The sequence below is a fragment of the Micromys minutus genome, assembly GCF_963924665.1.
Source record: "Micromys minutus genome assembly, chromosome: 2".
NCBI classification, from domain to species: domain Eukaryota; kingdom Metazoa; phylum Chordata; class Mammalia; order Rodentia; family Muridae; genus Micromys; species Micromys minutus.
The window spans coordinates 76,512,639-76,615,851 of record NC_137971.1 but is presented as its reverse complement, the minus strand read 5'-3'; the positions used below and the strand labels follow the sequence as shown (position 1 = coordinate 76,615,851).

Sequence of the window (103,213 nt, the reverse complement as noted above, 5' to 3'; positions counted from 1 at the left end):
GTTTCTCCACGTAGCCCTGGCTGTCCTGGAACTCGCTCTGTAGACCAGGATGGTCTTGAACTCGCAGCGATCTTGGGATTAAAGGTGTGTGTGCCACCATCATCCAGCACTCCTTAGGTGCAGGCATCCTAGGGTGAGGACCTTGTGAACTTTCTTTGTCTACGGTTGGGCACACTGAGATGTCTCCCTTCCATGTCTTCAAGTGCCACTCTTGTTCAAGTCTGGCCTATCTGTTTAATTATGTGTCTCTGTGTACATTGCTTTGCATTTATCCTTGGTTATGTTTTCTCAGATTCTTGTATTTCTATCTTCTCTGGAATCTGACACTTTGTGACCAGGATATTTCATTTAGTTTAAAATATTCTTTAAGGTCCAGGAACATGACAGCGAGTATCGGAGGGTTCTTCCTGTCCAACCATCTTGTTAGCCCAATGGTGCTGGACGATCCCTCTCATCACCTAGGGCTATACCTGTCAGAGAATGGGGGAGATGGCAGGCTATTGTTTAATGGGCCAGAGACTTGGTTCATGAAAATGAAAATGTTAAGAATGATGGTGTTGGCTGTAGGACAATGTGAGTGATATCCCTCGAAAACCATTCATGGTGGTGAATCTTATGCTATATGTGTTTTCATCACAATCCCAAAAGTGATGAGTAGCCCTTAGTATCCTCTTTATGGTAGCAGTTGACCCCAAGGGGGAAGCCCTGTAAGGTAAGCACTACCATTGCCTAATGTTCAGATGGTAAGTATCCATGGGTTAATTATTTTGCTCAGAATTATATGCATGCGGTGTGTTGAAGAGTTGAGATCTGAACTCATATCCTAGGTTCATAGTTCTTATGCCATACCATACATGACTATGAGAAACGAGGCAAGTTGTGAACGGACCTGACTACAGAACACTGTATGAGCTGACATCAAACAGGTGTCTAACCCTGTAGTTCGTGAGACATGTAGAAGCTTCCCAAAGACTAATATTCTCCATTATTATTATATATCTTCATTGTGAAAACGGACCTGCAGTTTTCTCACATTTATACCTATACTCTCCAATGTTTTAATAAATTGATATAAAGGTATAAAGGAGCACTCAAGTACCCATTTCAGAATTTTTTTTTGTTATCTTTCCATTTATAAAGTAGAGGTGTGGAGTAATGAAGCAATACTCTTTTTTTATTGATGGTATTTAATATTTCGGCAGGTGACCTTAATTGTGTTACATCTTTACTTCTCAAGCATCGAGCTTCCACCCTTTCTGGTAAAATGGATTCACTGCTGATGAGGCAATTCTTAGTCCTCCTGTGGAAAAATTTCGTTTTAAAGGTAAGTGGAGATGTCTGTGGGAGCTAGATGGGAAGTCCGTACAGCCAAAGGGAGAGCTAACAGCTCATTAACTACATTTGACTATAGTTGATTTTCTCGCTTTTGTTCCAAGGCTGGGCTAGCACTGCTTAGTCCGAAGAACAGCCTGAGACTCACGAGAATGGGTATAAGAGAGTGGAACAGAGAGAGTGTAAGGAAGACAGTCGGTGGGGGGCATTTTCATTGTAGAACAAAGCAGAATAATATAGGTCTGTGTCGTGTTAATTAACCCATAGCTACACACAGGAGCACACACATGCACGTGCTCATTCATGTATTCACTAACATGGTCCCTCGTGTTTTGTTGCAGAGCAGGCAGGTGGTTGGCTTAGTGGTGGAGATCACCTTGATATTTCTGTTGTTTGCATGGACTTTGACGGTCCGCAGAATTTCAAAGAAGACATTCACCAATGCTGTGGTTTTCAACCCTATTCTCTTGACATTACCTGGGTTCCTTAATCAAAACTTCGAATATGAATTGGCTTATGTACCTTCTGAGAGTAATGCAGCAAGAAATATTACCGAGATGGTGAAAAAGGATTTAAATTTCAACTTTAAAGGTTAGAAATGAAAATACTTGAAGTATTTCTGTTTTAGTATGATTCAGTAACCTTCATAATTTGTGCGTTAGTTTCCCAAGTAGAACACCATAGATTTTGTTCAAATGTTTCCATGGCATAATCACTATTGAAATCTAATATTTAAAATGAGATGACCAAATTAATTTCAAGTTATATAAAACTATCCTTTATTTATGATTATGTTATGAACAAACTTTGTGTGTGTGTGCATGCATATGTGTGCACTCGTGTACATGTGTACCTGGGTATGTACATGTATGTGTGTGTATTTGTGACATATGTGGGGGTCAGAGGACATTTAGCTGATGATGATTCTCTCCTTTCAAGAATTCTGTCATCAGACAAGTGACAGTGCCTGATTTCATGTCAAGTATTAGGATAAAGCAGGAACCTTTTCTTGTTGCACAGATTTTATTCACATCACCTAAGTACAGCAATAATCTTGCAGCCACCTGTGGATAAAAAAAAGTGTCATCTAATTAGGAGCTTGTGAGTCCAAAACCTAGGAGAGACACCATGAGGGGACAATGCCCAGGTGGCAGACTTACCTACTGTGTCTCTGCCTTCAGAACTAGAAGTTTCCCATACCTGCATGGACTTTGTTAGCGTCTTCTGTGGTAATGGTCTTGCCATCAGAGCTGTCCACTGGGGACTGGGGATAAAGATGCTCACTGGGTCTCCAGTAATGAACCGCGTGGTCTCAGTTCTGGCTACAAACCTGAAATGTCTTATATATAAACCCAGGAAAATATTTGTCTGAGTCCCTGAGTCAAACTTGATCCCTAGTTAACCAGTCCCCAAAATTGCTGAAAGATTCAGATAGTTTGTGTCAGCAGTAGACAGAGACCAGCCCTGTTGGTACAAAGCAAAACCAGAAGGAAAGGTGCCTTGTGGGTCTTCTGACCTCTTTGTTGTGGAACCCAAAGCAACCCTGAAATTTGGCTTTAGGGCCTCAAACCATACACCAGGGAAGTACGGAGCCTCCCCAGAGCACTGGCAGAGTGAAGCTTGAATCTGCGTGAATGCCAAGCAACAGGTACACATCCTGTACAGGCTACGAGCTTCAGGTACATCTCCTGTACAGGGTACAAGCTTCTTTATGAAAATTGATGAACCACATCTGAAATTCACACAAAAATGTGAGAGTCATTGTGAGTCAGAATAATATTGAGAAATATTGAAGTTTTGAACACACACACACACACACACACACACACACACACTTTTGGTGCAAAAGTTTATATATATTAATGATACAGAATTAAGACTCTAGAAATAAACAGGCCCTGGCTTTTTGGTATTATTTCAAAACTGAGCTATCTGGAAACAGAATGTTTCATATGCAATAGAAAGTTATTGAATCTTATATTTGAATCATATGTAGAAATACTTCAAATTGGGCTAAAAATCTAAATATTAGAGCCAAAACTATTAACACTTTTAGAAGAAAACAAAGAATTAACCTCATGACCATGGATTTGACAAAGGTTTCTTAAGTATGACAAAAAAATCATGAAAATGCAATGAATATACTGTTTTTTTTTAACAAAATTGGAAATATTTTTCCAAAGGAAACTATCAAGAGGATGAATGACTACTTAAAGAATGAGAAATATTTGCAAACTATTTTTTGTGATAGTAGATTGCAATGGGATTATAGAGTGTCCTGAACAACGGAACCACATGCCGACAACTGTTTTAAAAGACAAGAGGTCCGAGCAGAAAGTTGGCTGAAGTGGGGTCTGAATAACCACTGAGCACACGGGGAGGTGGTCAGCGTTGTTGATCACCAGGGAATTGTATCGATCACACACTAAGATGCCATTCGTAACTGGCATAAAAAAAAGATAGTGAGGTTTGATTAGTGTGTGGAGCAACTGGATCTTGCCTCACTGTAGGAAATGTAAGTAATGGATCCGGCTTGAAAAATCACCAGTTTCTCAATAAACACAGAAACCATGTGCATACACAATGGACAACCCACTGAACTCTACCAAAAGGCCCACATTGTAGAGGGCATCACTTAAAGTTTAGGCAAAGAACATATATTGTTGTTTACACAGAAAACTAGATTATAATAACTGTTTCAATTTGATGGATAAAATTTTACAACACTCAAAGCTAATTTGATGAGTGTGTGCTGGGGTCCTTTGGCCATGCTTCATTTTCCTCTGGTTACAGTCTGGTTCTGTTGTTTCTGGAGGCCATAGTCAGGACGGTCTTGTGCTATGCCAGCACCTCACAGCTGAGCCACAGCCCCAATTGACTCTGTGAACTGGGTGTCCACGGTGCCGGTGAGGTCACAGGCCATTTGGGCACTTGTTTCTACAGCAAGCCTGTTCACGTGTCTCATCTGTTGGGCTAACTTCTTTTCTTTCTCACTTATGGCTGTAACGGTTGTGTTTGTTGGTGATACACTGTGTGTATCTACTCTGGATCTCAGTCTGTGACTCATCTTTCCACTAGACAGTATCTTGAAGAACCGCGATTTTTTTAAATGTTTTTTAAAATGTTATTAAGCCCACTTTCTTGACTTTTTTCATATCTGTTGTTCTTTCTGTCAGTGAAACCTCAAGTTAATGTTTTCCTTTGTAGTTTTCATGGTGTGTGAGTGTGTGTGTGTGTGTGTGTGTGTGTGTGTGTGTGTGTTTGAGAGAGAGAGAGACAGAGACAGAGACAGAGACACAGAGAGAGAGAGAGGTGGACCTCGAAACTGAACCTGTAACTTTGAATTGCATGCTGGGCAAATGTGCTGCCACTGAATCATAGCCACAGCCATTTTTCTTTTCTTTTTCTTTCTTTTTTTTTAAAAAGATTTATTTATTTGTTTTATGTATATGAGTACACTGTCACTCTCTTCAGACACACCAGAAGAGGGCATCGGATCCCATTACAGATGGTTGTGAGCCACCATGTGGTTGCTGAGAATTGAACTCAGGACCTCTGGAAGAGCGGTCAGTGCTCCTAACCACTGAGCCATGTCTCTAGCTCCTTTTTATTTTTAATCTACTGAAAAAAACACTAACTCTTTCAAAAATCATGAATACCATCTTTCCATTATCTTATGGAAGAAGGGCTGATTTTTGACTTTATGTACTTATGTATGATGTATCAGAAATTTATTTTTATTTTATGCATTTATTTCTCATTTGTTTTCTATACTCCAGGTATACATTAGATAGTCTGAGTGTCACCGGTTAAGTGGCACTCTTTGGAATGTCTACTGTTGTGACAGAATTGGGGTTTATGGTGCCAAGAAGAATGAGCATTAGGCCTTTCATGTTGATGTGGACAACTTGGGCTTTTGTCTCTACAGTTCAGGGCTTTCCTTCGGAAGAATCTTTTGAGAGATACATTAAGTATGGGAAGAAGGATGCCCATGTGCTGGCTGCTATTGTGTTTGATCACAAGTTCAAAACCAGCAATGAACGCTTGCCGCTTCAGGTGAGAAAGTTTTATCTAAAGACCGGATTGCTTGTTTTTAGCTTTGATGGTTTTTAAAAGTTTGTTTGTATGAGTGTGTGTGTGTGTGTGTGTGTCCCTGTGACTGCATGCTTATGTGTACGTGTGTAAGATTAGTGTTGGAGCTCGTGTGGAGGTCAGAGGACAACTTTGGCACAGATCTTTGCCTTTCATTCCGTTTAGACCGGGTCTCCCATTCACTTGTATGCAGCACACCAGGCCTACAAGAGGATCTGCTTCCCTCTCACTCTGGCGTCACCGGGATTACATGTATGGGTACCATACCTGGCTTTATGTAGATTCTGGGTATTTAACACAGGGCATCATTATTGTGTAGCGAGCACTTTACTAACTGAGCCATTCACCCCATGTGCCCTTAGAATTTCTCCACTGATTGCTATTATCAAGGGATGCATTGTTTAACTTTAGGTCTAAGGTCCTTCCTCCTATTGATTTCTGGCCTCTATGCTACAGCCATCAGAAAGAGTGCTTTATATGATTCCAGTCCTCAGATTTACTAAGACTTGTCTGCCGAACGAACCACTGGAGCTTGATTGTGAGGCATATATGTTGTTGCTATAAGAGGAAGTGCTGTGTGTCTGTTTGGTTTGTTCAGTGTGTTGCTGAAGTCTTGTGTTTTTTTTTTTCTTTTTTGTTTGCTTTTTTTTTTTTTTTTTTTTTTTTTACTACTTTTGCCTCTGATCAGCCCACTCTTGAAAGTGGGGTAGTTCTCAGTCACAATCATAATGTGACTTATGATCTCTCTTTATATCCTTTAGCGTACCCACGTGCATACGAATCCTCTGATGCTGGCTATATAAATGTTTATCAATTGTATTTTCCTTACATCGGTTCATTTCTAATTGTCAAATGTCTGTCTCTTTCTCTACCACAAGGGACTACAGGTGGGCATCATTATGCCCGGTGTGTGCTCTCTTTACAACTTTTGACGTACTTATAGCAAGTCTAAGCGCTCTTTTCTGGTATACATTTGTCCAGAGTGTCTTTTTCTCACTCATTCACTTCTTGCTTCTGTGTGTTCTCAGAGGTGACTCTTGGAGGCAGCATAATGTGAGGTTTTTGTTTTTATGTTTTAATTTGTTCACACACCCCGCTTCATTTCTCTTGTCTTTCTGTAGTAGATTTGCACGAGTGTGTGTGTGCTGCGTAGCTGTTTAGATATACATGCTCATGGGGGTGCCAGGACATGCACGTGTGCATGCATATGGGAGCGAGAGGCTGACATTGTGCATCTTCCTCAGTTGATTCTCCACCTCAGTTTCTGAGGTAGGCTCTTCCATTGAGCCCATAGCTTGCTAATCCAGCTAGAAAGTCTGGCTCGCAAGTCCCAGCAATCCTCTTGTCTCAGCATCCTCAACGCTGCGATCAGAGGCTTGTGCCACTTCACCTAGCTTTTTTATTTGGTTGTGAGGATGTGAACTCAGTCTCTCATGCTTGTGGAGCAAGTGCTTTAATGACTGAGCCATCTTCCTGGCCCCTCTAATAGATTAAAAAATTAGTTTTTATTTATTTAATCTCTTTTATGTGTATGAATGTTTGGCCTACATGTATGTGCACAGCTTTTATGTGTATGAATGTTTGGCCTACACGTATGTGCACAGCTTTTATGTGTATGAATGTTTGGCCTACATGTATGTGCACAGCATATGTAACTCCTTTTCAAAAAGATCAGAAGAGGGCATCAGACCTCTTGAAACTAGAGTTGTGGATGGTTGTGAGCTGCTATGTGGGTACAGGGAACTGAACCCAGGTCCTCTGCAAGAGCAATGTGTGCTCTTAATTACCAAGCCATTTTCTCAAACTCTCTTGTAGATTTAAAAAAAAAAAAAGTTTATTCAATAGGAAGAACAAACGAGAAAAAATTTAAAGTACAGTTACAACGGTGGTTGCTGACCCCTTATTGCTCCTTTGCAACTCAAAAGCAAAATGTCATAAAGATGAAAGGGAGAGAATCCTTCTAAGTCTCGGTTGGGATAATGGCTTGTGTGGCATATAAGTTGCTCTGTATCACAACGATGCTGTCTTTCCTATCATTGTCCGCCCCAAATTACTCTTCTATCCCCAAACTGAATTGTTAATAACTTTTTGATCACTGCTAATCTTCCTTTGTCAAGGATCACTAGTTTAACATGACTTTCTTTGGCTTGTTCTAGGTAAAATATAGTCTGCGCTTTGGTCATATCTATGATCCTGATAATTCGTTAAAGCCATCCACGAACCAGAAAGAAACAGAGTGGAATACATCACTTCTCTTCCCATCTGTGCCTTCCCTAGGACCCCGGAACTTGTTGGAAAATGACGGGGGAAACCCTGGTTAGCAGAGTCTTAAGTGCATTTACATTGTTTATTTTTACTGTGTGTGGACAGTCATTTGGAATAGGCTTTTTTTTTTTTTAAGTATGGTTTAAATTTTTTATTAACAAACATAAAATGTGATATATTATAAATCCTTTACTGCTTTTTCTTCATTTCTTGAATTAATTTTCCTTTATCCGCTGTTATATTAGTTGATAACCTTTGCTTCACTTTCTCTCTCTGTTATCAACTAAGCAAGTTCTTCTGGAAGGTGTCAGTTTGAGCCGGGGAAATGGCTCAACAGGTAAAGTTCTTGTTTTGATGCCCAAGTATGAGGCCCCGAGTCCAGATTCTATCACCCACGGAAAGGCTGGCACGGCCACATCTGTGACTTCGGTGCTGGAGATGTGGTCAGGTTTGTCACCGAGGCTTGATACAGCTATCAAAGCCAGAGTCAGGAACTCTAGATTGACTGAGAGACCCTGTCTCAAATTAGTGAGGCAGAGAAAGGCAGGAGCAGATCCCTGGGGAAGTCAGCCTTTGACTTGTGCAAAACTCATGCGTGGGTGAATGCACACACACAGACACATCCTGCAAATAACATGCCAGCTTGGCATTCGATGCAGCTATTAAAATAATAGCAAGCTGAAAGACATTGATATGTGTATATAGCATTAAGATTATAGGAAATATGTGTAGATATTTACAAAGATCTGAGTGGTTGTCGTTTTAGAGTTGAAGGTTGTGTGGTGTCTTATTTTATCAAAGACAGGAAAAATGTTTTTCTAACTGTAAGTTTAAAATGAGTCTAGTCTCTTTTAAAATTAATACACTGCATCTTAAAGACATTCTTTGGGAATAACATAATAGAAAATGCCATGATATTGGTGGAATAAAAGTAGTTTAACCAAACTAGATATGGTCTTATAAAAACAGTTAGGCCATTTATCACATCATCATCACCATCATCATCATCACTGGCTTTTTGAATAGTGTCTGGCTATGTAGCCCAGGCTCGCCTTAATCTCATTATGTAGTCTACGCTGTCCTCAAACTTGGGATGATCTTTCTTCCTGATACTTCCAAGTTTTAGGATTACAAGTTAAGTGACACCATCCACAGATTGAAAAGGTATGTTTGGAAAAATTTCTTTCTTTCTGTCTGTCTTTGTTCCTTCCTTTGTTCCTTCCTTTGTTCCTTCCTTCCTTCCTTCCTTCCTTCCTATCTGTCTCTCTATCCTCTCTTTCTTTAACTTCTTCTTTTCTTTTCTTTTCTCCACCAATGTTCTATTTACCAATTATTAAAACGTTGGCATTAGCCTGTTCCATGTGACTACCTGAGTCTGGGTGCTGTTTACCTGGATTATCTAAACCGCATGACCACAGCCTTCCTTCCTGTTTTCTGTTTCTCCCAGCTGCACAACAACATGGTGGAGAAGCAGAAAGGGTCTGTCTATATGCTGAAGAGGCATGCATGTGATCAGGGGCAAAGGAGCAGTGAGGAGCCGGGCTTCCTCATTTTATAGTGAAGCTCACAGGAATTAACTCATACCCACCAGACACGTCCATTCTGTAAAATCATATTATCTGTTCTGAAGTCAGTCATTTCCCAGTAGGCTTCCACTTCTTAGGGATTCCAACACCTCCATATTGATACAATGGGGCCCCAGTTTTCAACAGATGAAGCCCAGGAAGCAGTAGACCATACCCAGATAGCAGCTGCCACACAGAGTCTGAGAAAGACAGTGGGTGAAAGGACTGGAGCAGATGTTGCTACGTGAGGTTTTGTTTTCTTTTCGGCTGGCCTGGAACTTGCTGTGTAGACCAAGCTGAACTTGAACTCACAGAGATGCCTCTGCTTACTGAGTGTTGGGATTAAAAGTATGCACCACCATGTTCAGTCTTGCTCTATGAATTTTAAAGGTGAAGTTCAAACACAATGTCTACCTTTAATGATTTTTTTAAAAGTGCATACTACAGTGCTATTAACCATGGACACACGATTGTCTGTATGTCTCTACATGTAGTCTGTGATTAACTCTTTTTCGTTACAATATCTCTATTGTAAGCATACATAAAGACTCCAGCTTTAGTCTTCTTTCTGTACATTGTTTTGGTTACTTCTCATTCCTGTTGATGTTCCATATAGATTTTCACTGGGTCTGTAGGTCTCTCTGTGAATGGCCATTAAACAGTATTCACTATCCCTACCCAAAAGGAGACACCTTTTCACTCACATGTGTTGCTATTTTTAGTTTGGTGTGTGTATGTTTTTCATCTCCTTGTATGTGGTTGTATTGACTTTATTCTTTTTGATGTTGTTGTGCACGGGATTCACTTCTTGCTTAGAGCTTCCTTCACATGTCATATCTCAGTGTATAGAAATACTTTAGTCAGTTCTGTGGTGGTATAGCAAAATAACACAATGCTTATAATTAAGAAAGAATAGAAATTTGATTCTCCTAATTTTGGAACCTAGGAAGCTCAAGCTTCCAGCACCAACAGACTAGACGTTTGGTAGTGGTTCACTGTGTGCTTCCCAAGCAGTAGCTTTTTGCTCCATCCTTTGTGTGTGGGGGTAGACTAGTTGTTTCATCACATTTTAGTGGGAGAAGGGGCAAAAAAGGACTAAATCACTCCCATTTATCCCCTTTAAGAGCGGCCCATTCATACGGATGACGTACTTATGGCTCAATCACTTCTGACAGGCCTTACCTCTTTAAAATATACCAAGTATAAGGCTTCAACATAGCAATTTAGGAAGGTCACAGATATAGAACAAGAGGTTTACTTACAGTTTTAAAATTATCATTCATTTTGGCTGATAAAGACAACTCATAAGGTTATAGGTATTATTTTCACGGGATATTTTAACTCTGGGAAGACAACAATTAGAGCTCATGGTGTTCATTATATGTGTCTCAGATCATAATAGGTATTTGTGAGATTGTTAGACGTCTTGAATTATCTGAATTGCTACAGTCATCTCCCTGGCTGTATGTTACTATCCTGGACTTGACAGTCTCTGGTTTTGCTTTGTTTTGTTGTTTGTTTGGCTGTTTTTTTTCCATGTAGGATACATCAGAGAAGGATTTCTTATCATGCAACATTCCGTAGACAAGGCCATCATGATGTATCACAGTGGCAAAGCAGCTGAAGCCATGTTTGCTAACACCAGAATTTATGCGAGGAGATTCCCATACCCGGCCTTCATTCACGACGATTTCTTGTGGACTTTCATTGCTATGTTTCCTTGGACGGTTTTATTTACATTTACTCAAATGGCACTTGTCATAGTTGGGACCATTATGCTGGAAAAAGAAAAGAGATTAAAGGTAACTTCATTTTATTTGTAATATTCTGCAGCAGAATAGATAGATGTATATATTGTGTTTCTGTACAGCTGTCTCAGCTAAACAGACATCCTGTGGGCGCTGCATGCAAACATGGCTGCCTGGAGTCATGCAAACATGGCTGCCTGGAGTGGGCACAGGGCCAATGATCCATTTTCTGAGGATTTGATTTTTCTTTTAAGAAATAAATTCTTGATTTGACTAAATCACTAAGAGAACATTATGGAAAGGGGCCAGATATTAATGCCAGAAACAGTCTATGGGATAAAATGAGCATCAAGGAGAGAAACAGACAAGGTCTTGAATTATGTAACCTAAAATATATCTTGATTGCCACATCCTGGGATCTTCCGGGGGATGATTTTCAGTATGGAGCAAATCAAAACTTCATCATCAACATTAGTTGCTGCAGTCATAAAGCTGCGAGCACTTGTCCATCAATTTGTTTAATGTGTACTTACTAATTACCTCCTTGTTCCAAGGACTCTCTGATGGGCTTCATGTTTAAAGTCTGGCTTTATCAGCGGCTAAGTCTGTGATCATTCTCTGTTTACCTAACTGTGAACTCAAGCAGTAGTAGCTACTTTGTGGCTATTGGGGCAGCTAATGAGATATTATTTTTAAACTCTCTAGAACAATCTATAATTATCCTACAACTGGTAGTTTAAAAAGAGAGAGAAGACAACTCTCTACTCACACATTGCTCAAAATTTAGTTAAGGCATAAATTAATGTGCAATATGTTAATTACCCAAGTGGGTGCTTACCGGCCAGACATTGGACAGAGATGGTTAGTATCTAGACTATGCAAAGAACTTGAAATTCAACATGAAGAAAACAGCCTGATTTAAAATAAAAAAGAAAAGACACTTAAAAAATGTTCCATGACCTGAGCTATTAGAGAAATTCAATTAAAACTACTTTGGGAATTTATCTTACTCAAGTCTGAATGGCTAAGATAAAATCACAACAAAACAAAACAAAACAAACAAAAAGCCAACGAAAGCAAACACTGCCATGGTTGTGCAGAAAGGAGAACACATATTCTTTACCGCTGACAGTGCAGACTGGCACAACCACTATGGAAACCAGTGTGGATGTTCCTCAAATAGTCACGTCTGCCACAAGTCCTCACTGTACCATAACTCTTAGGCATAAATCCAAAGGGCTCTATATCCAGCTAGAGATAGATACATGTGCATGTGTGTTCATATCTGCTTTATTCATTATAGCTAGGGGGAAAAAAGGGAAAATGTTATTCTAGAAGTACAGAGATGGCTTTGGTTGTTCTGAGCAGCTGTGAACAGTATGGTTCAGTAGATGCTACCAGAGGAAGGGGTTTGACACAGGCTAGTCCTGTGCCCAGCACTGTTACCTCCATGAAGAGCAACTGTGGAGAGGGGTATGGAAAATTGACTGACATGAAGGGAAAGCAAAAGACAGAAAGTACACCAGAGGCTGCATGCCTCACCATTGCACATTCTTTTCCGTTTTTGTTTAATCATTAAAAAAAAAATGCAAGGACCATTCTTAGGTTTCATGATATACAGAGATGACCTGTGTGGTGGGTTGGTCCATGGGTCATTATCTGCTGACACAGCTAGGCCATTTAGGCAAGACTAAAGACAAGAAGGTAATTTTAAGGTAATTCTAACAGGCCAGGGAAAAGGCAAGAAAGCCTGAGTTAAGTTGTCTTAGTGTATGGGGACAGAGATTGATCTGTGGACCTATATATAGGAAGTAGACATGAGTGGAAATGGATAGGTACATGACTGACTTTGATTTTTTTGAACTTTTCACAACACTTCTCTCAAGGATTTCCCCACACATCATGATGTTGCTAAGGCCTTTGGAGATGCTGTCAAATGATGTCCAGGTTGAGTAAGTCTATTGTCTCCCAAAGGGACAGTGACACTGGAGTTTAGAAAAGACAGATCTCAACAGGGAACACAATCATTCTTTTCCTCCCTGGCTAAAGACGTGAAATTACAATGCTCCAATCACCCATGGTCAAAGCCTCAGTCTCATTCATGTGGTGCAATGCGTAATGTATATATATCCCCACCATTTCCTGCTGTTGCAGTGTTTGGGGAAGTCAACAGTATTCTACCATGAAAGTGATTAGAGATGCTCCAGGTTAGTGCCCAAGGAAAACTGAGCAAGAGTCCTGGCTATATCTCTATTTCCTTTGTCCCTTACACATGGGACTTAATGTAACCCTGTTTCTTCCCAACCCCTCATGGCTTCCCTTCCTTCCTCATTTGTGGTAATGCCATCTTCCAGTTGTTCAAGATTTTGTTAATATTTCACCATCTAGCTATACCAGCACACTCTCCTTGGTTTTGCCAACGACTGTCTCTCCCTAATGTTTCCATATTAGTCCCTCGTCCCTCCATGAAAATGGATAACTTGAACCATTCTTTGTTTTTTTTTCCTCCCTATAAGACCTTTTCTTCCCTAATTAGTGAATAACCATTTCCAAATCTTTTTGACTACCAGCTGAAACATCCAGTTTATTCTTCATGACACGGAAAATGAAACTGGACACTTTAAGCTAGCATTCATTTTGTTTTGTTTAATTAAAATCATTTTTATTGCTAGATGTGGTGATTAGAATCTTTAATCTCAGCACCTGAGATGCAAAGGCAGGTGGATCACTGTGAGTTCGAGGTTATCCTGGTCTACCCAATATGTTCTAGGTCAGTCAGGACTACATAGAGAGATCCTGCCTTAAAACAAAAAAAAAAAAAAAAAAAAAAAAAAAAAAAAAAAAAAATTAAATTAATTATTTGAGAAGCTCATACATTACACGTTGGTTATGTCTAACCTCTTCCCCATCTCTTTCCAGATCCACATCCTCTTTTATACTCAAACCAACTTTGTGCGTTCTTTAAAACAATGCAAAAACCCCAAACCCAGTTTGAGCTCTCACCCCTTTCAAATCATTATTCTGCCTCCATTCCTAAAGGCTATTGATATCCTACTGTGTAAAAGCCCATGTTAGTGTTGGCTTGCTTTTGAACTTAAGCAGAATTGTGCAATAGCGATTCTTTTTGCTTCTGATGGGCGTTCACATTTCATGGCGCTGTAATTGGTACAACTTGTTTCAACAGATGGAATGTGGTAACAGCAATGGACTCTTGTGACTTACTGTTATATTTTAGTGGGTAATAATTAGGTTGTGCTGGATAATGATTAGGTTATACTAAATAATAATTACATCATCCTGGATAATGGGGCTTTGAAACTTCCTCCTTCACTTTGTTTGCTGCTGCTGCAAACACGCCTATCTGACACGGGGTTCTCTGTTCACTATTGCCAGACTTGTAATGAAGCATGATGTCTTCATCTCTTGGTTTCTAATTTACACATCATCTCACCATGGGTTCCAGTTCTCCTTTGCTATATAAGGTCACTGCACCTTCAAATGATTCACACCTGTCACCACCTCTTCTCCCTGCCTTGGATTCAGGCATGACACTCTTGGATTCAGGCAAGGTTGTTCTCCTGTTTGAGTCTATTATGGGGGAAAAAATCACTTCTTAGCTCCTAAGGTTGTGGGAAAAATTTATCTCCTTAAAAAAAAAATTATCTCCTTAAAGTCAGGACAAAATTTTTAAATCTCTTTTCTTTCTTTCTTTCTTTCTTTCTTTCTTTCTTTCTTTCTTTCTTTCTTTCTTTCTTTCTTTCTTTCTCTCTCTTTTTGCTGCTAGCCAGAGCAACTGATAATCTCAAAGTGCATCAGCTGCCTTTGTATGGGGCACAATGTAATTATAGGCACACAGTTCATCACCTTCAACACACCCCACAGACTGAAACAAGTTGTGCAACCTGCTTACACACCAAAGAGAAGTAACATGAAAAGAACCTGTACACCAGAAGGCACACGTGACAAAGCCACCTTGGGGACTGTTTATAATACATGGACATTTTTAATTGAAGTCCAGATATTGTGATTTTTTTTTTACTTTAGTGGATATTTGATAATCTTACATTTCTGTGTTTATATCTTATTTTTTTAAGACAGAGTCTCAGTGTAGCTCAGGTTAGCCTAGAATATTCTATATAGCTCATAATAGCCTCAAACCCATGATCCTCCTGATTCTGCTTCATAAATTCTGGTATTATGGGCATATTCCATGACACCCAGCTATTACTATGTAGTTTTTTTGTTGGGGGGTGACAGTAGGGTTTATTCGAAAGCTTTTATTCTCAGTTTGGGGCAATTTTGCTCCAATGGTCACTTGACAATGTTTGGAGAGAATTTTTACAACCAAGATGCTACTTCCACTGGATTGGTAGAGGCCAGGGATGCTGCTGAATGTCCTATAACATCCACCACAGTGTCCTTCGACATAAAACTGAACTGTCAGCCACATCAAAGTTTAGAAGCCTTGATAGGCATAAAGACATAGGTCAATGTCCTACACAGAAAAATTTTCAGTAGTATTTAGGTTGAGAATTCAGGTCCAGGCCCACTAAACTGGACACACCTTGTAGGTAGCCTTCTTTTGATGGTGATTATGGCTTAATCTGGTTGTTGGCAACTGAAATTTTTCTTTGCCTGTGTTGCTGTGTTCTGGTCCTGGGATGTGTCCTCGCGAGCTCTAAGATGGAGATGGTGGGAGCACCATCTAAAGGCGCCTGGAGCACTTATCCTGCTAACCTCTGCCCTTTCTGAAACCCTAAAAACTCCAGCTGCTTTGCCCTCTCTGGGCTTGCTCTGTGTTTTCACCTCATGGCAGCTGCTGGGCTCTTCAATTCCCACTGCAACCAGACAGGCAATTATCATCACTTAGCTAAGCACTCAGTAGACCCTCCCAGTTCACCTTGACATTTTTCCTTCTTGTCTTTTATACCCAAAAACAAAGCGTGCTTTTCATGTCTTGGTTAATTAGCCCGCTGCCTACTTTTCTCTGCAGGTGTGGACCAAATCCAGAGCCTTGATCATGTGTAGTGGTTTGTACAGTTATTCCCAGACCCTGACACGGGTCAGTAGGGAAGGTTGTAAATGTAAATTAAAATTGCCCTAAAGCCACCTCTCTGTGCAGCATTCTGCACCTGATGCTACCCAATGGTCGATATCATTCCCTTGACAGAATCCAAATTACCTAGTCACAGACTTCTGAGCAATCCAGGGCTGTTTTACTTTGGTCAATTGAGGTTAGAAGACACGCCTACTGTGGGTAGAGCTACTCCATAGGCTGGGGTCTTGGGCTGCATAAAAAGGAGAAATTGGCTGAGCAGTCATCACACAGAGATATTCTGTATAGCATTTTCCCGTAATGCTGTCTGTATACACTGCTAGCAGAACTTAGTGACTCTCTACTGTTGCAGGCTGTGACCCCCCCCACCCCGAACTACTGCTTTCTTCAAGTAAACTGTGTAATTGAATTTTCTTAAGTTTTTTCCGTTATCACTAGCCATTAGGCAAGAGGCATTGAAGACACAAAGTTGCAGTTTGAATAGACAGGAACAGGGTGTCCTCCAGTATGATCTGTAATACTGTTACCTCTCAGTCTGGTGTTCTAACTTGAAACTTATTTTATTTTGTATGTATTTTATATAGCTTGCATATATGTATGCATATGTACCATGCATTCCTGTTTCCTACAAAGGCCAGAAGAGGGTGTTGGATCCCTGGAATTGAAGTTACAGACGGTTGTGAGCATCCTGTAGGTGCTGGGAACTGAATCCGGGTCCTCTGCAAGAGTGACGATCTAATTGATTCCTTTTTTTGTTTCCAACTCGACACAAGCTACAGTCATTTGGGGAGAGAGACTCTCAACTGAAAAAAAAAATGTCTCCATAAGATTTAGCCTGTAAGCAGGTCTGTAGGGCATTTTCTTGATTGATGATTGATGGGGGAGGGCCCAGCCCATCATGGGTGGTGCCAACGCTGGGCAGGCGGTCCTGAAGTGCATAAGAAATCAGACTGAGCAGGCCATGGGGAGCAAGCCGGTAAGCAGTGTTCCTCCACAGCCTTTGCATCAGCTCCTCCACTTCCTTCTCTGGCTTATGAGCTGAAACGACCCTTTTGCTTTCCCAAGTTGCTCTCAGTCATGCCGTTTTACACAGCACTAGAGACCCTAACAAAGGCAAGTAGTCAACAATCTTCATAAGGGAGCTGTTTCTCCGGCCCCCTGGATTTCTAGTTTGTAAACCCAGAAGAGGTTAGTGTAGGTAAATTCTAGGATGAAGGCAGCTGGAGACAGCGTTGACATGCATGGATGTGGCTATGTGCCATTGAGCTTTATTTCCAAAAATTTAAGGAGGCAAATCAGCTCATGCATCACAGATGGCCTGTCCCTGCTCAGATCTGTGGTAGAGCTGAAATGTATTTATTTACCTTTTGGGCATAATGACAAGAGGAATAGTCTTAGCTTTACTTACCTGTTTGTTTGGTAAAACAGGGTCTCTGTGTAGCCCTGGCTATCCTGAAACCCACTCTGCAGACCAGGCTAGCCACGAACTCAGAGATCTATCTGCCTCTGCCCCCCGAGTGCTAGGATCAAGATGTGCCACCACAGCCCGGATTCATCTTAACTTTCTTACACTTTTAGTTTTTAAAAATGTTTCTTATAGCAGAACCAGAACTTGCTGAGTCTTGGGAGATAAGAATTCTGGACCCAGAATTCCATGTTGAAGTCACAGCACTGACTGGGTACAGAGTTGAATTCAGTTAGGTCCTTAGGCTATTGTGAAGCAAGATGTCTTTGTCGGTTATCTGGGATGACGATGGTTAAGCAATAGTAGGACATATGAAGACATTCAAAGTGTGTTTTTCATGACTCACAATTTGTGTTGATTTCTCCTTCAGGAATACCAGCTCATGGTGGGGCTCAGTAATGCTATGCTTTGGATCTCCTATTTTGTCACCTTTTTATTGATGTATTTCGTCATCATCTGTTTGCTGTGTGGGATTTTATCCCTCAAGGCAAGTATCCATTTGCACTCAGCACATCACAGGGACAAAGACATTGTGGTGTGGGCAGAGTGTGTTCACACAAGAGGGAATGCGTTCCCCCCGCCCCCTGCTGACTCCACTGTGGGAGGTCAAAAGGTGTAGTGTATCAAGAAGGGGGAAGGAGACGCAGATGAATGGCCCTTCGTGGACACCGACCTAGGTGTCTCCAAGTGGCTTGACTCATTTCATGAGGGAGGTGTTCTGTATCTTCCTTCACTTCTGTGCCTTCCCCCTCCCACATCACTTCACTTGTGATCAAAGCAGCTCCCTAATTATTTTATCAGATTACTCATGAGAGAGTCTTCCAGCACAGTGATCCACTCTTCCTCGCCTTCTATTTCCTGAGTTTTGCCACCTCCTCGATCTTACTCAGCTTCATGATTAGCACATTCTTTGATAAAGGTGAGTTGACAACGCCGGGAGAAACTCTCATTTTGGAAGCCATCTCAGAGTTTCAGATACCACTGGATAAATTTCAGAAAAATGTCTTCTCGTAATACTCAGTTAAGGGAGAGTCTTGATCCGTGCACTAGTCACAGTGTGAGATGCCGGTGATATAGCGGGCAAAAGAGTGCCCTCCCTTTTTAGAGTTTTATTCTTTTCTTTGCAATAAAAGGAAAGCTCTTTTCCCCAGCTGCTGAGGCTTATGTCAACTGACCCTCTTTTTCTTCTCCCTTTCCAGCTTCTCTGGCCACTTCTATTGCAGGGTTCCTCCATTTCCTCACCTTCTTTCCATATTTGGTCATATTTTCTATGTATGATCAGACAAGCCTCAGCAAGAAGCTGGCTCTCTGTCTCATTACCAACACAGCACTAGCATTCGGGACTGACTTGATATGCAAGCTGGAAATGAAGGGTGAGTCTTCCCTTTGTGACAGCACCTGAATTAATTTTTGTCCCAGAAGGAAAGAACAGAACATACAGAGTTGGGGGAGAGAGGGCTAAAGGGTAGTTTGAGTGTTCCTACCTATCATAAAAAAAAAGTGTGTGTGCCTTATAGATGTACATACTATGTACACACATACACACACACACACACACACACATATACATGTACACGTTAAGGGAAATGATATAGCACCATTACAAGTAACATATTAAGTATTTATATTTGTATACATATATTATGTGCATGCCTTACCTTCTGTCTCTTCTGGGGAATAATGGGCAACAGATGCCTTTCACACCGAAAGATGTCAGTGTTTCATTATTGACTAATTGTAGCTCTTTCAAAGTTGAGTTTATCTGGCTGAAAAAAATTTGAGTAGGTTTATGTATGGAAGAATTTGCTTAAGTGTTTAGTTTTATTTAGAAAGACGGTGAGTGGCATTGTGTTCTCATTCTTTGTTTATTAGCATTGTTCTTCGTTTGTGGTTGGTTTGAGTTTCAATCTATCACTAGGGAAACTTCTTTGGATCTTTTTGTGATCTCTTTGTTTCATTTTGGTAAATTAGCCTATTACTGGACCTGTTGTAGTAAACATTCTTTAGGAGTTTCTACCCTACCTTAGATCATTTAGTTCCCAAGTAAAAGACATAAAACCTTTACATTTATAATGAGCTTTAAAACACTAGAGCTGGGCAGATGTCAACCCTCTGTGCTATTTTGTCTACTCCCTGCCAATAACCCGAGGGATCACTTGCTATGTTTTGCTAGGCTGCTCCTACTCCAACTGCTGGCCCTCCTGGCCATGCACTCATGATCCATGGCATCTGTTCCCTGCTCCTCCTCTCTCTCCTCATGGTCTCTGCCTTTGGATACATACCTCTGCGTGGGATCGCTGTTAGCTTTTGCACAGTTCCATCATACTTTCCTTCCCACCTCCCAGAAGTTTCCTATGAGAAATCTACTCTGGCGCTAGTCAGTTTATTTCTGTGTGTCACTTGGTGCTTCTGTCCTGAAGGTTTTAGTATCCTTTCTTTGTTCTGGATTTTTAAAAAGATTTAAAATGTTGCAAAGAGGTTACTTTGGGGTAATTTACTTTTGCTGTACTAAGTGCTTTCTATTCCCCACGTGTGCAATATTTGGATGCTTTGGAATATTATTTCATTGACTAGGTCTCCTGTATCCTTAACCTGTGATTCCTTGCCCTTAGGAATGCTGACTAGACAAAGATTTGATCATCTGATGATGTCTTAGAGATCTTGTGTTTTGTCTTCATTATTACTTTTTTCAAGAAGGAGGTGTTCTTTCTTCTAACTAATCTCTATTGTTGAGGCTTTTACACTTGATTTACTGAGCTAATGATTTTAAAGATTTCTCTTTGACTCATTTTCAAAATCTGAGTTTTTACCTAGTTTCTCATTTGTATCCTGAATTAATCTTCCTTAATTCATTTGGCTTTTTTTATCTGGATTCATTAGACTCTTTGAAATTTATTCTGTTGAATTCTTTATCTGGCATATCACACACTTTGATCTCTTTGGAACCTGTTCGTAGATATTGACTTTACGGGGTGTACTGTCTTCTGTTTTAATTTTACTTGTGTTCTTCAGTGCAGCTGATTTTACTTGTTTGGACACAGTAGTAACTTCCAATTTCCTATATGCTAGCCTGAAGAACAGAAGTTGAGCCTTCTTCTTCTACTGGTGAATATGAGTTTATATGTATTGTTCACCTCACACCCGGATATTTGCTTTAATGATTCTAAGATTTTATGATTGTTTATGTCACTATAACTTTTAGTTGGGCTTGGATGAACGTTTTCTTCCATTATTTTTTACTTCCTTTTCTTCTTGGAGAATCTAAACACAAGAGTGTCATCAAATAACAAATAGACAGCACATGTCTCCAGAACACAAGTGCAATTTATTCTTAAAGCAGCTGGATATTGTGGGGGTCTCTACAAACACTATGGCCAACAGAGTGTCGAAATGCTGGAGGCAAGAAGGATGTCTAGTGTGACAAGATTTGAGTGGTCAGAGTTGGTTCAAACTTTGAAAGTCTGGCCCTGGATAGTTTGTTTTAGGCATATTTAAGCACAGCAAATTTGGGGAAAAATTTGTGGTGATTATCAACTCAGTTCTGTGTTCACAATGAAGCCTAAGATATGACTACATCAAAGCTCTTATAAAATACAAGAGACATCTTTCCTGTTCCAAGATAGGTTCTATATATTAAATGAGAAAGCAGGCTCAAGGGAAATGGTGCTCATTTTAAGGCTCTGGGGAGGACAGTGCTGCAGATGGCTGAAGATGAACAGGCTAAGATAAGGGTCTGTGGGAACCGGATCTTGCTTGTGTGCAGTTATAGGCACAAGGACCTACATGCCTCCTACCTGTTTACTTCAGCCACTGTTGGACATCTGAAGTAACCGTCTTCCATTTTGTTTCAGGGCATGGCGCTCAGTGGTACAACTTTGCTACCAAAGTAAATGCTGATGATGACCTAACCTTGGCCCACATAATAGGAATGTTTTTCTTAAGTGCTTTTCTGTTTGGCCTTGTGGCCTGGTATGTAGACGCTGTCTTTCCGGGGAAGTATGGTGTGCCCAAGCCCTGGAACTTTTTCCTGAAGGTGAGCACCTACATGCCTGATCTTTAGAACCCTGACCCCAGTCCTTCCGTACCTAGTTTGCAAAGAGCAAATAAGGCTCCAGACACCTACCAGACTTTCCAATGGGAACTGTGACATCAGACCTCCTGTTTGTGACAAACACCTGAGAAGAACAACTCAAAGCTTCGTGTATGCTTCAGCCCACATTCCTATACCCACATCACATTGAGCTGAGGCAGGGCAGGTCATGTTTGCAGGAAGATGTGGCAGAACAAAGCTGCTCATCTCATAGAAACCAGGAAGCAGAGCCGGGATGTGTGTGTTAGTGGGATCCTGCCCTCTTCACCCTCAGTCTACCAATGCCTGGGTTACCTCCCCAGTGATTCCTTTCTATAAAAAACCTCAAAAACATCCCAGAAATGTGGCTTATTGAATGCCTTGGCAAATCTCAAGGCAATTAAGTGGCCAGTGAAGATTAACTACAATGCCTCATCCTTTTTGCAGGGACACTCCTGTTTGCCATATGTATGTATGGAATGAAATGATTTTCTGCAAAGAGATCTCATTTGAATGGATGCATGCTAATATTGTCTGTAGACCCTAGTGGGAAGAGGAAAAACTATGCCTATGTCTACTTTTAGTTTTAAGTATGACCATGCATATTTATGAAAAGTGGTATAAAATTTAATATACATATATAATGAATATTTTATTAAATCAGGTTAATTATCATTTGCACCTCAAGTTGAGAAACTTTAAATTTCTCCCTTTTAGTCCCTTAGAAGATACAGTTGTAGATCACTGTAAATTATAGTCATCCTGCCATGCTGTAGAACCATGTATTTCCTCTGTCTGAGTTTATTTTATTTATTCCTTTACTCTTCCCACAGCTCAGCCTGTGACTATAAATTATTCTGTATTTCCAAGAAATCTTCTTTTTTTTTTTTTTTTTTTTTGCTTCTACACATGTGTGGGAACATGAGGTATATGTCTTTCTGTATCTTTTTTTTTTCTTAGCACTGTATCTTCCAGGCATTCATACCCATGTAAATAAACGACAGTCTTCTTTTATGGTCAGCCATAGTCCATGTCATGAGTATACCTTACTTTCTCTATCTGTTTACCCATCAAATCCATGTCTTGGCTGCTGAGAAGGGTGTTGCTACAAAAAGGAGAGCACAGTTGGGTGTGAGCCCAGCTGTGTTTCTATTTTTTGTTCTTCCCAGGAACTTCTGCTGTGCTGTTTTCCATAAAGGATGTGCTAATTTAAATTCTCAGCAGGAGTTTGTGAGAGTTCTTCTTTTGCTTCACACTCAGCAGCACTTTTTATGTTTGTTTTATGGTATGTGTGTGTGTGTGTGTGTGTGTGTGTGTGTGTGTGTCTGAGAGAGAGAGAGAGAGAGAGAGAGAGAGAGAGAGAGAGAGAGAGAGAGAGAATATATCCTTGTGATTTTGGTTTGATTTGTAACTCTTGTAGTGATACTGAATAATTTTTACTTACTGTTATTATTTTTTTTAGTATGTGAAGTTTTGTGTTTTATTTAAAATATTACAGGCCTGGGTTATACTCAAATATACAACCATTTTTCTTTTAATCACTGTATCTTTGTTAGAGGAGATTCTACTGTGGTCTTGTTGAATGAGAATAGCCTCAAGGTTAACTTTAGTCAAAAATTAATTTAGGCCCTCTTTGTCTTTTGAGAAATACCTATTCATATAATTTGCCATTTTGAAATTGCATTACACATGTTTTTCCCACTATTGAAGAGTTTAAGTTGTCTATCTATGCTGAACACACTCCTTTTGGACAACTAGTTTACAAATATTTTCTCCCATTTCACAGGTAAGCTTTGCTGTCTTGATCATTATTCCTGTTTGCAGAGGATTTTCAGCCTAATAATGTGACTCAATTGGCCTGAATTAGCTTTTGTAGTTGTTCTTTTAGGATCTTATTATAATCAAAAGTGCCAGCTCTCTAGATGTCTTAAAACACTGCCTCATTTTCCTTCTAGTAGGTTTAGGTGTTTGGGCATCATGTGTTCTGAAAGGTTGGCCTTTGAATTCCTTCTGTGCACAGGTGTCCAATTTTTTGGACCATTTATTGAAGAGACTTTTAAAAATTCAATATGTCTAAAAAAGTCAATATGTTTCTAATATTTGGTATCTTGGTAAAAAATCAGCTTCTAATACATATGTGGCCTTATATTTGGATTCTATATTGTGTTCCATTCATCTATATGTTATTCCAGCATTATCTGAGTTAGATACCAGAGCTTCACAATATAGAAAAAGACCAGATATGTTGATTTTTGTAGTCAGATTGCATTTGTGTATGCATGCACATGCACAAACATTATTAGAACACATAACCTGTGTGCATGTGTCCTGTTCTACCTTACTCCTTTGAGGCAGGATCTCTCATTGAACATGAATGTAAGCCAATGACCTACAACCCTTACATTTTAGCATCCTATTTAATGTCTTAAGAGTTTTGTGATTTTCATTGTAGAATTTATTCATTTGATTACATTTGCCCCTAGGTAATTTTGTGGCTATTCTGTTGTCATTGGGATTATGTTCTTGATTTCCATTTCAACTAGTGTGTTTTTAGTATTTGTTTTTTAAATCCATTCATTTCAGTAGGTTGACTGGTGAAGTTCTCTAAATTTGTCAGTCATTACCTGCAAACTGAAATCATCTGACTTTCTCTTTTACTGTGTGGGTGCCTTTTATTTATTGTTCTTACTTAACTGCCTGCCCTGGCTAAGACTTTCACCATCGCATTAAGTAAGGATGGTAGACATATGAACACTCTTGTCCCAGATATTAAAAGAAATGCTTTCAGCCTTCCCCCATTTGAGATGATGTCTGCTGTGGGCTTGTAAGATGGAATTTAATGTGCTGAGTAAATTATTGCTATGCTTTATTTTCTGAAGATTTTTAATAATATACTCTGAATTTTGCCAAATGCATTTTTTATCTCCATTGGGATGATGCTATATTTTTGAAGGATAAAGACTTAATGACTTTGTCAAATATATAATTAAGTGGAACTGGTGTTTCTTTATAAATACTTAAATGGTAAAGAAGACAGAGACTACACAGTACAGTGGACTAAGTACAAAAATATTAAGACACTACAGACTTGCCTTTCAGTGCTTGTGTAACATCAGTGAAAATGAACATTTGGCTAAAATATAAGCCAAGTGGTTTAAAATATTTATGAAAATGATTTTGTCTTTACAGATTCACTGAAAAGTGCCAAGATAGCCACAATGTGTAACCCAACTCTGCTAGAAAGATCTGACTCGGAGTGAGGCAACACTTCTCTGAGGCAGCTTCTCTGACTTTCATCTTGCAAAGCTGAGCTTGAAGCAGAATGTGTGTTCTGTGGTCATAATTTCAGAAATTCATATTACAGACAATTTGCTTCATGTTATACTCATCACAAGTGATGACCCTTTGAGTCATCCATTGTAACTGCGAGCCAGAGTGAAACAAGCCAGAGAGCTTTGACATCTTAGAGCACTCAACTTTCTATTATTATTATTATTATTATTATTATTATTATTATTATTATTACTATTATTATTATTATTACTATTACTACTACTACTATGAATATTATCATTATTAGTACCACTACTATTATCACTATTTTTTTTTGTTGTTGTTATTTAGAGAGCCTACTGGTTTGGAGAGCCAGCCTTGAGCAGGGAAGAGAGCCAAGTCACTGATTTAATACCTCCAAGCGATGTCATGGAGCCTGAACCTGTTGGCTTAGTGGCTGGCATCCAGATTCATCATTTGTACAAGGTCTTTACATATTCACCAGGTTTCTGGTTCTCAGTAAGATGGAGAAACAGTCTAGTATGGAGATTAGATGTTTGTCATGGCCACAACTCCATACCTATGCTAATTAAAAGATAAAGGAAGTAAGATGAAATTGAAGTGTATACAAGAAAATCAAAAGTCCATTTATTGGCTTGGGCATGGCAGCCAAGCCTGTTATCCCATCCCTTGGGAGGCAAGGCAGAGAAATCATGAGTTTAAGGCTCACTTGGGCTGCATATTTAAAACAACAACAACACTTCTCTGTTATTTCACTCCATCCTTCAGAATATAATCTACTTTTATGTAGATAATAATGCTGCCCCGTGTGATAAGAGGTAGAGTCATTTATTAGGTATTGATTTGCTGTTGTAAAACAAATAGCATCCTGATGTGTTTTACAGATTAGACGTTAGGCTGCTTTGAACTCTTTGAGATGTTGTTAGGTATTTATTCTTTTCTGGACCTTCCAGGGTGTATTTTCCATTTTATCAGGAAACTTATACAAGCTTACACTCCCTAGTCTCCCAAGGTGCTATTCTAAATTAATTTGAGGGTTTGATTTTATAATCTGTGGCAATTGAATTCTTTTCATAATGTCTGCTATGTGGCTGGGTTAAGGGTCAGTGGAGGACTGCTTCTGGGACTCCTCTTTTTTTTTTTTTTAACCAGTTAGTCCTACATTTGGCTTTGACCATATTGCACTGGTGTCTAACAGACTTTTCATTGGATTGCTTGGATATTTAGTGACATCAACTGATGTCTTAATATGGCAGTGTTATATCAAGGAAAGTGTGTTCTGCCCTTGTTCTGTTGTCTTTCCTGCAGAATCACCCCGGCACACACCCCCACCCCGATGTTACAGTGGTTCATTTCTTCCCAGTCCTCTCTCTAAAGTTGCACAGGGTGTCACGAGGTCTCAGTGGATCCAATGTTCTCTCTGTAGACATGTGAAGAAGAACAAAATAACGACCATTAACCAACAGCAAACATGTACGATAGACAAGCTTCATTAGGAACATGATATGGATGTTAGAGCTAGTAGGCACAGATTTAAAAATAGTGATTAGTATATTTAAAATAATTTTAAAAAGCACAAAAATGGGAAAACACAAAGAATATGAGCATAGACCTAGACCAGTCAGTAAGGACATAAGCAACTGACATCCATAGTTAATTTGTAGGGCCTGATAGCCACACTGCACTCAACAAATGCAGAAAGGAAAGATGTGTGGTGTGCTTTTGAGATGCCATCAGCCTCTGACACATCTGAGCATAAACTGAAACCAGTGTTCTTCTCACCACAGTGGGGAATACTCCAGCAGAGTAAGAGGTGACTAATTAGAAAACACAAGATGTCTGGCAAGTAAAAGAATACAATTTCTATTGACCCTGTTTCCCTCCCAGAACTTCAAAGTAAGATCCTCTTGCTGAAAATACCACCTATTTTAGACATAGGACTGGGAGAAATTAATTTGTAACATACTTGGAAGTCTCCTCCCTCAGGACTAGCTCTCATAGCATCATAAGCTGCTAGGGAAGTTGTCTAGAGAGAAAAGCAATAAATACCCCACCCAGATTAAAGCCCACGAGCCATGGCACCAGCCCCAGTCTCGCTATAGCCACAATGCGGCCCTTACACCTTTAAATGAAGCCCAGGGAGAATTGTGGAAAAGGAGGTGGGAAGGCTAAGAGCCAGAGAAACAGAAGGCCTGCTGTGAGATAGAGTCTCCTAGACAGGGACGGTTGTCTTGAAGGAAGAGAGGGAGGGAGAATGGCCATTTTACCTAAGTATGTCTACAATAACTACAAAGAGGTCAGGTTGAAGTTTTTCAGACAGGGCTTTGAGGAACAGGCAGGAGCTGATGTCCAGTGGTTAGCATCAGTTCACTCACTTCTGAGTGTTTGGTGAAAACCGTGAATGAATGCCTGGTATTGGTGAATGCCTGGAGTTGCCTCAGTTAGCTGTGTCACAGAGCAGCCAAGGCTGTCTGTATTTGCAGGTTAGGACAGAGAAAGGAAAGTACCCATGGGACATGTAGACAGCTGTAAAACCACGAATGAACTGAAAGCCACCAAATTATACTCTTTAAATGGGCTTACTGTACAGCATGTGTACAACTTCCCATTATGGCTATTAAAATGAATTTACAGATTGGACTAATACCACATTAGGATTTTTATTTAACCTTAAAATACCAGTTATAAGAAGAAAATGGTAGTTCACAAACTCAGAAGAAGAGTTTAGATCTAGGCAACCAAAAGCACTTAAATTCAGAGTCCAATATTCAGAGATGGTCACTGAAGTGAGAGATGCAATTATTATCTTGCTCAAAACACTTACCTTTCAGGCATGGGTGGAGAAAAGTGTATCTGACTAGTCTTTGTATTGCCTTGGCAACATTGTGCCCCTTGTTAGATGTATACCTTACAAGTCACATGTGCTCCCAATGCTGCCCAGATGGCAAACTGCCTTTCTTCCTTGTGAAACGTGCTGACAACATTCACACACACATTGTTCTAGGCTCTTTTTGTGTTCCACTGGTGCATCCTCTGGCTAATGTTTAGTAAAAGCTTTAAGTCATTCCTTTGCACCTATGCATTCGCGTTTTCCTGTTCTCCTGTTGCAATTTTTCTGCTATAGAAAGTACCAGGTATGTCTTCTTTACAACCACAATCAGAACATGTTCTCCAATGCATGCTACACATGTGCTCAATAATTTCTTGTTAAATAAGCAAATGTGCTGATTAGCAGTGATTAATGACTAGTGCATTTTCAGTATATGAGGTAGATAATGATATGAAGTCTTTCAGTCTCAATTTTTGGAACATGTTGGTAGATGGATAGTTATGTGGCTCATGCAGATAAGAGCACAGGAGAGAGAGAGAGTTCCTTTTGGTATAATGAGTGGAGTCTGCAATGAGATTTTTCAGCAGTTCATTCTGAGACTTGGGGAAAAAAGACTGATGGGATAACTGGGTCTGACTATGTCTGACTGATTGTGTTTGACTGACTGTGTGTGACTGTGTCTGGTTGATTGTATGCAACTGCGTCTGACTGTTTGGCTGACTGTATCTGGCTGACTGTGTTTGGCTGACTGTGTCTGGCTGACTATGTCTGACTAACTATGTCTGGCTGTGTCTGGTTGACTGTGTCTGACTCTCTGGCTGACTATGTCTGACTCTCTGGCTGACTGTGTCTGACTGTGTTTGACTGACTGTGACTGACAGTGTCTCACTATGTTTGGCTGACTGTGTCTGACTGTGTTTGGATGACTGTGTCTGTCTGACTGTCTGACTGACTGACTGACTGACTGATTGGTTGACTGATGTGTCTGTCTGACTGTGTCTGATGGACTGTGTCTGACTGGCTGACTGACTGATATGGCTGGCTGACTGTGTCTGATTGTGTCTCACTGACTGTGTCTGACTGAGACTAACTGACTGTGTCTAACTGACTGTGTCTGAGTGTGACTGACTGACTGACTGACTGATATGGCTAGTTGACTGTGTCTGACTGAGACTGACTGTGTCTGACTGACTGTGTCTGACTGTGACTGACTCACTGTGTCTGACTGTGACTGACTCACTGTGTCTGACTGACTGTATCTGGCTGACTGGGGCAGACTGGTGTTTAGTCATTTTCATGATTGGATCAGAGCAAAAACATGAGCTTGCTCAGAGGGAAATCTGTAGCTCTGCCCTGAAACAATCCTTATGACTGCCTATAGGCAGTATTTGTTTGTTTCTCCAGCCTTGAGATCAATGACATTTTTTCCTCCTTATTGACAGGTGACAGTAATCAAATTAGTACTTGTTTATCTTTTGACAGGAATTCACCATAAAAAACAGTACCCTGATGGCAGTAAAAGACTTGTCTTTGAACTTGTATGAGGGGCAGATTACTGTTCTTCTTGGACATAATGGGGCAGGAAAAACCACTACCTTGTCCATTCTCACAGGTGTGTATCCAGGGTCAAACTGGGGCCAATTCTGTGGACCGAGTGTGGAACATTTGCTGACACTTCTGCGATCATTTTTTATTGGCTTCTTCCAACATTGTTTTCTCTCCTTTTAGTCTGTCTGAACCACAGGAAACCATTGTAATTTGCTCAGTGTGTACTACTCTCGGTGCGAATGTGTACTATGAAGAATATTTCAAACACAGAGCTAAACTGAAAAAAAAAAACACTTTTAGTAAATGTCCCTACATACACAGCCTACATTCAACCATTCCAACACTTTACTATGCATCCCATATACCCACAAACCCATTAAAAATATCCCAAAGTTGATTTTATACATTAAGTATTCTTTTCAATATGTAATTTAGATTTTTTGATAAGAATATTTCATAATGATTAAATTTTAGTTATACATCTGTATATATCTGTGTGATGCAACCACCTTTTAAGATGGGAAATTATACCCAGAAAGTTTTCTAATTTCTCAAATAATCCACTGTTAAAAGCCCATTTTTATTTGCTTGTTTTGTGTGTTTGGGGAGGGGACATGTGCTCCATAGCAGACAGGTGGGGACCAGAGGACAACTGAGCAGCTCTCTTTCCTCTCTGTGTCTGGTGACTGAACTGGGGCTGTCTGGTGTGGTGACAAGTGCCTTTGCCCACTAACACATCTCACTGGCCTAAAAATTCCATCTTTAATTCATTCCTACTTACGTTTCATATGAACCAATAACTTCGTTTATTCTATCAATATAGTCTGTTAATGTGCAAAGCATTGGGATGAAACCCAAGAGTGAGCAAATAGGTACAAAGCCCGACCTCCAGGAATTTTACACTTGCTGATGGGTAGGCAGAGCTTCATAATGGGGCTTGAGAAACAAACAGGGCTCAAAGGAAGAGTTCTAACATGGCAACCACCAGTAGTTCCTGCTTAGGGAGGTGGGTTAGTGGGAACGAAATCTGAGTCTGAGAAACATTTAACAGAAAAAAAAATATGAATGGGAAAAGTGATGTGCAATATAAGGACACATGGGGCTTGGAAGCAAGAGGCTAGAGACTTGCCACATGGGCCGAGAGAAGAAAGAATGAGAAATGGCAGAAAGAATGTGACAGTGTCAGGTGGCATCCCAGGGTCAGGGCTGAAATCCTCAGGGCGTGCAGGATGGGTAGGGCTCACTTCCAAGACAATGAGCGTTGCAGATTAAATGCTGTTGAATTTCCTCTAAACTTTAGTTTAAAAGCCTCTTCTTAAAGGCATTCTTCCTCAACAAGCCCCACGTGACTGTAAAGGAGTCATAGCTGTGCTTGACACTAGTGTAGCATCTCCTACCACTCCCAGAATTTCCCTGTATCTGCCTTCCTGGAACGCACTCCATGTGTCACATGTGTATGGCAGTTGTCCCCAAAGACATGTCCTTGTCCCAGAACCTGTGACTGTTGCTTTCTATGTCAGGGATTTTTTCAAATGCCCTTAAACACATCAGTGACTAGAGCCCCGTAAGGGCAAGGCAGAGCAGAAGAGGATGCCAGGGTAGCTTCCCACAGCTCCTCATTGACAATTATCAACTCTAACTTGTGTTTGGAAATTAATATGGCCCAAGCGACTAGAACAGTTCCCCACAGAATGGTCAACATATGTGTGCAGAACATATTAATGGCATGTCACCATTGTTCAATCATTGCTTTCAGCATGAGACTTAAGTTGTTTGAAGCAAGGGTCATGCTTTGCTAATGTTTCTGTAATATGGATAGTTTTGCCTGCATATAGTACCCACAGAGGCCAGAAGAGGGTATCTGAATCCTATGAACTGGAGTTACAGACAGTTGGGAACTACCATGTAGGTGCTGGGAATTGAACCTGGGACCTCTGGAAGAGCAGCCAACGACCTTAACCACTCACCATCTCTCTAGCTTGTATAATTATATGATAGGATATAATACAGAGCCCACAAAGTAAGATGCTTAGATTATTTTCTATTTGCTCTATATTAGGATCTCCTGAATCTTTTAAAATCTATTTCCTATAAAAACTTAAGTAGACTTTATATTTCCAGGGATGTAACTCTCTAGGTTCCTGGTGGCTTTCTGCATCCCATAGCTACAACTGGCCTAACACCCCAAGTGTCCCAGGAAAGGCAGCATGACTGAATACTTCTCTCAAATAAATGGCTTAGTGATGCAACTCAAAGAGTTTAAAAAAGAAAGAAAGAAAGAAAATACCATATCTAAACTCACCAAATGTCAAGAAATAGTAAAAATCTGAGCCCAAATCAACGTAACAAAACAAACAATACAGGGAGCCATTTCTCTGAGAAGATAAACACAGTTGGCAGCTGTTGGCTCATCAAACAAAAAAGAAAGAACTCAAATTAACAGAATCAGAAATTAACAGGGAAAAGTTACCACTGACGTCATAGAAATACAGAATATCATAAAGGAATGCTTTAAAAACCTGGACTCTATTAAGCTGGAAAACCTAAGGAAAAAAAATTAAAAAGTTTCTAGGTTGAGTCAAGCCACCAAGATGTCAGCAATCTAAATAAATCCCAAACAACAAATGAGATTGAATTGTAATAAAAAGCCACCTAGCTTAAAAAAAAAAAAAGTCCAGGGTGGATTTACAGCAGTTTTGTTTCAGACTTTCAAAGATCCACAGCCAATTGTTCTTAAATTCTCTCAAAAATTAGAAACTTAACCTGTAAATCAAATATTATGGTACTACCTAAATCAGGTAAAGACGCATCAGTGACAGAAAAGAGAGCCATAGGACAATATCCCTGATTAGCATAGATCATTCCAGAGTCATGGGGATGAAGACAATATGGTGCTGTCACAAAAAGCAGACCTGAAATCAAGTGAACAAAGCTGAAGATGCAAACATGCATACAGGTGGCTAGAACCATCTGATACTTGAAAAAGTTGCCAAAAAGATACAATGGTCAGAAGAAAACACGTTTACGAGTGATGCTCAGAAATCAGATGTCCTGCCTGAGAAGCTCCAGCTCTGGATGCCAAGGAATAAAACTAGACTCATATCTATCACTGTGCACAAAAATCTAACCCCAAATGGACCAACAACTTTCATATGAAACCTGAAACTTATTGAAGAAATCAGGGGAAGTATCCTATATAATACAGGTCCGGGGAAGGACTTTCTATAAGGGCTCCATTTGCCCTGGAATTAATGGCAGCAGCTGACAAGTGGGACATCACAAAGCTAAAATGCTTCTGTACCTCAAAGGGAGAAAGGCAAGCAAAGAGGAAACTAAAGCAGGAGAGAATCTCTCCTAGCCAGACATCTGAGAGAAGACTAATATCCAGATTACATGAAGCATTCACTATTGGTAGGATTGCGAGTTGGTCCACCCATGAGAAAAATCAGTGTGGAGAAGTCTCAAAAGTTAAACATGAAGGTACCAAACGGCCCAGTTATTTCACTCCTTGCCATTTGCCTCAAGGCGTCAGTGCCTTACTCCACTGGTACTTCCTCAGGCTTGGTCATTGTCGCTCTAGTCACGATGGAAAGAACCTAAATGCCCTTCAAGGTAGAGAAAGTGTGGCATACAAACAGGATGAAATACCACTTGCTGAATGAACAGAAACGGAATCGGAAATCATGAGTTTTGCGGGTAAATGGATGGAAGCAGGAAAAGATTTTATCGAGTGAGGCTACAGAGATTCAGAAAGACAAACATCGAATGCCTTCTCTCATCTGTGGTTCCTAGATCCAAATCTTCACGTGTGGGTAAATAATCCTGTAAGTGTTGCAGTTCCGAAGGGAAAGACTTCCCCTAAGAAGTTCTACTCTAGCTGCCCGGGAAAGGTTCCCCAATGCAAGTATAGCAGCTCAGCTCAGAGAGGTTTCCTGGGAAACAGCTCTTCCAGGAAAGGTATCCTGGTAAGTGTGGAGCCAAGCAATATCACAGTCTCTCACCTCATAACAAACCTCGCAAGAGATTTATCGGTAGAGAAAATCCCGGAGGGTGAGAAGCCACAGAGAACTAGGCAGAAGGCAGGGTTTATACAGGGTTTCCTGGAGTGGGGATGAGGATCTTTCCAGACTGGAGGTATTATGTGGCCTGATTTTTGGGGTAAGCTTAAAGATTGGTGGGTTTTTTTTTTTTTTTTTTTTCTTGAAGGGTGGGGTCTGGCCACTCTCCTAACTTGGGGCTGGGAATGACTTTTAAAGCCAGTTAGTAAACAACCCCTGGAACAATTGGGAGAGGGTCTGGCCACTTTCTGGTCTTGACAGTCACAGCTGTTTTAGCTTTTATAGCCTGGCCACAGGAGCTTCTCAGCTGTGCCAGGTAATTTGCATGCACTGAAGGTTTACAAAGGGAGTCCACCACAGGGAGAGACTTCCTGGGGGCCAGCTACTGGGGTTGGCCCCGGATAGCCAACAACCCTGGAGTAACAGTCGGTACCAAGAAAACAAAGGGGACTCTGAAAGGCTATAGACAGAAGAATGTCAGAGTATAAGTGATTTGTTGAGAGAAATGGATATAATAGACAGAGAACTTTCATTATAGAGGTGAGAAGGAGATCAATACAGAAGGAGAGAGAGGGGGAGGGTAAAATTAACAGTAAGGGTGTCTGAAAATAAACTCCACAAGTAATCCTATTATTTCTTTATAATTATCTTTATCATATATTCTTTATAATAATATGATATATTTATAATATAACTTACCTAAAATTACATATAATACCCACAAGTCTGTGTGTATACATATATATTTTAAATGAACATTTCTTACCTGGACTGACAGTGCTCCCCACGAGAGCCATAGGCTGTGCGATGGGAACCCCAATGCCAGACATGAGAAACCCCCTTGCAAAGTCTGGCCTTGGAAAACCTAAGACTCCCCAGACATTATAAGCCGTTTCCATAGGTCTTTGTTCTAGAGTTTAACTCTATTCTTGATGACTCCGTGCACTTGAGACATGGGATTCTGATGATCAGACTGGATCTTTCCTGAAAGCCTCCTACCTGAGGACTACCTTTCATGATACCAGAAGGTTTCTAACAATCTTCCATTGGGGGACACAATCAACTGTCCTACCCAGCTTTGACACGTATGGACCACAACAATGACTAACATGGCAACCTTAAGGCTGCAGTAGTGGCACACATACCTTGGAAATAACCAACAGCTCTCTAATGGGACTGAAGACTTGCTCAACAAGAAGACAAACATGTCTGGTCAACAACCTGTGGTGAGAGAAGTCATGGATCTTGGAGGAGAGCCTAGAACTACTGTTTTACCTAAACCATCATAATCCCTAACTATAGTCTAAATATTTATCTTTCTAACCACAGATACATGTAGAACTCTTCCCTCATCAAAGAAACCTCATGTTGCAATAGAGACCATTCCAGAAAATTAAAACTGACCAAAATGCAGAAAGCAAGTTTGTGATGTCTAGTCCAGTGGCTATATCTACAACACAACTCCTGCACTTAAGGCTCAGGAAGCATTGAGGAAGAGGGTGTGGAAGGATTATAAGAGCCAGAGGCACCCAAAGTCTGATCTGAGATCATATAGGAATATAAGAGAAGCTATACCCATGAAATCTTAACAACATGGCTACCTAAAGAAGACCCAAACAAGGAGGATACCGGTAGATATTGTGTATGCCAGGGGAAATCTCACAGGGCCCAATCATAGACAAAGAGACAGACAACTGAGGAATGGAGATAGAGATAGATAGAGAGAGAGAGAGAGAGAGAGAGAGAGAGAGAGAAAGAGAGAGAGAGAGAGAGAGAGAGAGAGAGAGAGAGAGAAGGTCTTCCACAGAGAACAACTTCCTCATTGGCTATATAAGACCTGAAATCATATATGTACAAGTATCATTAAATGGATTGAGAAGGTTGTGTGTGTGTGTGTGTGTGTGTGTGTGTTTGTGTGTGTGTGTGTGTGTGTAAATTTAAAGAAGTTTGAAAGCAAAAGGGGAGGTACATGGGAGAGTTTAGAGGAAAGAAAGGGGGAAAATGCTATAATGATATTTAAATTTCAAAACCAAAATACTTTCAGTAAAGATATAAAATTAGATGAAAATGAAAAGTCACTTCTTTTGCCATCGCCATGAGATCATGACCATTAGCACTAGGTATCTCTGTGGATGACACTTTTGCTTTTGCCTGATCCATAGACTCTGCAGGCAAGGCACCTAGTGAACAACACATTGCCATGTGTCCTTGCTGAAGCTCTGTCATGTCTTTGCTTAATTGTAGGTTTGTATCTTCCTACCAGAGGAAAGGTCTATATTAGTGGATATGACATCTCATCTGACATGGTTCAAGTTAGGAAAAGCTTGGGCTTGTGTCCCCAGGAAGACCTGTTGTTCCCGCTGCTGACAGTGTCAGAACACCTTTATTTCTACTGCGTGGTAAGCACTCCCTTTCTGCACCCTTCACATCCTCCAGGCCATGTGAACAAGGACCTGCAGCCTTACTTTCATCAAAAGTTCATATTGGAAGCAACGAGAAAGGATAGCATATGTACACAGCTCTGTTAAAGCCCTAATGTAGGAATTTTCTAAGCATAGGTTTGAGAGCACTGCATAAACTCCGGCTCCTCTTTTTAGATAAAAGGAATACCTTTGATGCTCCGATCAGGAGAGATTCACAGAATGCTCACCTCATTTGACCTGCTGCAGAAACGTAACACCATGTCAAAGGATCTGAGCGGAGGGATGAAGCGGAAGCTCTCCATCATCATAGCTCTAATAGGGGACACTAAGGTAACCGACAGTAAACCAGGCTCTTGTGGGGCTGGTGAGACTGTTCTGTGGCAAAGTACCCATGGAGCACATGGAGAACTGGCTTCATGAATATCCCCAGAGCTCAGATAAAAGTGCCAGGCCTGGTTGTGGATGCCTATAATGTTAAAGCAAAGATGACCTGGAGGCAGACTGAAGCCCAGAGCTTGCTGTTCAATCGGTCCTGCTCATCACTGAGTTTTGGGTTCAGTGTGAGACCCTGTCTCAAAAGATAAGGCATATAGAGTGGCTGGGGAAGACACTGGACATCAATTCCTGACATCCACACATGTGCACACACACACACAGTAATAAATAAGATAAAATAAAATGTGTCTTTACTCTTCCAGATTCAAACACAAAGACTGGCACAAACTCAACTCTTCCAAATGGAAAGGAGAGAGTCTTCTCATTGTTAATGCAGCCGACATGATGTAGCCATAAGTTTGACAGTTAAGGATTTAGCAGGTGTTCGTTCTACAGTGGTCTAGAGTCTGTATTTTTGCTTAAACATGTCTCACGTGTATAGTAGGTTATTCCACATGTAGCAAATGTGAGGTAAATAGACTCTTGGTTACTTTTGTCTCTAGGTTGTGATACTTGATGAGCCAACATCTGGCATGGATCCAGTCTCAAGGAGGGCCACCTGGGACCTGCTTCAGCATTATAAAAAGAACCGTACCATCTTACTGACCACACACCATATGGATGAGGCTGATGTGCTGGGTGACCGGATTGCCATCCTGGTAATGGGGAGCCTGAAGTGCTGTGGCTCTTCGCTTTTCCTGAAGAAACTATACGGTATCTATCTATCTATCTATCTATCTATCTATCTATCTATCTATCTATCTATCTATCTGATTCTTTTCTTTTTCTTAGCTAGGCGTTGTGGCACTTGCCTATAACAATCGTGCTCGGTAGTCTTGAGATAGTAGAAATGATGAGTTGGAAGCTCTACATAGTGAGACTTTGTCTCAGAAAATACTATTCTAACATCATTTTAATTCTTTTTTGTTTTCGCTACACAGAAAAATATGTGTTCTATTGTATTAGATCTGAAGTGTTTTGGTTATAATTTAGACAAAACCTATCCAGTTTTTTTCTCCTATTCTGACCCAATAAGTGTATTCTGACTTGGAAAATGTTCCTTATTGATGAACAATAACATCATACTTATTTCTTCCACATGGCTGATGTTAACTGATGACCTGTCTTAGGAACACCGTCTTAATATGTAGTTTGGTGGATGCTTGCAGGGAAGAAAATCAATGACCACACTGGTATCTCACTTTGTTTTCTCATTTGAACAACACTATCAAATTCCACTGTGTGAGTTAACTTTCCTCTAGCTGATTTTACCAAACTATTCCTCAAATGCTGCAGCTGGCCAATCAGGACGTATTGGGCAAGACAGAAGCAAATAAAAGTAGGATCAAACAGTTGTGACTTCAGCAAGTATGTGGTCTGTTTGCTTAGTAAGACTAAACTGTTTCCAGGCCTAGAGATATAGGCCAGCCATTCTAGCAATTCCAGAGGCGGAGGCAGGAGGATTGTGAGTAGAAGGACTGCCTGGGCTACAAAATGAATTCAAACCAAGCCTGGGCGACTTAGGAAATGTTGTCTCCAAAAGTACGACGAAGGAGCTAAATGCTAGAACTCAGAGGGCAAGCCATTAGACAGATGGAATTTAAACATGTTGGCAAACTAGAGGCATACTTGAGTGGAGCAATCAGGAAAAAGTTATTAAAACTCAGTCATTGTGTTGAGATAGACCTAGAGAAGCTTCTATCAGCATACAGCATGTGTCAGCATTTCATAGGCATTGGCATGTGTTCGTGAAGCATAAAGCTTGTATGTTAGTATCTGGATCTCCCTGGTCAGGCCAGCACATGAGCCTCACTGTTCTCAGTCAGCTGCTTAGGTGTCCAAATGGCATTGCATTTTGTTTTATGATGTAAATTTATACAGTGATGATTCAGAGATGTCTAGTCTCTGTGTCAAAAATAATGGCTTTTTAAAAGATTCCAATATGAGGGAAGAAGAAAACTTAATGAGCATCTGTCAAATTTGGAGAAAATTTAAACAAAACTTTTCTTTGTTGAGCATCGTGTAGGCAGACTAAGCAGGGCATGGCTCTCAACACTCAGCAATTACTAAGTCACTTGGCATGTTGGATCTCTGTTTCCTTACCTACAAACGTCGTCAAAGTGACGTCTGACCTGGTAAGAGTGGGTGAGAGGGCTCCAGCACCTCACAGTGTCACTTCTGCTTGAGGACCCGAGTTTTGTCTTTTGTCCCCACAGCCAGGGACAGCTATAGACAAAGACATTTCCACTGGACTCCAATGACTTTTTTATTTTCAATTGTGGATAATTTTATGTACTTGAAAAATCCAGGAAAAAAAGCCCTAACACCTGCCTCATTCATTCAGACATGTCCCACTATGGCTTCCTCGGTCAGCCTTGCTGATCCTGGCTCAAGTTTAATGACTTCATTGGAACATCATTTTGGATTGTCCATCCACGAACAACTAATGTTTCTCCCTTTTGCACTTACATTGCTTAGCACCAGATACATTTCTTCTAACTAATCAAGTTCAGCTAATTTTTTTCACAGAGATACAGGCCACTAGGGTTATTACATGTTTGGCCTAGCTCAAACCATCCTTAGGATCTAAATCATGCCTGGCCTATAACAGGTTCTCGGTTAGTATGCATTAAATCATCAAATAATGTGTATCTCCGTTCTCTCAGCTACTGCTTGCCATTTTATCAGGAGAGTGCTTACAGAGAACATCTTCCGCAGTTCCCCAAATTTGATCTGTACCTTACATTGCTGTTCGCTCTGAACTCTTGAGAGCAGTAGGTGGCAGCTATTGTAATACATTCCTTAAAAGTTAGGGATTGAAGCTCAGTGGGAGATAACTTGCCTCATGTGCTCATGGTCATGGGATCAATCCCATATAGCGCTCGCACACGTTCGCGAGCGCGAGCGAGCGCGCGCGCACACACACACACTCGAGCATGCACACACAGATACACTTCCTTAGACTTGTAAGCAAGTGACTTATAGCACATCATACACACTACACCTTATTCTCTGTGTGTAGCCAGAATATCAGAGCCCTCTGCTACCCGCCGTGTTTGTCAGTGATCACTGCCAGGATTTAAGTCTTGAAAACCTTGATTTATTTAATGAACAACTATCTGAGATCATGGCAGATTAAATAGCCTCAAACTCTGTCTTACATCTAATCTCTAGCTGTCAGGTTACACAGAAGGGGTGGCTCGGGGCATGACGACAGTCAGTTCTGAGCTGACTTGCCATCCTGGTCAAGTGGACTCAGTCTATCACTGCCTCTCCAATTACCAGCCCCTCTTCTCTGCCCTCTCTGGATATGTGGGCTCAGGCCATGTGAGTTAAGTTAGTTCCTTTTGGTTTCAACCTTGTACTCCACCAGCAGTATCAGAGCCTGGGAACAGGGGGTTACTCAGAATAAGCTAAGCATTACTGGTCCTGTCTGCTAAGTGCTTAGTGACATGCGAAACTGTTTGACAATACAGCGTGCATGTGTGTCTTTTTATTACGGGACGTGGAAGCACCTTATCACATGCAGCTAACAGACCTGAACAGTGGAGATTAAACAGGTTTTAGCTGGCTTTGGCTGGCTTTAGCTAGGAATATTGAGTGGCTTCATTTGACCTTCTCTATGAATCTTTTCAGGTGTGGGGTATCACCTAGTCATAGTGAAGACTCCTGACAGTGAGGATGAAAAAATCTCCCAGCTGATTAAAGACTACATACCGACTGCAGAGATGGAGACCAATGTTGCAGCTGAGCTGTCATTTATCCTGCCCAAGGAGCACACACAGAGGCAAGGATCCAGACATGCTACATAATGGCGTTGGGTCACCAGAAACCACTATACCCTTGCCATGTTTCTTCAGGCTTGGCGAACAGATCCTTGCCCCTTGTCTTTTGAGACACTATAGTCAGAGCATTTGCTTTCTAAGATTTCGGTAATTGTACTGAAGAATGCCACAAAATGTAGCATCCCTAAGAGCTTCATGTCAAAGTATATTGAAAACTGGCATTGATTGTTGATAAGACAGAGCACTATATTGATACACATTTTTTTTTCTTGGTGAGTATAGACAAGTGGATTTATTTTGTTGCATAAAGGGGTTTTTAAATGTTCTCTTGATTTGAATATATATTAGTATGTATGTATATACACATATAGTGCATTGTGATGCCTTAATAGATAGGTGATTGCTATGAAGTGATCAAAGCCAGTAATTACTAAATACATTACCTCACATACTAATTTTGGAGAAAAAAACTAGAATTATATAATACATCAGATTTATAGACCCATTCTGTGCTAGGGATCAGTGAAGTCTAGTGCTCCTACTAACTGGGAATTTACACTCCATCACTGACATGTGCTCAGGATGGCTCAAGCTCAAGACTCTTCTGGTTTGGGGATGAACGGTTTCCACCCAGTCTCTAACTAATGTGTTTAATTTTGTTTATTTTTCTCCTTTGAGTGTCTTATACTTACTAATTTTAAAGTATTGATCCTGTTTGCTTGCGTTTCTTTCACAGGAACTACGTAGTAAGTAAATTACATCTAAACTAGCAGGGAAAACAGAAAACCAATATATGCAGAAAGTTAACAATGATTTTTATTAGAAAACCAGGAAGCAGTTTTCTGTAGCAACTTGCTAGTGTGTCTTTCTGCTGGTGTCCCACATTTGTGCTCTGTCAGGACGTTGGGGTCTGTGGGAACCACCAATATCACAAGAATGTCCATGACGCATGAATTACACGGCTCAGAGAAAACAGTCAAGAACAGATATGTTCATGTATGTTTGTGCAGAAACTATCTCCATTATCTTTCAGGTTTGCAGAACTTTTCACAGACCTAGAAGGAAGACAAGAAGAGCTGGGCATCTCTGGCTTTGGTGTCTCCATGACTACCATGGACGAGGTTTTCTTCAGGTAATAATGCACAAATGAGGTCCGAGAAACCCTCCCAACTCCCCACAGCTACACTTCACTTTGAAAGCAATTCTCATTCTATCCCAGACTACACAAAAGGCAACCTTGGAACATTGGAAATGAAAGCCTGGGCCCTGAACCTATGTCAGGTGACCTCACGTGTGCTCTGGTTTCCAGCATTCTGTTTTCGGACTGGTCTTTGTTCTCACAGATCTTCTTGTTCATTATGTCACATGGAGGCAGCTTCTAAAGCACCAGATTGCCCCAAACGTCCATAACATCGTCTTACACTGTGGTTTCTACTTTTCTGTATAGCATTTCTCCGTCATATTCACGCACGTGTGTGTATGTACACACACACACCTCATGTAGAATCATGAACCAAGGAGAACAAATTAACCATATATTCATTTGCTTTGTAAAGTAATCTGTATATTTATGTAGTGTAGGAAATTAAAAAAAAACATATTATACTTCTATAGAATTAGAAATATTATATAAATAAAATCGTAATTACCACTATAACTCTGTAAAATATAGGACATTTAATAACCATTTTATCTTAAAAACAAGAGATATGTTTGTCTTGGAACTTTATTCATGTTTAGATTATTTTGGCCTTGGGGCTGGGGCTGTAGGTTGATGGCTATGTGCTTTTCTCACACACACAAAGCCTTGCATTCAATCTAGAGCACCAGACATTTCGGGATGTCGGGGATCAAACCTCCTGGCCTCAGGCACACTGGGCAATGTCTTGACCATTGGGATTCAGTTTCCCCACACCCACACGCAAAGCATGTTTCCTATCACTAGTGATAGCGTTGTACATAAAATCCATTAAAATTTCTCTATGCATGAAAAAATTTGAAGGACAGGAGTTAAGGAACTAATGTTGTCATTAAAAGTTATTTTTAACATATATATCTCACATATATAAGACAATCCCTCTCCCTTTTCTCTCTTTGTGTAGGGTCAGTAATCTGGAGGATCTGAAGTTGAACCCTGAGATTGCTCAACCAGCTTCTGCAGCGAACCGAAGACCAAGTGAAGACAACCAGAACATGAATGTGCCCAGAAATTTTGACCCATCAGATTACTCAAGAAGACACTCTGGTTTTTCATTCAATGTCGGGGTGAGCACCTCTCCTAAGAATATAATGCTAGTATATTTGGAGAGAGTGAAAGGAGACGCTTCAGTTTATCAGCTTAATTTGGAAGAGTTTCGAGGTCCTTAGAGCAAGCCCCTTCACCCAGGGAAACGTTTGTAAAGAATTTCACTTAATTTTCTAACTCAGTTGTGAAATGGTGAAAGAAAAAAAAAAAACAGGTCTATTTTAATTGCTTGATTACAATTACTTTCTTATTATGTGGTATGTGTAAATACATACATACGTGCATTCATATATGGAGATCAGAGAACCGCCTTGAAAAGTAAATTCTCCCCTTCCACCCATCATGTGGGTTCTGGAGATCCAGTTCAGGTCCTCTGGTTTTGCCGTGTGCATGTTTATCCATTACGTCATTGTTACCAGCCCAGATTTTACTTTCACACTTGGTCTCCCTCATAGAGTTTATTTTAGTTTTCAGAACTGTCAGTTCTTTCTGAGCTGAAGAAGAGTTCTGGTACAAATGATTACAGTCACTAATCACATGCACAGAGGACATTTCAATCTGGGTGTGGCTGAGTCACAGAATCCCTTGTCAGCCTGGGGCTGCTACCTCATAGTCTAAGATTTGTGTTGTTCTTTTTATCTTCTGTACAAACTTTTGCTTATGTGTACAGCAGACTCTTTGACCATATATATCTTTGGGTATGTATGTCCAAGTCTCTTGGAAGCACGTCTTACACTTTCCCATGGGACTTGGGAGCCTGTGAAGCAGAGCACTGGACAGGAGTGTCTAGAATGTGGGTTAAAATTGTGATTTACCACTGTCATTTACTGGAAGGCTGTCTTTGGTCAGGCTGAGCTAACGCAGAGGAGGCTATTTCAGAGGGCTGAGCATATTCCAGTGTGCCCCATGTGAGACAAACTGTGGGAACCAATCTCCTACAAGCAGAAGCTGTCTTCTTCCTGTCATGAGCATGATGGGAGGGAATGGGTTTTTCCCTCCAAATTTATCTACTTTAGAGTTAAAGATAGCACCAGCGTGGTTCCTTTTATTAAGGCATACTGGTTGATTGGGGATGTTTTCCTACTTCGAAGCATGGAAGTGTTGGAAGAACAAAATAAATGTATTTTAAAATTGCAATATGCCTACTATTCACTCCTTTGACTCTCAGACACCTCTGTGTTTACAGCGAAGGGGTTCTTTGTTTAACTGGAAAACAAACCCACAGTCAACTACAACCCCCCCCAAACTCTGAAAAAAATAGATAAAATTGTATATTCATGTACACTTCCAAATAGGTTACATGAAAATATCAGATGCATTGCAATTTTAAACTAAATTCTTCTGTTCCCCTGACATTCCCCTAAGCCTGTAGAGCACTGAGAAAGCGCCTTAGAAATTAATCTCAACTGTAATGTTGATAGATGGTATTTAATATCAGAGAATGGGTGTGGTGTTCTGCAAAGAGTCATACTGAACATGTCAATGACGATTCCCTATCAGGGACTTCCATAACACTGACGTTAGGTACCAGCTTTAATGCCCTCAGAGAACACACTGAACCTGGTATGCCAGCTGAGCTCTTCCTTCTGTACCTGGTATGCCAGCTGAGCTCTTCCTTCCTTCAGCGCATGGCTGAAGACATTTGTGCCGGCAGCTTCCTTCAAGGCATGCGACCACTGTGATGCTGTCTTCTCTCCTCTTGCAGTGGCCTCTTTACATCCAGCAGTTCCGAGCCATGTTCATCAAAAGGGTAATGTTCTCTTGGCGCAACTGGAAGCTGCTGCTGTTGCAGTTGCTGGCACTTCTGGGTCTCATGTATCTTCTGATGAAAGGAACAAGCTTCTCAGTACCTGAAGAGCCTGCCAGGGTGATGGACTTGGAGCAGTACGGCGAGACCACCGTCCCTTTCTCCATTTCTGGAGATCCTCACTTGATTCAGATTCTCACCAAGAATCTTGAGATCACGTTGAAGGCTAAAACCCAAAAACTTCATGAAGTGCAAGGTAAGTCTCTTACAAAAAGAGAAATAGTGCCTACAGATGAAGACCTGCTTACACCAATTTGAAAGGAAGGTCTCAGCTGGAATGTTGAGCTCTTTGTTCCTCTTCTGTCCTCTCCTTTCCTCTCCTTCCCTGCCTTTTCTTCCACCCTTCAAAGCCATTACAATTATTAATGGCAGTGGGGGTACTCTAAAGGGGGGAGGGTCATCTTCCTTGTGAGGAACAAAGATGAGATGTTTAGGGAAGTTAAGACGTTTAGAAGCAGGCGCATCTCAGGAAACAGGAAAAGGGACATCTAGCCACATACTCTTCTAATATTAGAGAATATTTTACTGCATAGATGCAATTCACAAAAGCGAGAGAGCAGCTGTTTCATCAAAAGATCCGAGTTTCTGAATATGTAAACTAAACATAGAATGAGGAAAAAAATAAATGACTCCACAGTAATAGTGGGAGACTTAAAAACTTTATTTTCAACAGCGAACCTATCAATGGCATTTCAACACTATGTGGTGTATTTAACCAACACTGTAGATCACACGGGCCTACCGTACCTACTGAAACTGTCCAGTTAAGTATAGTATAATTTGTATTTTTGTTAAGTATGCAAAGATCATTAGTCAAGATATGTATTATATATAATATGGTTCAAAATAAGTCTTAATACAATTAAAAATTTCAACTACTAAAATATCCTTTAAGATCTTAATAGAATAAAACCGGAAATCAGTACCAGCAAAAAAGTCACAAGCTTCATGCATATAGTATGAATAACATACTCTTAAGGGACTATTGGGCCAACAAATTTAGAAGGGAAATAAAAGATACAAATAAAAATAAAAATAATAACACATAAAAATTATCAGATACATTGAAAAAAATACTATGAGAAAAATATTTAATTGAGAGAAAAAAACTTATCGATAAAACCTAACCTCACATTTAAAAACATTTTTTTCCTAACCTTACATTTTAAGTAACCAGACAAATACAATGAGCCTCTGTTATCAAGGGGAAGAAAGAGAAATAGAGATTGAGCAAAAGAGAAACAGAACAGGAAAAGAACCACAAACCCAGAACCTGCTTCTTAGAAAAGACCCAATTTGGGACATTTCTAGATATGTTGAAAGGAAAAGAAGAAGGCTCAATAGCTCAATGAAACGTTAGAGAAAGGGCATTGGGTCTCATTTCATAGAAATAAAGATTACAAAGAGGTTCTATAGTAACCCGTATAGCAAAGTAAGGCATCCTGACTAAAGTAAGCATAATTGCAGTAATTCACATGCTACTAAGATCCATCCATAAAAAATATAAAGGCTTAGTAGATTTGTGACTGATAAGAAGATTAAGCCTGCAACAAAAGTCTGCCCATTAAAAGGCAATCCAAAACCAGATATCTTTATCAGCCTCTACAAGGGGGAAAATATCCCAAAACATTTGAAAATGAAGGAATAATATATGAGGTCAGAATTTCTTCAATACCAAAGCCAGGCAAAGATGTTATAAGGAAAGAAAATTATGGACTAATATCCCCGATGGGTAGTGGCACAAAAATTCCTAATAAAATACTAGCAAACAACTCAGAGGCACATCTAATAGAATTACACTCCACAGTCAAACAGGACTTCATTCTTGGAGTTAAACCCCTTCCATAATGAGAAAGACTGGAAGCCTCTCCTAACATTAGGAATATGATAGAGATGACAGGTCTTCCTAATTCTAATCATATAAAGCTGTAAGTACTACACAGACATTTAAGCAAGAAATGGAAATAGAAAGACACCCAGTTGGAGGATAGAGAAGTAAAATTATCTCTGTCCAGACATGATCTTATATGTAGAAACCCAGGAACAGTAAACACCACATGCACACACTTTGTTAGAGCTAATAAAGGAATAGGCTAATACCAAGTTGTTTGTTTGCTTGGTGTTCGGTTTTTGGTATTATTTTTTGTGTAATTTAGGTATTATTTATTTGCCTGCTGGATAGTTGGCAGAGATGTTCTCCCGTTCTGTAGATGGTGTCTCTGCTCAGTCAACACCCCCTTTGCAGCTCAGAAGTTTACTAGTTCTCCAAGATCCTGCCCATCAAGCCCTGACTCTGTATTCTGAGCAGCTGCAGTCCTAGTCAGGAAATTGTCACCCATGCCCATACCTTGAAGTGTTTTTCTCCTCTTCTTTCCTGTACCAGTTTCAGCATTTTAAGTCTTATGTTAACTTTAGAGTTAATTTTTATGCAGGGTGAAAATAAGGATTTATTTTCCTTCTCACACACGTAGCTATGCCGTTTCTCTAACACCATTTGTTAAGGAGGCTTTCTTCTAATTACTGTTTGGAGGACTTTTGTGAAAGTCGGATGGCCGAAGCTGCATGGGTTTATATGTAGAACTGGTGTCGATCTGCAAGTTTGTGTTTTTATATATAGAACTTGTATGACACTGATCTGCGTGTTTGTGTCAGTACCATGCTTTTATTTTTGTTACTATAGTTCTGTGTCGCACCTTGAAATCAGCTGTGACTGATATCTCCAGATTATTATTTTTTTCTTTTTGTTTAATATTGCTTTGACTTTCTGAGGTTTCCAAATGATTTGCTGTATGTTTCTCTGAAGAGTGACATAAAAAAAAATTGGGTGAGAACTTCTGGGAATCTCTTGATTGCTTTGGTAAAAGGGCATTTTTCACAACATTGGTTGTTTTAACCCATGAACAGGGGATAGTTAATATTGATTTTCACTGGAGAAGGACCTGAAATCACTTCCGAGACAAGCACCCAGGCAAACCTGGGAGAGATTATTTAGCCTCTATGCATGCACCTGAGGGGTCGTGTTAAGTTAATAGAGGTACAGAGTCATTCTAAAAGCTTTTGACAGCATTTCCTGAGTGTGGGCCTTTGCTCAAGTGCATTAAAAGGAGGTGGGTAACCTAGCAGCAGCACTCCCCAACCTCCTGCTTGATTGTAACGTCACCAGCTGTGTCCACTTTGCTCTCCCCTCTGTAGTGGACTGCCCTCGAACCCAGAGCCAGAATAAACCCATTCCCCTAGGTTACTTTTCTCAGGCTCTTTATCATAGCCGCAAGGGATAAGGAAGGCAGGTGTATTTTATCCAGTGGTGTCCCTTGTATAGGTCTTCCATTTCTTTGGTTAATTTAATGAGATGCTATTCTGCAGGCAGTTGTGAGGGGATTGTTCCCCAGTTCTCTTTTTGGGTGTGTTTGCAACTGGCATTTAAGAAGGTTACAGTGTTGCTTCGTTTTGTTCAGGGCCAACTTTGTATTTTCCCACTTTGTTAAGTACTGATCATTTCTCATAGTTTTCTGTCCTGTGTAATTTTAAAAATGCACCTAGGCTCTGGGATTAGCAACCACTCGTGAGCTTTCCAGTCAGCCTCCATGGTTAGCTAACACTTTTTTTAAATCCCAGCTTTGCTCCAAGAGCAGCCTCTGCCTGTATTCCCGAGAGTGCTGCTCCTTCCTCCTTGCCTGGTGCCAGCAATGGCAGTCTTACCCAGCTCCCGTTAGCCCCGAGGAAAGAAAATATTAGAGACTTTCATAGTTTAAAACTGATCAGATGTGGGGCAGGTGAGCAGTGAAGAGTACCCTGGTTTTCGGTTGAAATAAGTGAAGCCCTGGGAATGTAAAGTGAGACAGTAGGTACTTCCTAGTTTTCTGGAAAAAAACTAAACAAAACAAAACAAAAACCCCAAAAACAAGGCCCTTCATGCAACCCACATCACAGTACCTCAGTAAAGTGCTGTGGGCCATATTTCAAGATCCTCCTCATCAGGTGAGGTAGGCTTAGCCACACCCCAAGTCCCCCCTCCTCAGGTAAGATGTGACCACAGGTCATGTAAGATTCAGGAAGAAGCAGGACCACCTCCAAATATGTAGACAAGGTCTTCCCAAACCCTCAGGCCAAACCAATAGGAAGTACTGGTTTTCAGACTCCGAACCATTTCAAAAACTGTATTTATATGGGGGGTTTGCTCAAGTGTAAAGATGTACAAGAATCATCCCATCATCTGAGAGCTTTTAAGAGCCGTTAACACTTCCATTTAGGAAGAGATTTCCTCTCCCGAAGCTTCTTGCACCCCACACCGGAGCCTCTCCCTTGCTTGGTTCAGTCTGGCCCTGTGCCTTGAGGCAGCGGTAGAAAACGGGGGGGGGGGGACAACCCGGACCCAACAGCAGAAGCAGCAGAAGCTACTCCCATCTCTGAGCAGAGATCTGTGTGGGCTTCAAGCCCGGTCCAAAGTCACACACCTCAAAGGCCGGACGAAGAGTATCCTGTCCCATCCTCCTTAGCCTTCATAGGCCCCTGCAGAAGCTGCAAACTATCAGTGTCCCAAGAGACCTACCTATATGTCTACAACTTCCTATCTGATCCACAGCTAGGGAAAAGGAGGAGAGGGGGAGAGGACAGAGGGGGGAGGGAGAGATTGAGAAATGGAGAGAAAGAGAGTACCCTACTGGTTTTAGCTAGGAACATTTGTGTGTATCCAAGACACCAATCCTCTGTCAAATATACACTTGAAACAGTTTTTCTTCAACTCCGTGGGTGATCATCTTGTTTTAGTTTCCTTGAGCCCTTTGGTTTCATGCAATCCTACTTTTTGATCAATAGTCTTATCTCCTGTGCTCCCAGAGTCCACTGTAGAACGCCTCCACCTGTGTCAGTATGTTCAAAGCACCTGTTGCTTTATTCTCTAGCATTTTTGGAGAATTGGAATTTATGAGGTCCTTAGTTCATTTAGAATTAAATTTTGTGCAAGGTGAAAGATAAGCATATCATTTCCTTTTCCTGTAGTTGACACCCAGAATTCCCATAACATTTGCTGAACATGCTGCTTTTTCTTTAGTATATAATTTTAGCTTCTTTGTCAAAACTCATGTAAGCATAGTGTGGGAACTGTTATCTGGGTCTTCTATTCCATTCTATTGATGTATGTATCTAATTTTTTTTAAGTACTATGCTGTTTTTACTACTATGTTTCTGTAGTATAATTTAAAATCAGGTGTGGTGATACTTATCACAATGTTCTTTTTGTTCAATATTGCTTTAGTTACCCCTGGTCTTTTGTGTTTCTGTAGAAAGATTTTTATTTCATATCTGTGAAGATTGAACCTGGAATTTTTATTCGGATTACATTGAGACTGTAGATTGCTTTTGGTAGATTGTCCATTTTCACAATATTAATTCTTCTGATTCATGAATATGGGAGATTTTCGGATCTTCCCATGTTCTAATGTTTTGTTTATTTCTTCATTGTCTTAGAGTTGGAATTGTAGAGATCTTTCATTTTCTTGGTTAGGTTTATTCCTATGTTTTTGTTTGTTTGTTCAGTTGTGGTTTTTTTTTTTTTTTTTTTTTTTTTTACATGACTACTGTGAATGAGACTCTGTAATATCTTTTCAGGGTTTTTGTTGTTGTTGTTTGTTTGTTTGTTTGTTTTTTGTCATTGACATATAGAAAGAATAATAATATTTATTTTCTATTTTACCACTTTGACGCATTTATTAGCTCATAAATATTTGGTAGACTCCTTACAACTTCAAATATATAGAATCATTTCATCCTCAAATAGGGATACTTTGACTTTTTTCCAATTTTTATTTGTTTTATTTGTTTTTCTTATCTTCTAGCTAAAACTTAAAGCTCTGTACTGACTAGAAATGGAGAAAGTAGCCAGCCTTTTTACTCCTGACCTTAATGAGAATTCTTAGAGGTTTTCTCTGCCTAGCACTCTATTGGCTACATGTTGTTACATATATTGACTACATGTTACATGTATTGGCTACATGTTGTTCTATATATTGGCTACATGTTGTTACATATACCCCTCTTACATTTAGTGTCCTTCTTTCACCCACTTCCATGATTTATGAAATTGTGTTGGATTTTGTAAGATTTCTTTTCCACATCTATTTATACAATCATAATTTCTGTAGTTGTGTCTGTGTTGAATTTGATTATGTATGTATAGACCAAGCTAAGTTGATTATGATGAATGATCTTTCCTATGCAGTCTTGAATCCAGCTTGGCAGTATTTTGTTGAGAATCTTCACAACTATGTTTATCAGAAAGCTTGATCTATAGATATAATTTTATTTCTTTTTGTTGTGTCTTTATTTGGCTTTCCTGTCAAGGTAACAGTGGATTCAAAAAAAAAGTTTGCAAGCATTATTTTCTTTTTTATTTGATGAAATAGTTTGAGTAGTTTTGGTAGTAGCTCTCTGGAGGTGCGATAGTGTTCTGTAGTAAATTGACATGGCTTTGATCTTTTTTTTCACATAAAGGAGTTTTAATTACTTTGTCAGTCTCATTATTGGTTATAAATATGTTTAAAGTGTATATTTCATCTTGATTTAACTTTGGCAGGTTTTATGTACCTGACACCCACCCCCCGCCAAATTTTGAGTAGAACATGAGCTTTTAAGCTAAGTCCATTTGATTTTCTGAATTTATTTGTATCTGTTGAAATGTCTTATTTTCATTTCTAAGTTTAGTATTTTTGTCTTTCACTTCTGTCCAGATAATTCTGGCTAATGATCCCCCCTCCTTTTTCTTCTCCCCTTTGTTTTCTATAAATAAAGAATCTAAAACTTGTTATTAGTTTTGGGAGCCATAACTAAGAGCCTCAAGCAAAGTTTTACAAATCTGATATAAATATAAAGTTTATTTGTAGGAAATTTTCTGTTGCGTTAAATAAAAACAAAAACAAACAAACACCCCCCCCAAAAAAAACCCGCACCATGCCACACTAACTCCCTCTACTCTCTGGCCCTGCTAGTCTCACTGCCCCCGTGGCCTCCAAAAATCTAAATTATCACCCCAGGTCATTGGGAGGCCTGGCCTGGTCTCATCTTGGCAGACATTGTTCTGAAATCTCTCCACCAGACTTGCTAAATTCCCGTGGCAGGTCGCAGCGCCACACATCCCCGTGGCTGGCCCCACCACCGCCACCTTAACTTTTTCTGGAATTCAGTTGAGTCACAGTATGAAGGAATACACCACACAGACTTAGTTTAGAATCAACAACTAACTAGATCACTGAGGACAGTTAGCGTCCTAATTGTAAGTTAAATCCTCAGGTAGCTGATCCCAACAGATCTGCCACCTGAGCGGGGGTGGGAGGGTGGAGTGGGGAGGGGGGCTTCCCTATGAATTTTTTAGACCCCATGCCCATAAGCCATCCACCATCCTCAAGCAAGTCCTTTCCCTGCTTCTTCTACCCCTCCAACCCAGAAGTTCCGCCTACTCCTCATCCAGTGATTGGTCCCCTGAAATCTTTATTCATTAGGGGAAGGTTCTCAGGAAGTCACCTGAGTACTTCCCTCCACATCCCTGGCAGATCCTCTTGAGGAAGCAGAATTAGCATCAAAATACGAACAGCTCCAGGGCTATCCACAACACTCCACTTAGTTATTTTGGGTCTGTTAGGGTAGATTTGTAATTCTTAATTTGTGTCTTCTTGGATCCATGCTATTTCTTTACTTTCTTAAACGTTTATAGCTTTTCGTTTAACCATTTGTTATAAGTCTTGCCATTCTGATCCGTTCTCCTTTATCTTTCTACAAAGATAGGACAGGAAGAGTAGTAGAGATTGTTGAACTTAACTTCATTTCTTTCCTCCTCTTAAATCTTAATAATTCCAAGTAACTGTCTTTTCATGTAGACTTATTTTATTATTGTATTTACTCTTCATATTCTATGAGTGATGGTTTGATTTTCCTTGAGTTAATTTGTAAAAGCTAGAAGTAGGAGTTCTTACAAACATTTTTTTTTTGTGTGTGTAGAAATAGAAGGTTTTGAAAGTGAGAAAGAAATTTGAGAGTGTTAATATCACTAGCCTGTTTTTTTTTCCTTTAGAGAAATTGAGCTAGAAATCATAAAAATCTGTATGGCTAAATGATAGGGTTCTTGGGGTAAATAGCCAAGACACACTGAGACTTCTCTGAAGCATCCGAGAGTGAAAATAAATCAGATGAGTAAAACAATTGTGTTATTTCTCTTTAAAGCATGTATCCAGTGTTCTTTATTACAACTGAAAACATGAACACTCTTGTGTCCCCCCTTCCAGATGATGTGCAGAAGTACTTGCTGGCAAATAAAGACTGTATTTACTCATGCATCGTCGCCTTTTCCCTCCACGCTACCGGAAAACAAAAGATATTCACCTTTTGGTTTAACAATGAGGCATACCATGCATCACCACTGTCTTTGTCGATATTAGACAACATTATTTTTAAGTATCTCTCTGGCCCTGATGCCACCATTACTGTCTCCAACAAGCCTCAGCCTCAACGTGTCACCCCAGGAAAATCTGACGAAACGTATGTTTCTGTTAAATGGGACACTTTACATAGATTCCCCTCTTCCTGTCTCGCTGCGTTTGTCACAAACTGCTGTTAGCAGTTAGTGTTGTCTCTACACCATTGTGAGTTCTTCATTCCTTCTTTTATAGAAGCGCATCAGGAATCCAGATAGTCTTTAACTTGCTTTTTGGGATGAGTATTTTCACCAGTGGCTTTTGCCTTATGACAGTGACGGAAAGAGTGAGTAAAGCAAAGCACATCCAGTTTGTGAGTGGTGTCTACACCTTGAATTTTTGGCTCGCTGCTCTGCTGTGGGATCTCATCATCTACTTCGTTGCCTGTGTCCTGCTGCTGGTGAGTTACATGTATTATCTTAAGGGCTTGCCTGTCATACATCATGGACATTTGCTACTTGTCTAACATTTACTAAAGTTTACTTTTTTTTCCAGAAAATATAAAAATATTTTTACTAATCAAGTCAGAAAAACCTATTGTGGAATATTTCTCAAATTAAAAAAAATCTTTTCCTTATATTCATTTTAACTAAAATGTTTTCTGCTAAGACAGATAACTTCTGACATACTTGGCCAGCAATATGTACTGCCCTCAAAGCTTTGTTCTGTATGGAAGGATGTGTCACGACAGACTAGTTGTATACTACAAACACCATAGCTAATTTCCTCTTTCCACTCCTTTTCCATGCCCCCTTTTGTTAGAATTCTGGGTTATACGAAAAAAAAAATTACTTGTACTCAGCTTTCAAAGTCTTTCTCTAAGAAATTTTAAATTATGTCATGGGTAATCAATTTTTTGCATGTATGTGTGTCTGTGCACCTCTGTGTGCATGTACTTGTGTAAGTGTAATCCCTTTGCTTTGAAGATCACAGGTAATAAAAGAGATATCATATAGATTTTGAATACATAGTCTTCAATAAGCAAGAGCAGGAGAGAGAAGAAATTGGTCTGTTTACATTTGTAACTTCCTTTTGCTTTTCCTAATGTGGTGCTTTCTTCACAGCCACACTCATGTTTCCTTTAAAGGGTACGTGAGCTTCCATAGTCAAAGTTAAAAATTCATTTCTCTGTATAGGGACCGAACTGTAATGTGCCATGGGTATTTGGTATCCTGTCTATTTAGTGTTATGTACGCTTCTTGTATCCCTGTGGGTATCTCTTTCCATGATTTGAGGACTTTTTCTTATAAACTTGGTGAATATCTTTATCTTCTAGACATGTTAATCTTCTTCCCACCACCATTACTTTGTCCCTTCTACTTGACTTTTGCAACTGAGGTTTTCAATTCCATTTTCACTTCAGCTTTTCATAATCTTATCTATTTACTGGATTCAGTTTTCTCTTATTTTCTTTTATTTTTTTCAATTTTATTGAATATTTTGTGTTTACATTTCAAATGTTATACCCTTTCATTTCCTCCCACTCCCCTCCCCCCCCAACTTGCTTCCATGAAGGTGCTCCCTCTCCCAATCTCCCTCTCCATCTCAGTGACTTGGCTGGTTGATGCTGTTGTTCTTCCCATGAGGTTGTAAACATTTCAGCTCCTTCAGTTCTTTCTCTAGCTCTTTCATTAAGGTCCCCATGTTCTGTCTGATAGTTAGCTGCAAGCATCCTCCTCTGTATCTATATGACTCTGGCAGAACCTCTGAGGAGGCATCCATATCTGGTTCCTGTCAGTAAACACTTCTTGGAATCAGCAATAGACCTTGGGTTTAGTGTCTGCATATGGGCTGGTTTTCCAGGTGAGGCAGTCTCTGTAGATATTTTCTTCAATCCCTGCTCTCTATTTGACCTTGTATTTCCTCCCCTGAGTGTTTTTTCCTCCCTTCTAAGAAGGACTGAGGCATCCACATTCTGGTCTTCCTTCTTTTTGAGCTTCATAAGTTTTGTGAATGGTTTCTTGGGTATTCCGAGATTTTGGGAGCTAGTATCCACTTATAAGTGAGCATATACCATGGGTGCTCTTTTGTAACTGGGTTACATCACTCAGGATGATAGCTTCTAGTTCCATCCCTTTGCCTAGGAATTTCAGGAACTCATTGTTTTTAATAGCTGAGTAGCATTCCATTGTGTATATGTACCACAATTTCTGTATTCATTCCTCTGTTGAAGGACATCTGTGTTTTTTCCAGCTTCTGGCTATTATAAATAAGGCTTCTATAAACATGGTTGAGCATGTGTCCAAGCTAGATATTAGAGCTACTTTTGGGTATATGCTCAGGAATGAATAGCTGGGTCTTCAGGTAGTACTATGGCCAATTTTCTGAGGAACATCCAGACTGATTTCCACAGTGGTTGTTTTAGAATTTAATAAAAATGAAGACACAACATACCCAAACTTATGGAATACAATGAAAGCAGTACTAAGAGGAAAATTCATAGTGCTGAGTGCCTTCAAAAAGAAACAGGAGAGAGTATGCACTAATTTGACAGCACAGCTGAAAGCTCTAGAATAAAAAGAAGCAGATATACCCAAGAGGAGTAGACGGCAGGAAATAATTAAACTCAGAGCTGAAATCAACCAAATAGAAAGAAAAGGAACTATACAAAGAATCAAGAAAACCAAGAGCTGGTTCTTTGAGAAAATTAACAAGATCAATAAACCCTTAGCCAGACTAACCAGAGGGCACAAAGAGAGTATCCAGATTGACAAAAATCAGAAATTAAAGGATAGACATAACAACAGAAACTGAGGAAATTTAGGAAATCATCAGATCCTACTACAAAAGCTTATACTTAACAAAACTAGAAAATCTAGAGGAAATATAGAATTTTCTAGATAGATACCAGGTACCAAAGTTAAATCAGGATCAGACAAACCATCTAAACAGCTCCACAAACCCTAAAGAAATAGAAGCAGTCATCAAAAAGCTTCCACCCCCCCCAAAAAAAAGCCCAGGACCTGATGGGTTTAGTGCAGAATTCTACCAGACCTTCATAGAAGACCTAATACCAATACTCTCCAAACTATTCCACAAAATAGAAACCAAGGGAATACTACCAAACTCATTCTTCAAATTACACTCATTCCTAAATCACACAAAGACCCTAAAAAGAAAGAGAAGTTTAGACCAATTTCCCTCATGAACACTAATGCAAAAATACCCAATAAGATTCTTGCAAACCTAATCCAAGAACACATCAAGACAATCATTGACCATGATCAAGTAGGCTTTATCCCAGAGATGCAAGGATGGTTCAATATACAGAAATCCATCAATGTTGTCCACTATATAAACAAACTCAAAGAAAAAAATCACATGATTATCTCTGTAGAAGCTGAGAAAGCATTTAACAACACTCAACACCCCTTCATGTTAAAGTCTTGGAAAGGTCATGTCAAAGTATATGTCAAGACTCATACTTAAACATAGTAAAAGCAGTATACAGCAAACCAGTAGCCAACATAAAAGGAAATGGTGAGAAACTTGAAGCAATCCCACTAAAATCAGGGACTAGACAAGGCTGTACAATCGTTTCCTACCTATTCAATATAGCACTGGAAGTACTAGCCAGAGCATTAAGACAACAAAAAGAGGTCAAAGGGATACAAATTGGAAAGGAAGAAGTCAAAATATCACTATTTGCAGATGATATGGTAGTATACTTAGGTGACCCCAAAAATTCCACCAGGAAACATTTGTAGCTGATAAACATCTTCAGCAAAGTGGCTGGATATAAAATTAACTCAAACAAATCAGTAGCCTTCCTGTACTCAAACGACAAACATGCTGAGAAAGTAATTAGAGAATCAACACCCTTCACAGTAGTCACAAAGAATATAAAATAACTTGGTGTGACCCTAACCAAGCAAATGAATGATCTGTACAACAAGAACTTCAATTCTCTGAAGAAGGAAACTGAAGAAGATCTCAAAAGATAGAAAGATCTTCCATGCTCATGGATTGGAAGGATCAACATTGTAAAAATAGCCATCTTACCTAAGGCGATCTACAAATTCAATGCAATCCCCATCAAAATTCCAACTCAATTTTTCATAGAGTTAGAAAAAACAATTTGTAAATTTATTGAAATAATAAAAAACCCAGGATAGCATAAACACTCCTCAACAATAAAAAAACTTCTGTGGGAATCACTATCTCTGACCTCAAGCTGTATTACAGATCAATTGCTATAAAAATTGTGATACTGGTACAGAGACAGGCAGGTACATCAATGGAATAGAATCAAAGATCTAGAAATGAACCCACACACCTATGGTCACTTGATCTTTGACAAAAGAGATAAAAGCATTCAATGGAAAAAAGGACAGCCTCTTCAACAAATGGTGCTGGCTCAACTGTCAGTCAGTATGCAGAAGAATGAAAATGGATCACTTTTTGTCTCCTTGTACAAAGCTCAAGTCCAAATGGATCCTCCACATAAAACCAGGTACACTGAAACTAACAAAACAGAAAGTGGGGAAGAGCTTAGAACACATAGGCACAGGGGAAATTTTCCTGAACAGAACACCAGTGGCTTGTGCTCTAAGTTCAAGAATTGATAAATGGGACCTCATGAAATTGCAAAGTTTCTGTAAGTCCAATCACACTTTCGAAGGATGAAACAGTAGCCAACAGATTGGGAAAAGATCTTCACTAATCCCACATTTGATAGAGGGCTAGTATCCAATACAAAGAACTCACAAAGTTAGACTCTAGAAAATCAAAGAATCCTATTTAAAAATGGCATACAGAGCTACACAGAAACTTCTCGACTTAGGAATATCAAATAGCTGAGAGGCACCCGAAGAAATGCTCAACATCTCCAGTAATCAGGGAAATGCAAATCAAGCAACCCTGATTCCACCTCACACCAGTCAGAACGGCCAAGATCAAAAACTCAGGTGACAGCAGATGCTAGTGAGGATGCAGAGAAAGAGGAACACTCCTCCACTCTTGTAGTTCTCATCATTTTATGTAGTCATATATTGTGGGTTTTTGTGTGTTTGTTTGTTTGTTTTTAGGTATTGATCATGTGTTTATTTCTCTTCTCTTTAAGATTATTGAAATGTTTAGTCATGTCTTTTTTAAATTCCTTAAATCTTTGAAGTTTATGATTGTCTTTTAGTTCTGTGCCCTGGAGTTCATCTAGGTAATTCTTATTGAATATGACATTTATTGGATTGGTAGACTTGTTGGGGGGGGGAGATTCTTTCATATTATCTATTTTTTTTTGCAATGAGACCTGAGCACATAAACTTCTTTGTTTTGTTTTGTTTTGTTTTCCTGATGTGAGAGTCTAAGCTTTCACAAACTATCTCTACACAAAGACTGAATAGTCAAGGGGACACCTGAGGCTTGGACATAGCACAGGTGGTGGGTGAGGATTCAGAGCATTACTGGATGGCTGGGCTAGGCCTAGACATGGAATATGGCACAGTAGTCTGGGGTCCTGGTGATTCATCATATGAGGCTGGTACAGGGAATTTGTGAGCGTGACCAAGCCTGGCAGTTGAGAATAACAGAACTGGTCTGACTGAGCAGGGCAAGATGTATAACCTGGGCTGGGTATGAATGCTGGATAAAATGTGGGTAGGTGAGGGTTCAGGGAACTTGATAGACTGATTATGGGATGTGCAACCTGAGCAAGGCCTGGAGGTGAGATGTGTATGGACAGGCTGTGGTTTAGCTGGGATGATCAGAATAGACTGTGGGCTGGGAACTGCACAGGAACTGGAAACTGACTGATGAGACTGTGGTTGTCATATTTAGAATGTCATTCATAAATACTATAATCTTGGTATTAATTTATTTTACAGGCTGACAACTTTGGCCCTACAACTAGAGTTAATAAGTATCTATATAGTTGGGTTGATATTATCATACTGTTCTATGTTCCTCTCATTTTATTTTGTTCCCCATTCAGTATGTGTTAAACTTATTTTCCCATCTACCCTAAAGATGAATATGCATATGTGATTAGCTACTATCATGTGAGCTATTCCCATTCCATGTCTCTTAGTCCCAAGGCCCCAGAACCTTAGTATGCCAGTCAAGTCCCTTCTGTGTGTTGTTCTGCTCTGATCAAGCATTTTAATTCCTCACACTCACTTTTCGTAAGAGATTACCACTGGACATTCAGTCAGTTTCCACTTGGACCTGACACGTGGATCTGTAGGCAATTCCTCCATTTTACAAACCCTGTTTTATACTGTGTCTCCACACTAGCTCGGGTTCACATGCGTGTTCTTTGGGTATAAGATTTCTGGTTGTTTTTTGAAATGTAAATTATTTTTGAAACCCTTTATCTGACAGAAGATGCTCTCCATCTTTATTGCTATATGTGTAAATTTACACATCATAGCTGTGCCTGCTCAAGGACAGAGCTTGTCATTCTGGAAAGTGAATATAGTGCGCAATGGTCAGCTAGGTGTGGTCAGCACACCCATCACCCCTTTATCAGTTGTTTGTGTTGGATCCATTCTAACTCCTCTCCTCTAGCTATTTCTGAAATGTCTAACAAACTAACATTCATTATGGCAGTGGCTTGCACTCCTCACTCTTCTATTTAACCACATTTATTATATTAATAGTTATGTCAAATGCAAGTGTTCTAAGTTTGTTATGAAAAAAAATTATATCTGGATGGCTTTGAGTGGGTATATGTTTTTATTTTTACCTCTTCCTCTTCCTCCCACATGTTGGTGATTTGATCTGTTGGGATTTCTTCTGATCCTCTATTGAGTCACACAATAAGATAGAATGATTACAAAATCTTCATGACTTTTTTTCCCTCAGAGTCTTAAGCCATTTCTCTGATAGCTGATAACACATAGGGTAGTCTCCCTCATCCAATCAGAAACTGTGCTTACAGAAACTGTGTTATGGCCTCTGTGATCCTCAGTCTTGGCAAGGGCTGATCTTTTCCTTCTCCAGCAAGTACATTGAAAAACTGCTCCTCAGATTATCTGTTTTCCCACCAATTCTTCATCAAGTCTACGCCACAAAAACATTTTTAAGGATAAAAATCTCAGAATTTTTTTTACCCTTTTAGTTGACTAGAAAGTAGTAGGAAAGTTATTTAAATAACTTACCATATTCATAGAAATTAAAGTGTTTAACAATCTAGCAAAACCCCAAATGCTAATGTAGAAAATATAGTTTTACAAACTCTGAGATTTGAGGATTTACTCAATCAGTCCACCAACCAAACAAATAAAGCCTTCATTCCTTATAGCCTTGGAGTTTTCTAGTTTTACATCTTTCTCCCAGGTTTTGACCATTTGATCTGTTGGCATTCCTTCCAATTCTCTATGTAACCGTAACTTTTTTAAAAGGGAAAACTCCAAGATGAATTGTTTTATTCATAAAATCCATCAAATTCTTGTGGAGGAGGGACAGTTCCATCAATTATAAACCAACATCTCCAAGTAAGTGTAACACTATTTTAATACTAAGATTATATCCAGTGAACAAAGATAGAAACTGCCCTACTATATGAGATAAAAGACATACAGAATCCCTTAAAATATTCATATCTACCTAATGCCAATTAAGTCCACCTGGATCCAGATCACCTTTCTCAAGCTCCATCTTGATTTCTCCTCTTCAATCTTTTCTGCCTCCTGCCTTCACTTCTGCCCCCACACCTTTTTCCGCCTATCTTTGTGTTGTCCAATCATATATCAACTTAACACAAGTCTACAAGCTGGAGTCTAGTTAACAGAAATGGGTCATTTGGGGCAAGTTGTTAATATTATCAGCTCAGCCCTTACTTCCAGCAGTCCACTACCTCCTCTTCAGCCAAGAAACAATGCACCTCTGCCTAAAGTTTCTCCGAGACTTCATTGACATGAAAAATGGCAACATATAAAGTAGCTAACACATGTTGTTTGCTTTCTGTTTCCATGTTCCTCTCAGCTGGTGTTCCTATACACTGATGTGATTGTATTGTTGGAGAAATATCACTTCCTGGACACAATGTTTATCCTCATGTTGTTTGGCTGGTCTGTCATCCCTTTCATCTACCTGCTAAGCTTCTGGTACAACACTAGCAACAATGCCTATATCAAGATCTTTGTCTTCAACCACTGTTTAGGCTTTATTAGTATAATTGTGGATTTTGTGGTACAAGTCATACCAGGTAAGAGATTTACAAAGTTACTTCCTTTCAGGAACTTTCTATAAATAAAGAAAAATGACTTTGAGGGAAAAAACAAGTTTTTTTCTGAGTTTCTGGAAGAAACATTATTTAGCAAGCTTTATTGGGTGCCTTTAATATTGTAACATTATATTGAGTGTAATGAAAAACACACTGAGCTGCTAATATCACTAAACCAACCATTCCCTTAGGACCCTGTTTTCTGCCAAGAAGCACTTGCTGACAGGAGCCTGGTAAAGCTGTCCCCTGGGAGGCTCTGCCAAAGCCTGACCAGTACAGACAGGGATGCAAGAAGCCAAACATCAGACTGAGCATGGGGACCCAACAGTGAAGTTAGGGCAAGGATAAAGAAGCTGAAGGGGTTTGCAACCCCATAGGAAGAAAAATTATATCAACCAACCAGACCCTCCCCCCCAAAACTTCCAGGGACAAAACCACAAACCAAAGAGTACATATGGGGTAGGGGTGCATATGGGTCCAGCTGGATATGTAGCAGAGGATGGCCTTATCAGGTATCACTGGGAGGGGAGCTCCTTGGTCCTGTAGAGGCTTCCAGGATAGGGGAATGCTAGGGTGCTGTGGCAGGAGTGGGCAGATGGGTGGGGGAAGCACCCCCATTGAGACAGTGGAAGGGAGAAGGGATAGGGAGATTATGGAAGGAAAATTGGAAAGGGGAATAACATCTGAAATGTAAATAAATAAAATAATCAATAAAATGGGGGGAGACCTTGTTTTCTTGGATTTCCTCCTGTGACCATGACATTCAAGGAAAATTGACTGGAGCAGTGGCTGTCACAAATAGGAGCAGTTGAGACTAAGGACTGTTGCCACTCCTTCACCAAAGCACACTGTAAACATTGGTTTAAGTTATTCAGCAACGTGCATTGCAGAAATCAGGAGGAGGAGGCTTCTAACAGACTCCCTGACATCAAGTTTTGTCTCACCGATAGAGTCTTTGGTTATCTGAGACGAGTTTAACATTTATTATATAATTTTTTAAGGGGTACTAATAAAACCAGAAGAAAGAAATTATTTTCTAATTTGTAGAAGTTATTCTTTAGTCAGATTCTCCAAATTAATCACACTGCTACCAACTAGCCTCTGTTTTAATTCCTACTTCTGGTATAACAAATTACCTCTAATGTATAATTTTGTATCAGTTTTAAAAATAGCCTAGAATACCTAAGAGTTTCAAATAAACATGTCCACTGTTATGTGGCACATCCATACCCACTGGAAACAGTGACAGTCATGAAGCCAGCACAGCTGTCTGACACAGTTCCAACAAAGCTGAGCGGAACGATGTGATCACTATGGTCGCTGTCATTTTGTCTCTCACTTTTAGGTTCTGGTCTCTGTGTATTGCATTCTTGGGGCTTTCTTCACTATGATTCTTTTTATGTCCTTTCCTGAGAAAACTATGTCCGGGTCTTTTAAGGAAAGTCTTTTTTTAAAAAAAAAAAGATTTATTTTTTTATTATGTATAAGCACACTGTCCCTGTCTTCAGACACACCAGAAGAGAGCATTAGATCCCATTATAAATGGTAGTGAGCCACCATGTGGTTGCTGGGATTTGAACTCAGGACCTCTGGAAGAGCAATTAAGTGCTCTTAACTGCTGAGCCATCTCTCCAGCCCTTAAGGAAAGTCTTACACTTCCTATTCCCTTGGCTTTTAGGGAAACAACTTTATCTGGGCCTATTTGGAAGAGATCCTTATGCTCTTGAGATGGTGATAAGCATGAATAAGCACCAGGGTGCTAAAAAAAAAATATGAGGTCATAATTCCAGGAATCTTCTTAGGGTATCCACCCCTAAGCAAACTCAAACAGTATAATTGGAACCGGATAAACTTAGAAATAGTTTGCAAACTACAACTGGCCAGGAAAATTGGCAACAGATTCAAGGCCTCTTTTTACAATACACTTAGAGCTCTCTGAAAATGTAGTTTAAAGATAGGGGTGGGAGGGGGTCTTACAGGATATGCCCTAGAGGAATAGAACCCAGCAAATAAGATAGATTGGTTAACATAACCCTTTCCTGCTTAATAGCACAGATAATGAAAGGATATAAGTAAAAAGAGATAGGTATCAATATTTGCTATTCGTAAAAGGACAGGGTCATTTATTTTTCTGCTTACCTGGAACACGTTAAAACTGCACATACATGTATTGCTTCTCGGGTTTTTGGCTAAGATCAAGTGTAAAACTTCACATGCTGTCAGCCTAAGCAGACAGTCATATAATAAATGTGTTTGTGTCACAGAGACATTCTTTAGATCTTTCGAAATGCAGTTATGGAGCTGATAATAAAAATAAATTTTTTAGTCATATATTTTTAAATTACGACTGAACTTGCAACACCTGGACATTTGTAGTGAAAAATCAAACACATGTCTGGAGACAAAATGATATAATCTGTACTTCATGGACAATCATTAGTCTGTCTTTGTTCTTTGAGACTTGTAAAAAATAAAGAATTCTGATTGCCAGTCAATCAGAGCTTCAGGATCCCCTGACCACCACGCCTGACTCCTTCCTGCCTCACCAACTCTCAGGGACCCTGCCAACTTCCCGACAGTTACATTGCCTATAAAACATGTCAGGTGTTTAAGAGACAATTCAAGGCAGACTGATTTAAGATGGCCTCTAGTCTTCTTTATTAGGAAGATCATTGCTGCTCATCATTTCAACTTTACAGGTGTGCTAAACAGTAGCTTTAGAGAAAAGAATTGTCTACATAATTGGAAGGGCAGCAGAAATACGAAATACTCTTCTGTCACCATAAAGTCATCATCTGGGTGCACATGTAACATCTCTATCATGAATCTTTACAGATTTTTCAGAAGTTCCACATCAAATAGAAGAACCAACCAAAGCGCAGAGAATGACTTCATAATGGTCAGTTCAAGTGAGATACAGATATCATATATCTCCAAGACTCAGGAATTATGTGAGCAGAGTAGGTAGAAAGACTGTGAGAGCCAGAGGCCATGGTTGACTACAAGGAAACTGTTTTTCTGGACTCATGGGGCAGTTCTGCAGCACCTGAGACAGTTTGTGCAAGAGCTGGGCAAACCCAAGCCAGATAAAACTATTGGCAGTTGATAGCTAAGAGAAAGAGTCAGTTTTCCTTAAGTGTGTGGCACCTTGTGGATTGATTATCTTCTAGTGAAAGCCCACAACTGAGAGAGAGAGAGAGAGAGAGAGAGAGAGAGAGAGAGAGAGAGAGAGAGAGAGAGAGAGAGAGAGAGAGACCAAGTGAGCACAAACTTGAGTGATTAGGAAAGGGATGTATCTGGGAGAAGTGATTGGGGTGTAAATATGATAAAATATACTGTACAGAATATTCAAAGGATTAAAAATGAGAAAAAATGGTCATAGAAATATCTAAATGCTTTTATGAAAATTATACTTACTTTTTTATGCTTTGAATACTACCATAAAAATGTAGGTAATAAAAAGTACAGGGAAATCTAGCTCAGAGATTTATTCATTGGAAAAATAGTTATATATCTAGCACCGAATACCCATCTCCTCCTCATAGAATCCTCAAGAAAATGAAACAGAAGCCATCAGAATGGACTCTGAATGGGCTCTAGGAAGTGTCAACTATTTATGTAATAAGTACTTATTGGATCAATACAGAAGCAACATAAGACAACAAGAAAAACTAGTGGCATGGCTCTGTGTCCTACCTGACCCCTTGTCAACTTACTGGCAGTCTTGAAATCTTAGGGTTTATGCTACCAGTGTGGAACCCTGATCTTTGACTGAAATAGAAATGGAGCAGGCTTTCTTCACACATCTGTGTGTTGGTCTGTTCTGCTCTGCTAGGGGTGGCTCAGAGAACAGTCTCTCGTTCACCTTGCTCACAATTCGGCTGGCATGAGAAACAGTATATAGCTCAGAAGGATTATAGCTGATGAAATGACTCTTTGATGTGTGGAAGATGATATTACAGCCAAGACAGAAAACAGACTGCCCGAGGCCAGGAACAGCAACAAACCACAAAGAGGAAACTTAAAGCACCAAAAATTGTTCATATATATGGCATCATTTATATTATACACAGGATGCACTGATAGCTCTTTTAAAGATAGGGAAGTAGATTGAGAAACATATTGGAAGAGTAAGGTGATCAGTGGGAGTGGGGAAAGGGATGTGTGTGCATAAGCAAAATACTTATATACATGTATAAAATATACTGAAACCTATTGTTTTATATAATTAATAAAATATGATCATATATGGAGAAAACCACAGAGTCTACAAGAAAGCTAATATAGCGAAAGAGAAAACTCAGTACAATTTCAGGCTAGAAGATTAATGCATCAGCTAATTTCTCTATGTCTGCTACAAACAATCTAAAATGAGCTCAAAACATTTAATTTATCATAGGATCTAAAAAAATATTTTAGAAAACTTTAAAGAGGCAAAAGGCTTGTGCACTAAAACTTGTGAAACAGCACTGAGAACTGAGAATCAAAAGATGCCCAGTTTGCAGATCCCATGAACCAACAGTGATCCTACACAAACTGACAGATACACCCAGCAAGATCCTTAGAAAGACCCTAACTGCATTGATTTTCACAGACATGAGAAAAACATCCTTCAGACTCATGTGGGATGAAGGTGGACCTCTCAGGTTCTGATATCAAAACTTATTGTGACTATACAAGCGCTTAAAATAATATAGCAGGGGCGTGATGATAAAAGTATGTAATACGTATGGATACATTAAAAAGCCCAGATATAAAACCCCCTCACAGCATCTCCTGATGTTCAACAAGACTTCAAGATTACCCAACGAGAAATAGAGAGTCTTTGATAAATTGTATCAAAATAAATGACTATCAACATCCAGAAGAGTGAAACTGAGCCTCACGTTACACCACGGGCAGATGTGAGCTCAGTGGTCTACGTGTCAGAGCTGAAAGGTAAAGCTAGTGGAAGCAATCACAACTAGGCAGCTTCGAACCAGGCCAAGGATCCTTAGTTGTGACACTGACGCCAAGCGTACAAGCTACAAAAGGAAGAAAAGTAAACTGAGCATCACCAAATGAAACACTTTGTGAACCGAACAGCATAAGGTGAAAAGGACCACAAACCACATCAGAGCAAATATCTCCAGGGCACACATTCGATAATGACCCATCATAATCTAGTCTATAAAAATACAATGACATACAATGACTTCTTACCCATCCGCACTGACGAGGGCAGCTATCCTCTAGTGAAATGTGTGAAAGGTTTCAAATAGGCATTTCCCAGGGAGGATACACAAGTGCCAACTTCCCGTGAGGACGTTCAGCATCCCTGAAGACTGGGAAACGGAATGACTCCCAGGAAGACACCTTGCTCTTCAGAAGGCAATACTTACATGCACTGTGAAAGATACCAAGTGAGTAACCTTTAGCATTATCCTATAAACTTTGACGTCTCCAAAAGTGAAGAATGTCCCCACATATTTTTGGTTTCGAGTCCGTATGTACTAACAGCAATTATGGGCTTCTTTATAATATGCTTGTCATGATGTCAACCACTGAAAAAGCAGTTTATTTCAAAAGGACTTCTCTCATTCTTGGATATATGCTCTCCCAATGAGTGGGCACATTTGTTTGTATAAATCTGTAAAGATAAATGTATAGGTCATATATGGTTATTATAATCCATCAGAATAAAATGCCAAAATATAACATTCTTTTGCATAATTAATATGTATTTTGCCTAGAATTAACTTTATTTTTAAATAAACAACTTTATTTTTAAAAAAGAGAGACAAATGTACAAATTTTAAAAGCATTTTTGCATAAAACTATATAAATATATTTTTATAAGTACATGATTTTTTTAAAGGATTGATAGTATACATTGAAATCTTACTAGTTACCATAAGCATAAAGTACATGTAAAACAAAATGTAACATAAAAATGGTCAAAATTTTCTCGGTGTCTGAAGATTAAACATAATGAATTTTAAATACCAAGAATTGCCTCAAGGTTTCATTCTTAGTTATTCAGTTATTAATGATTTAAGGTCTAGGTGTACCACACTCTGAGAGGGTGCTATACACTTTTTTTTCTAAAACGGACTAAGGCTTCCACTTCACTATTTCACTATTTGGCCCTTTTATTTATTTATTTATTGATTGATTGATTGGTTGGTTGATTGATTGATTTAGAGCTTTATATGTTCTGTGAGTTGTTTCTTGAGTATTCAGAACTTTCTGGGGCTAGTATCCAGTTATCAGTTACTGCATATTATGTCTGTTCTTTTGTGACTGGGTTACCACACTCAAGATGATATTCTTTAGATGCATCCATTTGCCTAGGAATTTCATGAAGTCATTGTTTCTAATAGCTGAGTAGTACTCCATTGTGTAAATATACCACAAATTCTGTATCCATTCATCTACTGAAGGACATCTGGGTTCTTTCAAGCTTCTGGCTACTATAAATAAGGCTGCTATAAACATGGTGGAGCATGTGTCCTTGTTATATGTTGGAGCATCTTTGGGGTACATACTCAGAAGTAGAATAACTGGGTCTTCAGGTAGTACTATGTCCATTTTTCTGAGGAACCGCCAGACTGATTTCCAGAGTGGGTGTATCAGTTTACGACCGCACCAAAAATGGAGAAGTGTTCCTCTTTCTCCACATCCTTGCCAGCATCTGTTGTCATCTGAGTTTTGGATCTTGGCCAATCTGACTGGTGTGAGGTAGAATCTCAGAGTTGTTTTGATTTGCATTTCCCTGATGGCTAAGGATGTTGAGCACTTCCTTAGAGGTTTCTTAGCCATTCGATATATTCCTCAATTAAGAACTTTTTGTTTAAGTCTGTACCCTATTTTTTAATAGGGTTGTTTGATTCTCTGGTGTTTCGCTTTTTGAGTTCTTTGTATACCTTGGATATTAGGCCTCTATCTGATGTGGGGTTGGTAAAGATCTTTTCCCATTCTGTTGGCTGCCCTTTTTGTTTTCTTGACAGTGTCTTTAGCTTTACAAAAACTTTGCAATCTCATTAAGTCCCATTTGTTAATCTTTGACCTTAGAGCTTGAGCCATTGGTGTTTTGTTCAGGAAATTTTCTCCTGTGCCTATGTGTTCTAAGGTTTTCCCTACTTTCTCATCTAATAGTTCCAGTGTATCTGGTTTAATGTGGAGATCTTTGATCCACTTACACTTGAGCTTTGTACAAGGAGATAAGAACGGGTCTATTTTCATTCTTCTGCATGCTGAGTGCCAGTTGGACCAACACCATTTGTTGAATAGGCAGTCCTTTTTCTATTGAATGTTTATAGCTCCTTTGTCAAAACTCAGGTGACCATATATGTGAGGGCTCATTTCTAGATCTTCTATTCTATTCCATTGATCCAAGTGCCTATTTCTGTACCAGTACCATGTAGTTTTCAGCACAATTGCCTTGTAATATAGCTTGAGGTCAGGGATAGTGATTCCCGCAGATGTTTTTTTTTTGTTGTTGAGGATGGATTTCGCTATTCTAGGTCTTTTGTCGTTCCATATGAAATTGCACATTGATCTTTCCAATTCCATAAAGAACTGGGTTGGAATTTTGATGGGGATTGCATTGAATCTGTAGATTGCTTTTGGAACGATGGCCATTTTTAAAATGTTGACCTTCCAATCCATGAGCATGGGAGATCTTTCCAATTTCTTAGATCTTCCTCGATTTGCTTCTTTAGAGGTTTGAAATTCTTGTCATACAGGTCCTTCACTTGCTTAGTTAGAGTCACACCAAAGTATTTCATAGTTTTTGTGACTATTGTGAAGGGTATCTTTTCCCTAATTTCTTTCTCCACATGTTTGTCCATTGAATATAGGAAGGCTACTGATTTGTTTGAGTTAATTTTATATCCAGCCACTTTGGTGAACTTGTTTATCAGCTGTAGGAGTTCTCTGGTGGAATTTGTGGGGTCAGTTAAGTACACTATCATGTCATCTGCAAACAGTGATGTTTTTACTTCTTTCTTTCCAATTTGTATCCCTTTGATTTCCTTTTGCTGTCTATTTGCTAAGGTCAGGACTTCCAGTACTATGTTGAATAGGTAGGGAGAGAGTTTGCAGCCTTGTCTAGTCCCTGATTTTAGTGGAATTTCTTCAAGTTTCCCACCGTTAAGTTTGATGTTGGCTGTTGGTTTGCTGTATATTGCTTCTATTATGTTTAGGTATGGGCCTTGGATTCCTTTTCTTTCCAAGACTTTTAACATGAAGAGGTGTTGAATTTTGTCAAATGCTTTGTCAGCATGTATTGAGGTAACCATGTGAATTTTTTTCTTTGAGTTTGTTAATATGGTGGATTACATTGATTGATTTTCTTATGTTAAACTATTCCTGCATCCCAGGGATGAAGCCTACTTAATCATGGCTAATGGTTGTTTTGGTGTGTTCTTGGATTCAGTTTGCAAGGATTTTGTGGAGTATTTTTGCATCAATGTTCATAAGTGAGATTGGTCCGAGGTTCTCTTTCCTTATAGGATCTCTGTGTGGTTTAGGAACAAGGGTTATTGTAGCCTCAAAAAGTGAGTTAGGTAGTCTTCCATCTAATTCTATTTTGTGGAATAGTTTGGAGAGTATTGGTATTATGTCCTCAAAAAATGTCTGGCAAAATTCTGCACTGAACCCATCTGGACCTGGGCTTTTTTGGTTGGGAGGCTTTTGATGACTGCCTCTATTTCTTTAGATGTTATGGGATTATTTAGATGGTTTACCTGGTTCTGATTTAACTTTACTATCTTGTATCTGTCTGGGAATTCATTCATTTCCTCCAGGTTTTCCATCTTTGTTGAGTATAGGCTTTTGTAGTAGGATCTGATGATTTCCTGAATTTCCTAAGTTTCAGTTGTTATTTCTCCATTTTCCTTTCTGATTTTGTTAATTTGGATACTCTCTCTTTGCCTTCTAGTTAGTCTGGCTAAGGGTTTATCAATCTTGTTAATTTTCTCAAGGAACCAGCTCTTGGTTTTGTTGATTTTTTCAATGGTTCTTTTGTTTCTATTTGGTCAATTTCTGCTCTAAGTTTGATTGTTTCTTGCCTTCTACTCGTCTTGGGTGTATCTGCTCCCTTTTGTTCTAGAACTTTCAGCTGTGCTGTCAAGTTGCTGATGTATGCTTGCTCCAGTTTCTTTTTGGAAGCACTCAGAGCTATGAGTTTTCCTCTCAGTACTGCTTTCATTGCATCCCATAGGTTTAGGTATGTTGTGTTTTCATTTTCATTGAATTCTAAAAAATCCTTAATTTCTTGTTTTATTTCTTCTTTGACCCTGCTATTGTTCAATAGAGCATTGTTTAGTTTCTATGTGTATGTGGGTTTTTTGTTATCTTTGTTTTTATTAAAGACCAGCCTTAGACCATGGTGATCTGAAAGGATTCATGGGAGTATTTCAATCTTTTTATATCTATTGAGTCTCGTTTTGTGACCGATTTTGTGGTCGATTTTTGAGAAGGTGCCATGCAGTGTTGAGAAGAAGGTGTATTCTTTTGTTTTAGGATTATATGTTCTGTATATATCTATTAATTCCAGTTGGTTCAAACCTCTTCTAGTTTTACAGTGTCATTGTTCAGTTTCTGTTTCCATATCTGTCCATTGGTGAGAGTGGGGTACTATTATTGTGTGGGGCGCAATGTATTTTTTGGGCTTTAGTAGGGTTTCTTTTATTAATATCAGTGCTTTTGTATTTGGAGCATATATGTTAATGACTGAGAGTTCCTCCTGACAAATTTCCCCTGTAATGAGTAAAAAGTGTCCTTCCTTTTCTTTTTTGATAACTTTTGGTTGAAAATCTACTTTATTCGATATTAGAATGGCCACTCCAGCTTGCTTCTTGGGGCCATTTGCTTGGAAGGTGTTTTCCCAACCTTTTACTCTGAAAGTGTTTGTCTTTGTCTCTGAGATGAGTTTCCTGTATACAGCAAATTGCTGGGTTTTGTTTATATATCCAGTCTGGTAGCCTATGTCTTTTTATTGGGGAATTGAGTTCATTTATGTTAATAGATATCAAGGAATAGTGGTTGCTGTTTCCTGCCATTTTTGCTTTTGGAGGTTGAATTGTGCCTGTATGTCTTTCTTCTTTTGGTTTTCTTGCTTAGGAGTTTTCTTGTTTTTATTAGGATGTAGTTTCCCTTGTTGTATTGTGTTTTCCCCCCTATAATTCGTTGTAGTGCTGGGGTTGTAGTCAGATATTGTGTAAATTTAGTTTTGTCTTGGAATATCTTAGTCTCTCCATCTATGGTGATTGATAGTTTTGCTGGGTATAGCAGCTTTGGCTGGCACTTGTTCTCTCTTAGAGTCTTCATGATGTCTGTTCAGGCTCTTGTAGCTTTCATAGTCTCTGTTGAGAAATCAGGCGTGATTCTGATTGGTCTGCCTTTATATGTTACCTGGCCTTTTTCTCTTACTGCTTTTAATATTTTTAATTTGCTTTGGGCACTTGGCATTTTGACTATTATGTGTCAGGAGGAATTTCTTTTCTGGTCCTATCTACTTGGAGTTCGGTAGGCTTGTTTTATGCTCATGGTCATCTCATTCTTTAAGGGTAGGGAAGTTTTCTTCTACAATTTTGTTGAAGATATTTACTGTGCCTCTTAGTTGATATTCTTTGCCCCCTTTTATTTCTATTATCCTTAGGTTTGGTCTTCTCATTGTGTCCTGGATCTCCTGGGTTTTTGGGTTAGGAGCTTTTTGGTTTTTGCATCTTCTCTGACTGTATTGTCTATGTTTTTGTTGTTGTCTTCGGCCCTCATGATTTTCTCTTCCATTTCTTGTAGTCTGTTGGAAATGCTTGCATCTGTGACTCCTGATTTCTTTTTTAGGATTTCTACTTCTAGTGTTGTCTCTTTTAGTGTTTTCTTTATTGTGTCCATTTCTATTTTAAATTCTTTCTTCCATTCCTTCATCTTTTTGGTTCTGTTTTCTTCTAGTTCTTTGAGTTCTTTGAGTGTTTTTCTTGTTTCTTCTTTAAAAGCTTCTAATTCTCTATGCTTTTTTCTCCCGTTCTTGTTTAAGGAGCTCTATCATCATCTTGAGGTATGATTTCAGGTCTGTGTCTTCTTTTTCTGGAGTGTTTGACATTCTGCTGTTTGCTGTGGTGGGAGAGCTGGTTACTGGTGTTGCCAGGTTGTCTTGGTTTCCCTGGGGTTCGTTCTTTCCCTTTCCTCTTGCCATCTTTTTGTCAGTCTTGTGTTCCTGGATCACAGCTGGATCACTGCTGACTCACTGCTGTTCCAGTCCTGTGTCCCTGGTTCACTGCTGGCTCACCGCTGGCTCACTGCTATTCCTGTTGGCGGATGGTCTGAGTGCCTTGGATACTCTTTCTGTGCCTGCTGGTTAGTCTGGCTAAGGGTTTATCGATATTGTTGATATTCTCAAAAGAACCAGCTCCTGGTTTTGTTAATTCTTTGTATGGTATTTTTGTTTTTACTTGATTGATTTCTGCTCTGAGTTTGATTATTTCCTGCTGTATACTCTTCTTGGGTGTATCTGGTTCTTTTTATTCTACAGCTCTCAGCTGTGCTGTCAAGTTGCTAGTGTATGCTCTCTCCAGTTTCTTTTTGGAGGCACTTAGAGCTATGAGTTTTCCTCTTAGTACTACTTTCATTGCATCCCATAAGATTGGGTATGTTGATTTTTCATTTCCATTAAATTCTAAAAAATCCTTAATTTCTTTCTTTACTTCTTTTTCGACCATGTTATCATTGAGTAGAGCATTGTGCAGCTTCCATATGTTTGTGGGCTTTTTGTTGTCTTTCTTGTTATTAAAGACCTGCCATAGTCCATCGTGATCTGATAGGATGTATGGGAGTATTTCAATATTCTTACTTTTGTTGAGGCTTGTTTTGTGACTGATTATATGGTCAATTTTAGAAAAGGTGCCATGTGGTGCTGAGAAGAAGGTGTATTCTTTTGTTTTAAGATGAAATGTTCTATAGATGTCTGATAATTCCAATTGGTTCATAACATCCGCTAGTTTTACTGTGTCTCTGCTCAGTTTCTGTTTCCATGATCTGTCCATTGATAAGAGTGGGGTGTTAAAGTCTCCCACTATTGTGTGTGGTGCAATATATGTTTTGAGACTTAGTAGTGTTTCTTTGATGAACATGGATGCTCTTGTATTTGGATCATAGATATTTAGGATTGAGAATTCATCTTGATAGATTTTTCCTGTATTGAGTAAAAAGTGTCCTTCCTTATTTTTTTGATAACTTTTGGTTTAAAATCTATCTTATTCAATATTAGAATGGCTACTCCAGCTTGTTTCTTGGGGCCATTTGCTTGGAAGGTTTTTTTCCCCAGCCTTTTACTCTGAGGCAGTGCCTGTCTTTGTCTTTGAGATGAGTTTTCTGTATGCAGCAAAATGCTGGATCCTGTTTACATATCCAGTCTAATAGTCTATGTCTCTTTATTGGGGAATTGAGTCCATTTATGTTAACAGATATTAAGGAATAGTGATTGTTTTTTACTGGTATTTTTGTTGTTAGAGGTAGAATTATGTTTGTGTGTCTTTCTTCCTTTGGTTTTCTTGCTTAGTTATTTTCTTGCTTTTTCTAGGGTGTAGTTTCCCTCCTTGTGTTGGGTTTTCCATCTATTATTCTTTGTAAGGCTAGATTTGTGGTCAGATATTCTGTATATTTAGTTTTGTCTGGGACTATCTTGGTCTCTCCATCTATTGTAATTGAGAGTTTTGCTGGATATAGTAACATGGTCTGGCATTTTTGTTCTCTTAGAATCTGCAATGTCAGTCCAGGATCTTCTAGCTTTCATAGTCTTTGTTGAGAAGTCAGACGTAATTCTGATTAGTCTGCCTTTATATGTTACATGTCCCTTTCCCTTACTGCTTTTAGTATTCTTTATTTGTTTTGAACATTTTGTGTTTTGACTATTAAGTGTCAGGAAGAATTTCTTTTCTGGTCCACTCTATTTGGAGTTCTGCAGGCTTCTTTTATGCTCATGGTCATCTCGTTTTTCAGGGTAGGGAAGTTTTCTTCTGTGATTTTGTTGAAGATATTTACTGTGTTCTTTAGTTGGTATTCTTTGACTTCTTCTAAGCCTATTATATTTAGGTTTGGTCTTCTCATTGTGTCCTGAATCTCCTGGCCATTTTGGGTTAGGAGATTTTTGGTTTTTGCATCTTATCTGACTGTTTTTTCTATATTTTCTATGTTGTCTTCAGCTCCTGAGATCCTCTCTTCCATCTCTTGTAGTCTGTTGTTGATGCATCTGTGACTCCTGATTTCTTTTTTAGGTTTTCTATCTCCAGGGTTGTCTCTTTTTGTGTTTTCTTTATTGTTTCTATTTCTGTTTTCAATCTATCATCTGTTTGGTTGTCTTTTTCTGTAGTTCTTTGAGTGATTTCTCCTGGTTCTCCTGTAATTCTTTAAGGGAGTTATTCATATGTTTCTTGAAGATCTCTATCGTCATCATGAAGTATGATTTCAAGTCTAAGTCTTGTTTTTCTGGTGTGTTTGGCAATCCAATACTTGTTTGTTATTGTGGGAGAGCTTGGTTCTGATGTTGCCAGGCTGTCTTGTTTTCTATTCCTTAAGTTCTTTAGCTTTCTTTTTGCCATTTTGTTATCTGTGATTATAGGTATCTTGTTGTCAGTGACTGGCACCTGTCTCTTTTGTGGATCTGAGGGCCCATGGGCTCAGGAAGAAAATTGCCTCTGAGTGGTTTGGCTCTTTGTGGACAAGCAGTGAGTTCTGATGGCAGTGACTCAATTCTGTCTTTGCGAGATCAGGTGTGAGAGCTCTTGAGAGGCTGTTTTGGGAGCTCAGCTCTCTGCCCATAGGTCCTGAATCATACTGTCAGAGACCTGGCTTTTTCTCTAAGCCCAAAAGGACTCTTTTCCAGAGAGCACAGCACTCTCTGCTCTCAAAGAACTCCCAGTGTGATCCCTCTGGGCTTATGCATCAAGCTCACCTCTGTTCCAAGTATAAAAGCACCTGTGAAGCTAATCTTTGAGCACAGCCTTTCCTGGGCAAATCCTGAGTCCTGATGACTGAGACCCAGCCCTCCCTGTGGGCTGGAAAGAACCCTTTTCCATAGAGCACAGCACTCTCTGCTCTCTAAGAATTTCTGACACAACATCCCTGGGCCTATCCATCAGGCTCACCTCTGGTCCAGGTGTAAAAGCACCTATGGAGCTAATCTTTGAGCACCGTCTTTCCAGGGCAGATCCCGATTCCTGATTTTACTTAATTTTTATACCTAGCAATCTGAACTTGTTCTTTAAGTCCAAAAGTGTGAATTCAGAATATTAGCCTGTTACTGTGTTTCCTATGTCCTTATATATGCACTTACTAGTTGTTATACTCTGTTACTTTTTAGAAAAACCTCAGCTTTAAATTTGTTCCTTTAAAGATAAATTTCCTTTCAAACTGATCAGTCACGTCTCATTCATTCTTCACCATTGAGTCATAGTATAAATTTTCTTTAATTAGTTAAGTAACTTTTGAGACAGAGTCTAGTATTGTCATTCAGGTTGTCCTAGAACTCTCACTATGTAGCTCAAGCTAGTCTCAATCTCCTAACCTTCCTGCCTTAGCTCCAGAGTTCTAGGATCACAAGTACATAACTACCATGCCTGATACAAGTTTGCTTCTTCATGAGGCACACAAGACAGAACGTACAGGAAGTAAGGAATGTTGTTCTTTTTATTTTCAGGTGACAGATTATATACATATTAACTTTTCCTAAAGACTGTCCCAAAGCTATAATCATTGAAATAAATTGTGTTCTGGGGCATCAAGGGTAGACCAGATAGTGGCAAGAAATTATAATTCTTTGAGACTAATACTATGCATTGTAATTTTTTTTAGTTTAACTTGGTCAACATGAAGTGTATTATCTTTTAAATCACAGATATTAAAACCAGTACTAAGAACATCATACTTAACTCACTGCTGCTGTTGCCCATTTATAACTTTGGGATGAGTATCTTCAAATACCATAGAATCCAGCAGACAAAGAAACTTTGTGCTTCAGGATATTTTTATTTCATTCCAGAATGCAATGAAGGTAAGTTTCCGAGGTTCTCCAAGATCCATCAGAGTCAGAAAGAAACACTAGACGTGTATAAATGACTTTTGGCATCCCTGTGTATATATCTGTACAACTCAATTTATTTGTCACTTGAGAAGGCAGCCTGTACTATGTCACAAGACACAATCTTGGCTGAGATTCAAACTTGTATGTGCTCCCTCTCGTGACAAGGTTCTCCACAGAAGGGAGTCAGTTACATTCAACACTGGATTTTCATTTCTGTCAGCCTGCTTTTTCTACACACTCGTATTTGAAGGGAAGATGCCAAATTAATGTTAAATTACTTATTGCCTAATATGGAGCTGTGTACATGACAGACACTTAAGTATCTGTGAATGAGTAATTAAAGGTTGGAAAGAGTTATCTTAGTGGTATGAAAAAGAATGCAAGGTTAGAAGAGGCAGGATAAACACTCACTCTGACCATAGACATCTAAGGAGGAAGCTATACCCCACCATATACACCTGACACATCTTCACAATGCTGGAAAGATGGGAAAATGTAAAGCAAGTCTGTGTGGATAGTATGAGCCAAATTCTAGAAGTTACATAAACATGAGTTTAGGGGACAGTAGAAAATAGAAGTAGCGGTTCCTAAAATTCTAGTGGTGCCAAGAATATTCAAAGGATGGAGCCAGAAAATGTGAGAGAGGAGAGGGAGTCCATGTAAAGTCTGGTGAAAGACACATCAGGCAACTTCCTAAGCCTCATTTCCAGTGGCTTGCCACATACATACATATAACTTATACATACAACATGTACACATATAATGCATATAACACACACATGCAACATATAACTTCCAGAATAGGTAAGAAACACACTGGGTGTGCAGGAAAGGCTTTATCAATTCAGAACAGCTGAGGAATTTAAAGTTAGATCTGGGAGCAGCAATGAAAAATAAGTTCACAGTGATGCCTTGAGCTTCATGCTCTTCTTTGAAAAAAAAAATTAACAGGACAGGAAGTCTGGGAATCAGAAGAGACCGATAGGATTTGAGGATATCTAGCAACCAGATACACAAGTCAATCTTTCCTACAGAGTAATCCAATAGCAGCAGAATGTATGTTTTTCGCATGTATGCAGAGTGCTAAGCAATGCGAACCACAGAGCACAGAACAGTTCTCTAAAAACTACTTTAACGGTGTGTGTGTAAAACTATTGAAAATTTTTTCAGATATATGTTATTAACCAATATTTTAGCTTTTAGCTTATAACATGAGTGCAGATGGCCATGGTGGCCAGAACTGGGCCTCAGATTCCATGGAGCTAGAATCCAAGTGTTTGTGAACTACACAATGCGGACCCAGAAAACAAAACTTCAGTCCATTAGAAAGCAGCCATTACTCTTTACTACTGAGGCAACTCTCCAGTCTAGAGACATATTTATTTCTTGCATCTCATACTCTTTTCTGTCTTCCACCTTGATAGTTTGATCATCAGGTATTTTGGTGAGCTCCTGGTTTTGCATTTGATTCGTGAGCCCTGTGCTCCCAGAGATTAGATTGTTGGCCATTTTTCTAGGTCATGGGAATCTTCACACAAGTTCTTTAGATATGGTTTTGAATACCATTTCTCCCCTTTTACCATCTTTAAATTTTAACGCATGTAGGTTTGATCTCTTGATGATGAGTCATAAAACTTCTCCAGTCAGTCATCCCTCTTTTTCTTACCTTTTAAATTTGTTCCTTTGATTCAGAGGCTTCAAATATTCTGTCTTTGAGGTCACCAATTCATTTTTTAGTTTGGTCAAGCTTTCTGTTAAAATATGTCTAGTTACAGATGATTGTGAGCTTCCACATGTGTGCTAGGAACTGAACCTGAATCTTCTGCAACCGCAGAAAGTGCTCTTAACTGCCAATACCAATATTCATCTTTATACCCACTATTAGGCATGTCAGTTTGGGGTCTTGTCATCCTTGTGTAAATATTTGTAAACCCTTTGCACATTTGCCTAGGCCACCACCTTTTAAAGAACCAATAAATGCTTACTGGTAGTGACATGCTCCCACTGTTTGTAGTAGACAATAATTCTGGTGGGGCCAGCCAGTACTGTCAGTAATGTCATGTCTTCCCTTCCTGTTCTTTGGGTCTCTTGGCTAATGTGTGTGCTCTGAATTTAAATGTAACCACTGGCTTGTTCCTGTATCTAGCAAGATCACTTCATATAGAATATAATTAGCATGAAATTCCACTGATCTGGCTGGACCAAGGGATTTTTTTTTTTTTAAGTGTAGTAGATTCCTCCTGGGGTAGGAACTTAAGGTGGTGCTTAAGCTTCAAAGGTGGTACTCAAGCCACACGTGAGGAGATGAAGTAGTGATATACTAGAAAGATAGCCCTTTTGGAAATCAATCCAGGTAAGCACTTCCCCACTCTGCTGGGGGCAGGGAAAGCAGCTAAGCTGATAGACCTTGTGGGCTGATAGTATATCAGTATTGGATTTCTCTTTCAATAAGATGATTGATTCTCTGGGTTCCGTTTTGCCCTGCTCACTTTCTCTTATTTGACTCTATGTGTGGCCCAAGCTTCACTTTTCATGCTAGGATCCCCAGTAACTGAGAAAGGGTTCAGATTTACCAAAAAAAAAAAAAAGTTTCTTCACACTAAAAAAGATTTCTTCGCATTGATAAGGACACTGTATCTGCTCCACACAATTTCTTTGTTGTGATAGTGTTGCTTCTGTGCTCTGGTATGCCTCTTAGAAAGGGGATTGAAATACATCCCATCAAAGTGCATTTCTCTTAGTCTACTAGTATGGCTTTTTCATCAGGCTAGAAAGCACAGAAATGACTGATTTGTGTGTGTGTGTGTGTGTGTGTGTGTGTGTGTGTGTGTGTGTGTGTGTGTGTTTGTGTGTGGTGAAAACATTTCTGCTCATAGGTGACAGTTGGTCTGTTTGTGAGGGGGAGTGAAGACAGGGAACCTTTTTGCAGGCCCAGCTGACATGTCATCTGTTAACATCCTTCTGTTTTCTTCTCATCAGTTGCTGAGATTTCTATATACAGTATGGATCAAAGAGCAATTGGGAAGCACATGACAGCCATGGCCGCCTCAGGACTGATATACTTGCTCCTCATTATCCTTCTGGATATGACTTCATGGAATCTCAAGATCTTCATATATCGATATGTTTTCTTTAGTATCTACAAGATGTTTTATAAGGTAAGTAGCAGAATACAGACCTTAGAGACAACTCTCTTTTAAGTATTATTTTTATTTTTTATTGAAAAAAAACTTTCATATTTTGATCATTGTCTCTTCCAACTCCTCCCAGATCCTCCCAGATCTTCCCCACCCACTCAACTCCATGCCCTTTCTTTTTCTCTCTCTTTAGAAAAAAAAAAAACAACCAAACAAATAAACTCCACAATACACAGTACAGACACCACATACACACACACACACACACACACACACACACACACAATGTGCATATATAATCACAAAGCCAGAAACTATATTATACAAGCAAAAAAAAAAAAAACCAGTAAGATAAAATATGCCCAAACAAAGAAATATGAGACAAAAAAAATTTACAAAAATATCACTGAGTTCATTCTGTGTTGAACATTTATTACAGGACATGGGGCTTACCCTTAAGTATGATACACACGCTCACACACACACACACACACACACACACACACACACACACACACAGACACACAGACACACACACACACACACGGGGCCTACCCTTAAGTAAGATATATATTTATATACATGATATATAGTGAAACTCCATTGAAGAAAACAAATTTTTCCTTTCCTTTTCTTTTTTTTAAAAACATTTTCAATTTTTTATTGAAGAACTTTATTTTAAAAAACAAAGATAAGTGTACATACAAATTTTAAGTATTTTTGCATAAAAGTATATGAATACATATTTGTTATTGCTTGGCTTTTGTTTTTAAGGTTTGATAGTGTGCATTAAGATCTTACTAGTTACAATGAGCATAAAGTACATGTAGAACAGGATGTAACCTGGAATTAGTGAAAGTTTTCTTGGTGTGTAAGGAGTAAACATAATGTTTTTTTCTTTTCTTTTTCTTTTTTTCTTTTCTTGAATTTTATATAGTCTGTGAGTTGTTTGTGGGGTGTTCAGAGCTTTCTGGGGTTAGTATCCAATTATCAGTGCCTGCATATTATGTCTGTTCTTTTGTGACTGGGTTATCTCACTCAGGATGATATTCTCTAGATGCATCCATTTTCTTACGAATTTCATAAAGTCATTGTTTCTGAGATAGCTGAGTAGTACTCCATTGTGTAAATGTACCACAATTATTGTATCCATTCATCTACTGAGGGACATCTGGGTTCTTTCCAGCTTCTGGCTATTATAAATAGACCTGCTATGAACATTTTGGTGCATGTGTCTTTGTTGTATGTTGGAGCGTCTCTGGCGTAAATGCCCAGAAGTGGAATAACTGAATCTTCAGGTAGTACTATGTCCAATTTTCTGAGGAATCGCCAGACTGATTTCCAAATTTTTCCTTTTCAAGTGGATATCAGTTGGAGATGTTTTCTTGGTTAGGGATGGAAGATGATATCCATTTCCCCTCTCAGTGTTCGAATGCTGTCTGATGGAACTGTATGGGGCCATCTGCACAAGATCATTCATGAGTTCATATGCAAACGCGTCCACCCTGTGTGTCTAGGAGGTCTTGTTTTCTTGGTGTCTTCCATCTCCTCTGGCTCTGACAGGCTTCCTATCTCCTCTTCTACATAGCTCTCATGTTAACGTTCTACTGCTGTGAAGAGATACCATGACCACAGCAACTCTTATTTTTTTAAAAAAGCATTGAATTGGGGCTGGCTTACAGTTCAGAGGTTTAGTTCATTATCATCTTGGTGAGAAGTATGGTGTCATGCAGGCAGACACTCTGGTGAGAGTGCTGGGAATTATAATCTGGATCTGTAGGTAGCAGGAAGACAGAGACCCTGCAAATGGCTTGGCCTTTTGAAACCTCAAAGCCAACCCCTAGTGGGATATTTCATTCAACAGGTCTACACTTACCCCAAGAAGACCACACATTTTAATCTTTCTCAAGTAGTGCCACTTGACTAGGTGTTCAAAGGCATGAGAGGATGAGGCCCATTTCTATTCAAACCAATATACTGAAACCTTGGGGAGTGATGGGGGTTGTGAAGACATCTCATTTAGGACTGGTTTCAAAATCTTTCACTCCAGTTTTGAGTTAGAGATAACTCTTAAATTGAAAAGTACATAGTACACATGTTTAATTCTATTAGTGGATATATGGGCTTTATCATCAGTATGGTCAAAACCCCTGATGGAACAACTTGAGTCATGCACTTAGGCAGAGTATCCTGTGTATAACATATGCACTTATAGAATATGTGTAAAATATGTGAAAGAATGCTCATGCTGTATTCACAGGAGAACAGGACAAAAGTCTTATTACCGTGAGCCTTATAGGGGACAAAAATGTCTGTCTTAAGATAGAATGGAGTGACAAGAAGGGAAGTCCTGTAACTTACTCATATGTGATATGACTCAAAAGAAACTAGACACAAAAACAAGCATATGCAACATCCAAAACTAGTTTTTGAATCACTTGAAATGAAACACATATATGGGTTGGCTCTTGGAACTAACTCTCTTTCACCCTGGGCTGTGTGGGGTGCCCTTCCAGTCCTCTCTGTCCCCTGCTATAAGTCTCTTGATGCACTTCCATTTAAGTAACACACTTCACGTGTTTCATACACTGAACTCTCCACAATTTCTCTTTTCTCTGAGATAAAACCAATTTAAAAGAAAATATTTGATTTGGCTTATGGTTTCAGAGGGTTAGAGTTCATAATGGCAGAGCAAAGGAACAGCCAAGAGTTTGCATCTTGATCAACCACAGGGGTAAAGAGGTGAAGAAAGAAAGACACACAGAGCAAAAGAACACGGAAAACCATTTTTTGACATTCATCTGTACTTTATTATTAGTGAATAGCATTTTTACCATTTTCTGTGGCTGTGATTTTTGTGATGTCTGCTTTGGCACCGCAGCCTCTACTTGCTCATGGCAGGAAGTCTAGTTTCTAAGCTTTGGAAATGGAAAATACATTTTTATGAGAGAGCTGTGGTTGTGTGCAGGAAGTCTCTTGACTTCTATTTTGACACTCTGGAATAATCTTTCAGTTCAGCCTTCATGAATTTATCCGGTCTTGGCAGGATGCGCAATGTGTAACTCCCATTCTTGCTTTCACAATTCAGGCTAGACTGTCCAAGGACTTATCTGGAGACTCAGAAGAGGAAGATGTGCAAAAGGAAAGAGAGGCTATCCTGCACCATTCTTGGCACTCGCTGAATTCTACTGTGCTCATTAAAGAGCTCGTAAAGGTAAATGTCCTTCAATGTCCAGCACATGGCTTCAGTCTCTAAGATGAACACTGAGAGCCTGTGGTAGACCTGTGGACCTATGGCTAGCAGATCCCAAAGTATGGGAGGTAGAGTTCCTATGAATCTGATTTAGAGAAGCACTTCTGTCTGTAAAAGTTTGAAACTTTGTGTTTGAACCACCTAAATACACATCTTCCCATGTATTTTGTGTTTTCTTTGTTTTTAAGATATATTTTAAAATCCCACCCACTTTGGCTGTAAAAAATATCTCCATCTCCATTCAAAAGGAGGAGTGCTTTGGATTGCTTGGGCTAAATGGAGCCGGGAAAACTACTACCTTTAAAATTCTGACTGGAGAAGAGGTAGCTACCGCTGGGGATGTGTTTATTGAAGGCTACAGCATCACTAGAAATATCCTAAAGGTATGCTAGCAAACAGTCTGGTGACCTAGGGGTGCAATGGGAGATTATGTACATCTGTCAGTAGCTTCTGGAAAGAGAAAGAAAATATAAGTGAACATAGGATGGTAAGAAAGGCAGCTTCACCTGGAGATATATCATATGTGTCTTCCAAGTGACATACAACTTCTCCCAGCAGCAGGTCTAACAGGGCTCATAATGCACTCAAACATCCATTAGACTCAAAGTGTCCACCCTAGTATTTAAGAAATCCTTAATGTTTTTAGTTCAATCTTAACAATTAAACATGTGAACCACCTGGGCATGGTGTCACATGCCTTTAATACTAGCACTCAGGAGGCCAGGTATATGAATCTCTGAGTTCTAGGCCAACCTTGTCTACACAGTAGAACCCTGTTTCAAAAAAGAAAGTTTGAACTGGAAAACAACTGATTCTCAAATTAAGGCACTGAGGACGAAAAAGAAAAGACTCACCCCTTATCTAGCACAAAACTGCAGAGCAGGATAAAGATGGCTGTGGTTCAAGTGTGGCTGCACAGGCCTGATGATCTGAGGTTGGATACCCAGAGCCCACATAAAAGCCAGATGTAGTAGGACATGCCTATGTAATCCCAGCATTCCTATAGAACCATGGTGAGAAAGGAAAATGGCAGCTAGTTGAGTATACATGTTGCTGAATATCAAAGACCAAACTCAAGTAAGGTAAAAGTTGTCCTTTGATCTCTGTATGAATTTTCATACTCATATGCATGCAAGCACACAGACAGACAGACAGACAGACACACACACACACACACACACACACACACAAGCAAGCAAATAAAACTCCAGTGGAGACCCTGTCATCTGGCTAGTACTCTTGCACTTTGAATTTTATCTTCTGGAACTTAACCAGATCCTCAGTGTGGTGGGCAGAGAAAAACCCCTTGAGCAGCCTGTAGAAGAAATGAAACAGGAAACACTACACAAAGCATCCTGTCCTCAAAAAGTCTGAACACAGAAGTTATGTAACCAGAGCCTGAAAAACCTGAAGGAAATGCCCAATCTAACACTCTCCTACCTAAGAGAAGGAACAATTGAGAAGCTTATTGATGAAGCTACAACTTCATATTGAATATAAGGGGAGAGAGTAGCATCCTTGCCTTGTTCCTGATTAATAAAAATATTGTTAAAATATTTTTATTAATTAATTATTTAGTGTGTTTATATCCCAGATGTTGCTCCCCTCTTAGTCCCCCCTTGCAGAATTCTTCCCCATATCTCCCCTGCCCTTTGCCTCTGAGACATTGCCCCTTCTGGGAATTCCCCCATTCTGGAACATCAGTTCATTATAGGATTAGGCACATGCTCTTCCACTGAGGCCAGACAAGGCCATCCTCTGCTCTGCATGTGCTGGGGGCCTTGGACTTGCCTGTGTATGCTCTTTGGTTACTAAGACCTAAGTCTCTGAAAGCTCCTAGGGGTATAGGTTAGTTGACACTGTTAGTCTTCTTATGGGGTTGCCACCCACTTCAGTTTCTTCAGTCCATCCCCTAGCTCTCTCATTGCGGTTCCTGACCTCCTTCCAATGGTTGGCTATAAGTATCTGCATCTGTCTCAATCAGATGCTGGTAGAGCCTCTTGGAGGGCAGCCATGCTAGACTCCTATGTGTAAGCACAGAGTCCTTGGAGCCTCCCCATCCCAGATTTCTTGGACTTCCTAGAGTCTGCCCCACCTCCAAACCCCATTCCTGGCAGCTGCATATTTCCATTCATTCTCCTGGCCCTCTGGGCCTCTCTCCTATCTACCCACTTACCTGATTCTGTCCTCATCCCCCTTCCTTCTCCTACCTAGGTTCCTCGTTCCCTCTGCCTCCTAGGATTATTTTGTTCCCCTTCTAAGTGGGATTTAAGCATCCTTACTTGGGCCTTCCCTCTTGTTTAATTTCTTAGGGTTTGTATCATGAGTATTCTGTACTTTTTGGCTAATATATATTTATCAGTGAGTACATGATTTGCATGTCCTTGTGGGTCTGGGTTATATCACTCAGGATGATATTTCTGGAAAGAAGTCAGGGTTCCTTATTTGTGGATGATATGATAATATACATAAGCGACCCCCAAAGTTTTACCAGGGACACTCCAACAGCTGGTAAACAACTTAAGCAAAGTGCCTGGATATAAAATTAACTGAAAGAAATCAGTAGATATCCTTCATATAAATAATAAATGGTCTGAGAAAGAAATTAGGGAAACAACACTTTTCAAAATAGCCACAAATAACATAAAATGTCTTGGTGTAATTCTAACCAAAAAAGTGAAAGATCTGTATGACAAGAACTTCAAATACCTGAAGAAAAAAAATTGTTTTGTCTTTTGGATAATGTACTTTTAATAGGATAATTTAAACAGTCCATGGCAATCTGTGGTGGTCTGTATATGCTTAGCCCAGGGAGTGGAACTATTAGGAGTAGGTGTGGCCTTGTTGGAGGAAGTGTGTCATTGTGGGGATGGTCTTTGAGAGCCTCCTTCTGGTCATGTGGGAGCCAGTCTTCTCTTGCCTTTGGATCAAGATATAGAGCTTTGGGCTCCTCCGGTACCATGTTTACCTAGATACTGTCATGTTTCCCCCTTGATGATAATGGACTGAACCTCTGAACATGTAAGCCAGCTCTACTTAAATGTTGTCCTTTGTAAGAGTTGGCTTGGTCATGGTGTCTCTTCCCAGGAAAGGAAACCCTAACTAAGATGTTATCTTAGATCTATGACGTAGCTCTATAATTATAAAATAACTTGTTATAAAACTACTCTATTGAGGTTATTTTCTGATTCCCTTTTATTATTATGCAGCTGTGCTTAATTGACATTTATTGATAAATTAATATGAACCAAGAAACTTTCAGAGTGCTTAAAGTGTGTTATTGTGCTCAATACAACAGCTGATAACAAGGTTGTATAAACAACTACAACTACAGACAGATGAGTTCTCTTCTGATTGGTAATGCTTCTTCGGCTGTAGTTAACCTGCATTTAAACTCAGTCTTTACAGTTGTCTTAACTGTAGCACACTTCTCTTTGATATGTTCTATTTGGTTCTTGTGTAACTTGGGGAGGGATATGTGTCTCCTGCTGCTAAAACAAAGTGTGTTTGGCTTCTGCTGCTGCAGTTCTTAAGACTGTTCCTTGTGCTATTTTAAGTTCTCTTTTTGTTGGGAACTTTTGAAGGTAAAATGGTGAAAAGAATTTATGGCAGCCTTTTGTGTCTTAATGATCAACATAGCTGTCTTGCCACCTGATGTGGTAATTTCAGTATCAGATATATATGGTGATGTGTGCCATTTGTGATTGCTTATTAATTTGTATACTGAAATATTCTTTTATGAATTTCTGTTCTATTGTCTTTAAAAACATAATGTTCTGGAATAATTTAAGGCCTTGAATGGACAGGAAACCTTGATTTACTAGAAATCTCTCTCTCTCTCTCTCTCTCTCTCTCTCTCTCTCTCTCTCTCTCTCCATATATATTTCAGAACATTTTAAACTAAGTTTATATTTCAGGATTGTCTGGGACTTGTTAGAGAACATGAGGACAAATGTGAGTCCATGTGTGGGGTTGGCTCAGTACCCAGGGCTAGTGACGGGTTGGCTTCCTCAGTTCTTGCTGAGACATCTTCAGGATGAGTCAGGGTGTGACTAAACCTAACTGAGTCTTTGTTAACACCTCCACATACTGTGAGAACATGTACAGTGCAGACCCATCCTTTGTATCCATACAATTTGGCATCCCTGACCAACACCAGAAGAGTCTACGACTTTATACCTACACGTTTTCAAATACTTGAGCTTTTTTTTAAAATAATGTATATCCATTATAAAATTTCTATTTCTCCAGATCTTTAAATGAGAGAACACGGCTTTGACATTACTATTATTTTTCAGTATTCTTGATCTCCTAAGTTTTTGATCTGTTAGTTTCCTTTCCCACTTGTCCATATTCTAAAATATTTCACAGTGTTTTTTATGAAATCTGTTCATTGTTTTGTTTTGAGACAGGCTCTCACTGTGTAGCACTGGCTAGCCTGGAGCTCACAATATAGATCAAGCTGGTCCTGAACTCATAGATCTGCATGCCTCACCCCCACCCCCAATTTCTGGGGATTAAAAGGTGAGCCATCACACTAGCCCTGCTTTGTTTGTGTAGTTTTCATAAACCTAGATCTGAAAACATGTGTTGTGCTTTCTACTCATATTTCGGAATCTCTTGTTACCTTATTTAATCATCAATATTCCTTCTTGATCTTCCTGCCTCTGCCTCTTAGGCAAACCCTAATGGCAAGTCAAGTCACAGCCAGCTCTTAGCCCTTGTTCAACCTGCCACACTTGCTTAAAGTGTCAAGTCATAATTTCCCAAAAATACACTAACACTTTTGATTTTTCATTTTGTTTCATTATGGCTGTAACCTTCTGACACATTAAAAGAGATATTAAAACATGTCTTGTACATAGATATCACTTTCCTGTTGACTTTTAATTGCATAGTGGGTGTTTTGTCTTCAGGTAATATATTTCCCGTAGCATATAGTGTGTTGGTTTATGACAAATGTATCTAAAATAAGAGCTAGGATCCCAACTACACTTAATTCGTATTGTAGAAAATGCTCAAAAAGCTATATCACACACAGGAGAAAAATTAAAGACTCCATTCACCCATGTATCACAACTAACAAGTCAGGATTTCACTAAACCTAGCCTAGAGATGGCTAATAACTCTCACACCTCTATAGCAGGCTTCACTCTTGATATCCTGGTGTCCCTTGGGACAGAATGACTTAAGGCTTAAAAAAAAAAGTTTCAAGTTTCAAAAATATTCATCTACTTGCTGAAGGTCGATGTCAGTCTCACTTACCGGACTTACATCATGACAGGTGGTACAATGCCAGAGTGGCCTCCTCCGCACAAATATATATCTGCAAATACGTGGACCACTCTATTGTCATTTAATAAAATTTATCCTGGGTGAATTCACCTTCATGCATGAAGTTCTTCACGAGTTCTAATCCATGCAGCCACCCCTAGACATAGTGAGTCTGTGACCCATTGGAAGATACAAAAGAACTCTGTGATGGATCCGTTTGTCCCAGGGGCATAGGCCAGAGACCTTCACGTTTTTTGTTATCCATATTTGCTGTATGATGCTCAGTAAGTTGTCTTATCTCTCTTAATGTTCCCTTACTTTAGGTAAGGTCAAAAATTGGCTATTGTCCACAGTTTGATGCCTTGCTGGAATACATGACTTCTCGGGAGCTATTGACAATGTATGCCAGGGTGTGTGGGGTTCCAGAGAACAATATTAAACCCTATGTAAACAACTTGTTGAGAATACTGTATCTGAAACCACAGGCTGAGAAATTTATCTACACTTTGAGGTGAGATTACATGCTGGTGCTCCCATTGAGGAAGTAGCCCATCATCTTCCTTGTTTGGAATGAATTGCCAAGAGTCTAACCCAGGCTCCATACCAAACAGGCAATGCCTGAAACACTCAAATGCTCTTCTGCAATGAAGCAGACCCTAGGAGCACCACGCCTTTTCTTTGCAGAGACAGACTCACAAATCTGATACAATTTGAGCTTTGGTCAATGAGCTAGAAAAATATGTGCATCTCTTTCTGTTTTGCTATAGTTATTTGTCTCCTCATAAAGGACAAAAATGAGATTCTTTGTATTGTCCTGGCCAGCCACCATGGAGCTTATAAGTCAGGGAATCTCAAGGAACTACAAGAATACGAATCTAAATGTACCTGGTAGTACGGTACGGCTAAAAATAAACTAGATAAACCAAATGTTATCTTTTCCATTCAAAATGAAAGTGATTCGCTGTCCATTATTACATTTGAGTCTTGTGTATTAGTACAATGACATATAATTAGCACTTTCTAAAGATTTTTAGCAATTAATATAAACATATAATTAGCAATTTTTAGTATCTGTTTTCAGAAACTCAGCCCTCTGGAAATCTTGGCAATGTTTTCCCTGTAATTAAAAAATCTGAGTAATAATTAGATGTGTTACCCGTTAAATTACTGCAACGTAAAGCTGCATTCTCGACTCTTCTCTCCCTGGACTCTGAAGTGGAGGAAGCAAACGTAGACTGAGCACCGCAATTGCCATAATGGGAAACTCTTCAGTTGTCTTCCTAGATGAGCCATCCACGGGCATGGACCCACTAGCCCGGCACATGCTCTGGAACGCAGTGATAAAGGCTAGAGAAAGTGGCAAGGTCATCATCTTAACCTCTCACAGGTGTGGCTCACAGGTGTGGCTCATGGGGTAGGGGTGGAGGTTGGGAGGAATTCTATGAGTGTGAGAGGGAAATATCTGGGCTTGGAATAGTGCTTAGAAATTTTGCTTGAGTATGTGAGATTTTTACGGATGGAATCCTAAGGAATGCTTGAATATATAAGGGAAGGATGTTTATGACTTGTTCCATCTGAAGATTCGATCCTCTACTGTTTTGAATTTTAATAAAGCTTCATTCCCTATGGCCCTGATAATAAGCAAATGAACATTATATCTTCAAAGGAGATCACAAAATATTGGGTATATGAATATTCTCTAATAGAGATGATTTTCCCTTATGTTACTGTGGCATTTGTCTTGTTTTTCTAGCATGGAGGAATGTGAAGCTCTCTGTACCAGGCTAGCCATCATGGTGCAGGGAAAGTTGGTGTGCCTGGGTAGCCCTCAGCATCTCAAGAACAAATTTGGCAATATTTACACCATGAGCATCAAGTTCGAAACTGGCACTGATAGTGATGTGGTCCAGGATTTTAAAGGTTTTATTGCCAAGGTTTTCCCAGGTAAGTACGGTTGAGTTAACTTTGCAAGAGATAAGTCATGTCTGTGGTCTCACCGACTGTGTGTCATGTATCTCAGAGTTGTTTCCCTTGAGATTTGGTATGTCTGACACCCCATGATAAGTCCTTTGGAGAAATGGTTGTGTTCATAACTGTGTCTGTTTATGCAAGAGTTTCAAGAAAAATGGCAAATATTGGTCAGTATCTTGTGTGGATAAGTCTACTATCTATCCATTTGAGCTGGCATTTGATTTACTAACTGAAGTCATGAGGATTTAAAGTTTGAAGATCTCAGTTTTTGCTTTTGTAATTTACATTTTAGCAAAATCCCACGTTTTAAAATTAAAATCTGTATCAGTCTTCTAGAATTGACTCCCATAGCAAAACACTGCAGAATGGGTGGCTTACTCGACATTCATCACAGTTTTGGATGAGAGGGGGCCAAAATCAAGCTGCCAGCAGGGCTATTTCTTCTGAGGCTTCTCCCCTTGGCTTGCATTGCAGACACCCTCATTTCTACCTCATCCCCATGGGTTGCCCTCTGTATATAAGCACTTCCCTGGTGCCCTGGCATCTACTTTTTTTTTTCCTTCAAAGGACACCAGTCACAGTGGACTAGGGAAGTCACACTTAGAGCCCCATTTAAACCCAATTACCTCGGTAAATGTCCTATCTCCAAAGTCTCCTAGGAAGTTGGAACTTCAATGTATGCAATAAAAATTTAGTCCATAGCATAATCTATAAAAAACATTAAGAGTTTTTTGTCTCGTATGAAAAATTGTAACTCTGACATTTTGCTATCTCAAGCCAGGATATGGTTCGGAAATGCACATGAGTGTGGTTTCTCAAGAATTCTGTTGATCTTGGTTGTTCTTAATGTCTTGGTTGTTCATAAAAATCTGATAACTCAGTGATGACAATACATTTACATTGGTTATCAGTCTAATAAAGTATTCATTTGATTAAAAATTATCAAAGAAAAAGAGTTTTTTTCCTGAGTGTTCAATCCAGTAAGCACCTGTCTGCTGGCCCCATGTACACTGTACAGTATAAACTAGCTGATCTTATTTTTCTCTCTGCACTCTCAAAAACTTAAGAGCACAATCCTAGCAGGAAGTTTTAATATCTGTGGGATCCTATCTTAATTTCTTCCTTATCAGGCCGAGCAAAACACAACAGAAATTGCTCTTGTGTGTTAAGCTAAAGATTAGGAATTTTATAGTCTAAGCAACGGGAAACAACATGATTGATTACACAGGAGAAATTGGATCACCACATAAATGAAAAATAAAATAGAGCAGAAGTGGAGAATAAATGTGTGGGAAAACCATGACCAAAGCAATGTGGTAGGGAAATATCAGTGTGTATGTCCAAACGGTTAAATATGCAATTATGCATCCATTTTGCATGGCGCCTTGTGATCCAAGAAATTTGTTTATTATTACTACTCTGTTCATTTGCTGAACTTGAAGTAGAAACGCCAAATATTATCTCTTATTAAGAATGTGGACAGATACATCTTCTGGAATGTGTGTTTGAGAAAGGTCCAAAGTGTAAGGTGTCATTGCCCAGTCATTCCATATGTAATTCTTGAATAAATAGCTATTATATATGACAGCAAAGAAGGGATCTGACATTACATGCATAAATATTAACCCTAAAAAATAAATATTACTAGCGAAAGGGCACTGGGCATAAGCAATTCTAAAAGAATAGGTTCCTATAAGAAAGCAGAGATTTTTAGCATACACATTTTATATAACCTCAAGGAAATTTAAATGTTCATATTTCATTTTATTTATTAAAGAAGTCTCAAATAGAATTATTCTGTTTCTGCAACATAGTTTTATCTCTGGAGAACATTACCAATTAAATTAAACTAGAGTCATCTCCCCATCTATGGTAAGGTATGTTGTTGAGCCATAGTCTTTCACTGGTCTAGACCTCACCAAGTAGACTAGGGTGGCTTGTCAGTGAGTCCCAAAGATCCACATGTTTCTACCTTCCCAGTACAAGGAATAAAAGTGCATGCCATCATACCCAGAGTTTTTATGTGGACTCTGGGGTTCAAGCCTAGCTCCTCGTGCTAATGCTGAAGGCATTTTACCAACTGAGCCATCTCCCCAGCCTCTGACAAGAATGTTTTAAAATGACAGCATGTAATATATTTAAGAAAGTCGGTGAAGAAGAAATTTGAGTAAATTATTTACCCCAAAAATGACCTTAAAGATCCAGACACACACAAAAACACAGACACACAGACACACACACACACACACACACACACACACACACAAATCAACATAGAAACATTCAAGCATGATTGTTCCCATAAGTCTTTTCTAAAAAAATATGCAAATGAAAATTTTCAGATAATTTGGGAATATTGTTGGAGAAGCTTCTGCATAAGAGCTACCAGTGATTAATAGGCTGGGTTTATTTGGAGTAATTACCATCTGTAATTGAATGCTAGTACTGAGGATCCTGAGGTAAGAGGATTGAGGGTTCAAGACCAACCTGGTCCTGGCTGGAGCAATTAGACAACAAAAGGAGATCAAGGGGATACAAATCGTAAAGGAAGATATAAAAACATCACTCTTTGCCGATGACAAGATAGTGTACTTGAGTGACCCCAAAAATTCCACCAGAGAACTTCTACAGCTGATAAACAAGTTCAGCAAAGTGGCTGAATACAAAATTAACTCAAACAAATCAGTAGCCTTCCTACACTCAAAGGACAAACATGTGGAGAAAGAAATTAGGGCAAAGGTACCCTTCACAATCGTCACAAAAACTATGAAATACCTTGGTGTGACTCTAACTAAGCAAGTGAAGGACCTGTATGTCAAGAACTTCAAACCTCTAAAGAAAGAACTTGAGTAGGATCTCAGAAAATGGAAAGATCTCCCATGCTCATGGATTGGAAAAATCAACATCTTAAAAATGGCCATCCTACCAAAAGCAATTTACAGATTCAATGCAATCCCCATCAAAATTCCAACCCAGTTCTTTATGGAATTGGAAAGATCAATGTGCAATTTCATATGGAACGACAAAAGACCTAGAATAGCGAAATCCATCCTCAACAAAAAAAAAAAAAAAAAAATAGGGAATTACTATCCCTGACCTCAAGCTATATTACAAGGCAATTGTGCTGAAAACTGCATGGTACTGGTACAGAAATAGGCATGTGGATCAATGGAATAGAATAGAAGATCCAGAAATGAGCCCTCATGTATATGGTCACCTGATTTTTGACAAAGGAGCAGTAAACATTCAATGGAAAAAGGACAGCCTATTCAACAAATGGTGCTGGTCCAACTGGCACTCAGCATGCAAAAGAATGAAAATAGACCCTTTCTTATCTCCTTGTACAAAGCTCAAGTGTAAGTAGATCAAAGATCTCCACATTAAACCAGATACACTGAAACTATTAGATGAGAAAGTAGGGAAAACCTTAGAACACATAGGCACAGGAGAAAATTTCCTGAACAAAACACCAATGGCTCAAGCTCTAAGGTCAAAGATTAACAAATGGGACTTAATGAGATTGCAAAGTTTCTGTAAGGCTAAGGACATTGTCAAGAAAACAAAACGGCAACCAACAGAATGGGAAAAGATCTTTACCAACACCACATCAGATAGAGGCCTAATATCCAAGGTGTACAAGAAACTCAAAAAGCTAGACACCAGAGAATCAAATAACCCTATTAAAAAATGGGGTACAGAGCTAAACAAAACGTTTTCAGTTGAGGAACACCGAATGGCCGAGAAACATCTGAGGAAGTGCTCCACATCCTTAGCCATCAGGGAAATGCAAATCAAAACAACCCTGAGATTCCACCTCACACCAGTCAGATTGGCCAAGATCCAAAACTCAGATGACAGCAGATGCTGGAGAGGCTTCGGAGAAAGAGGAACACTTCTCCACTGTTGGTGGGGTTGCAAGCTAATACAACCACTCTGGAAATCTGTCTGGCGATACCTCAGAAAATTGGATATAGTACTACCTGAAGACCCAGCTATTCCACTTCTGGGCATATACCCCAGAGACACTTTAATACACAACAAAGATATATGCACCACAATGTTCATAGTGGCTCTATTTATAATAGCCAGAAGCTGGAAAGAACCCAGATGTCCTTCAGAAGATGAATGGATACAAAAATTGTGGTACATATACACAATGGAATACTACTCAGCCACCAGAAACAATGACTTAACCAAATTCTTAAGAAAATGGCTGCATCTAGAGAATATCATCCTGAGTGAGATAACCCAGTCACAAAAGAACAGACATAATATGCAGGCACTGATAATTGGATACTAACCCCAGAAAGCTCTGAACACCCCACAAACAACTCACAGACTGTATGAAGTCCAAGAAATAAAGAAAACAAAACAAAACCAAAAAAATATTTACAAAACAAGAAAACTTTAACTATTTCCATTTTACACTTTGTTTTACATGTACTTTATGCTTATTGTAACTATTAAGTTTTCAAGGCATACTATCAAACCTTGAAAAAAATCAAGTACTGACTAAAAAATATATTCATATAGCTTTACGTAAAAATTGTGTTAAAATCTGAAAAAAGTACTGACAAAAATGTATAATTTTAAGCAAAAATGTTTAAAATCTGTATATTTATCTTTGTTTTGTAAAATAAAGTTGTTTAAAAAAAAAAAAAAAAAAAGACTAACCTGGGCCACACAGTGAGAACCTCCCTCAACACAAAAACAAAACAAAAGGCTAAATCAGTGTTTCTCAACCTGTAGGTCTTGAATGACCCTTTCACAGAGTCACCTCAGTCCATCAGAAAACAGATTATATAGTTATATCACAATTCATAACAGTAGAAAGATTACAGTTATGAAGTGGCAATGAAAATGATTTAATGGTTGGGGGTCATCACAACTTGAGGAACTATTTTAAAGGGTCTCAGTATTAGGAAGGTTGAGAACTACTGGGTTAAATAAGCAGTGTCTGTCTGGTCAAATAGCTCACCGTTGGTGAGGTTTTTCATAATTCAATATGATAAGTGATTTTAAATGGAGAATAAATAATGTAAAAGAAAAGCAATAGCGCTACATTCTGTCTCATGCTAGCCCAATACTTGGCACTTGGAAGTTTGTTGATGTTTTTATTTGAGTGTTTATTGTTTTAACCAGTTTTCAATTTCTTCCTGTGTACGTGAATCTTCTTGTCATCTTCCCCTTTAAGTCCCTGTCTCCACAGATGCTGAATTAGTCATATGTCCAGTGTTTGCCCAATCATAGAACAAATACATTCAAGAAAGAGTCTCATTGTGAAAGGGAGTAACATCCTTTGTAGTTCCCTATGTTTTCAAACTGAAAAGAGTAATGCCCCAGAAATTCTGCTCCTAGAAACAGACTATAAAAATTTGAATTGCCTATGTTAAGAGCAAGGTTTAAAAAAAAAAACAATCAAACATTCAGGACATTGTGACAGAAGAAAGAACTATCCGACAAATGAAAATAAAGTATGGGATACTAACAAACTAGATTACCATGGTGCAGAAAAGATAAGGAATTAGGTGTAACAATAAATAACAATATGAATAAACCATAAAATATAATGTTCAATGAAAGAAGGATTAGAAACTTGCCCAGCCGAATCATAGAGATCATGGACTATAGAGATGATAGACTGTATGTATAGATGATGGACTGTAGAGATGATGGACTATAGAGATGATGGACTATATAGATGATGGACTGTATAAATGATTGACTGTAGAGATGATGGACTGTATAGATGATGGACTGTGGAGATGATGGACTGTGGAGATGATGGACTATAGAGATGATGGACTGTATAGATGATGGACTGTATGTATAGATGATGGTCTGTAGGGATGATGAACTGTAGAGATAATGAACTGCAGAGATGATGCACTGTATGTATGATGGAGATGATAGACTATAGAGATGATGGGCTGTAGAGATAATGGACTGTATAGATGATGGACTGTAGAGATGATGGACTGTAGAGATGATGGACTGTATAAATTATGGACTGTATAAATGATGGACTGTGGAGATGATGAACCATATAGATGATAGACTGTAGAGATGATAGACTGTATGTATAGATGATGGACTGTAGAAATAATGGCCTATAGAGATTATGGACTGTAGAAATGATGGACTCTAGAGATGATGGACTATAGAGATGATGAACTGTATAGATGATGGACTGTGGAGATGATGGACTATATGTATAGATGATGGACTATAGAGATGAAGGACTGTAGAGATGATGGACTGTATAGATGATAGACTGTAGAGATGATGGACTGTATATATAGATGATGGTCTGTAGAGATGATGGACTGTAGAGATGATGGACTGTATGTATAGATGATGGGCTATAGAGATGAAGGACTGTAGAGATGATGGACTATAGAGATGATGGACTGTATAGATGATGGTCTGTAGAGATGATGGACTGTAGAGATAATGAACTGCAGAGATGATGCACTGTATGGATGAAGGAGATGATAGACTATAGAGATGATGGACTCTAGAGATGATGGACAGTAGAGATGATGGACTGTAGAGATGATGGACTGTAGAGATGATGGACTGTGGAGATGATGAACTGTATAGATGATGAACTGTATAGATGATGGACTGTAGAGATGATGAACTGTATAGATGATAGACTATGGAGATGATGAACTGTATAGATGATGGACTGTAGAGATGATGAACTATATGTATAGAGGATGGACTGCAGAAATGATGGACTGTAGAGATGATGGACTATAGAGATGATAGACAGTATAGATGCAGTGTAGAGATGATGGACTATAGAGATGATGGACTGTATGTATAGATAGATGATGGACTGTATAGATGATGGACTGTATAGATGATGGACTGTATAGGTGATAGACTGTATAGATGATGGAGTGTATAGATGATGGACTGTAGAGATGATGGAGTGTATAGATGATGGACTGTATGTATAGATAGATGATGAACTGTAGAGATGATGGACTGTATTAAAGATGATGGACTGTATAGATGATGGAGTGTAGAGATGATGGACTATATAGAGGACTTGTCTACCAAAATGAGACTAATATCAGGAGCAGAAAAAAAATTAAGATAAAAAAGAAAGAAGATAATGTATATGAGCAATTTTCTTCAATTATATTGAAGGCACTTGGAAATCTTTTGTTAGGGGCAGAGGCTGGAAAATGGCATGTTGAGGTGTGGGGGTATCTAGTTCATTATTTTTTTACCTGAATGGGAGGTTTCCTGTGTAGTAACTTTATATAATTAAATTTTATAAAAAGATTTGTGTGACAATGCATTCATTGGGGTTAATATTAAAAGAAATCTAACATTTAACTAAAAAATGAGTTGCTTTGAATTTTTAAATCCAAGTCAACTTAATCTACAAATCAAATATACTGAAGTATGTGTTAAAAATTCATAATGGATACTACCATTTACCTTCTGGTTGTACTAGTGGATTTTTACACAATTATAAAACAAGCTAAATGGCCAGGTTTGGTGGCCTGTATGCTGTAACCTTTCCCATGGCAGGAAGATAGCAGGATCACAAGAACACTGAGGTGGTATGTTTCCTGATTTCCTCCAAAGCCTCCGTAGGAAATTATTTGGCCTCAGACCACATTCTCAGCATTGGTTTAGCAAAGGTTGCTAATGTTAGTTTTTGGAGGATTCGTATCTAACATTAGACATGTGAGTTGAAAATACTACACTCAGCAACTGTGATGTACTCCATATAATAATACAATCTCACCAGTAATATATCTTATAAATACTTTATCCATACTGTATGTGGTGGCTTGAATGAGAATGTCCCCATAAGGCTCATGTCCTTAAATACTCCGGTCCTAGCCACTAATGTATTGGCCCATTAGTTTCTCCCCTGTATATAATATTATGCAGATGTAACATTATTTTAAGGCAGTTTTAAGTGAAATCTTTTAAGTTTACTCACCTGTCTGTTTTCTCGTCTTAGGTAGTGAACTAAAGCAAGAGAACCAAGGGGTCCTTAATTACTACATTCCCAGCAAGAACAACAGCTGGGGAAAGGTGATGGCCGAAACCATGCACTTCTGTGCACTAATGCTAGAAGCACACTAATGATGCCCTGGGAATCCAGGCAGTGGAATAATGCCTGGCATTGTGGATGCAGGAGCACATTCATGTTATTTTCAAATATGTTTAGAACTTAATTGCCTTCTATTTCTGGCCCTAAATCCTTTTATTAGCCTGTGTCCCTCAAGAGAACTGGGACAAAGACCTGCCTGCCTTTAGTTTCTCTCTCTCTCTCTCTCTCTCTCTCTCTCTCTCTCTCTCTCTCTCTCTCTTTGGATATTTTATGTATTTACATTTCAAATGTTATCCCCTCCCCTCCTCTCCCTTGCCTCCTTCCCTCCCCCCTGCTTCTATGAAGGAATTCTGCAGCCACCTTTAGTTTCTCAAGGGCAGCTTTCCCTTCTCACTCCCCTGGATCCTTTTGTCCTCTTCTGTGAATCCACTGAACATTGGGGAGAGGAAGGGGTGAGTGCTCTCGGTTGGGGACTGATGGAAAGGTTTCAGTGGTGACTGCATGTTTTCTGTTGCTATTTGTTGAAGGTGTTCGGCATTCTGGAGAAAGCAAAGGAGGACTACAATTTAGAAGACTATTCCATCAGTCAGATCACCCTAGAGCAAGTCTTCCTGACCTTTGCCAACCTAGAGAACACACACACACACAAAGAGTGATTATAAGAAAGCAGTGACTTGAGATTCGGTTACAACTGGTGATGATGACGTCTTCATTCAAATGCACTTGGGTTCGGAGAGGGACGTGTGTGTGTGTGTGTGTGTGTGTGTGTGTGTGTGTGTGTGTGTGTAACTTTGTGTAAATATATTTACATAATAAAAATTTATCTCCTTCATTATAGATTTAGATGAGTCACTTGTGTATGTAGCATGTAGGTCTTAGTGCTAGAATTCGGAAATGCCCTATTCTCCCTTTTAGAAACATGAAAGAAGCAGCATTTACTAGGGTGGAGAGAAGGTCCTTTTTCTGGAGTATGAGTAGAAACATTCAGTAAAGACGGTGGTATAGAAGGGGCATCATGAAGAACAATGTCATTGTGTTGTAGCAGCTGGTTGTGCATTGGAGGAGGCTCCAGGAGAATCATCTTTCCCAGTACACACAGGTCAAATCAAGAGTCTCTGCACTGAGAACATAAAAGTCCAAGAACAGAAAGGAAATGTCTTTTTTTTTAATAGTGTGTTTTGAGCCACATATACCAGTAATCCTGTCATTGAGAAGATGGAAGCAGGGAGATGGGGAGTTGAAGGCCAGCATCAGTTACAGAGCAGCTATGAGACCAGCTACATGAATCTTTGTCTCAGAAATGAAGCAACAGCAAAGAGGAATCCTGCATCTTCTTTCCTACTCTGACACAGCTCTAAGATGGGAGGAAGGTGGGATGCATTCCTACAGTCTAGCAGGGAGAGTAAATGGTGAGTGCCACCAGAAGCTAATCTGCCCTCCAGTTCTCACAGACTGAGAAACAGACAAGTAGGGTGGGCCACACTGAATGGGCCAGCAAACAGTCCGGGTCCGATGTGCTATGGGGTGTCTCGGTCAAGGTTTTTGCACCCTCAGTTCAGACTGTCAATAACAAATAGAAGCAGGCAAGCATAGAACACAGGTCAGTACCCCGGGGCCGTCTTGGAATAACCCTATTGGCAGCCTGCTCCTTTGCCTACATGAACTGTGCATGCACATGGCCTGTGCCCAATACATACTGTGGAGCCTCAGAACCTACTCACACCCCTACCTGCATTGACTGGACTCTCTGCGAACCACACTATCAATTTTTCTGCCTCCAGCAAAAGTCGAACTTAGGGGGTCACCACCCAAGAATGTCCTCACATATCCCTGCCACGAGAGTGTAAAGGCTGATGTGGCCTGGACGAGTTTGGGGTGCATGCCCAGCAAGGTAAGTGAACTTTAACAGAGACTCCATCCACTAGTCACATCTTATGTCTGTTCACGGTGGTTATCTTGCTACTTTTGCAAATCTATGTGAGTCCTTGTTTTTAATTGTTTGGAAAAGAGGGTAAGAGCCTGTCAGCCCTGGACCCCAACTCCCCTACTGGCAACAAAATGCTGCCCGGAAGCCATGTATGATTTATTGCTTCAGCAGCTTTTCTTGGGGGTTTCTCCATGTTAAAAAACGTGTGGGGGGGGGGGCTTCTACTGTCCACTCTCCGTTACTGCATCATTGAGTCGTCTCAGGTCTAAGGAAAGTAGGCTTTTGCTACTCAATTTTTGTCACTGGGATATTGGCAGGTGCCCAAAGGTTTGACCAAAGCAACTGGTGTGCAGGTCTAGAGACAAGATGGCAAACTACAGTTTGCAGAGAGGAAATTTATTGACGCCATTTAAAAGAACGCCGGGCAAAACATTCAGGTTACAAGCACAGGGCAGTGGTGTTCACTATCCAGTGCGGAAGTGGTCGTGAGCTCTGGACCTCAGCAGTTGCCCGGATTCTTTAAGCAGCAACACTCCTGGGTGCCTGAGCGCCTAAGCTGACCGAATGGAAGCAGCTGCTGGGGCTGGGTTGTTGGCACCCTCTCCTGAGAACCAGACAGCTGCGCCCCGACGGTCCAGACTGTAAGTGCAGGGGGAGGGGGTGGGGGAGGTACGTTGGCTGAGCTGCTGCTGGCAAGTTGCCAGGCCAGAGCCAATTTAAAAAAAAAAAAAAAAAAAAGAAGCAGAGGACAACCAGGGAGAGAAGTGTCTACGGTGTTCTTCCAGCGCCCTCTCCTGACAATGTGTAATGTCACATCAGTCCCCGCTCCTTTTGGTGCCAAAATCTATAAATCCCTATCAAGCACGTCAAGGATAGAGAACTTGCGGACTTGCGGTGCCTGTCAGAACTCAGAACCTGTGACTTTATCATGAAGCTACACTAGAAGTATCGGGGTAGGGTAGAGCCAAGACGAGTGGGCATCATGGACCTGCACAGCACCCGGGATGTGGGATAGAGAGGTGGAGTCCACTGAGTGATTGACAGGCCGGTCGATGAGCCCAGATGAGGCAGGTAGGGAGTCTTAGAGCTGAGGGAAAAAGGCTCAGACGGCTCCTGCATGCGGGTTCACCGTTAAGTCGGTGAGGACTTAGAAGGAACTGCGAAGAGTAGATAGATACCCCAGACTGGGGAGCGGCAGAGAAACAGACAGAGATCGACAAGGGGGAGGGAGGAAAGAGAGGGGGAGGGTGAAGCACTATACTGCTGGGCTTGTGATCAGAGGATCCCATGTGTGGAAAGGAAGAATGCTGCACAGTGGACAGAAAGATGGGTGTTGCTGAGGATTTGGAACAGCCAGGATCTGGACTGGGCTCTGTGCCAGGGCGCTCAGGCTCCAGGTTGGGCTTGCGAGCCCCAGTACTGATTCATTCCCTAGCTCCAGTTCATTCCTGCAGCTCCCCACAAGCCCCCACTGCTCTTTCCTCTGAACGGATGCATTTGGGGGAACGGGAGAATTATATGGTTTTGGCATATGCTCCGGTGATCCTTCTGCTTTGGTGGCTCCCCCTAGTCCCAGCCCATCCCGTGTTCCTCTTCCAGCACGTGCCTCTGTCTTTTCTCTTGCACCTGACTCTCCTCAACGGTTCACCGCACTTGGCACGTGCCTCTGGTCCACCCACGGCTGTACTTTTAATTCGCCGCACGAGATTCGGGGCCACGACCTTGGAAGAAAGAGCACTGTCCTGCAAGACGGTTAGCTAAGGTCTTGGCTTGTGTGCAGAAAGAGCTTCCAGAACTGGGCAGTTGGATGCTCTTCGGTGGATAAGGCGGTCGTGGTTTAAGGTTGGAGCAGCAGTGGTGAGTCCTCCCTTGTGGGTCCTCTGCTCTGACACAGCTTTCAGATCCCCTGGGAGCTCAGTCTCCCTTTCTCTCAGTTTCTCTCCCCATTTGCCATTTCCTGTTTAAGGAATGAGGATAATGCCAGAACCACAGCTCAGGGTTTAAGGTCACAGGAGGCAAAAGGGCAGGATGCCCCATCATTGCCCCTTGAGCTGTGGATCAGCCAGATCTACACAATGAGACCCTGTCTTTAAAAGGGGTGGGGCCGGGAATTAGCCCCACATTTTCCCTTTACCTGGAACACACAGTAATGAGATGTCTGGGCTGTGTAGGATTTGGTTGCAATGGCTCCTGAGCTTCACCTTGTGCTCATTTGGTTTTATTCTTGTTATTCTGGTCCCCCAGTGTCCTGTCAAGTTGTTTCTCTGAAAGTCTGGGATCTAAAGTTTATTCCTGTAAGCTTTCCTTAGAGAGCGATTGTGTTGCGGCATCTTGTAAGTTTAGTATGATTTTTCTTTCATTTGCATTTGTCTCAAGATTGCTTTCTGAAAAGAAGCACGGTGTCTAATTTCCATATATCTGTGAATCTTCTAAAAGTACTTCCTGTTATTTATATCAGACTTTCCTAGCACCGTGATCAGAAAAGAGACACGATGCAGGCTCAGGCTCCATGAGCACCTGTCTCAGCCTCTTGAGTAGCTAAAATTGCAAGCGTGTGTCACCAAGCCTGGCTTTGTATCTGTTTTAACTAACTCAAATACTTCTGTACTCTTTTAGTTTCCATTAGCTTGGAACGCAGCCTTAATTTTTTTTTAACTTTTATTTTTAATTTATGACCATGCGATGCATACACACAATAACAATAACAATAAATTTAAAGACAGTCGTAGAGATTTTTCTAGTAATATTATGGTTATGTTTCATTTAGCTGTTGTTTTCTGAAATGTTATAAAGTCTACTCAAGCATCATTTTTCCAGAGAATGTGTGTATGTCTCTGTCTGCCTGTCTGTCTGTCTGTCTGTCTGTCTCTCTCTTTCTCTCTCTCTCTCTCTCTCTCTCTCTCTCTCCCCCTCTGTGTGTGTGTGTGTGTGTGTGTGTGTGTGTGTGTGTGTATTTGTAAGCATGCACATACTTACAGGGCCCCTGATTTGATTGCTGTGCTGGAACTGCCCATTTCATTCAGATTCATCCTCATTTTAAGATTAAATAAAGCTTTAATCCGATGACTCTCCTTTATGACTCGGAGCTCCAGCTCTTCTCCTCAGAGCTCCCTTCCCCCAAATTTCTGTCAGTTGTGCAAGGTCACGGGTAGAGGTGCTACTATCAGTGGTAGGGATTTGGATCGAAACAACCTGATTTCAAATGGGTTCAGGAAGTGTTGATAATTGTCCTTGTGAATGAAAATTCCCAAAAAGAAGCCATACCTGGCTGTAAACAACAAAATCCTCTAGGAAGGAGTCTGTGTTTTCAGGGACTCATGGACCAGCTGGAATTTAAGCACTGTGGAGAGACAGGAATTTTGTAGGTTCAGAAACTAATTACTTTATCTTGGGCTAGTTTTAGCCTCCGGTACAGCCATGCTTGAGTCTGAACTAACACTTCATGATAATAAATAAAAACCTCTTAGACACTATTAATGTAGCATCTCACTAGCTTCCAACAATCCAGGAGCTAAGATGTCAACAGGTAGCATCTTGGGTTTATAAAGTGTCCTCCCCACCTTGTTTGACCCACCTCTCTGCTGTACCCACCAGTGCATTTGAAAGTTGCCACAGTTTATGACTTTCATTGTTCTGTAAAGTTATAAAATCCTGTGAAACTGCTTTCACACTCAAACATGAAAGTTGGGGAACCCCAAACTGTGTTCTGAGGCCACAGTCACTCATAATGGCTCCAGAACAAACTATCTTTTATTCCTGTTAAGATGAGAACTATGGTTTTAATGTCAACACCTGCCATCCATGGTTTGAGATCTGGATTTCACTTTCTCCCCAATTATTCATGTGTACCTAGTATAA

The 103,213-nt window shown here is 39.7% G+C and overlaps 1 protein-coding gene across 1 annotated transcript; it reads left to right on the top strand.

The window, feature by feature from the left end:
- Positions 1-1,264: 1,264 nt before the first annotated feature.
- On the top strand, positions 1,265-98,084 carry LOC308417670 (phospholipid-transporting ATPase ABCA3-like; the record flags this gene model as incomplete). The annotated part of the gene is made up of 30 exons (XM_080913009.1): positions 1,265-1,324; positions 1,674-1,923; positions 5,261-5,388; positions 7,581-7,740; positions 10,797-11,056; positions 17,894-18,010; positions 18,325-18,442; positions 18,723-18,896; positions 21,375-21,556; positions 25,217-25,351; positions 29,199-29,328; positions 35,567-35,721; positions 35,920-36,075; positions 36,684-36,894; positions 39,817-39,967; positions 40,999-41,097; positions 42,068-42,230; positions 43,916-44,213; positions 52,291-52,543; positions 52,675-52,879; positions 60,403-60,625; positions 75,522-75,677; positions 78,687-78,865; positions 81,933-82,058; positions 82,286-82,480; positions 87,695-87,882; positions 88,588-88,758; positions 89,125-89,319; positions 97,340-97,409; positions 97,956-98,084. 30 exons carry the CDS (start codon positions 1,265-1,267, stop codon positions 98,082-98,084), a joined length of 5,037 nt encoding a protein of 1,678 aa, XP_080769135.1.
- Between the last annotated feature and the right edge of the window lie 5,129 nt (positions 98,085-103,213).